Source organism: Castor canadensis, chromosome 5, assembly GCF_047511655.1.
Source record: "Castor canadensis chromosome 5, mCasCan1.hap1v2, whole genome shotgun sequence".
Lineage (NCBI taxonomy): Eukaryota > Metazoa > Chordata > Mammalia > Rodentia > Castoridae > Castor > Castor canadensis.
In genome coordinates, this window is record NC_133390.1 from 125293583 (window position 1) to 125406398 (window position 112816).

At 41.1% G+C, this 112816-nt stretch overlaps 1 protein-coding gene across 3 annotated transcripts; it reads left to right on the forward strand.

Annotated features, from left to right (window-relative positions):
- The first annotated feature begins 23816 nt into the window (after nt 1-23816).
- On the forward strand, nt 23817-103787 carry Tgfbr2 (transforming growth factor beta receptor 2). Of its 3 annotated transcripts, none has more exons than XM_074074043.1 (8): nt 23818-24127; nt 38034-38108; nt 59016-59184; nt 63804-63994; nt 83632-84431; nt 86337-86478; nt 98708-98835; nt 101176-103787. In XM_074074043.1, the coding sequence occupies exons 1-8, from the start codon at nt 24034-24036 to the stop codon at nt 101353-101355; spliced, it is 1779 nt and encodes a 592-aa protein (XP_073930144.1). In that variant the 5' UTR covers nt 23818-24033; the 3' UTR covers nt 101356-103787. The 3 variants fall into 3 exon arrangements, with proteins under 3 accessions (XP_073930145.1, XP_073930144.1, XP_073930146.1); XM_074074045.1 differs by lacking the exon at nt 23818-24127 and adding an exon at nt 25021-25166; XM_074074044.1 differs by lacking the exon at nt 38034-38108 and having other exon boundaries at nt 23817-24127.
- Nucleotides 103788-112816: the final 9029 nt, after the last annotated feature.

Sequence of the window (112816 nt, forward strand, 5' to 3'; positions counted from 1 at the left end):
GACATTACCAAGAGATTCACAGAACTCCTTTGCAGTAGATGCTGTGGGTGCCCTATCCCAATCTTTTCCACATTAACACACTCCACTGCTAGACGTAATGGCTAACTGCGATCCTTTCCTCCTGAAAATTGTTCAGTGGATTAGAATCCCAACATTCCCTCCACCCCCAGAAGTTATATATCCCTTTTGTCTCTGCAATATACGTAACAAATCAATTGCAGCCACTGGGACACCAAATGCCCCTTTTTGCCTCAAGATGCAAATAGTTTTGTGTGTAATTCATGCTCCAGCATACCCCATAGGATCAAATGGGAACCGACTTCAGATGATATACCACCTCTCTGCCTAGCTCCTCCTCTTGCCACATCAGGTTCTACTAATTTCCTTTCTCCTGAGGGTTCTTCCTCCATAAATCCCATGGACCCAAATTCTTTTTTCCTTGGGCCCGACCCAAGACAGTGCCTGAAAGCACGATTAAAGCATGTGTGACACCTTCCCTATCTCAGTTCTCCAAGTTCGGTTTAAGGAGAGTGTGAGCCAGGGTCTCCTGCTAAAGAAGGTCTGAGCTTCCTAAGGGATGATATAGAGCTTTGGTTTGGAAGTAAGAGTCCAAAATTGTACACAACATGAGCTATGAATAAAAGCCAGGCTTGATTGTTAGTACAACAGAGTAAAGGGATTTTGCATTTAGTGAAGAGCAAAGGGTGTTTCTGGGATAAACATTATTGAGGGTTTGCTAAATCTACATTTCTATGAGGTCTTATTTACATATAAACCTCAGGAACTACAGGAGGTTACACGAAGTCAGCAGGATTCATATCTATCAAAGAAAGTCTAAGACTCTGAGAGAAATGAAGGCACCATGGGGCAAGAGTTGAGTCAAATCACCACATATCATTGCCACCACCTTACATGACAATGGGAAACAGCTTATTCTCTAGAGGAATTATATGGAATTTAGGGAGTTGACCGTGGGTATAGGATATAGGTAGATGTGTTAAGATGTTGGCCTGTATTGACCAATACAGTAGCTATTCATCACAGGTTACAACTGGGCACTTAAAATGTGTGTGTGTAGTCTAAATAGACATGTACTGTAAATGAATAATATATAGTAAAAACCAAAGACTTGTGCCAAAGAAAATGTAAAGTATCAATATATAATTTTATATCGATTATATATTGAAATAATATTAGGTTGTTTAATACACATTATTAAAATTAATCCTGCCTGTTTCTTCTTATATTTTTTTAATATGGCTACTAGAAATTTAAAAATTACAAATGTAGCCACCCTTTTGGCCTTATCTGTCCCTTTTCCCTTGTGAGGACTAGATATGATGATTAGAGCTCCAGTTGTTATCTTGTCACTTTGATGATGAAAGAGCAGAAAGAGAGCATCACATGACACTAGGGATCTAACATTCTATCCCTGGCAAGTCAATCTCCATGTTTATTTTAAATGAGAGAAAAACTGTTTTTATTTTCATATTTAACTGATTAGAGCTATGCAACTAAAAATCTTTGGTGACCCCCCCAGTCTATGGGAGAGAATAGAGTGTCTATGATTGGTGGTGAGGGACACACAAAGCAAAGGGAAAGGAAGCCAGACCAGAGGGGAATGAGGGAGAGGAGGAATCTCTTTTAGAACTGCAACAACCTCCACTAAGAGAATAATCCAACCTCACCTTCAAGGTTTGCTCCTTTGCTCCTTTGCTGAGCCCTTGAAGGTGAGGTTGGCCTCACCTCACCTTCAAGGCCCTGTGCTACTCATTTTCTATCACAATACCAAACAACCAATAACCAATTATATATATTTTTTAAAAGCTTGTTTTGCCATTATCTGTTGGCCCTGTTGCTTTTGGGCCTATGGCAAGGCAGCACATCATGGCAGAACAAAACCACTCACATCACGGCAAAAGAGAAGAAGGAAGGAGAAAAGTCAGGATTCTACAATCCCCTTCAAGGACACACCCACAATGGCCTAAAACTTCACACAAGGCCTTTTACAGGTTCTAAACTTCCCAGTAGCAACACCCTGGACCATGATACAAACTATAGCAAGTACCTTGGAGCTTCTTTGATAAAGTAAAATTCGATTATAATCAGTCTTTGGACAAGACTGATCTCATTTCCTTTCACTCCCCCTTCTCTCTTTTGCTTCACTCTTCCTTCTGATAATTTACTCAAACATTTTTTATCCAAAGGACAAAGTCAGGAGTGGAAGAATCAGAGATAAAAGCAGATCAAAATAAACAGGCAGAAATAAAGTTATTAAGCTATTGTTTGTGAGCAAGATCAAGGAGTCATGTTACTGCTAATGGTGAAGCTTTGATTGTGAACGGTTGAAACTGTCACAAGAGTGGAACCAGTTTCATAAAGATAAAGGAAAGAGCTCATTTGTGCCACAGCACAGTGTGTATCTCTAAACCCAGTCTTATGTATACTGAACTCACTTTCAACATCACAGCCACACATGCTTTCTAGACTTTTATCTGTCTGTGCTGTGCCGTTGCACTTCGTATATGAAATAGGAATTTCAGTGTTTCCACCAGAATATGTAAGTTGCATGCACTATCTCCAATAAAAAACTAAAATTTTCCAGATTTTCCAAATAGCCTAAATTTAAAGCTTTCTTGAAGTCTTTATAAAATCTTACCAAAAAATCTTTCCCAGGTTAATTTATTCAACAAATATACCAAGACCTTAAAAATTCATTCTTCTGCTTCATAAAGAAAATATAAATGTCATAGTTTTATATATATGCATAAATAATTCATGCCACAAAATATTTTATTTCTATGTTAAGGATATTTAGTTCTAAAGATTCCATGATTTAACTTTCTAAAATGGGTAGGAAGGACATGATTTCAGAGTCCCAGTCTGAGCTTCAATTTGGAACACGGGCCTCATTTCTCTTTAACATGAAGGATTTGTTGCCCAAACATGATTTGAATGATACCGAGAAGAGAATTATTTACACATAGACAAAATTTCTACAATCTTTTAATGAAGATTGGATTCTATGTGTACCATATTTGCAATGTGATCTTTTTGTCTATCTGAAATAGATTTTAAAATGCGATTAAGGTTATGTCAGTAATTTTTTTATTTGGTAGGTTTTTTGAAGTAGGATTTCACTATAGAGCCCAGGCTGGTCTCAAATTTATAATCCTCCACCTCAGGCTGTCAAGTGCTGGGCTTACAAGCATGCCTGGCTTATGTCAGTAATCTTACACATGTGATAGAAAGCCCAGATTGATTAATATACTAAAAGCATGTATTGACTCATGTGTTTGGAACATTCAGAATTAGACTGGTCTTTTCATTTGATCCAAAGTACCACACACAGTTCCACAATGTCCTCTGGTCTCATTTTCCTGTAACTCTCTGTTACCCCCCACCTTTTTTTTTCATTTTCAGGATGACTTATCTTACGCAAGGAAGATGGGAAGATGGCTGCCAGGATTGGCACCATACCTCCTTCACTTTTTTTTTTCTTTTATTATTCATATGTGCATACAAGGCTTGGGTCATTTCTCCCCCCTGCCCCCACCCCCTCCCTTACCACCCACTCCGCCCCCTCCCTCAATACCCAGCAGAAACTATTTTGCCCTTATTTCTAATTTTGTTGTAGAGAGAGTATAAGCAATAATAGGAAGGAACAAGGGTTTTTGCTGGTTGAGATAAGGATAGCTATACAGGGCATTGACTCACATTGATTTCCTGTGCGTGGGTGTTACCTTCTAGGTTAATTCTTCTTGAACTAACGTTTTCTCTAGTACCTGTTCCCCTTTTCCTATTGGCCTCAGTTGCTTTTAAGGTATCTGCTTTAGTTTCTCTGCGTTAAGGGCAACAAATGCTAGCTAGTTTTTTAGGTGTCTTACCTATCCTCACCACTCCCTTGTGTGCTCTCGCTTTTATCATGTGCTCAAAGTCCAATCCATTTGTTCTGTTTGCCCTTGATCTAAATGTCCACATATGAGGGAGAATATACGATTTTTGGTCTTTTGGGCCAGGCTAACCTCACTCAGAATGATGTTCTCCAATTCCATCCATTTACCAGCAAATGATAACATTTCGTTCTTCTTCATGGCTGCATAAAATTCCATTGTGTATAGATACCACATTTTGTTAATCCATTCGTCAGTGGTGGGGCATCTTGGCTGTTTCCATAACTTGGCTATTGTGAATAGTGCTGCAATAAACATGGGTGTGCAGGTGCCTCTGGAGTAACCTGTGTCACAGTCTTTTGGGTATATCCCCAAGAGTGGTATTGCTGGATCAAATGGTAGATCAATGTCTAGTTTTTTAAGTAGCCTCCAAATTTTTTTCCAGAGTGGTTGTACTAGTTTACATTCCCACCAACAGTGTAAGACGGTTCCTTTTTCCCTGCATCCTCGCCAACACCTGTTGTTGGTGGTGTTGCTGATGATGGCTATTCTAATAGAGGTGAGGTGGAATCTTAGCATGGTTTTAATTTGCATTTCCTTTATTCCTAGAGATGGTGAGCATTTTTTCATGTGTTTTTTGGCCATTTGAATTTCTACTTTTGAGAAAGTTCTGTTTAGTTCACTTGCCCATTTCTTTATTGGTTCATTAGTTTTGGGAGAATTTAGTTTTTTAAGTTCCCTGTATATTCTGGTTATCAGTCCTTTGTCTGATGTATAGTTGGCAAATGGGTGTTCTCTTCAGTTTAGAGACCATTTCTTTTGATGCACAGAAGTTTTTAGTTTTATGAGGTCCCATTTATCTATGCTGTCTCTTAGTTGCTGTGCTGCTGGGGTTTCATTGAGAAAGTTCTTACCTATACCTACTAATTCCAGAGTATTTCCTACTCTTTCCTGTATCAACTTTAAAGTTTGTGGTCTGATATTAAGATCCTTCATCAATTTTGAGTTAATCTTGGTATAGGGTGATATACATGGATCTAGTTTCAGTTTTTTGCAGACTGCTAACCAGTTTTCCCAGCAGTTTTTGTTGAAGAGGCTGCTATTTCTCCATCATATATTTTTAGCTCCTTTGTCTAAGACAAGTTGGTTATAGTTTTGTGGCTTCATATCAGGGTCCTCTATTCTGTTCCACTGGTCTTCATGTCTGTTTTTGTGCCAGTACCATGCTGTTTTTATTGCTTTGCTTTGTAATATAGTTTGAAGTCAGGTATTGTGATACCTCCTGCATTGTTCTTTTGACTGAGTATTGCCTTGGCTATTCGTGGCTTCCTGTGTTTCCATATAAATTTCATGGTAGATTTTTCGATCTCTTTAATGAATGTCATTGGAATTTTGATGGGAATTGCATTAAACATGTAGATTACTTTTGGGAGTAGCGACATTTTTACTATGTTGATTCTACCAATCCATGAGCATGGGAGATCTCTCCACTTTCTATAGTCTTCCTCAATCTCTTTCTTCAGAAGTGTATAGTTTTCCTTGTAGAGGTCTTTCACATCTTTTGTTAGGTTTACACCTGGGTATTTGATTTTTTTGGAGGCTATTGTAAATGGAATTGTTTTCATACATTCTTTTTCAGTTTGCTCATTATTAGTGTATAGAAATGCTAATGATTTTTCTATGTTGATTTTATATCCTGCTACCTTGCTGTAGCTATTGATGATGTCTAGAAGCTTCTGAGTAGAGTTTTTTGGGTCTTTAAGGTATAGGATCATGTCATCTGCAAATAGGGATATTTTGACAGTTTCTTTACCTATTTGTATTCCTTTTATTCCTTCTTCTTGCCTAATTGTTCTGGCTAGGAATTCCAGTACTATGTTGAATAGGAGTGGAGATAGTGGGCATCCTTGTCTGGTTCCTGATTTTAGAGGGAATGGTTTCAGTTTTTCTCCGTTAAGTATAATGCTGGCTGTAGGCTTGTCATATATAGCTTTTATAATGTTGAGGTACTTTCCTTCTATTTCTAGTTTTCTTAGAGCTTTTATCATGAAATGGTGTTGGATCTTATCAAAGGCTTTTTCTGCATCTATTGAGATGATCAAGTGGTTTTTGTCTTTGCTTCTGTTAATGTGGTTTATTACGTTTATTGATTTTCATATGTTGAACCACCCCTGCATCCCCGGGATGAAGCCTACTTGGTGGTGGTGAATAGTCTTTTTGATATGTTGTTGAATTCGGTTTGCCATTATTTTGTTGAGGATTTTTGCATCAATGTTCATTAAGGAGATTGGCCTATAGTTCTCTTTTTTGGAGGTGTCTTTGCCTGGTTTGGGGATAAGTGTAATACTGGCTTCATAAAATGTGTTTGGCAGTTTTCCTTCCCTTTCTATTTTGTGGAACAGTTTAAGGAGGGTTGGTATCAGTTCTTCTTTAAAGGTCTGATAGAATTCAGCAGAGAATCCATCAGGTCCTGGACTTTTCTTTTTGGGGAGACTCTTGATTGCAGCTTCAATTTCATTTTGTGTTATAGATCTATTCAGGTGGTTAATTTCCTCTTGGTTCAGTTTTGGATGATCATATGTATCTAGAAATCTGTCCATTTCTTTAAGATTTTCAAATTTATTTGAATATAGTTTCTCGAAGTAGTCTCTGATGATTTCCTGGACTTCCATGGTGTTTGTTGTTATCTCCCCTTTTGCATTCCTAATTCTGCTAATTTGGGTTTTTTCTCTCCTCATTTTAGTCAAGTTTGCCAGGGGTCTATCAATCTTGTTTATTTTTTCAAAGAACCAACTTTTTTTTCATTAATTCTTTGTATGGTTTTTTTGGTTTCTAGTTCGTTGATTTCAGCTCTTATTTTTATGATTTCTCTCCTTCTATTTATTTTGGGATTTGCTTGTTCCTGTTTTTCTAGGAGTTTGAGATGTATCATTAGGTCATTGATTTGGGATCTTTCAGTCTTTTTAATATATGCACTCATGGCTATAAACTTTCCTCTCAGGACTGCCTTAGCTGTGTCCCATAGGTTCCGGTAGGTTGTGTATTCATTTTCATTGACTTCCAGGCACTTTTTAATTTCCTCTTTTATTTCATTGATTATCCATTCTTCATTAAGTAATGAGTTATTTAGTTTCCAGCTGTTTGCATATTTTTTGTCTTTACTTTTTTTGTTGAGTTCTACTGCATTGTGATCAGATAGTATGCATGATATAATTTCTATTTTCTTATATTTGCTGAGACTTGCTTTGTGCCATAGGATATGATCTATTTTGGAGAAGGTTCCATGGGCTGCTGAGAAGAATGTATATTGTGTAGAAGTTGGATGAAATGTTCTGTAGACATCTAGTAGGTCCATTTGATCTATTGCATATTTTAGATCTTGGATTTCTTTATTGAGTTTTTGTTTGGATGACCTATCTATTGATGATAATGGGGTGTTAAAGTCTCCCACAACCACTGTGTTGGCGTTTATATATGCTTTTAGGTCTTTCAGGGTATGTTTGATCAAATTGGGTGCATTGACATTGGGTGCATACAGGTTGATAATTATTATTTCCTTTTGGTCTATTTCCCCTTTTATTAGTATGGAATGTCCTTCTTTATCTTGTTTGATCAATGTAGGTTTGAAGTCTACTTTGTCAGAGATAAGTATTGCTACTCCTGCCTGTTTTGGGGGGCCATTAGCTTGGTAAATCTTCTTCCAGCCTTTCATCCTTAGCCTATGCTTATTTCTGTCGGTGAAATGGGTCTCCTATAAGCAACAAATTGTTCGATCTTCCTTTTTAATCCATTTCATCAAGTGGTGCCTTTTGATGGGTGAATTAAGTCCATTAACATTAAGTGTTAGTACTGATAGATATGTGCTGATTCCTGTCATTTAGTTGTCTTAGTTGTTTGAAGGTTTGATTGTGTGTACCTAAGTTGAGGTTACTCTCTACTTTCTTGCTTTTTCTTTTCCTGTGGTTTGGTGCTGCCTGTCTTTTCATGGTTAAGTTGGGTTTCACTTTCTGTGTGCAGAAACCCTTGCAGAATCTTTTGCAGTGGTGGCTTTGTGGTCACATATTGTTTTAGTTTCTGCTTATCATGGAAGACTTTTATTGCTCCATCTATTTTGAATGATAGTTTTGCTGGGTAGAGTATCCTGGGGTTGAAGTTATTTTCATTCAGTGCCCAGAAGATCTCACCCCATGCTCTTCTTGCTTTTAATGTTTCTGTTGAGAAGTCTGCTGTGATTTTCATGGGTTTACCTTTGTATGTTACTTGTTTTTTCTCTCTTACAGCCTTTAATATTCTTTCCTTAGTTTCTGAACTTGTTGTTTTAATGATGATATGTCATGGGGTAGTTCTATTTTGATCTGGTCTGTTTGGTGTCCTGGAGGCCTCTTGCATCTGTATGGGAATATCTTTCTCTAGATTTGGGAAATTTTCCGTTATTATTTTGTTGAATATATTGTGCATTCCCTTTGCTTGCACCTCTTCTCCTTCGATGCCCATGATTCTCAAGTTTGGTCTTTTGATGGAATCAGTGAGTTCTTGCATTTTCTTTTCACAGGTCTTGAGTTGTTTAATTAATAGTTCTTTGGTTTTTCCTTTAATTACCATTTCATCTTCAAGTTCTGAGATTCTGTCTTCTGTTTGTTCTATTCTGCTGGATTGGCCTTCCGTTTTGTTTTGCAGTTCTGTTTCGTTCTTTTTTCTGAGGTTTTCCATATCCTGGCTGTTTTCCTGTTTAATGTTGTCTATTTTTGTCCTGAGTTCATATCTGTTTATTCATTGTGTTTTCTCTTTCACTTTGGTGTTTATACAGTGCTTCTATGGTTTCCTTTATTTCTTCTTTTGTTTTTTCAAATTCTCTATTTTTGTTGTCTTGGAATTTCTTGAGTGTCTCCTGTACATTTTGGTTGACCCTATCCAGTACCATCTCTATAAAATTTTCATTGAGTACCTGTACTATGTCTTCTTTTAAATTATTCCTGTGGGCTTCATTGGGTTCTTTGGCATAGTTTACCTTCATTTTGTTGGAGTCTGGATCTTCATTCCCCTCTGGTTCCTGTACTAATTTTTTGCTGTGGGGAAACTGGTTTCCCTGTTTTTCTGTCTTCCCATCATTATCTTTGGTGTTGTTACTGTCCCTGTACTGTGTGCAATCAAGTATTTTTTATCTTATAATAATAACAACGGTAATATTTAGAATGGAAGGGTGCGCTGAGATGGAAAGCAAGAAGTTAGAGAAATGGGAAAAACAAATACACAGACTGGAGGGAGAAAACAGAACAAGGTGTCAGACAAGAAGATTTCAAAGGTATAAACAGGGAGCTTTAGTGTACTAATCAACAGTAAGCTGAACAGACATTAGAGAGACAGAGAGAGGATTGAAAATAAAAAATAAAAAAATAAAGGTAAGAATAAAAATAAAAAATAAGTAAATGAAAGAAAAATCTATTTATAAAAATGTATTAAAATAAAATGGAAAAATAGAAAATTTAAAAAAACAAAAAAACCTCCAAGTTCAAATGCAGTGAAGTCTCAGTCTCCAATCCTGGAGATGGGTGCCTCAGATGTTGTTCTGTAGTTGTCTCATCAAAGGGGATGCATAAAGAAGAACAAAACTACACACACACACGCACAAAAAAAAACCCCACCAAGTGTCCCAAGTTCAAATGCAATACAGTTTCAGTAAGTTTTTCAGCTTGCAGGTGTAATTCGGTTGTTCTCTCATCAAAGGTAGGGAGACAAAGAAAAAAAAAAGAGTCTGGAGACAGTTCTGAGAATGGTATCTGCAACTGTGGCTTGCCTGCCTGCTGCTGTCAGCCTGCTGTTGCTGGAGGCGTTATTTATGCAGATCTCTGGGGTGAGCTTAGCACTCACCTGGCCCTGCAGGCTTTGTTTGCTCAGATTTCTCCTGTGCGTGAGCCTCTGCTACAAGCTTTTCCCTTTCCAAGCACTGGGAAAGGTGACACTGCACCCGTGTTCTCAGGCCTGCGTGTTTATTTACAGTTCATGTGGGAGGTGGGTCTTCCCCCTTCTCCTGTGCAGTTCTCCTCCCACCTCAGCTTTCACAAGCTTTCCTGCTCCTGATTACTGGGCGGTGCTGCTGCTCTTGCCAGCCGCCATGTTTGTTTACAGCTCACGTGGGAAGTGGGTCTTCCCTCCTCTCCTGTGGAGTTTTCCTCCCTCTGCCACTCTCAGAAGCTTTCCTGCTCCTGGTTGCTGGGTGCACACCCCCACTCCCACCAGAGGCTCTCTGGCCCACCCGACTTGCTTATTTACAGTCCTGGGAAGGATTCCCTTCCCCCAATCTTCAGCGCTCAGTGCGCCACACCCTCTTTCCTGTGTGTCTTATTTGTTGTTATTGCTTATTACTCAGTTTCTCTTTTTTTTCCCCGGGTGGAGGTCAGTCTGTCCAGAGGGCTATGCTGCTCTGGCCCAGGCTTGTTTGTGGGAGTACCACGGTACTGTGAAGGTCACCTGGTCCACGTCTTCCCAAGCCATCTGGGTGCCGGTGACTGGTGGCCTGGGGCCCTCCTTGTTTCTCCATTTAACATGAAGTGGAGATTCTCTGCACCAGCTGGAGGTGTGGAGGGGTCAAAGTTATGCCTTTTCTCAGTGATTATGCCTGCAAAGTGTGTCTCTGGCGTCTCTCTAAGATTTCACTATAGGAGGCTTGCTTTCTGCTTCCTTCCTCTAGCTGCCATCTTGGAATCCCCTCCTTCACTTTTAAGTGAAGATTACTTTTATCCCAACCATCAGTTAAAAATCCAAAGTTTCACATTGAATGTATTATCTTTCACCATATTGTCATCTCTAAAGTATAAATTTAAGGATAAAATTATCTTGATTAACTTAGGCTTATTTTTACCGCTAGAGATAGAAAGACATTCAATTTCATGTAAACCTTGTATCTCCTATTCCTAGAAGAAAGGATGAAGCATATCCTTTAGGGCCCCAGAATGTCCACTGCCACAGAAGACAAAGCAATATTTCTAAAGTGTACTGTTTATTTGCCTTACTAACATGTCCAGTCATATAAAACCATGAAAATACATAGCCCTGGGACTGATTGAACTCACAGACTCAATTGTATGAAACATATTGACAAGATGATCACAGTCTAAGGAAGGTATTAGAGCAGTGACCAATAACTGCAATATAGTGTGACAAGTACTATGAACAACAGAAATGGGCTTGGAATTACATGGGGCTCATATCCAAGTTCGGCCACATACTAGTTGTAAGGCCTCAGACAAATGTACACAATAACAAAATGTGTATGATAGCACTTCCTCATTCATGGTAAGTTTGGCTACCATACAAAACCAACTAAAATTGTTTCAACAATAAGAATATCAATTATCTTGTGACCAGCGTTGACGAACTAAACCACCTCAACAGTTAGTGTATGGACATAGTACGTAGTATAGGTAGGAACTCAATAGATGGTTATTACTCAAAAGATGGATATAATCAGGGAAGCCTTGCACAAGATGTGTAACTTTTAACACTAAAGACAATGTGAAATTGCCTACCTGAGAAATGACAGGTCAGGAAGGAAGCCAGGGGTTGTGAGGATGGATAAGGAGGACAATTGAGGAAATGCTAAGTACTTGATTTCTGGTTTGATACAGAGTACATAAGAATAATCTAGAAAGAGTTTAAGCTCTTTGTCTCAAAGTGAGCAACATCTATGAATGCTGTGCCATTTGTTAGAACAGAATGCAAAGGAACTGCCAGGGTTGCTTATGAAAGCAGTGGGGCCAGATCAGGAATGGAATGATGAGTGTGAGTTGTCTGCAGAAGATTCCAGTGCAGACATAAGTACATAGGTGGCAAACAATACTGCCACCATTGATTTAGTATGATGTCATTCATTCAGCCAATAAAGGTTTATTATACATTTACTGTGTGCTGGTGACTAAACTCAATCATTTAGATCATTCTCATATAATCTTTTCAATCTTGCTTTGGAATAGTTGCCCAATAATCACCAGCCATGGCTTTTGAGACTATTCACAGGTACATCATTGATAGTTATGACATTCTTGGCAGCAAAGTTCTGAAATACAAAAGCCACACTGTGTATGTTAACTTATGTCTCTCTTTATAATTAGAATTAGTCCTGCATCCACACTGATTCTTTTTCCTGCTACACTCAGAATCTTACTCGAATGCTTGAAAATTTATTGAGTGCAATGCCAGATTCAAATACCTATAAAGAAAATCTTAATGTTGGTAATAAACCATACATATATAAATACATATACACATCCCCATTTATTTTATATATATACACACATGCATATACACGTACAACTTAATATTGACCAGTGCTTTGCAAGTTATAGTTTTCATAGACATTGTATATTTTGTCATGTTGTCACAGATGATTTCTTAAACTTTTATTCGAAATGTTTTAGATTCACATATAATTTTAATAAATAAGGCAGAGATGTCATGTACCCCCAAACCCAGTTTTCCAAAACTGGTAATGTTGCAAAACTCTAAAACTATGTCACAAGACATTGACACTGATATAGTCAAGAGACCAACATCATTTTCACCATAAGTTTTCTTCGTGTTGCCTCTTTACAGTCACACCCACTCCTTTCTGCCTTACCCCCAACCTTAACCTCTAAAGAACCATATGTTTTCTGGGTTTACATTTGTGTCATTTCTAGAGTGTTATATAAATAGAAGCATAAAGCATATAACTTTTTGCCACCAGCTCTATTCACTCGGCATATTTCTTTAGATATTTATCCAAGCTGCTGCACACATAATTAGTTCATTTCTTTGCATTGCTATATATTACTCCCATGGCATACATGTCTAGCAGTGCTTAACCATTCACTAGTTGAAGGGCACGTGTGTTATTTCCAGCTTGGGACTATTACAAATAAATCTGTAAAGATTCTTGTCTTTTTATTTTGCATGAGCTCATAACTCCATTTTTCTGGGACAAATGCCCAGGAGTGAAATTCTTGGGTTGTATGTTATTCTCATGTTCAGTTGTTTAAGAAATTGCCAGACTGTTTTCTAGGACTCTGATGACATGACTATTACTATGTACTTTTATATCCTCACAGGTCCATGAGGAAGCTCTATTGGCTTTTCCTATTTGTTTAGCTTTATTAGTGGTTTTACATGGTATATACATAACTTATTATAGCCTACTGGTGCCATAAACTTATCAGTTTGAGTGAAATATAGAAACATCACCTCTCTTTTCATGTTTATCCTCCTCTGTTTATAATTGTCTTAAATATTACCTCTACATACATCAGACAGTGTTACACAATGAAACATAACTTAGACAACTCAAAAGAAGGAAATTGTATTATTTTTAATCATAATTTTACTCTTTTCTTTGTATTTTCTCACTTCTTAATTTCCAAAATTCTTTCTTAAATCATTTCCTTTCTAAGAATTTTTTTTAAAATAGGTGCACAGGCAACAAATTCTTTTATTTGTACTTCATCTGAGAATGTCCTTATTTCCCCTTCTTTCCTGAAGTATAAGTTATTGAATTTAGTACTCTGGTTTTGTTTTCTGTTTTTTTTTTTCTTTCAGTGCCTGAAAATATTATGCCACTTCCTTCTCACCTCTATAGTTTCAGAAGAGAAATCCACTGTATTTCTGATTTTTTTCCTTCTGTAAATAAGGTATTTTCCTCTGGCTACTTCAAAACTTTTTCTTTGTTTCCCATTTTCAGAATTGTAATTATTACATGTCTTGACATCATCTTCTTTAGTTTGATCCTCTTCAGGTTTTTTCAGCTTCTCAACTCTACAGCTACGTGTCTTTTGACAAATATGATGGTGGTAATCACTGATGGTTTCTCCAAGCACTTTCTTACCTGGCCTCTCTGCCTCCAGGGTGCTGATGACAGATATTACATGTGTTGATATCTTTCACAGATCCCCCAGCTCTGTTTTAATGTTTTGTTGTTTCTATTATCTTCTTGTTGTTCAGATTGGGTAACTTCTAGTATTCTATCATCTAACTCACTAATTCTTTCCCCATTCTCTCCAGTCTGATGTTGACTCTCCACTGAACTTTTTGTTTCAGCTATTATGCTTATTTTATTTTGTTTGTTTTGCCTATTGATGCCAACAGGTTTCTGGCTTCTTCAGTTTTATGTCTGGGCTATATGAACCAAAAGAGAAACCACTGTCACATGAATTCCCTAGATTCAGAGGTCCCACCTTCATCTCTCCACCTTCCCTAGTCTTATGTCAGTCGTATACATAATGTCTGAGGGTTTTCATCATACTTATCAGGAAGAATAAAGAAAAGTGTATTCCTGCCATCTGCCATTTTGCTGGAAATAGAAGTCTGGCATAATTATAATTTTGATTTTAAGCTTAAATTGAGCTCAGCTCTGTTGGGTGAGTTGTTTACCGTCACCTAGTATGGCCCTGGTGTGGTTCCCAGATATGTCATTCACTATAAATATTATTGGCTAGCTTTCTTTCTTTTTTAACCATAGACTACTTTGAGAATCAGATAAAGCTAGATTTACCTCATTTGAAAAACAGTCTTATATAAATTCAGTAAAACTTTGCACATAATTTGAGTAAATTCCATGAATTCATGAATTCTAGGTGAGGATCTCCTATTTTAGAAAAAAGCATGCTGTAAACCTGTATGTAGGAAAGAGGGGAGCAACATTTGTAAGGACACAGCAGAGAGTCATGTCTGAGAGGTCATTTGCTGGTTCCAGAGTGGATTTCAGTATCATGTGGCCCTGAATCCAGGCATGAAAAGACAATCCTGGAGGAAAATAAAGAATCCTAAAGGAGTAATTAGACTAGAAGACACTCACCCTCTCATCCCCTCCCCAATCTAGACCCACTGTCCTCATCTGCCATCCCAGCTCCCTTCAGGACCACTCTTGAGCAGGCAGTCCCACCTGTCTGCTCTATGTATGTGTATGAAGGTTTGCTTCCTAGTTAGCTACAGAAATGCCCCCATAGTACTCTGGCTCCAGAGTACTTCTGAGTACTTTTGGGCCTCTTCTGGAAAAGAAGCAAATGAGTGTTTAGACTTTGGGAATGGACCCAGGCATGCTAGCATTCCTGACTTGATGACAGAGATGAAAGCCTAACTTAAGAGTTAGAGACTCGTAGGCCAGAAGATAGGTTCCAAATATCTTGGAATATCATTTTTTCATCTGCAATGCAATAATCTCTGCCTAATCCCACCCCTTACATCAATGATACATGAACATTAATCATCCTTAGGTCATGTGGTTTGCACTAAGAGTCAATCAACTCCTGTAAATAGGGACTTGTGAATTATTTTAGGTCTAACTGGAGATTGTACACATCATCCAGAAGTAAAATATAATGTAATGAATTGGTTTTTTTTTTGTAAGATTGTTATATAAAGGACTAAACATGAAAACCTTTCTAAGTACTATAGTAAAGCTATGGTACAGTGTGCTGTTCTTAGAAAAATCTCTTACCATGAAAGAAGTAAATATGTTTAATTGGAGCAGATGGCTGAGATGAAAAACAAAAGTAGAGTAGTACAAGGTATCTACAAAACCAGTAAAATAAAACATCAAATGTTAAGTAAAAATACCCCAACATTTTAATTGTCTTTCAGAACACTTTTTCCTGTGTGGAGGCAAAATGATAAGGATAGATTTCAAAGGCAGCCTCTCTGAACGGCTTCTTGTGGACTACTGAGGATCTGATAGCCTATAGGTAAGAATGAATAAGAGTGGCAATTCTAAACAATAGCCATTGAGTTCATTGTCAACTTCAGGAAGGAGGCCACTCTGAAATGCCTGAAGGCCCATGTGGCACATGCTTTTGCAATAATTTTGCAAGTTAATAATTAATATCTTCTTGAGACTTGTGCAAGTGATTATGCAAGAACACAAATCACCCTGTGCATTCTTCACCCCTGATACACTGAAGCAAAAATTTTTGTTACCAAGTATTATTTGCAGCTGTTCTTAGCAGTTAATCTAAACCTTTTACATTTAAAGAACTGCTGTGAGCAAATCAAAGTCAAGTTGTCATTGAGAAAGTTTTGGTTAAGTTTGGTAGATGGGAGAAATTACAAATGGATGAGAATTCAAGGTCCCCCCACATTCATGCAACCAGATAACATTTAAAAATGAAAGTGAGTCTCAGGTTGTGTCCTACCACATGTACCAAGGTTTATTAGCAAACCAACGTCACCCCTTCTGTAAACAGAGTGAAGACTCTGCTCTTGCTCATTTCACATACTGAGTACATTTACCAGGAAATGGTCACTCTAGGAAAATGTGAATGGTCTCTAGCAGCAGAATACAGTTAGATTGAGATTCATGTTCAAATATTTCAACAGTGGCTGAACACAGGATTGGGTATCTAGGGTTAAGTTTCCATTCCAGAGGACATAGATTTCATACCCCAATTCATGGCAACCACAAGACTGCCTGTACAATCCTTAAGTCAATCCACCTATTTTAAGTATCAATCATTTCATCAAAGAAAATTCATCTTCCATTATGTCAATGAAAAAACCCTCTGGAATTGGAGGGAGATATGTGTGTCTGTATATACACACTTGGCTTTGAAATCGGGGCCTCGAGCTTGCTAATGCAGGTGCTCTATTGCTTGAGCTAGACCCCAGCCCTTTTTGCTTCAGTTATTTTTCAGGTAGATTCTTGAAATTTTGCCAGCCTTGAATCATGATTCTCTTACCTTGCCTCCCACTTGGCTGGGAATGCATTTGAGCACCACCACACCCAGCCTGTTGGTTGAGATGGGGGTCTCACTAACTTTTGCTCAGGCTGATGTTGAACAGATATCCTCCTGATCTCTGCCTCCCCAGTAGCTGGGATTATATGTGAGCTCCCCTATACCCGGTTGAGTTGATTAAAGATAAAAATGTTGTGGCAGAAGCTGTGTAAGGGTGGGGACTTTTGATAAGGGCTTTCCAAGGCTGCCACTATGTTTGAAAGATGTATCTTTCCTTAGGGTACAAAATTTTTACCAAAAAATCTCACATATCCATTGAACCTAGTTAGTTTACATACATTTCACATGCTGTAACATATATAATAATTTGAATTTGAGGTGCACATTAAATACAGCTCTTAACATCATTTAATATCATTTAAATAAATCCACCTTGAGGGACATTTTTAAGTCAATGAAACTGTATTATTAAGTGACCCTGTACTTTTATGAAATTAACAATTAATATTGTTTGTTGTAATTAAAGCAATACCTTACGTTTGATTAAATGTTTAACTTCCAAGATTTGTGATATAGTTGACTAATAGCTACCCATTAAATGGAAGGTTTATGACACTTAGAAAATAATGTTCAAAGGAGAACAAAGTCCAGCATTCCCAAGGAAACAAGTATTGGGTTACACAAAAATATTTAAAACTGTTTTGTTGTAATTTTCCTTCTTTAAAAAGTTAAGAACTAGAGATGAATGTGTTGACTTCATGAAACTGATTAATGTAACCTTTGAAGATACGAATTCTTTTTCTGGAAGCAAATCTGTACCATTCTCACTTTTATCAAGCACATTTCAGTATTTTAAGAGGAAGTTCATAGTAGTGTTTAAATTCCAGGACAAGCATTACCAACCACATTCTGCAGCCAGACATTCTGGGCAAAGCAGGTTTTATTCCCCTAATCCACAATCTTCAGATGCCCTGAATGTGAATGCCACAGGGTGTAGCATTTATTCATTGAGTCATCCTTTATTGGCATTTATTCAGCAATAAAAATGGATCAGGCACAAGAAACCAAAGATGGGAAAGATATTCCCTGCCTCCAGAATATCACCAATGAATGGGGGATGTGACTTCTGTGATGACAGCAGGTGATACAGTGGCCTACACTTGGGCCCAGCAGCCTGTCTTGTTAAACCAAAATCTGGCCCTCTACCATTACTCAGCCTCTCTGTGATTAAGTTTCTCCACCTATAAAATGTGTGATAATACTACTATCTTGAAGGAGTGCTGTGAGGACAAAGACATTTATTCAAGAATACTGAGAATGGTTGTGATACACAGTAATAAACGTGCTGACCAATAGTTGAGGGCTGTAATTATTATTATCAGCTATGGCTTACTTTGGGAGCTCCCTTCTGCAAAAACTCCCTGTCACCCATGTGAATGCAGATACCAGTTCCAGCCACCTGAGCTCCTTATTTCTTCCCCTATTAAGAGGTCTATTGACTTCCCTCCATTCCCACAACAAAGTACACTTTGGTTCAGACTTTTCTATTTCACACTTGTTTTCCAATGTACTCTTAGGCCCTCAGCTGTATCTCCCATACTTTCTAATTTTTGACTTGAAAATCTTACATGATTATCTCAAATCATTTCCTTCTCCTGATCAAAATCTCCTCTAGTGACTTTTCACCCTCTTCATTCAGACATGAAAAGTAGGGCCTCTCAGAGCCCAAGGTATCCTGAGCTATTCTTGGGTATTAAGATTCCTTCAATGTGCCCAAACTGAATGAGTAAAGGTTAAAATAAGATGACAGACTTTTGTTCATTTATATATTCCCAATGTGAAGCACGATGAACACATACAAATGCGAACTATATACAATTGTGAAATTCATAAGGTAAATGGAGAAACCATTCTGTTCTTAGTTCATAGTTGATGAGATTGCACAAGTTGTTTGTTAGATTTGGAAATTGTCGTTATGTTTGAAATGAAGACACAAAAGCAGGTATGCTCCCCAGGAGGAGATAGAGAAGGGTCAGAGGGCAGAATTGGTATGTATGGGCATTGGGCCAATAAGCAGAGGAAAACAAACCTGTAAAGATGTTGAGAAAGAGCAACTGGACAGCAGACAGGAAGTGGGTAGAGTTGTCTGTTAGGACTTCCATAACAGAATGCCACAGACTAGGCCTCTTAAACTACAGAGACTTATTTTCTCACAGATCTCAAACCTGGAAGTCCAAGTTCAAAGTGTCAGTTTCCTTGCAGGGCTGCCTCCTACCTGTGTCTTCACAGGCATTTTTTTCCCCCCTGTAGTCCTGGAGCTTGAATATAGGACCTACCTTGAGCCACTCGACCAGCTTTCTTGTGATGGTGTTTTTTGAGATAGGGTCTCTTGAACTATTTGCCTGGGCTGGTTTTGAACCATGATCCTCCTGATCTCTGCCTTCTGAGTAGCTAGAATTGTAGGCATGAGCCACCAGCATAAGGCTACATGGCCTTTTATCTGTGTGCAAGTATTCCTGGTGTCTTTTTCTCATTTTATGAGGACATCAGTCACAATGGATTAAGAACCTATACTTAAGGCCTTATTTAACCTTAATTCCACCTATAAAGACCCAAATCACCAGTCACATTGAAGATTAGGACTTAACCTAGGAATCTGGGGGGACACAATAAAATCCTTAACATGAGGATCCAGTAGCAACACAGAAGTCAAAGGAAGAGAGAATCCCAAGGGAACAAGGTGGACAAGCTACTTCGTAAGGTGATAGAGAGGTCAGATGAGCCCATTAAAGACTAGGTATGAACTGAGCAAAAGAACTTTCCAATGGAGAGTTGACTGCTATGGGCCAATCAATAAGGGAGGTGAGGAAGTAGCAAGAACAAAGGTCAACTTTGATCATTCCAGACAACTGCAAAATGCTGTAGTTATTGGGCAGTGTGAGGGAGGAAAGACATTCCCCCAGCCCTGTGAGTATGTAATAACTGAGTCTCTTAAGTAACAGGCAAATTAGTGAGAGAAAGGAATTCAAACTTACATGCATGAGGGCATCACAGGAAAGAACATGCATATGCAAAACTGCAGGGAGATTACACAAGAGCTCAGATACCTCCACAGAGGCACTGGAGAAAGAGGGTAGAGGCTATGGGCACGAGGAGGGCTGGGAATAAATAACTTGGTGGGAAATGAGTGAGCCCCGAGGAGAACAGGATGTAGTTTGTGACAGTGTTTGGTATGGTATCCACTTCTAATCTCTTCTGTGATAGTTATGCTTCTCTAGCAGACAAATTGTCAAGGAGAGGACTGATGACCATCGAGTTCCTTCAGAAGGATCTGTCTTTGGGCAGATGAGAGCAATTCAGCAAAGCCCTTCCCTGCATCTCTGTGCCTGAGTACCTCCAGTCCAGGGATCAGTGCACAAGCTGCCATGTTTTAGGGTGCCGTTTCCTGACCTCGTTTACAGGTCATGATCAACCAGTTTATCAACTACTTCCAGAGTGCAGGCTCTGGAGCCAGACCGGCCTGAGGGCAAACCTGGGCTCTGTCTCTTGGGCTATGTGACCTTTGCCAAATACTTAATCTCCCTAATCCTCAAATTCTTCATCTGTAAGGGAAAGATTAGTACTGCAAGGACACGCTCCAAAATGTTAACAATGATTATCTTTTTTTTTTTTTTTTTTTTTGCAGTACTCAGGGCCTCATGCTTGCTAGGCAAGCACTCTACTACTTCCCATGCTTCTCAGACCTTTTTACTTTTAGTTTTTTTTTTTTTTTTATCAGATAGAGTCTCACTTTTTGCCTGAATTGGCCTGAAATTGTGATCCTTCTGTCTGTGCCTCCCTAGTAGCTGGGATTACAACTGTGAGCTTCTGTATTCAGCTGACAGTGATTATCTTTGGCTAGCAGGGTTAAGGATCCTTTTAAATTTTGTCTTTGGTTTATCTGTACTTCATATATTTTTTCTACCCTCAGAAAGCTCAGGAGAGCAGGATTCTGCCACATTGGAGTGAGAAAGGAAGGCTGTAAACTACCACACTGATTCAGTGAAGTTGTTTGTGTGTGTTTGGGCGTGTGTGTGTGTATGTGTGTGTGTGTGTACAGAGTTTGTAAAATTAGAAAAAGATGGTCAAGTTGCTTAATTTTGGTTCAAGTTGATTTTGTTTTTCAACTTGGTAAGCTGAAAACTTACTTGGTAAGTCTTAAAACTCTAAGTTACGCTTTTATATTTTGTTCCCATTTGCAAATGGCCTAACTTATGCATGTGTTTATCAAATGCCTATTTGAATACACAGAAAATTATAGTCAACCAAATATGCAATGTCTCCATTAAGGGTATCACTTCCCTTTCAGTGAAAATTTATTTTAAATTTAAAATAAATGTTGACCAAATTTTCAGTGCTTTAACTGCATGAGTATATATCTCTGATTCTTTATGGTTTCTAACAGAATAGTTTGCACTTGGCAATGCTGAATTCAAACTCTCTTCAATTTCACAGGTGACTAAGGATTAAATCAGAAATGTTAAAACTAAGCAACATTAAAAATCCATGTTAGTGGTAGCTGATGAAAAAATATCAGTTAAATATTCTGCTGTGGAATCCAGTGCCTCAAACTTAGCCTCACACAGGAAGCATGTCTTTGTGATAACTACAGTCTTTGGAATTGTTTGGTCCTTTAATTGCCTGAGTGTTAGGGAGGGAAAAACTGTATCTAACTTGTCTAGAGGAACTTTGGCAAATTTAGGGGTAAAAGAAAGAAAGAAACCCACACACTTCTCCATTCTTAGGAAAAGGAAGTAGTGTTGACATCACATCATCCTCTGATGCAATCTAATCTCTTTAGATCTCTAAGTTTTGGGTAACAAAATGTCTTCTTTCTCCAGAGCTCTGAAGTACAATTGAATACAATTTTCTTCTGAATCTTTATTAGCTCATCTGTTCATTTATTCAGCACATGCTAAACATCTGTGAAGTGTCTGGAGCTGGGAATACAATCAAAAGTCAAGGGAATGAAAGAGTGTCTGCCCTCTAGAAGTCCAGGAGTCTGAGTCAATCAGCACCAAGGAAGGAAGGCCAGATGGGGAGGCTCTGTGCATGAGGCACACAGAGTCCTGTCCAGGGATGCAGAAAAGGATCTGAGCAGGTGTGGTGCCACCAAATGAAAGGCGGGAGGAGAACCAGGGCTCACAGGCATGTGTGAGGATTTGGCTTCTATCTTCTCTTTCTCCCTCTAGCAATGGGAAGTCAATAAATGAATTTCATAATCAGAGGTGCAGCAGGGTTTGCATTTTGAAAACCTGACTTCAGCTCTGGCTTACGAAACAGAGTGAAAGGACCTGGAATGGCCCTGACTGAGGGTGAGTGATTGGGAGACAAGCACCAAATAGATGTCAGTGCCATGGGCAGGGCTTTGAGGAGGAGATGGGGAGAAGTGGAGATTTTTAACTTGCTTTTCCTCAAAGTGGCTGCAGCTTTGGCAAGGTTGTTGGTGTGTGCAAAGGTGGCCAGCCCTCCCAATGTGCTTATACTTCCTGCATCCTTAAGTCTGAGTGGCCTTTTCTTAAAGAAACACCCAGAAGCAGACTTTGGTGCTACTTGGAAAAAGACTTAGAGTTCCAAGATCAAGCAAATGAAGTCTTAGGCTGCCAGGAAGATTTGAGGAGCTGGGTTGGGGAAGGGTTGTTTGCCTTTATTCTCTGTCCATCTGTCATAACTATCTTTCCCTCAGTGCTAGAAGCCCTACCACCAGAGGGCTATATAACATCTGTATCTTTGAGAGCTGGACATAGGTTGATCATGTAATTCCCTCTCCAATCAGGACACCCCTAAGAGAGAAAGGAGGTTCTAATAACAGCTGAACTGCAAAACAGATGTAAAATAGGACTGTCTTGGGCAAATTTGGTTGCCCCAGCAAGAAGGGAAATTTGAAAGTTTATGGCGTCCTCTTCCCACTGCTACCTTTTTACTTAGAGGCTAATATTCTTTTCCTCACCTGCATCATTGGACTGCAAGCCAGGGCATTTAGCTTTCAAAGCACTTTTATTTTTATAATTTCTGTCATGCAGAATGCATACTGAAAATAACGTTCCCCATTATTGCTGCTCTGTAATGGCTGTTTGTTTTTTACCATTACCTAGTAATGGTAAAAAGGCAGTTGAACAGGCAGGGGCAGTTCATATGGGGGCACTACCACGTGTCCATGAGAAATGCAGAAAGGTAGGCCTGGCCTGGTGGAACAGGCCTGTCATTCCAGGAGGGAGGAGGATGCAGGTCCAGGCTGTCTGGATCAAAGGGCTGGCATTATATGAAAAATAGCTAAAGCAAAGAAGGGCTGGGAACGTGGCTCAAAGGGTAGAGTGCCTGCCCAACTGGCACAAGGCCCTGAGTTCAAATTCAAATGCTGCCAATCAAACAAACCAAAAACAACACCCACTCAAAAAATATGCACAATCCCAACCTATCCTTTTGGACCTATTGAATTAGACTCTGCATTTTAACAAGATTCCCTGGGGATTCATACACACATTAAAGTTGGAGAAAACCTCTGCACTTCAACCAACAGTAAGAAAAATACTTGAAGGCTGGAGGCATGGCTCAGGTGATAGGGTGCCTGTCTAGCAAGTGCAAAACCCTGAGTTCAAACCTTTGCACTGGAAAAGAAAAGGGAAGGAAGAAAGGAAGAAAAAACATTTTGACAATGTGACAGTGTATGCATATACTCAGAACTGAAACTAAACAATACTAATCGTCATTCTTTTAAGGAAACAAAAGGGGATGATCAGGACTCTCTAAGTAGATAGCAGTGTCCACTCCTGGGTCTCCATTGCTGCTTGAAAACGCAATTGTAAAATACCTGGAGACGACCCAAAGAGGATTGGGGCGGGGGGTTGGGGGGAGGGGGCGGCTCTGGAGAGTGTAGACTTGCTGTGCTCAGTTACTTTGCAAAGTGCGTGCACTTAGTCACTCCTGAGTAAGTACTTGGAGCGAGGACCTCCTGAGTGGCGTGGGAGGGCGGCGAGAGCAGGGCAAGTTTGCAAAGCCCTGGGAGGGGCCGGTCTAGGGGACGTGATTGGCAGCTGGGAGAGGGCGAGGGCTTGGAGCCCATAAGAGAGAAGGCTCTGGCGGTGCGGCAAGAGGTCCTGCCCAGCTGTTGGCGAGGAGTTTCCTGTTCCCCCCAGCGCGGGGTAGAGTTGAGTGAGTCACTCGCGCGCCCGGCCCGACGACACCCCCGCGCGCGCACACGCTCGGCCGCAGCCAGCCTCCTGCGCAGCTCCCCTCGGCCGCCGGGGGCCTCCTCCTCGCCGGCCAGCGGGCGCCACATCTGGCCCGCACCTCTGCCCGGCGCGCGGGGCGCGGGGTCCCGCGAGGGCGCGGCGCGGAGGCGCAGCCCGGTGGGAGACTCGGCCCGCTGCGCCCGGGCTGGTCTATGACGAGCAGCGGGGGCTGCCATGGGTCGGGGGCTGCTCCGGGGCCTGTGGCCGCTGCACATCGTCCTGTGGACGCGCATCGCCAGCACGATCCCACCGCACGTTCCGCCGCCGGGTGAGTGGGGCGCGGGCTCGGCGGGACGCGGGGCTCCCCGGGCTCCCCGGGCTCCCCACCCGCGGCTGCGCTTGACAGTCGGCCCGGGACTCGGCGCGGGGCGGGATCCGGAAAGTTTCTCCGCCGCCCCACGCAGCCCAGTGCTGGCCTCGGGGACCGGGATTTTCTTGAAAAGGAGAAGGGAAGTTTATTTGCAGGGACGTGGGGTTCCTTTGGCCCCTTTGTGCGAGCAGGAAAGGCAGTGTCGGCCGCGAGCGAGCGAGCGAGCCCGCAGCCCGGAAAGGGAAGTTTGAGAAGTTGGCCATCTGAAGGCGGCCGCGCTAAGCAGCCCGGCGGCGCACACCTGGGGCCCTGCGCCCCGGCCCCTCACGCCTGGAAATGGCCACACGTCCCCCCAGGCCGGACCTTGGCCCCGAGCTACTGGACACAAGTTCCAAGAAAAGACCCGATTTCCAAAGGCCAGTGGTCTGGCCCCACTGTCGCTGGCCTGCGTCGTGATGGGGAGGGAGGGCGAGTGGCCAGGTAGATGCGGGAGAATCCTTCAGCCAGCGCCCACTAGGTGCCAGGCTGTAGAGATGTCGCCTGGAGCCAGGCAGCCTGCCTTCCTGGAGTTGGTGTTTCTCTGCAATTGTCATTTGATGGAAAGTGAATGGTTAAAATCCTAACTCATTTGCCCACCTGATCCTTGCCGCAAGAAGGTCTTAAGAGGGAAATGCAGGAACTGGGTTCTTGAGAACTTGAGAACTTGAGAACTTGCTGTGGAAAGTGCAGAACTCTGAAACCGCAGTGAAAAGTTTTGCAGCCATGACCCACTCACTCAGTGATGCAGCTGGGGTCTCTCTCGGCAACTGAGGGTTTGGACAATAGCGGAACTTTTCTGGGCCCCAGCTTCTTCACCTGTAAAACAACACGGTTCAATTTGGATATGTTTACCTTCCCTTCATCATTAAGTTGTTGTTGTTTTTGTCACGTGGAGATGGCCTAGAAGATTTTGGATGGTGTGCAGAGGACAGGCAGTCCTGTCCACTCCGGAGCACCGGTCAGTAGCTTTATTCAGGGGATGGAGTGGTACATTACTGAGGCTCGAAGTAGAAGGGGAGGTTTTTAAAATTACGAATTATTTTGAAAGTAGCATGGAGATGGAGGTTTCTAATGGAATGAGGAAGAAGCACCATCGCAAACAAAAAGTCCTGACGCAATTTTGGAACTCTAGAGTTTAATAAACTCTCAATGTTTCATATTTTTGCTGTTATCTTCACTTTGCAGTAGCAAAATGTAAACTGTCTCAGATTTTACTCCATACTCTTAAAATCTGAGTTACATTTTGCTAAAAATATTGAACAGAACATGGACCCCCCCCCCCCCGATTTTCTTTGTACATAAAACTTTTATTTCAGATCAGAAAAGAAAGAAGTTAGCAGGCCCTGATTTTGTTAGTTAAGTTTTGTTTACAAGGATAAGATTTATGATTTGCAAAATCTAGTCTCAGTAGTTCATGAGTCATTCATCTACAAGTTTTTAAACAATTAGCTTAAAAGGCCTGGTTTTATTTGGGTTTTAAACAGCTTAGTAAAACTAGCAGATTTCACATTTTTTATGGAATTGAAGCTTAAAAATGGTTGAGCTAAGGAATCACTTTGAATTGGTATTCATTTGACGGGGTTAAGTTTTCAAGGCAGAAGACAGCTACAATCAAAACGAGAGACTTAATTCCGCTTGTGTTTTAATTTTCCATGTAAATAAATAGAATCATAATTTTTCTAACATAATTGGCAAACTGTAAAACCAGTTTTCAAAATACCTTAATACGAGGTAAGGTGTGAGAAAATGAGTGTTTACAACCCTAGTCTTCAAAAAAAACAATAAGACCTATCTTCTGCTTAATGGATTGACAAGGCAGCAAAGAGCTCTGGTTTAAGAACAATGCCACATAGCTAGCAGGAGCGAGGCCCTGAGTTCAAACTTTACTACCACAAAAAAAAGTCATCAGAACAAATGTCACTAAGAAACATACTTAAATTTTTTAAATTTTATATGTTCACTTTTTCTAAAGGCTCAAAAATGACACTTTTGGGGAAAACATTGCCTAACAATGTCAGATCTGCAAAAAATGACTTTTACCTTGCAGATAGAGGCCTACACAAAGATTCTTGGACACAACATTCCAGGGCTAAACATTGGTAATACCTGAAGGCCTTGCTTACATTGTCAGGTCAGACTAGAAATCAGTAGGCCCAGAGTTTGATCTTTGGTCTTCTTGCTTCTTTTCCCCAAAAGGCACGTTTTTACCTCTAGGCCGCTTCCTTTAATAACATCTTATTTGTAACAAGTTATGGTTTATACAAAATGCGAAGTTCATGTTGAATTCATTGCCTTCTTTGTGACTTAGCATCTCGTGGTGGTGACTCCTTATTATGATCTGTGTATTCAACATAACTGCTACAGGTTTCCACCAGTTTGTCATTCTTACCAACATGACATCTTTCTTCCTTCATCCCTTCTTTCCTCCTTCTCCTCCCTCCCTCTCTCTTTTTCTTTTTTTTGAGTCCATGTCTCACTGTGTAACCCTGGCTAGCCTCAAATTTGATGTACTCTTGTCTCAACCCACTAAGTGGTAGGACTACAGGTGTGGACCACCATGCCCAGCGTGGGCATGTTTCTTCCCTGGGCTCTGGATCCCACCCCCATCCTAGTCTGGGGAGTAAGTTCAGATTTAACTCCATGTTTCCAATCAGTAATGGCACCTTGTTAAGGCCAAGGTAGAAAGTGACCATTACTCGTTTTTCCTTCTCAGCAACATTTATTGAGTATCTCTTTTCAGGCGGAGTGCTCAGCTCCGGAGATCCCAATCCAAATGAGTAAAGCGTACCTAATCTCCCAGTTGAGTTCAAAGACAAGAGCACATATCTAACCCTGTGTAGTTGGAAGCATTGTTGGATTCTGTCATTTTATTTTTTAAAGCCTTGTTCCAAAGCCCATTTTTATGGACCGTCCTGGGAGGATATGCATGCTGGGTGTTGATTTCTCAGTACCTCTGAAGGTATTTGCATTAAGTCACTCTTCATTTTCTGTCGTTCCTTGCCTTATTAAAGACCAACAACTGAGTCGCCTTAAGCCCTTTTCCACTCTGTAGCCAGCGTGGTGGACCCAGTGTGTCTATCCAGTCTTTTCTGCTGGGTATAAGCCTTGAGGTCTGGTCACTTTGAGTTCCAAACCCACCTCCCACTCACTGGCTGTGTAGCCTGCAGCAGTTACTTTATTTTCTGGCCCTCGTGCTCCTGCCAGTAAAATGGGGATTCTGGAGTTATAGTGAGGATTAAATAGATAAGGATATCAAATACTTAACACAGTGTGTGCATCCTAGTAACCGCTCCCTAAATACCAGCTTTAGTTACTATTACCTATTACCATTGCACATCCCATCAAGGCCTACCCATTCCCAGTCACTAAAAGTGACATGCGGACACACGCTGAACAATGGAGGCAGCTCTTACCTCTGTCTGCAACTCCAGCTCCCTGTCGACCCATTCTCATCCTTTAAGACTGAACTTGTGTCATCTTTTGCATGCCCCAGGTTGAACCAAGGGTCCTTTCCTGGATACATTCTTCTCTTAGCTCATTGCAGGAGCAAGCCAAGTTCTTTCTCTCTCTCTCCACCCCCTTCTCTCTTTTTCTGTCTCTCCCCACCTCTCTCATTCAATTTTTGGCTATACTGGGGTTTGAACTCAAGGTCTTACATTTGTTAAGCAGGCATACTACCACTTGAACCACATCTCCAGGAAAATCTGAGCAGAGTTGAACAGCCAAGTGGTCACTAGTTATTGAGAGTTTGGTCCAAGTAAAAAATACTTTCCTTTCGGTTAGAATAGTTTTAGTTCTGATCAAGGCAAGCAGTTGGCTGATTTTATGCAATGTAATTGGTTCTTGCATTCTGGTGTGATATTTCTGACAAACACCATGAAAATCTGCTTAGAAGTTTTCATTTGCCCCCTTTACCTATAGATTTTAAACTAGCACACAGCACTCAAAGCCATTACAAAACATCTTAGAAGATTTTACCAACAAAATTATCCAGTCAATACTGAGGTCTCTTTATTTTCTTCAAGAAGATTTTCAAAAGAAGACTTTCCTTAAAAATTTAGTGTTGGATCTAAATTTAGTTTTTAAGTTTCTTTTTTCATGGGGGTTTTGTGTTTTGGTTTGTAGAAGGGAACAGAGTTGATCTAAGGGAAGTGTGGTCCTGGAGTAGCCACTGTCTGCTGTAGCACAGCTTGGATATTATTTAGGTCTGATGCAAACCACCAAAACGCTCTAAAATAAGGTACAGGAAGGCATACTTCCTGGATACAGTGTGCCATTATTTAGCCAAGTCCCACATAAAAACCTGACTCTGTCACCTTGTTAGCTGTGCCCCGCAGCTGTCTTGTGCACCTTCAAAAGGTTTTAAATTCTGATTTTCAGGATCCCTGTCTTAGCAGATCTGCATTAGCAGCACCAGTACTGACCACTGGCTCTGCATGGCTTCCTTTCCACATAGGAGTCTGCTCCTCAGGAACTTGTTGCCACTGACTGGGGCAAAAGAGTGATTATTAGACCTCTTGGTGTGGCATGCAGAGGGTCTGGAAGGGTCCACAGGCACGGGGGCTCAACCTCAGGGAGCAGTGGACAGGAAGGGAGGCTGGGAGAACTAATATTTGAGTAATTATTTAATTTAATCACAGGAAGAAACTTGAAAGATAAGTCTTACCTTTATCTTCTAAGTAGAAAGATGAAGCCTTCTCAAGGTCGCTTGAGGTTTGCCTCTGTGTGTGTGTGTGTGTGTGTGTGTGTGTGTCCTCGGCTGGGCTCTTTTTCATGGCATTTGCGTGTGTTTTGGGAAGGAAGCTAGGGAGGAGCAGGGACACCGTATTCTAGAGAGGGAAATTTACCATCTAATCTCATCAGTGCTCCTGATTGATGACTTTGCTTTGCTTGTGTGAGCTGCCCCTTCCTGGCAATCTTTGTACCATAGAAAATCAAGATGGGGCAGTTGCTTTTCCACAAGAACTCTCTGAAGTTTCTAATCTGCTAATGGTGTTGCCATGGTAGGAGCTGTGGTAGGTGACTGAGGCTTTTACCATTGACAACAGTTGGACAGACACCATTTTGTAAAAGCTCAAGGTCCGAGCAGGTAAGATGTGTTGTTTGTGTACAGGGTACAATGGCTGGTGTGAGCAAGAGTAGCGCATTTTATCCCACTTAACGAAGAAAAGGACAATTTGACTTGTGAGGTCCAATTAATTTGAAAACTGGAATGTGGTTAAGATTCTCCTCTCCCATTCCATCAGGAATGAGTCCAGCTTTTATTGCTCACGGTCGAGATTATCTTGGCACCGACAGAGGGCAACCGTGTGTCCCCTTGGCTGCAGTCAGCTCAGTCAACTTTTGGCCTCCTTCTTAGGCTCTTAAGGGTACCCAAGCCTCTATTTTGTTCTAAGCTGCAAATCATCAGAAGGGATTTAGCTCAGGGCAAGTGTCTATGCCTGGTGAGATTTCTATCCAGGAAAGGTCAAGACATGCAATCCCTCCCCACTCTCCATCCCCTTTTTTCATGGCATATTTTCCTCCAAATATTTTCAGCTCTACAATTGAAATATAGGCCTGGCATATGGACAAAAGAAACCTCTGTCCACAGCTTTCAAGGGTACTGTGCTCAGGCCATGCCCATGGGGTAGGAATGTTCCTAGGCCTCCTAGTCCATGCCTGCCCTCTCTTCTCTTTTAGATCATATTTTGGTACCTGGAAAGTCAGACTTCCCTGTCCTAAATATGCATCTTAAGTCTACAGGGACACTCAGGTCCATTCCTGTGAAGGCCTTCATGGCCACTGCTTGGCATCTTTTTCCATGAGGGCTAGCCAAGGGACACCCGTGTGTGTGTGTGTGTGTGTGTGTGTGTGTGTGTGTGGGGTGTGGGAGAGAGAGAGAGAGAGAAAGCCATATAGCTATATATAGAGAGACGAGAGACACACACACAAAGAACATTTTTGGTTGACCTCTTGATGCAGGATGGAGCAGACTATGGAATGAGAATGGCAAAAACCCAGCTAGAGTACAAGTGCATGTCACCCCACACCACCCATTTCTGAGTAGGGACTTTGAGGATCACTGCAGGAGTTCTAAAGTTCAACTGGGTTATCTGAAACATTGGGAAGATGTGTTTGTCAGTCAAGGAAGAAGGATAAAACCTATTTTATTGAGCAGTTTGTGAGCTTGGTTTGTAGCCTCATATGTTCTGGCTCATGGATCAGCCCATATTTGTCCTCTCCCTGGACCTTCTAGGGATGCATTGGATATCATCCACATTCCTTTGCAGAAGGGTTGGGCAAAATTAGCTCTTGTTTATTACAGTATATTTCCCCTGGAGTAGAGAGCATGCTCACTAATGAAAAGTTAAGGCTTTGTTCTTAATCTAGTGTTGTACTTCTTTTGGACAATTCTGTTTTTCATAGTTGGTGTTTTCGTGAGGAGAACTGGAGCTCTACCTATTGGCCTTGTTCTGTTGCAGTTTTACTTAGATTTTAGATTTCCCAGAGTCTTAATTTCATTTCCTTTGTGTATCAAGACCACTAGGGCAAGGTGAAGCCAGTCTCAATGTTTGTTTTCTATTACGATAAATATTTTATTTGAGCAACCCATGGCCTTTTCAAGCCTCTTTAAAGAAATGGAGATATTTGGACAGCTTAGAGAAGTAAAAAGTCTTCCCATGTTAAGATGAGTTAGGGTATAGGATTGTCAAAGCTATGCATTTTGGAGAAGTGTAAATTTGGCTGAACACACAAATTCAGTATATATCACATAGGTTGTTGATCTATGAAAGTTGTAAGTCACTCAGAGGAGTCACTGAATTGGGAAGTCACTCATGGCTGCTTTGTGATGACTAGCCATCACTCCCAAACTCTGCAAGCCTTTACTATAGAGAAATGAAATTGGCCTATGACCTTGTAATTCCACTCAAGAGACTTCATGGGCATGTTTCCTAAGCCTGGTAGTACTATCTCTTACTGGAATTTTGCTACTGCCTGGATGATGTGAAGCACTTCATATGTATTATTTAACCCTCAAGACAACTCTCCAAGGTAGGTTTTAAAATGCTTATAATAAGTCTTCCAAAGAAGAAATTTGCCTATGGCTACCCAGTTGACAAATGATTCTCTGAGGTTGTAACCAATATGGTTTGGTTTGGGGATCTGAACCCCTAATTGTTAACTATACTGAGACTAGACTGCCCCAATTGACATAAACCACTTGTCCTTTATGGCAAGATTAAAAGAAATAATAATATCCAACACTTTTCTAATGCTTTGCATTTTTTATTTAATCTCCTCAGTGAACTAAAGTAACGTTTTATTCATACATCAGGTAGTGAAACAACATACCTGACTTGTGACCTCCAGGGAAAAATGAAGAGTATACTTCAAGTGATACATTCTCAGCTGAATCATGGAACAGTTATGCTACCAGGGAGGTTCAATATTCGCGGCAAATACAGAACCATTTTTATTTGGAAGCATTGGAGGAGCTCAAGGATCACCATCAAATATGTTGGAGAGGTATATGGCAGGCCAAGGTGGACTACCAGGAAGTGATTGACACTTAACCTTCAAGGCTCCTTCCAGGTATAGAGCCACCTCTGGCCCTGGTGTTGTGGTTAGCAAGTGTCATTAAATCAAACAATAGTTAAGAAACCTTAGTCTTACAGCTCAAATATAAAAGAAACTTGATAGAGGTTTTCCTGAATTGGAAGCCATCCAAAAGGCTTACATGGCATTACCTATGATGTCATGATGCAGTCAACAAAAACCAATTTCTGCTCAGCCCTTCTGCAAAGGAATGTGACTTTTGTCAACAAGTGGAAAGAGACTTCTAAATTGTTCAAGAATAAATTACAAATTCTGATTAGCAATTCTAGAGGAAAAACTGAATTATTTTTCTGTTTTCTCAATAGAGAATATTGTGAAGTCATTGGTAAAGGTGATCAGGAAGCATGCAAACAGAAAATGTAGGAAAAATATCTCAGAGAGGTGTTAAACAGCTAATTAATAAAATATTTGCTCTTATTAAGTTATATATTTGTTGTATTTGCATCTTTTAAGCTCTGCACAATGCCATGTTGATAATTATGAATCAATATTCACTTTTACACCCAAATTTCTATTCTTAGTTCTGTGTTATTTTCTTAAAGAGTGCTCTTGAAATTTATAAGCTTCAGCTTTGAAAACCCAAATCTATGCTTAATGGTAATGTTTGCTTGCTGCTTAGAAAATTAATTTACCAATGTCTCGTCCTCCTTCCCCCTATTGCAAATAGACACTGAACTCTGTATTGTTATGTCACCAAACCAAAACGTTTTCCCCAGGTTTACCTAAACCCCTCATCATTTTCCTACGTTAGGGCCTCTGGCCAAGTAGAAAAGCTGCAAATATATAATTATCATAAAAGCTTGGTTTTGAATGAAAGGTAGCCCATTGCTGACCCTTTGAGATCAGAAACACTTTATAGGAGAGACTGAAGCTCTGGCACAGAAAGGAAAGTGTGGGGGGACCAGGTTTAGTTCCAGTTTCCCTAGGTCTCGTTTTCCCTCTGTGTCCAGTGACAAGAATTGGACAGATAAGATTTTCTGTTTTTTCTGTGATGACACATTTTAACTCTATTAGTAGAGGAAATCATTGAAGTTGATTTAGAAAACATTTACAGAATTCAAACCCAAAAATCAATCAAAGTAGAAAACTACCAAAAGTCACAACAGGTCAGAACTGAAAAATGACACAAACATTGACTTAGAGTTTGTTGGGGAAGACTATTATTAGGAAAAAAAAAAAAACAGAAAGAAACCATAGTTATTTTGAAAATTTCCTACTGCAGGTGTTGAGTGCACAGCCTGACTTATGAGCATGTTTACTTTGGCTGAACATACCCCTTCTGGCTGAAGAAGAGCCTGCTTGGGGTGTGGTAGCAATGTCGCTTCTCCTTGGTTAATTATGGTGTGTTCATTGTCCTCTTTATTCAAATGGATAAAAATGTCTGTGGAGGTTTTTCCTAAGGTAGAAAATTATGAAATGCTTTGCCATGTCTAGAAGTTCAACAAAAGGAGCTAAAATATAAATAAACTTTTCTAGATGCAATTAGAGCTCTGTTGGCTTTCAAAGATTTCAGAATTTGCTACAGATTGGCAGTTTTCAGAGTTCGGTTCTAGGCTGGGAGGAGGTGTCCATAATTGCATTGCTGTGTAGTTTGCAGATACTTGTTAGAAAACAGTAGGAATCTTCTAAGGATAGTTTTGTCTGGCCATCTTGTTACCACATATCACATTTATGTTGTAGTCTTTAAAACTCATTGTATTGGGTGAAAAAAGAAGAAAGGACCATATGATATAATTTGCCTTTCATAAGTATGTGAAAAGGAAAAAAACCCTCTATTCTGATATATTTTGTTTTCACTCTTCTGGACTCTTACATTACACTGTTAGAGAATAATTTCTAACCATCTCAGCCGACACTGGGCACTCTGACTTATATTTTTATAAGTTCTATTTTTAGAATAAATTCTGCATCATAATTTGTCTTATCTTTCTTGTTGTTTTCTTATTTCTTCTAAGGAGCAAAGGGCCATCCTTCCCTTTGCTGCTGTCTTCCAGTTTCCATCAGTTCCCACTGTGGCTGTGGCTTTGCTTCTTACTTTCTCACTTCTTCAGCTGCCTCTCCCCGCTCTGAACACTCACATCTCAATTGCTATAGTCAGCATGGAGGCCCAAATCTTGAGCTCAAGCATTCAGTCCCTGAAGATGAAGGTTTTCTGTCACTCTTGATGACACCAGATGAAGCTATTCTAACTCTTCTGTTCCTATGGTCCACCAACACCAGCATCACTGAGAATTTACAGGAAATACAGGATCTTGAGCCCGTCCCCAGACCTGTGGCATGGGAACTTGCATTTTATCAGGGTCCCCAGGTGATGCTGTACCTGCTGCTATTTGAGAAGCAGCATGCTAATAACAAAACATTTTCCGAGTAGGAGCCAAACAACCTGCAGTGATTTCAGTGGCTCCCATCAGGCTCCAACCATCAGGGAGGAAGAGATGATTCAAGGGAGAGTCACACTTATGAGGAGAGTTCCAGGGACTTTTGTTACTAACTCTACATGACCAACAAACTGAGATTGGCAGAAGAGTGTGCACTCATGGATATCAATTAACTGAGTCAGGTTTTAACCAGTTTGCGTCTCCCGAGCATCCTTCAAGAGTCTTTAATCCACTGAATGTCCACCTCTTGACCGTGACCTATAGAATCCAAGGATTTGTTTCTTTGCAAAGCTCTCAGCATTAATCATGTTTACCTCATTAGGTTTTTAATCAGACTGCCGTGTCACATGCAGGCTTTAATTCATTCTGGAGCTATTGTACTGTGGAATTTCTTAACATATGTGACTCTCTGCACCCGGCAAGTGTGTGCCCAGTAAATCAATGACAGGTTGTTTTAGGAAGTGGTTCTACTTGTCAACATTTTTCTTTTTCCCCTCCTCTTTTGTCTTGAGAAACGTTTTTGGCAGAAGCATAGTGAGGACTCACTCAATTTTTCTTGAATCTTTATGTTTGCTCTGAGAGTGTCATGGTGAGATTGTTCATTGACTGGCTTCTGTATTTTACTCAGTAATAAGGCAAATTTTGTTTTTCATAACTAGTTTCTGATTTTTCCAGATTATTTTATTCTCTAACTTTTCTTTTTGACTTCTGAACGGTACTCGGAAAAAGAAAGAAAGAAAGGAAGGAAGGAAAGATCAGAAAAACTTTCCATTGCAATCCATGTCTCATGTTGCTTCCTGTTGCATCAAATCTTAACTTACTCGTCAGATACCAAGAATCTCTTAATCAGACATTTATTTACAATAGAAGCCAAATTACATGAAATGCATAACCATTTGGTTTCATTTTTGCTCTTGAATTATGCTACCACAAAGTCAGCCTGAAGTCTTATTTTCTGTCATCTGTAAGAATCTCTTAATTAGGAGATTCTTCTGCCCATGGGCACCCTTTGTCCTCCTCTGTTCAATGCAGGAGTACTTCCATCAGTTAAATCTTCCCTACCTCAGGCATTGTTTTGAACAAGTGGCTTCTGCTAGTCTTCCATGGATCCTCCCTGTGAATCCCAGGTGATCACATGGCCTTCCTTCCTCATTGAGGTCAAAGGCTGTTGCATTGTCCTTGCCTCCTCAGGCAGCATCTTGCACACAGGTGGGACACAGGACCAGTTTCATCACCACATGCATGGATGGGGCCACACCTCCTTCCATCACCTGCCTCATGGCCTGGTTCCTCTTGAACAAAGCTTTCTCACATATCCTGTTTGTCTTCACATTTCCTAGATTGTGACCATTCTGCACCTTCAAAATTTTCTCATTCTTTACCTGTGTGATATAATAGCTACACCTTTGAAATAATGCTTGGCCTTAATGCTACTTCTTTTGGGTCTTCCTTTATTGGTTGTTTTTATTGGTAGTTTTTTTGTTTTGTGATGTTGGGAATCAGACCTAGGACATCCACATGCTCCAAGCAAGAGCTGGACCACTGAGCCACATCCCCAAGTCCACCTCTTATTGCACTGAAATTCCCTTTTTCGTCTACTCACAGCCTCTCTCACTGGCTTATGCATATGGCCTCTTTCACCAGCCTTCTGTATGTATTTGAACTCCTTTTTAGAATGAAACATCTGTGAGGGAGGGTCTGTTGTATGATTCTGCGCCAGCACCTAGCAGCTCCTCAGCCAGTGTGTTCATTTATCTGCAGTGTTTGTTGCTGTTTGCAATTCATTGCCTTTAAGGCAAGGGACACTGCTTATAGATCCAAGACTAGGAGCAGAGACTCTTTGTCTGGACAGTGTGCCTTCTCATGCCCAATGAGTGTCAGGGGATCTGTTGCTGACAGCCACACAGAGCACTCACAAAGCCATAGACTTGTGGGAATCTTGAGTGATGTGCCCTGTGTAAGTTCCTCTTTGCAGTGGAGGTTTGCTCTGTCTGCAGCCCTTAGTTCTGTGAATGTGGGGTGCTTGTATGTGTGGGTGTTCAGTGCTATTGTTTTTGATTCATTTATTGTCTGGTATGTACCTTTCTTGTCTGGGACCCAAAGCATTATGACTGTAGAGGCCAGCAAGAGTCATAAAGTAAGTCGTACATCTGACTCAGGACACTTTGCCACTCCTGCCTTTCCTCCTTAAGACTCATAGGCTATCTTCTGTCACTGTGGATGAAGGGATGCCCGCAGGAGTCTTGAGGAAGTGAGATGGCCTAATGGCACTCTTCTGCCTATCTGAGGGTAATGCAAGCATTCTATACTGCAAAGCAATCCTTGCTTACACTTTTTGTAAAGCCCTGTTAAAATAAGTCATGTTAAGGGCACTTGAATATGAAGCCTTCCTTTTCCAAGGCATGGCCTTCACTGCTCTCCTCAGTGGGTCTCAAGCCACTTTGAGTAACCATGCAGTGTAGGTACAACATGATTCTTGTGCAAGTGCAGCCTCCAGATGGACCTCCTTCTGTCTCCTGCCTTGTTGTTCCATCTTCACAGGAATTAGGAGCCATGTTGACTTCCTGACAGTATTTACATGTGAACTAGCAGGCCCTATGGGGAAAGAGGAGGGCAAATAAGAGTTTTCATATTCTAACACTTAATATTCTGTGGCATTTTTCAGAAATGGTTGAAATACAATACTTTTAATTGCACATGCCATCAGTTATCTTTTACAACTTCTAATAACATTTATCCTTCATGACTTTAATGGTCTTGTCAGTGAGGATGTTTGTGGTAATTTTATAATAACTTACATTTATTCGGTACTTTACAAAGCATTTTCACAAACTCCCTGTTACCTGTTACCAGTTTATTAATAGATGTCAGGGTGTCTTCAGGGCACAGAAGGGAATCCAGCCTCAGTAGTTCAGTGTTAACTTCTGAATAATGAACTTTAATCCCTCGGCAGACAAGCCTATTGGCATTGCTATTCCCAAATTATAACTTATTTTATGTACATATATAAAAAAAACTTGACTAGATATCAGATGTCTGTGTAAGTCGTGTTCCGCCAGTCAAAACAGTTTTGTTCTCTGTATCTTTCTTCAGATACTCATCTTTAAGAAATTCTGGGAAAGGAAGTGAAAAACAATACTTGACCTGTGATACAATGTACTGTTTTGATTATGATCAGTTCTTTAATAGAATTTATCTTCAAGAGAGTCTTTACATTGAGCCCTGTAAAGCTTGGGGAAGTCTGATTGATCTGGTGTCCTTTCTTTTATGCCATCTTCCCACGTGGCACAGCTATGGGGACTACCTTGACTCTTGTGCTCTCTGAATTGAAGCGTCTTGAAGTTATAAGAAAATGAAGGGGTGGGAGTGGGTGGTTGACAGTTGAATTGGTTGGAAGCAGCTACTTACCCCTCCATTCCCAAAAGGCTCATGCAGGCTAGATCAGAGGTGACAGGGTGCAGCAGAAGAACTTCACTTAGTGAACCTTGGGGCTCTAGGCTTTCTTTGGAACATATGTCCTGGGAACGCATAACATACCTTTCATTGCCAGAATCACTGTGAAATGAATGTTGAAAATAAAAAAGTCACAAAAATGGTTATTTGCCCACTTGTCCTGGCAGATAAAAAAATGAGGGCCAGGAAAACAGAAAAGAGAAGCAGTTTGAATAATGTTACAACCAGTCTTTTAACATTGAAGAAAACATATTGACTGTGTCTGGTTGTAATAATCTTTTTAAAATCCCTTACATGAATAAAATGCTTTATAATTTGTGAAACAGTTTTTTTGTATGTCATGTTTATTCTTGGAAACAGCCCTTTGAGATGGGTATCATTATCCCATTTTACAGATGTGAACATGGAGACCCAGAATGATGAAGCCGTGGGCCTAGACTGTAGCAGGACCAGCCATCTGCCAAAACCTTGTAATGTATCACGAATTTATCTTTTCATACTTTCACCATTTGCAGACATTGTGCTCTCTCACTGCTTGATTTGTAAATAAATCCAAGATAAAAAATCAATGACTCCATCCTATTTTCATATTTTTGTAACTAAATTGTAGATGAAGCTACAGAAGGGTTGATATCAGAAGCATTGTTCTTGCCTTGGAAATTAAAAGCTATATTTAGAACTGGAGAATTTTCTCTTTCAAGTCACACTTCTTTGTTTGAGGGTTTTGTCCACCAGTCTTACTGAAGTTCAGACTATGCAATGAGTCATTTTTCTTTTCCTCTTTTCTTGTGGGGACAGCTTCTCTTTTAAATGCCATGTGGTCTGCTTTCTTGAGGTTATATCATCACTGTCAGTAGACAAATGTTGCCATTTATAAAAGACTGTGCCAGCTGCTGCAGTCTTGTGGTTTTGCCCTTCCCCAGATGTTCAAGGTACCCAGCATAATCAGGAATATAGGCATCTTTATATAGGAAGGACCCTTCACCATGTGGACATAGCAGTCAAGTATTAACTTTGGCTTCTTTTTCCAGAACTTCTTAAACAGTAATGTCTGAGTAAACATCCAGAGAGAACAAAATTGTTTTAGTGGCAGAACATGAGAAATGTAGGCACCTAGTATTTGGTCAAATTGTTTTTCTGTAGAAGAAGATACATGTTGAGGAGTAGCAAAGCCTAGCAGAATGACTAACATCTTCAAAGGCTTCAGTGTAAAAGAATGACCTTGATTAGCAGGAAACACATTGTTTAGCAGTGTAACAAGCCAATTTATAATCCTGATTTTTTATAAATTGTTTTATATGTGTTATTTTCCATGACATGAAAAAGAGAAGTTGAGTCACGATGTCGCTTCATTTAATTTTGGCCAAAGAAGGTATTAAATTAGCTCCTGCTCTATGACATCGAGTTCTTTCTCTTCTTTTCCACCAGTGCTCATCAGGATGATTTTCCAGTGGCTTGGTTGGGAGTGAGGACCCTTATAATTCCTCCTCAGTTGAGATTTTTTTCAGCAAAGATGAGCTTCATTAAACAATGACTATATTACGAATTTATACTATATTTGGCAAAATTTACCTCAAACTGTAATAGATTTCAACATAACTTCTTTATGTATTTGTTTTTTTTAAAGGGGTGTCATATTTGTAAATTTTCTGGAATTTAAATTTTACATACGGATCCTTGTTAAGGCAGATGTCCTTTTACCAAGAAAATACTTAAAATTTTGAACATTTCAGAAATGGTTCTTCATATCTTGGCTGTTTAGTGTCCAACATATATTTGTTTAATGGGATAAAAATATCACAGAGACTAGGAAAGTAAATTAAATTGCAGGGATCTATTATCTTAAAATGTGCCTTGTTTATGTTGGGTCTGTATAGCATTTCTGAAGGAAAAGCTTATCCACAGTTGTTACCTCTGATCCGAGGAACTATTTGCCTTCTTAACTTCTTTGCTGGATTTTGGAAAAGGAGGCATACTTTCCCACATTGCTGTCCTTAATTCACTATCCGTGTTTCTTGTGGGGTCAAAACACTTGAGAAATTCAGCTTTCTCAGGAAACCTGCTGCTCAGATCTTTCAAACAGATCTTCCTTTAAATCTATTGTCTTTTTTGATGGTTGGCAAAGGATTTCCACCCTTTAAAAAGACAGGAACTTGTAAAATCCATACTTAAGAATTAATCCAAAAATGATCTTCCAGGAAGAATTTATACAAGATAAAAAATGACCTGGAGTCAGTTATGTTTATAATTCCTGCCTCATCCCAAAGATGTTAGTGTTTGAGTCATATAAGAAAATTCTTTGGGTTTGGCTCAACCATACCTGCACACATTTTGAATAAGCTTCTATTGCAGTGCTGTTTTCAGTGTTCCTGAAAGCTAGCCCAAGCCAGAGCTGAAAGCACTGCTTATGGGCAGTCTACCTGCCTCCATCTCTAGTTCGCCTGCTGCACTTTTCCTTTGGAATTCTGCATTCCATGTGGAGTAAGTCTTTCCCTCAACTGTCTTTTTCAGCCCTGGATGCACAATAGAATCATCTAAGAAGTTTTAAAACAATCCCAGTGCCTGAGATGGTCTGATTCATTGCCCTGGGGCAGGGCCATGGCATCACTATGGTATTAAATGATCCCCAGATACCTGTGATGTGGGAGCCAGGTTGAGAAACACTGGTACAGTCTAACCCCTACAGTAGCTTACAAATGAAGGTCAAGGTACTGCTTTGAAATACCATTTACTGGGTTCAAACTTCCCATCCATTGACATTAAATCCAGTATAACAAAAATGAGCAAAACTTTAGAGCAGAGCTGTGGGAGAACCAGAATTCTATGCCTTCTGGAGACTTACCTACAGAATGGGGTAAACACAGGCCCATTTAGAAAGCTGCCTCATGGTACAGGTGCCTCATGGTACAGGTGATTCAAAAGCAAGACTGAAAATGACAGAGTGCTGTGGACTGGGCTGAATGTGGGTGGTGAGGATGGTCCTCCAAAGGAGGAGACAGTCAAAGGGCTAAAAGGATGAGTGTCTGTCTACTTGTGACCCCCAGGGTCATTTTTCCACTTGCCCCAAGGATTCAGAGGGGAAGCAGAGTGTGCTTCTGGGGATCTGTGTCTCCAGCACAGAAAAGCAGGCCTCCAGCTCTGCTAGCCACAGCCACAGCAGTCAGGCAACATGTGTGCTGCTGTGGGCACCCCTTTTGGGCAGCATCAGATCCCAGTAGTCCTTGCAGGAGACCTTCTCAGAGTTTCTTTCCCCACCACACAAACTGCTAGCCCAGGCTTTGAACTCCTTCCAGGGGCTGGGCAGGTCATGTTGGGTTTGATCTCCTTGCCCTCATGGTCTACCTGGTATGCCCGGTGGGAAGGTGGAACACCAAGGATAGGCAAGTCAGAAGGAATTAACAGATCAAAAAGTTTCTGATAAAAGAGGTTGTTCAGCAGAAAATAACCAGATTATGGGGCCCTGCATGCCAAACTATATGGTATAGGCATAATTCTGAGTCATTGGCAAATTTTAAATAGAGGAATGACATAATAAAATCTTGCAAGGCCAGGGATCTGCACCATGAAAGTAGAGGATCCTTTCCTTCTTTTTCCAGTATCTTTGCAAGTTTGCAGAAGACTTGGAGTCCATCACATCTGGTCAGCACCTGGGTCCTCCTTGTTTCTGATCCCACACTGGGGCTAATATCTCATCATTAGTACTTCATGTTTTTTAAAACTACACTTCCTGCATTGCACCCGAAAAGATGTGTAGACAAGTTCTTTAACATCCCAGAACTTTCTGTATATCCCAGTATATCCTTAGGGTCTGTCCAGACTTTAGTCCACACAATGTGGTCTGTAGATGCCTTGGGAACAAGTTGTGAAAAAAACAAAAGTAGGAAACAGAGTCAGAAAGTGTCTTTTTTATCCTGAGTGTCCCTCGTGGACATTTTTTCTGACACATCCTCCCATCAAACATCACAAAATGATGCATCATACTTTGGCATTCTGAAGAATCTTGAGTTTCCATTGGGAATGCACGCACTCAGCATGTAAACCACAGGATGGAGTTCACCAGAGTGGAAAAGGCTGCAATACTCAGAAACTCGATATTTAGGGAGCTTTTACTTGAAAATCCCTGTGATGAAATTATGACAAAGGATGTAGCCATCTTTGAGAATGGCACCACTCAAGAGGACTTTCTGCAATAATGAAAATATTTTATCTCTCTGCTGTCCATGTGGCTTGAAATGTGGCCCTCATAACTAAGAAACTGAAATTTAGATATTATTGTGTTTCAATTAACTTGAATTAAAAGAGCCACATGTGGCTGCTGGCTACCATAGTGGAGAGGGCAGTTACGGGGTACCCTTAAAATTCCCATTCCTTCTTAAGGCCTAAGTGGCCCATTCAGGTCATTTCCCAGCACTATTATTGAAGTGGGACAGATTAAAGTATTTGTAGCTCTCTTTTCCTATGTTCTGGAATTATAGGCTGTTTCTGTCCTAGAAACTTGATAGTCTAATGTTATAATGTTCTAATTATAATATTTTGTTGTAGGAGGATTCAGCCAGACCCCTTCTATCATCTGTGTTTTTAGTGTTCATCTTACACTGGATGTAAAAATAGTCTAGCCTGTGGGATAAAAGTGTGCTTATGGTCTCTGCACATGGAGTGGCAGGGATTGTAAACAGTTCACACTGCCCATGAATGGGAAGGGAAGTGAAAGTGCAGGTAGAAGTCTGCGAGGAACAGATTGGCCTGGGAGTGAACGCTTTTAATTGGGTTAGCTTTCCTCAGCACAGGATTTTCCCCGGTGAATGAAACCTCCCCACCATTGGTCACCTCTCTGCTATGCTCTCCTAGAAACTAACCCTTATTTGGCATGCTGTGACTGAAACCCTCCAAAAGTCTTGAAAAATAAGCTGATGTTTTCTCTAAAATATTAATTTCCTTGCTTTAGGCTTCTGTGGGCTTTGGCTGGAAACTTGATCTGTGTGCCTCAGCTCCACATTGTGATTCAGTTAATGAGATGGGACTTAGTAAGAATTACTTGATACCTTCGGAGTCAGAGGAGCCTGACTTTTTTAAAAGTCTTTTATCTTAGGCCCGGGGATTTGCATGTAAGAGGTTGTGCCAGCTGACTTGAGCCCTACAGGTTTCAACTTGTTGAAAAACCTAGTTCAGTCACTAGTTTCTCTCACTTCTGGGACCTTCTGGTGCTGCCATTCATGGCCTGTGGTCTTACCATGGAGCTCATCCTTTCCCTGATTGTCTTTTGGTCCCACCTTAGCAGTGACACCACAGCCATCCAACAATTTATATGAGACACAGTCCTTAGAGCAAATGGCTTCCAAGCCTTCCAAAGCCTTTCTGGCTTTGCCATGAATCCATCTCCTTCAGGGTTCCTTGAGATTTTCATTTCCAGATCTCCCTGGAAGTTGGGGATCCCAGGTCCTTTTGGATTTCTTTAAATCAGCAGTGTCCTATAAAACTTTCTGTGATGGTGGAAGTATTCTCTCTCTGCTTGGCTACATGTGACTAACTATTAAGCACTTGAAAGTGGCTATTAGGACTTGGAACTGGATATGTGGCTTCATCTAACTTAATCTAAGTTGAAATGTGAAAAGCCTGTGTGCCCATGGCCGTTGTGCAGCTCTGGCCTGTACCTTAGACTGAGGACTGTGCATCTGGGAAGAGGCCTTTCTCTTGGCAGTTCCATGACCTTCTGCCTTCATGACCAGCTCCTCCCAAGAAAGAAATTCTCCTTGGCTTCTAACCTGGTGTCCTTTTATTGCTAATTTTGACTGATTCAACCTTGAGCTTTTATCTTTTAAAAACTCTTTACCTCATACCTGGGTTTGGTATGTCTTCTTTTTCTTTTTCCCTGTTGTCCAGTTTTCTCTGTGAGTGTATCCTCATTCCTCATCTAGCAACTGCAAATATGCATTCATTTTTCTATAACTAAGCTAAATTTGTCAGAAGAGTAGAATTTTTTTCCTGGAACTTAAGAATGAAATATGGGACTTGGTTTCAGAGGATTTAAGGAAATAGATAGAAATCAACAAGTGTTTATTCAGAGACCTGGCCAGTGTTTGAGATCCCAGGAGTACAGAGGACTGGCTAAAGTCTGTGTGTGCAAGTTTAAAATGGGATTATAGCAGTATGTCAGCAGATAAGCACAGGGGAAGAGTAAAGAGGGCTGCTGTGTTGTAAGTTTAGAAAGGGTCATCAAAAAAGGCCATAGGACAAAGTTGCATTTGAGCAAAGATTGGAATCAAGTCAGGATGGAAAGGCAGATCTCTGTGGTGAGAACATTGCAGTTGGAAGGAAGTATATCTCCCTAAAGCCAAACCTTGCTTCTCTTCCTCCCCGCTACCTACCCCCATGGCTTCTTATCTGTACTTCTTGTAAGACGTATATACATGTATTTTACATTGGACTCCACAGGAACGAGGCTCAGTGTATAGCCTCACTGATTTGTGAGACACAGTCATCATATGCTCTCTCAGTCACCTCCAGCTGTGAGACATTTCACACATTTCAGCTCTCTAACAGAGGGAGGGTTAGTGAATAAGGTGATTTTAGAGTGTGTGTGGGGTGTGTGCAAAGTTAAGCATCTACAAGAACGTGCATTAAATGGTCTTCTTAAGAAGTACAAAGCATTGCAGTTTGACTTCCTAGCCAAAGGCAATTCTAGACATTTCAATGTTTGAGTTACTTACTCCACCCTTATCCCTAGTACTAAGTCATATTTCAGTGTCCAAGTGTGGTCATTTCTAATAGATGAAAGGAGCCAATTTTGAATTCCAGTTCTACGTTAGAAGAATGCACTTCAAGACTTTGTATGTGGTTCTCATTTTCCACATTAAAATTTCCCCTGGAATCTATCTTGATTCTTCCACAGTACACTGACAAACAACGCTATGCTGAAATGCTATTCTTTCTTCTTACCAACTGCTATGTTTCCTCTCCAAAATTCACACTGAAACTTCATCTCCGTCCTGGGAGTATGTAGGGGTGGGGCTGTTTGGGAATTGATTAAGATACAAGGGAATTAGGCTCATATAAAAGGATTGGAGCTAATTGGTTGATTAAGGCCCCTTTGCCGTTCTGCCTTCCACCATGTGAGGACAGGGCATTAGTCCATTGGGAGAACACAGCACCAAGGTGTCACCTCGGAAACAAACAGCAGGTCTCCCACCAAACACTGAATCTATCAGGGTCTTGATCCTGAACTTCCCAGCCTTCAGAATTGTAAGAAATAAAATTCAGTTCATTATAAACTGCCTAGTTTCAGATACTTTGTTAGAGCAGCCAAGAATGAGCTAAGACACTAACTTTCGTGGGACTGTTTGGGTTTGGAAGGGTGCTGATTTTTCACTCCTCAGAGGGTAACATCATAAAATCTCAGTTGGTTCCCTTACGGGAGACCCTTCTGCTGTTTACTATAAATCACATTCAGGTCAGCAGCAATGAGTAAAGCCCAGGAAAGGCAAAGATCCACCCCATACTTTCTCATCCTACTGCTTTGTGAGAAAACAAGTAAAATCGCCCAGTTTAAGGATAGATTCTCAGATTTTATTTCAAATTTCCTGCCCTTTGTTGTCCTTTCTTGAAGCCTTAACAATGCATGAAACTTGGTTCTTTTTTATTTCACTTCCTCTCCTTGAAAAACATGAAGGGGGAAGTTTCAGAGTGTTTGTGTTATCTTTCAAACCAAAATGAATCTAAACATGGCTTTTTGTCCTCGTATGCCAACTAGTCAAATGAAGTTGGCTATTACTACTCAAGTAGAAGCCTCCCCGGGTTCTTTTATAAGTGATCACTTTTCTAACAAGACACCAAAACTATACCAGGAGTAGTTTCTATTTTCACTTCCTTAAAACTGACTGCATATTTTTTCCTTGATTTGCATTTGGGGGAAATCAGCCTTGAATAGGTGGAAGAGTGGAAAAGCTTCACTTTAAAATTTCACTTTTAATTCATCTAATTTTTGATAAGCCCCTATTACGTAGCAGACTCTGGGCTGTAGTGCTTCATCCTGGATCAGGACAGGTGACAAATCCCTACCTCATGTGGCTCATAGCCTGTTGTCTGCGCCAACCTTGGCAAGTTACTTAAGCACTTTCCTCTGGCAAATGATAAAGATAAGACGAATCATTCATTACTATTTATCAGATACAGTCAAGTAATTGATCATGTTTTTATACAATAGGCCTGTTTTTATTATTACTCATTTTTCATTCAAACTGAGCCCAGAGAGCTCACAGACACTTCTAGGGCTGAGGGCTGTTGTTTTACATTCTTACAGTAAATGTCTCTGTATGGAAAGTGGTCTTTTGTCACTTGACATAATTTTCCTTCCTTCTGACCTCGTGATATGCACATGACACTGAATTTGTTCTGCAAGCCTTGTTCTGCACTGAATTTGTTCAGATGCAGTGGTCAAGTTCAAGTTTATGAGTATGGAGGAGAATGTGGTACTTAAACAGCACACTAAGAAGCTGAAAAGAGTGGGTTCCTCAGTCAGCAAAGAGAACAAGTACATGGTGTGCACATGGTGGCATCACAGTCATTTTTCTTACAGGCTGGATCATACCATCTATTCTGTTCTGCCTGGCTGATGTCTGAGCTGGACATATTTGAATTATACAGCTTTATTAGCTTTTGGGAATTGAATTGCAAATTCTTTTCAAAATGAAATGGCCTTAAAGATCATCCTGTTCAGCACACCTGTCTGACAGGTCAGAGAAGAGGCTGAGTGATTGCCCAACAGCACAAGGGCTGGTTCAGAGCCCTGTCCATGCACCTCGCTTCTGCTTTCAGCATGGGGAGTTCTCCTCCGGGAGAAATCATACAGAACATTATGATTATGTAATTAACTTTTGCAGGAGGAAGTGACCTCAAGGAGAAGGGATTTAACTGCTTTTCATGTATCTGGATGATAGAGATCACTTCTTAACCAGACACTTATATATCTGATATGCTTGTTCCTATTCTTTTCTAATTCTCTCAACAGCTGTGAATAAAAGTATACTGATGTTATTTCCTTAAGAATGAAAGGCCAAACATAATTTTACTTCACTCTTTCAGAATTCTACAATTTAAGGGCTTATTGCCTCCCCATCTCAGCACGTCCAACTTCTAGTTCTATTAGCATGCTGTCAAATTATACTCTTAATTGTCTCAAACCCAGAAAAGATCAGATCTTGCCTGATAAATGTGCAAAAGTCAGCAAAGGGTTTGTAAACTGAACATGGTTCTCAAGTTACTGCCTATTTGCCAGACTTAAGCTGTTTATAAATGATACTTGAAAAACAGACTTTTGGTTCTGGAAGGGTCGTTTGAAGATCCTGGGCACTCCTGGAAACTTCACTGTGATAATGTTTCTTTCCCTTGTATCTCCTTGGAAGCTGTGGAGTGCAGTGGTAACAAAGATTATTCTGTTTTAATTTATCAATTCACTCAAACTTCAGGAAAGTTTGTCAGAAGTCATCAAAGTGCTGCACGCTCTTGGTCTGTAGCAATAGATTTGGCCTGCTCTTAATTATCTTGCTGCTTTCCTGTAATTTTCTGTAGTGGAGAGATCATTGCATATGGCACTTTTCCAGCAAGAAAGTGTGGTGTGCCACTTCTTCCCTATGTTCTTCAAGTAGTTTGCTCTTCATCTTGACCCCACAAGGCTCCATTTCACAGAGGTTCTCGAAATTAAGTGGGTATCCACGGTCCTACAGTCAGTCCTTGGTACAGCCTGAATTCACACCCAAGACTTTGACCTCAGAGCACTTAGAGTTCACTAAGCTTTCCTTATTATAAATGTCTCCTGAAATAAGTGAATAATGACAAAGGACCAAAATTCTTTTATAAGAAACTTTGTTCCCCCTCCTCTGCCTGCTACACACTCCCCTCAGGTCCTTCTAGCCACACCCCATGCCTATGCCTTCATTGAGGTGGTGGGAAGCCCCAGCCCAGCTGGTGGAATGAGGAGAGATGTCTGTTTTATTGTTGAGAATCAGGAAGCAAGCAGGCTTAGTGCCACTGTTGGCTTTGTTTCCCATTAACCATCTCATTGACCTTGGAGCAGTTCTTTCACCTCTTTGACCCTTAATTTCCCTGTGAATAAAGTGCTGATGGCAGAATGGCATGAGTGGTATCATGAGTAAAATAATCACCACATCACTTAGTACTGAACTAAGCATTTGACAAATGATGATAATAATAATAATTAGCCTTATTATCACACCAATCTGATTTCTATAGTAGAGTGCCTCTGGCTAGACCTGAAATGTGATTATCCATATTAGGAGTTAAATGCATATTAGAAAACATCTGTATTGCAGAGTTAGGTCGTGACCTTTTACATTCCATTTAAACCTCTAATATTGGAAGGGAGAATTGGACGTGAAAGCTAAATAATCATTAATTATAAAGTCAGGTGCCTCAGAGGCCAGGGCAGGGGACTTGAGAGAGTGGTAAGGATGAGGCAGACTTGAGGACACTGGCACCACAGGGCCAGCTGACTACTGGCAGGGGACAACATAGGCCCATGTTGCCAAATCTTTTTGTTCTTCAGTGGGGTTGGAGATCTGGCTTTTCCTGTGAGAACTCCTAACTGTAAAACTTGGTTCATGTGTTCAAAAGAAGTCTAAACCAGGCAGAGCATGTCTGTAGTGGTATTGTTGTGTGCTCCTGCCCTACCTGTACCTCTCTGTTTCAGCCTCTCCCAGCCAAAGGTGCGTGGCTGCCAGAAGGAGCACCTTGACCTTGTTCTTCACCCTCTGAAGGTGCCTCCCTCTAGCACCATGACTCTTTCCTAGAGGACACTGTGCAGCTCTTTTGCTTTCACCCATATTTATACATACTTAGTAAAACTGTAACTGAAAGCCCTTTCAGGCACTGGGTATACACCATCACGCTGCAGCACATTTTAGTAGGGGTGGGCTCTCCACAGAGAAATGCACTAGTGAAAAATCGCCATCTCACAGGAAATTGATAGTCACACCAAATTCCACACTTAGTTGAAGCAAATGGCTCATGTCAGGCTCTCATCTTTCTGATTCTCTAGTAGGCACTTTTTTTTTTTTTTTGTGGTACTAGGTCTTGAACTGAGGTCCTTCACCCTAAGCTACTCCACCAGCCATTTTTTGTGAAGGGTTTTCAAGGTAGGGTCTCTTGCCTGGGCTGGCTTCAAACTGTGATGCCTAGGATTATAGGCATGAGCCATTGGTGCCCAGTTTAGGCACTACTTTTAATAAGTCTGTTTCTACCAGATTTTATATTCGTTGTTGCATTTTCCATTAAACTGCCTCAGCACTTTGAGATAAAGTATTATTTAAATCCTAAAAAAATAACTAAATTAAAAAGATTGTCTTCATTTAGACCTTTTCCATGTCCAAAGTTCTTGGGATAAAAGTAATTTTTGTGGATGTTCTTTCATTCCCTACAGGCACAAAAAAGCATCCTGAGACATGGACCATGCCTTATATAGTCCCACCAAAGTTAAATCCGAGAGTCCTTACACAGCAGATGGGTTGCATATTTGTTTGCTGATACATTTTTGTTTGCAGCTACTTTTGCTGCTAAAAGATTGTTTTAGCAGAATTGAAATGCTATAAAACTAACAAATTACATCTTTATTATTCTGTTTCTATAAGACTATGCCACTTATCCCAGGTGTTTTAACTGTCACCAAAAGAGTTGATTAATCATCCTTATTTTCAATAATCCCTGGGTTATTTTCCTTGTTGCTATAGCACCTCATCAAAGTTATGTTAACAGAGGGAGAATTGTTCTCTCAGTTGCTATCACTTTAAAGCACTTCCCAGCAGAAGCATAAAGTTATTATTGTGAAACTCCAGAAAATAGTACCCCGTTCTACTCTTTCATTTGATATATTAAACCATTTATATTAATGTGACCAATTTTTTCAACTGGCTGCCTTTTTTCTTCAGTCCCAACCCTTACGTTCTGTCATCTCAGTCTCAGTCTCAACAGTCAGGACTTGCCAGGCAAATGCACTGTTAAAATCAGCCTTATCAGTGGAAAACTAAAATTCCCAAGTATTGGTGGATGGTACTTGCTGCAAACTGCTCACCTCTCCCCAGCTTTCAGAAATGTGCTATAACCACACAGACCCTACTAAATATAAAGGAATGTGACCAAGGGAGCTACAAGAATTCTAGATTTTTGAATATAGCAAAAGTTCTAGTATTTCAAAATATTACTGTGGCAGTGATGGACTGGCCTCAAACCTATGACCCTCCTGCTTCAGCCTCCTAAGTGCGAGGATTGGATCGCAGGTGTATGCCACTACACCTGGCTGCAAAAGTCACTGTAAATGTTTATGGTTTTTGTCTCCTGTTATGTGACCTGGATCTGGTACATATACCAGAGAGGGGAATTGGAAAAAAGAGAAAGGGGTAGGGAGAGGAGAGGGGAGAAGGAGGAAAGGAAGAGAGGAAAAGAAAGGGGAAATTCAGCATGTGTTTAAGACTCAAACCACTTTCTTTATTTCTTAGTTATCTGAGAAACGAGGGCCAGGCAAGCAAACTGCACATTAGGAAGTGATCTGGAGCACTTTGGGTTGGGGAGTATTAAATAGGGAGGGGTACAATTGAAATTCAGTTATTTTGTGTTTGTCCCTTGAGAAAACACTTATCTTCCCAGTATCTACAGCTTGTTTCATTATACATGTGGCTTCTTTAAAATCTCATTGTAAGTTTTGTTTTAAAAATATGAAGGTGCAGTTGTTTTTAATTTAAGTATCCACTAGATGAATTCCTTTGAAATTTGCATACTCCTTCCTCAATCCTTTAGTTTACTTGCTTGGTGAATACACATTTATGTTTATGTACTTTTCTTAAAGCAGGCTTACCAAACTCATTCATTCCTTCATAATTTATAATAGTGAGCATAGGCTGGAGTTACAGTGAGGTGGTCTGCCAGTGCCCAGACTCTGTGCATGTTTTATTTACTAACCATTGGCCCTCAAGCTTTAAACCTTCATCAAGTTTATGCAGATCCTTCTCACAGTAGAATCCTTGTGTTGCAAGTTTAGGTAGACAAAGTGTCTGGGTTACTTTTCTTTTTTTTTTTTTTTTTTGGTGGTACTGGGTTTGAACTCAGGACCTTGTGTGCTCTACTGCTTGAGCCACTCCGCCAGCCCCTGGTCTTCTGTACTGTTGAGCTTCTCCTGGTACTTTTCCTTGCTTCCTCAACTCCTAGCCTTTGTAAATTTAATTTTGGCCAAGCCAATCTTATTAACATTGTACAATCCTAAAACATCTGTGTGCCTCGGCCTTTCTGTAAAATGGAGTCTATGGTTTGTTGACTGCACCTCCGTCTTCAGAGATCTGGCTTTAGAAGGTTGTGCACTGCTCAGTCCTTCCTGACCCAAGCTCTGCTCTCAGACCTGAAAACCTTCTCTTCCTTCCCATCCTCCCAGAACCATCCATCCTGTAAGTATGGACTCCTCCAGCAAATTACAGGGTCTGCCCTCAAGTCTTTCTCTCCACTGCACACCTCACATTTGCACGTAGAGGCAAGTAACTGGTGATCACTGAATTGCATTTAAGTTTGCTTCACCAACTAGAATGTGAGCCACAAGAGGCCAGGTACCTACCTGCTAGTTGTTTCAAAGCTCTTACTATGTGGATCCTTAATTGTTGACCAGGTGGGAGGAGGCATTCTAAATGGGAAAACATCTTATCTTTTCTTACTAGGTTTTTGACTACAGTGATTTCCCCACACCTTTAAAGAGATTTTATAGTATTAATTATAATATCCTTGAAAGGTTTTAAGAACAGTATTAATACTATAAAACACTTTTCATGGAAACCAAAATTGACGCCTTTGACTACTTATCTGTTTGTTTCCTGCCCACACTATAAGGCTCACCAGAAAGGAGGGGGGTCACCACTGTTGCTTCTCATGCCTCAGAGATTGTGTGCTTTGTGAAAGCCTCACAAATCGGCCATGATAGGATCTACCTGTCATTTATTTATGTTAAGTCAGTTTTTAAGTACAGAAAAATGATAGAAAGTTCAAAATTGACAAAATGGCATGAGATAAAATGTTTCCTCTCCATCTGTTTCCTGTCCAATCAGTTTTCTTTTCTAGAGCCAAACAATGTTTGATTTTCATCCTCTTGCATCCACTTGAAGAGATAGTCTACATACAGAAGAATATAAACACATGTGTATTCTTATTTAATAAACAACAGAAAACAAGTAGTTGGGTGCTTGTCAGGATTCCAACAGCAAACATGGCACTCTCATTGGGAAGATTTGTGGAGAGGTTAGTAAAGGACTTTTAACAAAGAAGGAAACTCCAAAAGTAGAGAAGACGCAGCACAGATACCCATGGCTAGTGATGGCTGTCTGGACTGCCTAGGCCCAAAGCAACAAGGGGAGGCAGAAGTAAGTCTTAGAAGTGACTGCCTTACGAGAAGCTGGGGTCTTCAGTGAGGGACTCAAGACAACTGAGAAAATTCCACAGGGAGGGGCTAGAGCACAAAGGCTTCAAATACACTTGCTTTTGCTCCTGTTAAGATGCTGCTGGGTCTCCTCACTGGCCAGGCTTCCTGGAAGCCTGAGGCTGTGGAAGTTGGTTAGTAGAGTCCTAAAAACCAACCTCCTGTAGGTGACAAGGATAGAGAACACATTCCTAGGCAAGGAAGGCCGTCCAGCCCAGGTTTGCACTCTACACTTTGGTCTGTACCTTGTTTTTTTTTTTTTTTCTCTTGAATAGTATAGCCTGGCTACAAAGATGGAGCTGCCTCCTGCTTTTTGACCTTTGCATCGTAGTTTTGGTTTGCATTACCTCATGTATTATACCACTGCTCTGCTGATGAGCTGTTAGGTTGTTTGGAAGCCAATTGCTCTTACCAGTAACACTGCAATGAATCTATCAATGAATGGCTGACATTCTTGGAAGTGAAAGTGCCAGGTGAAAGGCTAGTGGCATTTGTACTTTTAATAGATATCTTTGACAGAAACTCCTGAGCAGTTATACCAGTTTACACCCCAACTTTGTGAAAGTGTTTGTTCCCCATGCCTTGACCAACCTGCTGTGTTATCTGACCTGCTTTTTTCCGATGTGAGGTAGGTGAGGTACACTACACACTTTCAACCTGAATTTCTCTTGTTCATAGTGCAGGAAAATGCCTTGATTTTAAAGTCCTTATTCTCTGGTAACAAAGACAGGAACTGGAATTTTAAAGCAACATTTTTCTTTTTACAACAACAGTGAAGAGCACTTGTGGGAAATTTCCAATGAGCACCTAATTCTTGTGGCATTTGTTGAGTACTTATTATTTACAAAGCAAGAATTACAAGGCATTTGCATTACAAAGAGACTTTAGAGTATTAATTATACTCTAAAGTCACCTTTGGAAGGTTTTTAACAAAGTAGCATTACAATTTTTACAATTGCATGAGAAGGAGAATCAATGCCTTCAGGCTACTTATCTCTATTTTCTTTCTGTGAACACCTTAGGCCCCCTCAGCTAATGGTATTTCTCCAGTACCAATCCTAGTGACCAGAGACCACATGGGACTGACTGTCACACGAAGGATACTTATACTTAAGTGTTATATGTCAAGATACTTGTAATTACAAAGGGAGTTAGGACCAAACACATTGTGTTAAACGGAAAAGAAAGAACTGTATTGTATTTAAGTTTCAAGTATACAACAGATTTTCAGAAAAGGAAAATATTCCTAAAATATTCCTATCTTTGCTTAATTGGGAAGTGTTTTGTGTTTATTGGTTGTAGTGATCGATCTATAGTATTTGGTTGAAGTGGAAATGTCTTCCTTTCATGAAGAGTCAAAAGGGATCCCCCCCTAGATCTCTTGACTTGCTTCTTTGTTCTTTGTGGGAGGACAGGGTGTGACAGGACAATGGACTTGTCCCACCTGGTCTTGAGGGCTATGGGTATTTGTTGCCAGCATCATAGACCATAAAGGCTGCCTCCAGGTGGTTGCCTTAGTGTCTGACTCTGAAACGCTGGCTAGAATTGAAAACCTTTCAAAGCAGACGCATATGGTGAGCAGGCTCTGGGCCTGTGATCATTTAAGAAGCCAAATCATTTAAGAGAAAAGCAGATCGAAAGAACTGTAAGTTCCTGGGAAAAGATGAGGAATAGGTATTTCACTTTTCTGACTTCAATATCAGTAGAGAAAGGGAAAGAATGGCTCATTATCCTGCTGGTTGTGGGATGGACCAGCAGCCCCACATGGGAACAGCGTGGCACTTCCTAGCTACATGGGCAGTATTGGGTATATTCGCTAGACTGTAGTACCCAGCTCTTTAACCAGACAATCTAGATGTTGCCTTGAAGGTATTTTGTCATAGATGTAATAGCTACAATCATTTGGCTTTAAGTAAAGGAGGTTACATTATATAATGTAAGTCAATTAGACACTATAAGAACAAACAAAACTGAGGTTTCATGGGGAAGGGTTCTGCCTCAAAACCTCAGTACCAATTCCAGCTTGAGTATCCAGCCTTCTAGTCCGCCCTATAAATGTCAGAATTGCCAGTCCCCACAGTCCTGTGAGCCTGTGGGCTACCCCACACCTGCAGGTTAAAAACATTCCCAGGAGACCTGTGTGTGCAATAACATTTGAGAAGCAAAGCCCTAAGACATAGTGAGTTCTGCTCACCAGTCGCTGTGGGTCATTCTTTGAGATGTTAGTCTTAACTGCATCAATTTCAGTGGTCCTGCGAGACAAACACAGGTGTTTGTGGAATAAATAAATGCTTAAGTTTCCTCCCCAAAACATGCCAGAAAAGAATAGTGGAGAGAATAAGCAAGAAAGCATTTCTGATCATTTGTGAAATCTTGAAATTTTACCTAATGGTTCAACTATAGTAGACACTAGATATGTACTAAGAAGTCATATTCAAAGCTCCTAATGTGTATCTGGAATAGCTTAAACCTTATTAAGCTGCTCACTTGCAACTGTCAAAGACAATAGTACTGTTGCACAAATAGATACAACGAAGTACTTAGTTGATATCCTTAAAACCTGGACCCTCTTGCTGTAGGCAATGAGTTTGGGGAAAGTATAAGATAAAATGAGGAAGGCAGTGTGACCCAGGGTGAAGGTTCCGATATTACTCATGGCTTGTTAAGAGAGAAGTGGGCCATGTGATACTGTCACACGCTGAGAGAGGCTGCCTGCGTTCACTTCTCAGTGAGTGACTTTCTAGGTGAGAGGTAAACCTATTGGAACCTCTCTTTGGAGAACTTTATCAAGAATGAAGATCTGTTGTGATCTTCTACTACTTTGAGCTTCGGACCTGACTCAAGTGGTAGAGCACTTGCCTAGTGAGTGCAAATCCCAATACTGCCAAAAAATGACTCACATAGACTGCCTTAATATTAGAACATTTAACTAAAGATACTTAAAACAATTTAACAGTCCACATTGGAAGTGATTTTGAACTTGGGCGAGGGTTTGCTGAAGAGTTAATAGGTGGGTTCTGTTGTAATTTTAGTAATATTCTTGTTTCTAGCTAGTGACATGCATGCATTCCCTTGCCTTTCCATTCCTTTGGCTTGTCACATATTATGTGCTAAACATAAGGAGATGGTGTTTGATGTACAAAATCATGATGGGTGCCATGTCTTCTGTGGATTGGAATAGGCAGAAAAAATGTTGCACACAGCCAAGGACTGTCCCCTCCATCATACCCTGGTTAGCAATACATTACTTAGCATGTCATCCAGGACTCTTGAGGACTCTGAGATAGGCCTGGGACTCTTCACCTGGGCCCACAGACCTTCAAGGAAACTGGGAGCCCACTGAATGAATGAGCAAATGTTTGTTGTATTTCTTTCCTCCCCACCTTAGAATGAGTTCATAAAGTTTTTCTCAAAACTAGATGAGCCTAAGTTTAAGAGTAGCTTTGTCTTGGGAACTTAACTATCCCAGCCTAAACATTTGCTCAAGGGGCCTCATGGCCTCCATCACAAAGAGAGAACAGAGTACTGGCTAAAAGGAAATGTGGAGGTTTATCTGCCTTAGGGGCTGGCTAAGATTATTAAACTGGGCAGCTTCTTGGGCCAACTAATAGGGAATCATTGGTTGGTCTTGCATTGGAAGAGAGGGAGGGAGGGAGGGAGGAAGGAAGGAAGAAGTGGGTGGAGGGAGGGAGGAAGGAAGAAAGTATTTATGTTGGTCAAACCTTAACAGTGGTATCTTTTGCTGTAACAAGGAAAAACAAAAATGTGAGGAATCTCTGACTGGATGCTTATGAGGTGATATGTTATAACTTAGGCACATTTTGTAGTGCACAGTAGGTCCTCAGTAGGTGTAAACTCTCATTATATACTGCCTTCTTCCCCAATATGCCTGCATTCATGTATGGCTGGCTGTTTGCCTTCTCCCAAAAACTGAATTGAGAAACTTTCTCTTGGGCCTCCCAGTGAGGCAGCAAGCACTGTTCACCTGTGCGTGTTCAGGGCCCCATCGACACAGACTGCAGTGCAAGTGGTGCCCAAGCTGTGCAAAATGATGTCTCAAATCCCTTCCTCCTTCCCTCTCCCTTTCCCTTCCTATTTCCCTCCCTCCTTCCCTCCCTGCCTCCCTTCTTTAATCTCTGCTTTTCTGCCTCTATGCCTTCCTTTCTTTTTCTCTTTCTTGGCTGTCCTCTTTTGTCTCCTCCCTGTTGATTGTTTTCCTGGCACCTAAAACACTTATCCTTGTCAGCACATCTGTGTAGCTGCTGCTGCTTCCAACATCAGTCTCATCTGCTTTTATTTCTACCTGGTCACTCCCGCCTCCTGCCACTTCTCTCATGCTTCTAGACTTTGGCTAGAAAAGGATTGGCCAGCCCCAAAAGGCTCTTCTCTATCAGGGGTGTAGAGCAGTAATGACATCTCTTGAGTGCATGTCTTTCACAAGGGATCTTCTTCCAGCGACATTGAGAAGCTGTTTCATCACATAAGCTGCGTTTTGGGGGCACTGATATTTTGCTTTGTACGTGTGAGTTTTTTCCAACTAATTCTAGCTCAGGATTCTCAACCTTGGCTGCACATTAGAATCATCTGGCAGTTTCCAAAAATCCTGATGCCTGGGCCACCTTCCAGAATAATTGAACCAGACAGCTCACAGTAATACCCAGTCTTCTTTGTTTATCAAGCTTCATGGGTATGGGTTCCAACCCACCTCCAGAGTTGATAACCAGTAATCAGGACACAATCCTAAAAGGCTGAAAGGCTGAATTCCATACCAAGGAGGCTTGATTTTGTATTTTAAAAACCAATAAAGCGTCCTAATCAGCAAATAGATGCTTGTTCTGAGCATACTCTATAAAATATCTAGTAGAGAAAATACTTTGTTTTGTCTTGACAGTGTCTTACAGAGAAATCTGGAGGATTAAATTAGTTATTTTACAAATGGATCCAAATACAGCCATTGTAGAAAAAATACATACTCATTGTTGTGGGTCCCAAATTTAACACAAGTTTCAGAGAACATTTCTGCCTGTATTTTTAGCTAAGCATAGAGCTCTTGGTCTGGGAGACAGTGAGAATTTCAAAATAGTTTGTTACCTAAAAATATACTTCCTGAAATGAACTTGAGGCCCGAAAGGGATGAATGGTTTTTTTTTTTTTCTGTATTTACTGTTACCACAAGAAAGCAAGTCTTAAATTATATATGTTTATATTTTTAGAGACCCAGGAAACAGGTGTTATACGCAAGCAACAAAGAAGGTTATGTAGGGCACAGTACTGATGGCAGAGATCTAAAATTCACAGGATGGAGAGTGGCTGTGGAAGGGCACTGAGGCCACTGTTCTCTTGGCAGGCATGCACTTACACAGAAGGGCACACAAGGCCCTGCTCAGACCTCTCCATGGGGATGTTAAGTGCCTCTGACTTCCTAAGAACCAGCAACTTGTCAATTCTACATGGGATCCAAATTTCTTAGCCTGTCAGGGAATCTGTATTGATTCATGTTTGTTGGTTGAATGCCTCCTAGTTTTATCTTACTTCCCCAAGCTAGGACTTTGATTACTACCATCATCAATGGAAGGAGATCCCACTGAGGAAAAGATGGGGCATGGGGTGTTGTACCTTGCTTATTGCCCCTGGTGTGCATGTGCTTGCCAAAAATAATCTGCCTTCAATATTTTGTGAATGAATTATGACATTTGTGATCACACTCTCCCCAGTCTGAGTGAAGAGGTTCTGCATTTACTTGGCAAAAGTGGCTGACGGTGAGTGCCTTACAATTACACCTGTGTGTATTCTTCCACCCACTCACTTATTCAGTAAATAGTTTTGAATGTATTCTATGTCACAGGTGCTCTTCTTGGCACAGAAGGTACAGTGTGTGAACAAGGTAGAACGAGTCTCATGGAGCTTACATTTTGTGGATAGATTGTAAGCCTGTGTGTGACCCACGTAATTTGCAGATGATAAAACAAAATCCTGTAGTAGTTACTAGCTGGTAGTTTTTGGATGAAGATGACATTTAGCTAGAAAGACTACAAGAGCCAAACAAAAGTAGTAGAAAATGAAAGTCCTAAGGAGGAATAAACTTGACTTTTTCCCAGAAAGGCCCACATGTCCTCCAAGGTGTCAAGTAAGGGGTCAGGAGTTGGAGTGACAGTAGAACTAAGGGATGAGGTCCAAGAAGTGACAGACAGCAGGATTTTGAGGTGGTGCCTTCAGACTTTGCCTTGACTATTCCTGGGCTTGTATCTAAGAGGTATTGGGGCAGTGTTGGTCAGTGGCCTGCAGACAATGCAGAGGGCAGAATTCACAGAATTCAACCTGTGCTTTGCAGAGTTCCTTAGAGTTCTTCAAGGTCCAGGCCAGGAAAATGATGACTCGGTCTTATGCATGATCTAAGAGCTCCCCTGGGAGTTGGCCTGCTCCCTTTTGAATTTCACCATTTTGCTTGATTATGACCTCTCTGTCTATTTGGGTGACAACTCTTCTCTGGTTCCCACATCCTCTGTGCTTCCCTCTATTTTGGCTTACCCTGCCCTGGTCTGTTTCCTTGTTTGTTCACAAGTGAAACTGTAATTTTTTTAAGGGCACTTTTTTGTGTGTGTGCTCTGAGTACCTACTACTATGCAGTGGGCCAATCTGTTTCTTTATTGATTAATAAGCTTTTTGTAGAAGAAATGCTTTATGACAATGATTGACAAGAGCAAGAAGCTACTGCCCTTCCACCATAACCACCATACAGTGGCTTTCATTATATACAGCGTACATGGGAGAAGTCTAATCTGATGTGAATGTGTTATTTTCCTTTTTCCATATTCCTTCCCATGACCTCAAATTCATTTGAAACTGCATAATGTCTTCAGGAATCCATCTTCAGGCTGCATAGCTGTTGAATAATTGTTTGCTGTGCCTTTCCCCTCAGTTAATAATGACATGCTGGCCAGTGACAACAGTGGTGCGGTCAAGATTCCACAACTGTGTAAATTTTGTGATGTGAGATCTTCCACCTGTGACAACCAGAAGTCCTGCATGAGCAACTGCAGCATCACGTCCATCTGCGAGAAGCCACACGAAGTCTGTGTGGCCGTGTGGTAAGAGGGCCTTTTAAGAAGGCATTTTCTTTAAACCATGCATCCTCCTGGTACATAGTCAGTGTGTCTCTGTCCCTAAGTATAATAGACACTAACCTCTTTCATTCAAACCATCTCTCAGTTATTAAATGTGGTTTCCAGGGATATGCAAATGTGCACAATCATATACTACATATGTATATGGATATGTATATACATATATATGATCATAATATATATATATGATGACCTTTAATATTCATAGTAATCTAGAAACCTTCCCTTGTCTCAAGAAGAGTGACTTGTCACTTACTACTTATTTAACTGGCCCCTCCTCAGTCCCCTATAGTGACACCAGGAGCTTTGTTCTTCTGAGGCTGTCTCCCTTCTGCATTGAAGAAGGAGAGTGGGGAAAAGGTTGGCTGTTGAGATAGGAAAACACTTGCCAAAAAATGGGGAAGTTACTAAGGGGGCCAGAAAGACAACCAATTGGTTAGTTGGAAGCCCCATTCTACTTCTAGACTACACCTGACATTTCTCTCTCTCTTAGATTAGGACCACATATTTTTCTTTGACCAGATTCTCTGCTCTTCACTTCCTGTGTCTCTCATTCCCTCCAGTTCACCTCCCTCCTACATACAAACATCTCAAATAGTTCTTATACCTACACTCTGAATACTCTTGAATCATTTGACTAATTCATAGGTGTAGATCAAGAGCATGAGCAAGAGAAACATTGATCATTAAGAGTCCCAGTTGTATAAAATGTGTGTAAATCCATTCATGGAATTAAATATTTTGCAGACTTATCCTGATGTTTTGAATTTATCAGCAATTACTTGAAGTAGATAGGTGTTTCCAGGCTGGTTGGCAAATAATATAAATCTAAAAACTTCTCCCTCCTTTTTTGGAAATGAGTCTGTTGAGACTTTCTCCAGACCACAGATTTGCCTTGATGATAGATTTGGAAACCTTGCAAATTTCCATACATACCAGGGGATGAACTGGTTTCTTAAGATCTAAAGGAATGTTAACAGCAAAGACCTGCAGGACAGCTTGCTGTACCTGCTTCCTTCATGCACATCTAGCCCTGGGGAATGCTTTGGAAGAGGGGATTTTGGCCAAGAGGATGTCGTGTACAAGGTCCAATGTGATTAGAGGTTTAGAAAACATGCCATCTGAGGAATGGCTGAAGCAGCTAGCCATGGTTAGTTCAGTAACAAGAATGCATGGGTTCTGTCAGGAGAAACTAAAAGGCTGCTTGATGGGAAATACAAATTTGTATGTATCTACCAAAGGGTAGATGGAGAATCTGTAGCATTTACTAAGCATCAGACTTGTGCTCAGCACAAGTTTAAACATTTTCATAGTTTCCCAGTTCTAGAAAGAACTTCCTTCTCTGGAAGAGTCAAGTGAAATTCCAGAGAGGCTGGATGATCTGCAGAGGAAAGACTGAGACACCAGACTCCTGGCCTCCATACTTCCTTCTAGGGCTCACTCCTGCTAAAAAGCAGGCTCCTTTAATTAAATGTTTCCCTGACCTGTTGTACAAGTCCAAGTGACTGGATGTGAATCAAGATTGTTCAGACTAGAACTGTGAGCATGTTAAACAGGGGAGGGGACCTCCCTTTCAATTTGGGGTCATAACTGTAAACAGTAAATCCAGTGAGCTTTATTCTTACCTGTCTTGCAAAAGGCAAACCCTGTTCTTGGTGGGGATGTGGATAACGGAATGGGAAGGAAAGTACAGAGAATGCTGCTCCCCACCCTTTCAGAAGCAAGGCACTGGCTCCTGCTCCCTGGGAGTGCTGAATGCCCAGGCATTACTCCTGAGCTCCTCCAGGGGCTCCTCTCCTTGACAGGAGCTGCTTCATTCCTGGTAGACCCTCATGGCAGCCAGCATCCTGTAGCCAGATGATGGAGAGGTACAAGTTCTGGCTACTCAATTTGGGACAACTTTTAAGGGTCATTCAGCTTGAGCCCTTCCTCTGCAGCAACCTGCATAGCAGCCTGACCTCTCTCACTGCACAGCAGTGCTTCCTCAGTCCTGCAGTGTCTCCTAACACCTCCTTGCATGGCATTCCAGAGCTCAGTGTCTGCTTCTGGGAAACCCAAACTGGACAGGACACTATTTCAAAAAGAGCGAAGTGGGGCAAATGGAAGGTTCTGTCATGGAATGACTTCCAATACTTTTATCAGCTTTTGTGTTATTTTCATTGATTGATTGATTCACTCATTCATTTAACTAATGTCAGCTGTGTATCCAGTCCATGCAAAATGCTTCCACTTTTCCTAAGGATAGAAATACTTTACAAACAAAATTAATTTCATTATAGTGATTCTTCTTTCATGGATATTGGTAACTGTCAGTGGTTCAGCAAACCCTACATGTTTTCCCTTCTTGCCCTCAACTATACCTGAGATGTTTTGCAAACTTAGTTCTGCCTAGCAGAAATTCTGTTGTAGCAGTAAGTGGAGAAATGAGTTCAGAATTTTACCAGAGGTGAGTATTATGGTAGCTTTCTCTGCACCCTTAGTTCTCTGAGCAGCTACAAAGTAGGAAGCCAGAGGCTGTGAAAGGGCTGCCTGGTAATTACAGGCTCGCACTTCCTTCCTTGGCTTTTAGAAGTTTCTCAAGGAGTCACCAGGCTTTTCTCGATGAGTGTAGAAGATTCAGCATGCTGCTGTTTTATTACCAAAAGAAAAACAATCTATGCACATACTTACATTCATAAAATTGTGTGTTCCATGTGTGCACAGTTTTGCAGTGCAGTGCAGAGACCTTGAAGGCTAAGGATGAGTAGACTTTGGGTTTCTGTAGGGTTTTTTGTCTTTTTCTTTTTGGTGCTGGGAGTTGAACCCAGGGTCTTGCCCATGTCTGGCAAGTGCTGTACCACTGAGCTACACCCCCAGCCCTCAGCATAGTTTTTAACTATGCATCATCTTCACTGTGTTCATGTCAACTCTTACTTAATTTTCTTTAGTTCCCTAGTAACTCCTCCTACAGGAAGGGTCTACCTACTTGCTAACTACTTAGTTACTTCTTACAAGGTTCTTCTTATACTCATAGGGGTCTACCTGGCAAGAGATGGCTTCCCGTGTGCCTGCCATAGTTTTAGCTGAGAGTCTTTGAGTTCTTTTACCACAGGGAACATTTAACTCTACTGGATCTACCACTGGACTGCATGGATGACACAAACACCAAATCCCTTCCTCTTGGGCTGTTCCATGCTCTTTTATACTCCTACTCTTCATATCTCCTTGTTTGACTTTCTATCTCTTACTGTCTTTGAATTAAGCACTAAGAAGGTGGTACCAGTCAAAATTGGTTGTTCTCCTGGGAAAGGCCCTGCCTCTTCTCTAGGTGAACTCAGTACCTTAGCTGCTTCTTAATTCTAGCCTACCTTCATTTTCCTTACTGTGAGTCATGAGTTTTTGGGGTGGAGTGGGGGTGAGCATGCACTTGTGTGTACACGAGCACACATGCATGTACTCATATACACATACCCAGAATCCTCATGGAAGATTATACTAGCAGAGCTGACTGAGTCTGTTGCTTCATTGAAGGCCTAATTATTACACACTCAGGATCCCCTTGAGTACAGTCCCCTGTACTGACATTTAACCAGACAGATATTTTGCACCTGAAAGGGACTAAGATGGAAAGACAGGTATCAGACCAACCTTGGTGTTGGACTGAGTCATCCAGGATACCTCCAGGATGCCCAGATGCCTGATCATCAGGGAAGTGGTAGAGATATGGTACCCAGTTGTAATTTGACTTTTGCAATTATAATAGTGGGTATTAATCTTGTCTTTTTAAAATATGCAATGTACATGTAGATTCAACTGAGCCTTTGCTAAGGACCAAGGAACATATCACGTGAGAGATCTCTGAACCCTTAGCTAAATTAGTCTCCAAATATATGATGCAAAAGGATACTAAATCTATAAGTAACTAGTTTATGCCAGCATAAAATATTTCACTGAGCCATAATTAAAGAACACTACAGTTTTTACCATATGTTTTGATTTGGGGGGACATGTTTCTTCTGTTCCTTTCTGTAATTCTGGGAACTACAATTCTTCATCTAGGATGTTTCTTTCCATTTTGTCATTGGAATCAGCTGCTAACATGGAATATGCCCCTTGCACAGAGTGTCCTGTGACCCAGAAAAAGGGAATCTGCCACTGCCTCCCCAGGCATCCTCTTTGGGGATTGCTTAGTCAACAAGACCCTGGTTCTGCCAAAGTGTGAGGGACACCTTGAAAGCCTTGCAGTGGAAAATTTAAAATTATCCTGAGCATCTAGGAAACCTATGTGTGTCCATGCCCTTCCCTTAAGGATTCAGTGAAGGCCTAATGTGTAAAATTCTCCAGCAAGAAAACCCCCATGGAAAGCAGTCACGTTTATAAATCATAAGTGGGTTTTGAGACTAAACAAAGGACCAACAGAAATGAGCAGGGTAAGTCTAGGAGAGTATGGGACAGCCCAATAATCATGGAGAACAGTTATTATTAGTAGGAACAATTTCAAATGGCAAATACAAATCACACTGCCCTTCTGTCCAGAGACCATATTCATTCCTTCTGTCTCTCTCTCTTTTCTCTCCCAACCCCAATGAACAACTGTACCCCAGGAGGAAGAATGATGAGAACATAACACTAGAGACGGTTTGTCACGACCCCAAGCTCCCTTACCATGGATTTATTCTGGAAGATGTTACTTCTCCAAAGTGTATTATGAAGGAAAAAAAAGTGCCTGGTGAGACCTTATTTATATGTGCCTGTAGTGCTGAAGAGTGCAATGACCACATCATCTTCTCAGAAGGTGAGTTTTCTTCTGAGAGTTTGGGGCAGACATCCTGTCAGTTCCCTACATCCCTGGTTGCAATCCCACAGAGAATGTCCTCCTGGGGCCAGTGATGGAGAGGAAGTATGTGCTCTATAGGTGACAAACTCATTGCCTTAGGAAGGTACTTAGGAAGTAGCAAAACTGGTACCTGCCCTAAGCAAATCGGTTCCCCAGAGCCCACATTAGAATCTGTCCTTGACAAATAATCTCTTTCATCCAGGGCAGTGGTTTTCAAAGTGCAGAGCCCAAAGCAGCAGTAACAGCAGCCCTGGGAATCTGACAGAAGTGCAGATTATCTGGAGCCATCCCACAGCACTGAATCAGGGGCTTTGGGGCTGGGGCCCAGCAGTCTGTGTTTTAGTTTGAGTATCACACTGGTCTAGAGATTTAATGGGACCATTTGGTCCTGCAGGGGGACTGTCTTTAAATTAAACTGAAGTGATTTAATGTGCATATTCCTGGGGTTTGTCTAAAAGGTCTCATTTGAGAGAAGAACTGAAATGCAGAGAGAATACAATGACCCAATGTTACTCAAGAAGCCAGGGGAGACAGATACTAGCTTCCATCTTTGAAGTTCAGCACTTAATGAACTTGCAAAAAAAAAAAAAAAAGAAAACACACATTTAATAATTCTCTCAATTATTAAAAAAACTGATTTAGTAGTAGTATTTTTGGGGGGAGACTGGGGTTTGAACTCATGACTTTGGACTTGCAAATAGTGGTTTTAATTACAAATGTAGTATATGTATCTCATCAAAAATTCAAACAATCCAACAGTGTATGAAAATTAAAATTGCATTTCCCTTATGTCCTCCTCATTCCCAACCTAACAGACTATCCATACTGACAGCTTGTGGAAGTACACATGTACCTTCCACATTCATATTTATCATTCCTGTCATCTCTCTCTCCTTCTTATTAGTCCATTCCCTCTTTCTCTCCTCCCCTGCCTCCCTCCATTTATCCATCCTTTCAACCATCCATAAGTCCATCCTTCCATCTGTTTGTCTGTTCCATCTATTTATAGTGCAAATACTTGATCATACTATAAGTGTTAATTTACATTTTTCTCAATCAACCACTTTTAACCCCCTTCTAAACAAGGCAGTACACACAGATACAGTATGCATCTTTAGTGATTACCTAGAATTCCATTAAATGTCGTATCTTCCATAACTGATCTAACCATTCCTCTGTCAGTAGGTGACTTAAGTATCTCCAGTTTTCTGCTTCACACTACATTGACTGTCTTTGTAAAATATATATATATATATTTCACATTTGTGCTAGTATTTCTGCAAAATGGATTGTTAGAAGTGAATCAAAAGTTATATCTATCTTTAATATGAATAATCAGTGCCAAATTTTTCTCCCAAAAGGGATTTCTGTGTATCCTATCCAACAGTCAACATGGATAGTCTTAATTTTACTATCATTAATGAATATGGTATTAAAAATGTACATTTAGGCTATCACCCTACAACTACTCTAGCACATGGAGTCGTAGTTGTACTCCCTAGTACATGGAAACTGACCCCAACCATAAACTTTACTAATAAAGACAAAAAAAGAATGAATGTGCATTCAGAGGAGAAGAAAGGTTAGTTTAGATTGAAGTAGGTCTGATTCAGTTAAAAAAAATTTTGGAACACAAGTATTGTGTATACACGTGGACATGTCTCGTTTTATGCCTGGTACTCAGCAGCTCAACATGCCCAGCCTTTTCCCTATTGTTCTCTCCTTCTCTTCCTGTCCACCCACCCCACCTTTGCCACTGTTCAGTGCACTAAGAGCAGATAAACACATCTTGTTACTCAACACTTTGCAAAATCACTCCTCTATCCTGTTTTCTTGTCTTGACACTCTACTCTCTCATATTCCTTATGTGATTCGAACTACAAAGGAAGATGCAAATAGGTAAAATTACACGAAAGCATGATAATCTTTGACATTCTGGCTTCACAGGTCAACTTTCCTCAAGTAGTTTACCTTTTAAAAAGAAGGCCTAATAGAAGCCTAATAGAAAATTCTGACAAGTTTGCTACCATCTATAAAACTTTCCTCTCCTTCTGCATTCTGACATGTTTACAATGAAGGAGTTTAATTTCGTGCAAAAGGACAGAACTTAATGCATGACCTATAGATGGGTATGTATTTTATAGCAAGCCCTTCAGATAGCAATGACTCATTTTCAGTACATTTCAACTCAGATAATATTCATAGGCATCCATTCATACTTTCTCTCTCATTCACTGTCAGACTAATCTTTCTTTCTTCATGAGGATGATAATCAGCATAAACCCAGTTTCTCACTGTACAACTCAGGAGAGCCCAAGCATCCGATGACTCAGATGTCTGGGAGGTTTCAGAGTCTCCCAAAATGTCCTCATGAGTGGGAGCGAGGATGCTCAATTTCAAGCATCTCTGTCGTCTACAGTGGTGTATTTCCCTGCCAAAAACAGTGACACCAGAGCCACAGATTCCACTTCTCTTATGTGGATGAAGAAATGAAAACTCTTCAAGTAATTTTTATTTCTCCATGGGGTATATCTTGTTGTGTTGTTGTTAACACAGAACTTTGGTGGTTGTCAGGTTTCTGATCTGCAACTGCACAACAGATAGTCGGCCATATGCATCTGTATATTCAGCATCTATGCGTACGACTAACCACAATTGAAAATAGTTTTGAAAAAGTTCTATTGTACTGAACACTTATAGACACTTTTTTCCTATTATTATTCCCTAAACAATGCAGTATAACAACTATTTACATAATGCTGTCATCATATTAGGAATTATAGTAATCTAGAGAAGTTCGCAGTATACAGGATATACATAACTTACATAAAAATAACTGTACCATTTTATATAAGAGGCTTGTGCATTTGAGGATTTGTGTCTGCACAGGGGTCCTGGAGCCCATCCCTCAGAGATACCAAGGGACAACTGTATGTACCCATTTTTCTTAAATATGTAAAGGGAACAAAGTTGAGTCCCAAGATTTCTTTTTAAGTGTGGATTTTTATTTTTAATGCTGCTATTTTAATAAGAGCTGAGTCATGATTTTGAAAACCATTGTTCTAAGCAAAAATACTAATCAAAAGACCTATTTATTCTCTGTTTGAATAGGGTACCCTCATTTCCCCTGCAGTCCCCAAGTGTAGCCTTTTGTTCCTGCCTTCTGCAGGAGGGGCACCAGAGCTGCTCTTCACAGCTGCCCTCTTCCTGTCTCTTGAGAGTCCCTCTTGTCAAAAACCTTAGATTCTACCTCACCATAATGCAAAATGCAAATTAGAAGAGGGACTGTTTGGATAGGTCATTATTGATGACCTGGTGACACCTATCCACCCAATAAGACTTGACAGGTGGTCAGGACTAAAGAGCAGCATACACCATGAGAGAGAGAGGAGCTCTGGCAAACAACTGCCTATGCACTTGCAGATGGCATGGCTACTCCACAAGACATGACTTGGATGTTGCTGTCTAATTAAACCTTAAGACTCAAACAGAATCATCCCTTTGCTTAGCTCACAAATGGTTTCTGAGTGCAGACAAGACATTTACTTTGCAGAACATGGGGCAGGGAGATGATTTCTGCTGTTTAGGAAAGAAAGAAACAGTATGGGCAGTGGTCAGTGCAAGATCCTGGGTTTTAGGGCCCACTCTACTGTTTCTTAGCTGTGCTTCCTTGGACCAGGGACCTGACATCACCAGGCCTCAGTCCCCTGTCTACAAAATGGAAACACAAAGGAAGATCAAATAGAGTAATACATAGAAAGTTCTTACAATAGTACAGGGGTAAGTAGTCATTATCTGAGCTCTTCGTATTGTCTAGGCTCTTTATAAAGGGCTTAGGAATCCTTCAGGCCTGCTCAGCCCTTAGGTCTGTTCCTGCTTTGCAGTTCCACAGTTGAGTTCTGGCCAGGTCCTGCCAGCAAAGCATTCAGACCCTAAGGGCCTAAGCCACCAGTGTGCTGGAGAGGCTGGCTTTGTTTTCATCTCTGTCTCTTCCAGTTTCTTTTTTCCCCACCAAGTCTTCACAGAGGCAAGGGGGGCATGCTGAGCCCAGGCTTTCTAATCAAAGCTAACCACATCCCTGACATTGTTGGATAATATTACAAATAAGGCACATTGTTCTTGTTTTGACTCAGAATCACAGCAGGAAGCAACTAAATAGGCACTCACAAGTACCTTTCAGATCAGTGATTAGAGCAATCGCAGTTCTCTACTTCCCTTTCCAGCTTCTGTTTTTCAGCAGAAAGCTTGCTGTGGGCCACATGGCCTTCTCTCTGAATGGCCACTGCATGGCTACCCAACAAATAAACCTGCTGTCTTGGCACCTGTGTGGGGTGTTGTGGGGAATTCAAGGAAATACGGCTCAAGAGTGTCTTGGTACCACTGCTGCCATAAGGCACATGTCTCCTGCCTGACCGCTCCTCCCTGGGTAAGGAGAACAGTCCATGCTGAGAAATGTGCCACTTCTGGATGGGGTGGAGCCTTGCTGCTCTGTCTACAGACCAGCAGCAGCAGCGTTCCCAGGAGCTCCTGGATGCATTGCTCAGCACCTGTAATAGGCCTCAATGACCTATTTGCACACTAAAGTATGAGGGGTGCTGCGAGACTCGCCCAGGTAGGATGAATAGGATGGAACCCCACATAGAAGTCTTGCCAATTTCATTCTATAAACTCACTGGGGCCAAGAGGAGTCAATTTGGCCATAACTATGGTCATTTGGAATTGAGCTAAATACCCTTTTCTTAGTCCATTTGTGTAGCAGGACTCTAGTGGTTTGTGGATCTTTTTTAGCTCCACAAATGTTCTAATGTAGATTTGGATGTAGAGAAGATTCGACACCTTTTCAGTAAGTATATCTCTTTAAAACAACGTATTTTACTTTTGACATAGAGTAATAAAATATATTTATGGAGGTACCAAGAGGTATTTCAATACATATATACAATGTGTAATGATCAGATCAGAGAAACTGACATATCTATCCCCTGAGAGTTTTATCACATTTTTATATGGGAAGCATTAAATTCCTGTCATCTAGCTATTCTCAAACATTCAATTAATTGTTGTCAACCATAGTTAATCCTACTGTGCTATGAAACATTAGAAGTTATTCTTTATATCCAACTATAGCCCTGTTCTGGTTAACCACCCTCTCTCCACCTCCCCTCCCCCACACCCTCCCAGGCTCTAGTAATCATTATTCTATTCTCTCCTTCTATGAGATGAACGTTTTAACTTCCACATGTGAGAACCAGCAGTATTTACCTTTCTGTGTCTGACTTATTTCACTTAACATAACATCCTCCAGTGCTATCCACGTTACTGCAAATAATGGAATTTCATTCTTTTTTATGACTGGAATATATGTATTTATATATATCACATTTTTCTTATCCATTCATCAATGGGCACTGAAGTTGATTCCATAGCTTGGCTGTTGTGAATACTGCTGCCATGAAAATGGGAGTGCAGATGTCTCTTTTAGGTACTGATTTCAGTACCTTTGGATATACACCCACTAGTGGAATTGCTGGACCATATGATAGGTTTATTTCTGATTTTTTCAGGCTGTATTAATTTTAGTTCCCACCAGCTGTATGAGAGTTCCTCTCTCATACATTGCCTCTAGCACTTATTTATCTTTTTGGTAATAGTCATTCTAACCGGGATGAGATGGTATCTCCTGGTGTTTGATTTCCCTGATGATTAGTGATACTGAACATTTTTCATATGCAGTAAATACTACTTTGATTTCCATATCACTTTGATGTTAGTTTATCTGGGAGGGGGGCTGTCCCATATTTCCCAAAGCAAGAAACATCTATGAATGTTGTCAAGATACATTTTCCAAGGTACTATTCTGAACTGGATCTATGAGATGTTTGGTAGTTCTGGGAAGCCCTAGGGAGGAGTAGTAGTATGGTGTTAAAAAGAGCGTGAATCATTTTGTTTCTCATGTGTATGTTCATCTGCTGGAGCTGGGAACATGGAAAGCAAGCGTGTGACCCCTGGGGAATTAAAGGAAGTGTACTGGACGCTTCCAGACCCCACATTACTAGTTCCTACCATCCTAGCTTTCCTCCTGATGTAGAGCTGAACAGCTTATTCTAGAACATTAGAGGCACCTGGCCATGTAGGAGATAGAATTAGCATTGGACTCAAATCCTAAGCTTTTGACAGATTGGTTGTAAGGCAGGGGCCCACCCCTTCCTTAACTGAGGTGCAGGCAAGTCTGCACCATGCCCATGGCCAAGGCTGGGGAAATTCATAGAGCCATGGTGGCACAGAAAGCTTCCCTGGGTTGGCACCTACTGTGGCCGGTGCTCACCTGTACTAATCACGTTCAAGTGGTTGTCTTGTTTTATAGAACTTTTTATGTTGAAATGAAACTCATGGAATTAGCTTACCCAAACTTTTCATTTTAATGATAAAGAAATGAGTTTCCAGAAAGTAGCAGAGATTTCCTAAGATTCCCACAGTTGTCCTACCTTTTGTCTCTAGAAGAATCCAAAAATCTTGCCCCATCTCAAAGAAATATCTTTACCCTTTCACCTCCCTGTGGCAGAATGTGTGTGCCCACAGAAAGCCGCACACCTTCCATAAGAGGCTATGGTTCTGTTTGCTACAATGGCAGCCAGACTCACCACTCAGCAAGTACTTGGTGGGAAGTACAACTTTGGGCCACATCTATGAGGAATAATTTTGATAAATGATGGCCAGCAGGGGGTTCTTCTTTTGAGAAGACAACATGGGTTAGGGGTTAAATGCAGAGTCTCCCTTGTGTGGTTATTCCTTCTTCTCCACATACAAACTGGTTGTCCCTGGGTGAACTTCTTCACCTGTCTCCCCTCTGAAATATGGAGGGTAGAAATAATGAGTACCTTAAATTGGATTATTGTGGATAAATGGACTTATTTGTGTAGAGAACAGAACAGTTCCTGACAGAGTAAGCATCCAATAAATTTGAGCTGCAAGTGTTGCTCCTGCTCCACCAGGTTCAAATGTCATCCTTGGCTTTCACCAGGGGTCTGAGGAACTTTATACCAATGTCCTATGTTCTCCTTGCTGAAAAGTTTTCCATCTAAACTGTGTTTAGATGAGGTGCTGTCCATCATAAGGAGTCCCATGTACCAAGTGACATGTTCCCTGGGGAAAATGTAGGGTGCTATTCCCTGCATTGTACCATTGTCTTCATGAGGAAGCCAGGACAAATGTCACTATGCTCTGTTCTTTGGAAACATTGCTTCCCTCATGAGGACCTCCTTGCTTATGATCTTAAGGACACCTTGAAGCCTATAGAGCAGGAACCAGCAAACTTCTTTGATAAAAGGCCAGATAATAAATATTTCTAGCTCTGCAGAATATGGATTCCCATTTTCAGTTAGTTACTCAGCTCTGCTGTCAAACAGCCACAGACAGGGTGTAAATGACTGAATGTGACAAGGTTTCATATAGAAAGACTCAGGTCAGCCCTGATGGAGATGATTGTATTTTCCTTATTTCTTCCTTCAGCCCTAACTACCAGGAAAGCTTAGAGTCAAACCTGAGAGTTGCTCCTTGGAAGTGTGTGCGTATGCCTTGCATACTTTCCTTCTTTTCTGTTTTACTCTGTGGTCCTGCATTTATATTCCTTCTGTCACAATTGCAGCTCTGATTTTGACTTTCTCTGTATCTTCTTTTGTATAGGCCAAATGAGATTTTTTTTCTTTCTTTTTTTTTTTGGAGCAGCATAGGACTATAAGTAATTCCATCATGTGTATCTAGCTAGCTTAGAAACCAGGACTCTAGCAATCACTTCTGACACAGAGTTAACCTACATGGTTAAATAGGGAAGCAGACCATCAGATGGGTACCGTTCCCAAGGGTGCATGCAGCTGACCTACAAGCTACGTGCAGGAGTTAGCAGTTAATATGGAGACACATGCCCTCTTACCTGAGATGTTCAGAAGAGGGAGGAGAAAAGGCCTTCGTGGAGCCACCAAGTTTCATTCCTTCCTCTCTCATTGTTGTAGAATTTCTTTTAAATGAAAACAGTCTCTTTGGTTTGCAAGCCTCACTTTGGCAGGAAGACAAATGATTTTTTTTACAGTATCAGACACGCGGTTTCCTGTCTATGTTTAACTTGCTAGCAGAACATCTCAGCCAGCTGGTTCCCTCTGGACCCATTCGACCCTAATGACGCTGCTTCACGCCATCCTACAAGCCCACTTTGTATATGAATCACATGCCTCCAGCACTTGATTGACTTGCAGTGCTTTCCCAGTTCCGGAAGACTTAGAAATGCTGCCCCCTGGCCCCCAAATTTCATTTCATGTTTGTTCAGCCCCAACCTGCTGGAACTGGCTTCCTGGAGGAAGTGCTTCATTCTTGTAAGACTTGACTTCTCAACTGGTGCAAATGGTGCTTCTGAATGCTGGGGATTCTGGGTGCTTCCTTTGAATTTTGCACTTGCCTCTCAAAATAGTTGCTGGCCATCTGTGCATTTTTGTTTTGAGAGAAACAAACCAGATTCACTTTCTGATCTAAATGCAGAAGAAAAAACAGGTATTGAAATATGGTTGAGGAAAGTTGTTAGAAGAAGGTGAAAATGGCTGATTAAAGTCACTCATGTCATCCCTGGGAAGAGAAATCATTAACTGAGGTGATGACTCAGCGCCAAAGGAACCTTGGGTTGTGCACAGACTCTGGTTAGAAAGCATTCTCTGAGTCCCTCAATCCAGCCCTTCTCTGGCTAAGGAAATAATCAAGACTGTGTATGGCAGAGGCCATTGTGACTCAGGCAAAACTTAAATGTGCTTCAAGTGACTTATGGTAAAGCAACTCACTTTTGTAGGATTTTTTTTTTTTTCCTGAGCAGCAAAGTAAGCAAAGCTGTCCTGAGACCAGATGTGGCTGCTGTTAGTGAAAGTGCACTGTAGACCCTCATCCTGACATGAGTCACTGCAGAGTGGAATGCATGTGACACAGACTGTCCTGGATCCATCCTCTGAATGGCCAGGAGAGGCACGGGGCCCAGAGGCTGGCATTGCAGTGAGACTGCCTTCTCACATCCATCTCACCATGCTGTGTGTGTTCCATAAACTTCACACCTGTGGGTGATGGAGAGATGGGTGACTGAGACTCTTTTTGCTACTTTGCAGGGGTCCCAGTGTCTCACCAGGGAAAAAACCCCAGGGGCTGGCTAACCACTGTGAACTCACTTTTGTTTCCACCTAGGCTGAACTCCAGAGGCTGTACTTATCACCATTTGGACATCCGGCTGACTTGCCTTTGGAAAATCTTTTCTGATTCTAAATCATTCCTGCCTGTTGCTCATTATGTAAACTCTTAATGTCACTATCAACAATTTGGCCTATTTCAAAAATGTTAACTTACAAAGAAACAATTTGACTGGCTTTTCTGCTAAAAAAATAAAAAAGGTGCATATACATGCCTTATGTTGCCTCATTAGAGGATATGATTGGTCCCAATATCAAGAACAATCTATCTGAAATTTCACCATTAAAATTCCTTCCATTCCTTCCTCTTTCCAGGCCCCACCCTATTAGAAGTACCTGTTCCTCCCTCCAAGGCTGGGCTGACTTGGCTGATATAGCTGTGCCCAGCCTTGGCTGCCCAGGGAAACACCTGAGGACCTTTAAAGACATTAACGGTCTTACTCCTGCAGTCTCTGACTTAGTTGGTCTGAAGCTTGGGATCAAGAAGGTTTTAAATTCCCCAAGATATTCCAGTATGCAGGCAACATTGGGAACAACTGGACTCAAGACAGTTTGTTCTGCCAGATCTTTTTATAACTTTCGTCATGTTCCCCACGAAACCTGGAAAGGAGCAGTAATGATCAGAGGATAGCAACCACCACAAGAAGTAGCCGAAATTCAGCTCTCTAAGGTTAAGGAGGAGAGAAATAAACTAGCAGAACACCTGTGTTAGTTCCCCCATCCCTGAAAGTCACAGGATTCTCTAATGCAGAATATTGCTGTGTTTTCCAGTTCATAAGCAATTGCTTCAGAACCTGATCTGAGGTTTTAGAAATGATTAAATGTGCATTAAGAGGAAGCACATTTAAATCTTAGATTTGTAGCTGAAAGGTGGGATGGCAAGGTATTGTGCCACCTCCTTGGCAGGGACAAAGCGGAGACCCAGGAGGCAATGTGCATGGTTTAGAAGGGAGAGATACTCAGGTGGGAAGGAACTGCAGAAACTGCTTCTGGTGGAAAGTCAGAAGAGAAGTGAGAACGCATAGCTATGACCTGATAGGTACCGATAGTGTGAATAATGAATACGCTTTTCCAAAGCAATCCAGTCTTTCTGCTGCAGAGCATATTAAAATAACTAAATGTATCTCTGCTTTCAAGTTGTCTGAGCACACAGAGCCCCTAGACAAACAGGCAGCCAAAAAAAAGAATGAAGGGATTGACACAGATGGGAGATCCTAGAAAACACAAGGTTAGTAGTTACAAGACTCAAAAAGGGAAACAGAAAAAGAACATGTGTCAGGCACAAGGCTCTGCCTGGGGAAGGACAAACATGCCATCGATTTTTGGGCAGAGCCTGGCACCTTGTAGGCCCCATTGGTGCTGGTTTCTCTCCTTCTAAAGTCACAGCAACAGAAGCATCAGGGGTCTGTATCCTCAGGAAGAACTGGGGGTTAGGGGGAGTTGGAAAGCATGGTGGGAGGGGAACCTTCCTCAGCAAAGACAGAATCAGGGGTTCAGTTCCTGAAACTTAACAGGCTTGTGTAAAAGCAGTCATACAATACAGTTCAGTGAGTCAACTTCAGAGGGGCACTTATCACAAAGATGGATTGGATCTGCTCATGTGATAAAGCTGCAGAGCTCTGAAGGTGAGTTGAGGTCATTCTGAATTCAGGTTGTTCAGCGTCCTGAATTTTCATTTTGATCACAAAGCAAAAGCACAGAAAAAGCAAATGATCAGTTGTCTTGAGCTACAGCCACTGGGAAAGGAGTGAGAGGCTTCACCATAATCTGTGCCACCCAGATCCCCAGGGTTGGGAGCTGGGTCCACACATCATGTAACACCTTGAATAGCAAAAACAGTTTCGGGGAGGTGATTCCATTATGCTTGGGAAAACAGGATCCAGTGGATAGATAGATAGATAGGTAGATAGAGGCAGGCAGATTTGGGGATTAAACAGATGTCAGGCTTTAGATTCTGATAAATACATCTTTTGAAAAGTAATTGAATGAAAACAGGGATGTTCAATCTGAAAAAGAAATGATTTATGGAGATGGGCTAAATGTCCCCTGGGAGTTTAAGAGCGCTCACAGAAGTAGTTATTTTATCCTTTTGCTCTAGAGCACGAGGACAAGTAACTAGGGGTACAGAGGGGACACATTTGACTCAATATAAAGAATGTTTCTAAAACATCCCAGCATATGGGCTTTATGCTAATAGAGGATAAAGCAGTGGGGTCCCTCTTTTGTAACATTTTAGCCAAAGGTGTTTACCTCTACCTCCCTGGAGTATCCCAGAAGAGGCCATATGCTGGATTACACAGGAGCACAACTCTTCTGAGGGAGACTGGGGAGGAGAGTGGGAGACATGGGGATAGCTTATTTTTAAAATATGTACAATTGGAGTAAAAACATCATATGGAAAGAAAGCTTCTTCCATCATTTGGGAAAAAATATTCTCACAGCCTGTCCAGAATGCCTAACTATACTGCCAGTATGCTGGAAGGTAAATAAATCCTGGGTGCCCATTGAGCTCACTGTCCTTCTGTTGATTAACTAAAATGGTTTTTTATTGTTTGCTTGAATTTGTTTGCTTTTTATAGGAATGATGAATGGGGACTCATATCTCATTCTCCACTCCTCCACCAGCTAATTGACTAGGAAACTCTTGTGGAGCATTTTCTTATTGGCTACGACTGCCTACAATTGTGCCAGCACTTTGCAAGCAATTCCACTAAGAGATTTCCTTATAAGAGTGAAGCATCTCTGTGGCAGAGGACCAAAGAATTCACTCTTAATTTTGCTAAAACAGTACTTCTGAAACTTTAATGTATAAATGAATCACCCAGGGAACTTTCAAAGGCAGATTCTGACTCAGCTAGTTTAAGCAGGGGTTAGAGCTCTGCATTTCCAGTGTGCTCTCAGGTGACACTGGTCTGGACCACATTTCCAGTCACAAGGTAGCAAGAGGTTCTGCTCCAGCCAAGGAAATGTTTAATGATTCAGATGCTGGGCGGCAAAATCTGTGAACTCTCCAGTCATAAAGCAGCTATGCAGCATCATGGCTGGCTCTCTCTCTCTCTCTCTCTCTCTCTCTCTCTCTCTCTCTCTCTGTCTCCACTCAGAGGCATTTGTGTACAGACATAAAAATATATATACATTGAATATACACATATTGATTCAGATTTTCCCACAGCTATGGATCTGTTGTTGTTAATAAATTCAGAGTCCAGTCAAGGACCTCACATTAAACTTGATTTGTTACCTCCACAGTATGTGTTTTGTTTCCAATAACATTGAGTTTGAGTAGGCCAGACCATTTATTTTATAGAGATACTGTCTAGATTTGTCTGATGGTTCTTTCTTAATTGGGTTGTGATTAAATATTCTTGTAAAGATTTTTCTGGTATTTTTTATTATAGGAAGTTTTCTTTATATAATCTTGCAAAAACAAATTCTGTTTGTGTATTCAGTCAAGTTAGTAGTAAGAAAGCTATAGCTGCACATGTGAGTCATAAAACCATTTTTAAAACTCAAGCAAATCCTAACTATGAAAGTCAGGAATAGTAGCTGCTTTTGGAGGGAAGAGAGGAGGCTGGTGCATGTCCGTTTGGAAACGGGAAAGGACTTAGGAGGAGTTTGGCAAAGCTGTATATGATCACCTGTCCAGGTCTTACAGTAATTCAGTAGGCTAGGTGCTTGTTTTATGGGCTTTTCTGTATTTGTGTTTTGTTTTGGAATGAAAAAAATGTATTAGAGAGATACCAGAATAGTAATTTATAGAGTCCATGCTTTGCTCTCGGTCTAAGTATACCATTTTAGATGCTTTTGAGAGGGAACTCTTTGGTTTGGATTTAAGCATTTGCTATAAATAAAGAACTTCAGATTGTAATCTCATTTTATTCTCAGAATCCCCCTTCCAAGGATTAGCCCCATTTTAGGGGTTAGAAATTAAGGTTAGGATGATTCACTCACTCATTTCCCCCAGGTCAGAATGGCTATAAAGCCTTTGTTCTTCCACACCAGCAAGCTGTCTCCCTAGCACTGAATCCACAGGACCATTTAATAACTCTAAAAATTTCCAACCATGTGTGTACCTCAGAGAGAGGCCAGACCTCGTTGCAAATAAAGAGTCATTTGCAAATGTCAGACTCTTAGTAAATAAATATTTTTGAAAAACAAATGTCAAATTCATTTCTTTTTCTTTTTCGGTTTGGTCTCCAAAAGATAAATGTTAGTATGTCAAAAAAAAAAAATACAAACTGACAGAAAACCTCAAGGGGAAATCCCATGGTGTACTTTCCTCTGAAGTGATTGAAAAGTAAACAAGTCATCTTCTCATCCAAGCCTGTGTGCACGCACATACACCCCCAACCCACACACAGCAGAAACGGTGCTGCCAGATGCCTCATGTCCTTTTTATGCCCAAATCTGACACTGATTTCTGAAAAGAATTTAAAACTGAATTTTGGTAGCCATTTTAAATAAAAGTAACTTATTGAAAAAAACAAAACAAAAACATATTAAGACCATCATAGTAAAAAGGCCTAAGTGAATCAGTTAATGTGTCCTGATGAAAACCAAATCAACATAGATGAATTTTAATATTTGAAGTAGTTTAGTGATTCTTCTATTAAAGGCATGGGGGAGAATTGACTAATACTAATTTATCTGAAAGTGACACAGATGATAATTTTCTGTACACCTTGGTGCATTGGTGTGCTGATTGATGAATATCACAGAACATTTAGAGAGATTCTTGGGAAGTTGTCATTGACGCTCTAAACACAAAGATGTCCACACACTAGTGGGTTCTTTTAAAGCAACAAAACATATATGCAACTGGTCAAGATCCTATGAAGGAAACTGCTAACAAGAGATATGCTGAAAGGAAGTCCATCAAGTCATTATGCTAATTATAACATTAAAAGGATAGCATTCATTTATTTATTGACTACCTACTAGGGAAAACTTAGTAAGAGTCTTTATTAAAAACAAGAATGTTGTGGAACCATGCAAAGCCTGATACTGTCCTCTGTAAAGTAGGGGTAAATACCAGAACCCGGTCCCTAGGGTTGCTGGAGATAAAGGGAGATGGTGTTTATATGAATCACTCAGTAGCTGGTCACCAAAGAACATTATAGGCCACTCATCTTTGCTGTTGTTACACAAATTCAAAGGAGGGCCTCCCCTGCACTGCAGAGATCCCTGTCCCCTGAGAAGTTTTGGCAGAGCCACTGATAGTGGTGTGGGGCACCACACAGGGAGCCAGGCAGACCCACCACTGGCATCAGCCACCAGCTTCCCGGGAAAACTGATGAATTTCCAAACCTCTGTCTAGGAAATCCTGACAGAGAGACCAGAGTGCGAATGCCTTGGCTTTCCCACAGGCGCTTTCCTTATGTACATGTATACCATGGACTTTTGTTGTTGTTGTGCTGGGTGGGGTACATTGTGGCATTTACAAAAGTTCTTAAAATATATCAAATATGTCATACCTCCTCCACCATTCTTCATCCCCTTTCCCTCATTCCTGGAGTAGTTTCCACAGATAGCATTTTTCCAATTAGATACATGTGTACACAGTATTTGCATAATTTTCACTGTCCTTCACCATTTCCCTACTTCCTCCCTGCTCCCATCTGTACTAACCCCTCCAGGCAGGAGCTGTTCTGCCCTCCTGTTCTCTGATTTTATATAAGAAAAAGAAAAAAAGATAACATTTTTGCTTAAGATAGCTACACAGACAGTTGCCTTGTGGCATTTCCATTTATAGACCTCATACAAATACAGCAATACTATGAAAAACAGTCATGCTAAGGGGAGGTCACAGATGAGAGGGGAGAGTAAAAGAAGGAAGTTCAGAAAGTGAATATGGTTGATGTACTCTCCATATAAGAATGAATATAGAATTTTTAAACCTGTTGAAACCACCATAAGAAAGGGACTAAGGCATAAAGGAGAAAAATAGAGGAATGAACCCAAGGTGGCTATAATACACGTATGCACGGAAGTACCAGGGATTTCTCGAAGTCTGGTGAAGCCTATAGCCTATAGAATGCATTGCTCTTAACGTTCATGAAATAGAGTATTCGAAAGAAAACCAATTATATTGAAATGCAATTATCAAATATTTTTAAAAGCAAGGTTGTATAGTACTGTGAGTTTCCATAATAATGTTTAACAAGAGCTAGCAGCAGCTCTTGAAATGAAATTATCTGTATGAGTGATGGGTAAAGGCAGTATGCCAAGATGTGTCTTACAAACACAATGCAGTAAGAAAACCCATAGTTTTCATCTATTGGCGACAAAGTCATAGGTACAACTAATATAGGAAGGGTTAAATTTTAGTTAAGGTTAGAGAAAATTAGAAGTGTAATTACTGCCATTTAAATTCACAGAAGCACCAAATTCTATTTATGGAACCCAGGCTAAGACCATTTGCTATTTTAAAGGTGGAACCTCATTTTTTTATGAACCTTGGAGTGATATATGGTTTTATGGCTCATGGAAGGTTCTGATAGTTCAGAAATTATGTCTGAGTCCCCTCTGTGCTAGGCCCTGGGATAGGTTCTGAGGAAAGAAAGAGAAAGACTTGGGTTCTCCCTCATGTAAGACTTTTTCTTACCAGTCAGGAAAAAGATGCGTATTTTCAAAGACACTTCTCAACTGTGGCTCTGAGTTAAAAGCGAGGAAAATGTCTGGCCCAACCCAGAAGGCATCCCTTCAGATGTATTACCCGAGTGTTTTGGATATCCTTGAACAGATGGCTGTAAAAGCACTAAGTCCAGCCTCTAAGAAAAAAAACCACTTTATCAAACTGAGAGGTCACATTAAGTCATTCTTCATTGACTCTCATCAATGTGAAGTTTAGAGACCTTATGGTATGAGGTGAAGAGTTTGGCCCCATCAGAGCTTGCAGCAAACATCAGCCTTGCTGTTGCCTGGGTGATGATCCTGGGAAGTTAAAATGAGTTTTATAGTAATGGCAGTTTCTCCTTCACAGAGTTTTCCTGTCAATTAAAGGTAAATGTAAAACACTTAGCATACAGCCAGTACGTAGTAAGTGTTCAGGTTAGGTGTTTCTCTGTAATTGGGGGCTGGCAAGAAGAAATATTTACTGTGGGTCTCTAAGTGAGCAGGAGACCAAATCTGTGCCTACACCCACACTGTCTCTTTCTCCAGCAGCTACCCAGGGGTTAAGACTGCAGAAGGGCCTGGGTGGCTCCTGTTTAGATTGAACCACAACCCAAGGCTTCCTTCCAGCCCTGGTTGCTATTGTTACAGTATTTCACCACCTCTTTGAGGTTTCAAGATTGGCAGATGTTGTTCAATAATTCCTCCCCCCCACAAATTTTTACATGTAGGTTTTCAGAAAGAAATTACAGGAAATTTGAGGGAGGGGAAAGGAAAGCTTTGGTTTCTGACATTGAACAGGGATTTTGAGAATCTTCTTGTAGTCAGTACCACACATAAACCTCATGGGATTTCTGTTTTTGTGTTTTCTTTAGCCTGAAAAGGAATAGAAATTAGCAAGTGGAATGTTTTTTGTATGTGGCTAGGAATTATAAAATAAAATTACCAGTGATAAATGAGCAGTTCACTCGGATGCTTTAATGAATTGGAAATACAACTAAGTAGTTAAGCAGTTTAAACTTTAAAATGTTCTAATTGCATTCCCTTACATGTGAAAAGAGTAGTTGGACCAAAGTAAAGTCTTTCCAAATTCTGTTAATGTATTACAGGATATTAAAAATAACACCAAGATCAGAGGCCTGCAAACTTTTTCATGAAGGACCAGATAGCAAATGTATTCGCTTTATGAGCTATATCTGATCTGTGTCAAGGAATGTGTGTGTGAATCCAACTATGATGTATTGTAAGAACTTTTGTAAATGTCACAGTGCACCCTCAGTACAACAATAATAAGAAATAAACATAAAAAGGACAGCTTGTAAATATTTGTTTCATACTAAGTTTAATTAAGAGAATAAATACCATTTGAATATCCATGTAGCAGAACAAAGAGGTCATTATCACCTCTAAAAATGAAAATAAAGGGCCAGGCATGGTGGTACAAGCCTATAATCCAAGATACTTGGAAGGTACAGATCAGGAGGATCACAGTTCAAGACCAGTCCAGGCAAAAAGTTAGTGAGTGCTCCCACCTCAACAAAACAAACTGGGAATGGTGGTACAGGTCTGTAATCCTGGCTGCTGGTTCAGCCTGGTTATCAAAATGGACCTGGCCATTGCCCAGGTGGAGCTTTCTTTATCCTGAGAAATAACCAAGTAACTAATCAAGCCAGTTTATGATATGAGGCATTCCAGATGTGTTTCAGATGTGGGGAGTCAAGACAAAGGGGTATCATTTCATTAGTGTCTAATTTTGCTGTGTATTTTTATGGGACAACAGGTACAGTCCACACATCTCCACAGGTGCATGCTTTTCTTTTGCATTCTCCTTTCTGTGATCTCTTCAGTCCCCACCACTTCTACTGCCACAGTCCTACCTGACTCTTGTCCCAATTCAGGCCTCACAGTGTTGAGTACAAATTTGTATTTTCAAGGACCACTTGCCAAATTGTGTACCTCTCTCTGTTTTTTAAGTGCATTGATGTATCATCTCCTAGTTGCTGAAATTCTTAGGTTTTAGGGTTACTTCTCCAGTTTTTAGTGGCCTCAAGTAGACTTAAGGGCTTAGGAATTAGAGTCAGTAAAAGCTGGCATTTCCATTTAGACTTCCTTAAGAACAGGTGGTGACTCACTGGACCTGAACATTCTGGATTGACAGGTCCTAGCTCCAACTCATTCCTGACTTATTTCATTAAGTGATGGCTTCAAATGCCATTCAGATAATCAGTTTCCTTTGAGAAGCTATAACTGTCTACTTTGTATTCTCATCACATTTTTTTCCTCAAATACCTATAATAGGTGAGAATTAGCTATTGGATTATTACAAATGCTTTCTCTGACACTAGGTCTGGTTCCATACCACCTACTCAACTTTTTCCCTTTCTATTCCCCTGTGAAGAGCAATTCTGGAAAAATTCTTTGTACAGGTCACATATTCTTTCTCTTTAACATAACACTTTCCATCAATTATTGGCCTTTCCAGTCCATCAGAGACCAACTCATAAGGTGTCCTTGCCACTTTGCCTTCCGTGTTTCTCTAAGCTTTTTTACACTCCACTAACATATAGACTATATACATTTGCTCCCATCGCAAAGTGCCATATATCACTCAGCATTTGTGTACATGCCCTGACTCCCTCCTCCCCTGGGTGCCTTGCCCACAGTGGATACCCAGTAGTGATGCGTGTAGTGAATGGATCTGACATAAGAACCTGAGGCCTGCTTGTTAATGAGTCCCTTCAAGGGCGGATGAGTGAGACATAAAGTAATAGAATTCTAGCATTCTTGCCCAATGGAAGCACTAAGCAAAAGCTCTCACTAACTATATCTGCCTTTTATGTCTCCTGCCCACTGTGTGTTCCTATCTATGTCCTTCTACCCAGGGGGAAAACAAACCAGACCCAACCAAGGCTGTCACATGAACCAAAGTTTGATGTATAAAACATTGTTGTTAGATCTCAGGAGCCACAGACTCTCCCTCAGCAGCCCACGTCAGAACACGAGCTGTGTTTCCACTTCTTTTACTCTTGTAGTAGTGTTTCCATCGTTGCTATTAATTATTCCTGTTCTATAAAACCATAAATTACATGCGTAGTGAAAAGAGGAGTATTTGGCGGACATAAGGTAACACACTTCCAAAGAGACCCTTTCCAGAGACTCTCTACATCCTCAGTCCCACAGCTTAATGTTTATTGCAGCCCAGATGCTGATCAGAGCAGAACAGCGTGGAACTTGGAAAAAAGCACAGACCATGGCACAACTGTGGCACTGTGTTTCCACCAGATACCATCCATCTGTGCAAGCATTTTGAAGGCAGGCACTCTAGTATTCTGTCTGTATTCCCCATGCCTGCTGCAATGCCTAGACCCTCCCTGCCACTCAGGAGATGTTTCATATCCATTCAGCAATTAAGGATCTGATCAGTGCTGTGGGTTGGGAAGGCAGATACAAAATCAGAAAGTGAGGTCATAGTGATTTATTTCAAATCATGCAAAAATGTTGCATAGGAAAAGTATAGGTGCTATGAGAGTATAAATAGTAAAATATTTTACCAGGTTTTCCTAGGTTTCCCTTAGGGAAAGGCAATGATCAGTGGCAAGGCAGAATGGATGAGTGCACACCAGCATCACTGGGAAAAAAAATTCACAGTATAATATTCATAGAAACCATTCAGATGCTAACATTATAGATGCTTGAGCACAAGCTCACTGCCTGGAAGTTCATGCATCCTGAACCCAACCCTTTCTCTTTGTTTTATCTCCACATCAGAATATACCACCAGCAGTCCTGACTTGTTGTTAGTCATAATCCAAGTGACAGGCGTCAGCCTCCTACCACCACTAGGGATCGCCATAGCTGTCATCGTCACCTTCTACTGCTACCGTGTTCACCGGCAGCAGAAGCTGAGTCCATCCTGGGAAAGCAGCAAGCCTGGGAAGCTCATGGACTTCAGTGAGCACTGTGCCATCATCCTGGAAGATGACCGCTCTGATATCAGCTCCACATGCGCCAACAACATCAACCACAACACTGAGCTGCTGCCTATCGAGCTGGACATCCTGGTGGGGAAGGGGCGCTTCGCAGAGGTCTACAAGGCCAAGTTGAAACAGAACACGTCAGAGCAGTTTGAGACCGTGGCCGTCAAGATCTTCCCCTATGAGGAGTATGCCTCCTGGAAAACAGAGAAGGATATCTTCTCGGACATCAACCTAAAGCATGAGAACATTCTCCAGTTCCTGACAGCCGAGGAGCGGAAGACAGAGCTAGGGAAACAGTACTGGCTCATCACTGCTTTCCATGCCAAGGGTAACCTCCAGGAGTACCTCACACGGCACGTCATCAGCTGGGAGGATCTGCGCAAGCTGGGCAGCTCCCTGGCCTGGGGCATTGCTCACCTCCACAGTGACCACACTCCGTGTGGGAGGCCCAAGATGCCCATCGTGCACAGGGACCTCAAGAGCTCCAATATCCTTGTGAAGAACGACCTTACCTGCTGCCTTTGTGACTTTGGGCTGTCCCTGCGTCTGGACCCTACTCTGTCTGTAGATGACCTGGCTAACAGTGGGCAGGTAAGTTAGATCCAGTGTTCATCCCTCTGACTTTGTGGCTGGCCTAACCCTGCATCTTTATTTTTAATTGCTGGAATTTTTTCTTGATGTTTTTATTAATGTGTATCCACTTTACATACTAATGGGGTTCATTATGACATTTCTATGCATGCATATCGTGTTCACTCCTTCTATGAACCTTATCCCCCCTCCTCCTTTTCCCCTTTCATATCCCAAAGAATTCCCCTTTTACTTTCCTGTCTTCAGATCCTGCCCAACTCAGAATACTCATTTCTTTCTGAGTCCCTCCTCAGTTCTCTTCCATTTGTGAATGATATTTCTTTGTTTCAAGCACTTTTGGTATTTTATCTGTGATTTTTTTCTCCATCTCTTGTAGTTGTTCTTGGTCCTTTCTCCTCTTCACTATTGGTAGTTATATTGATTTACAAATTCTTAAAGGTAGTGTCCTTGAAGTCCAGCTCCTTGTCCATGTGACCACCTAGCATAGTGCCTTGGACAGTGAAAGTGACTGATAAGTATTTGTTGAGTGAACGAACGATTCTGCTTTTGAAGCACTCTCAGATTAAAATGGAACCTTTTTGGTTAAGGAGTTACTGGAAAGTGACTAGAAACTACAAGAACACCCTTTCTGGATGATGGGCCCCACATAGTCACAAAGTGGAGTCCATTGAGAGCACCATTATTTTCTCTGACCAGGTGGCAGGATGTGCTTCTGACACACTCGGAAGTGCTGAACTTCAGAAGTTACTGCCCAGTCAGCCCTCTGTGTCCATGGCAGCACATGCAGTGTTGAGGTCAGCATGTTGAAATGCAAACAAACTAATATGCCAGGCCAGTTTCAAATCACTTGGCCTTAGATCATTGGCATGTAGGACAATTGTTAGTTAGTCAAACTGTGTATGCTGCAATATCAAACATTTGAGCCCAAAGAGTTTTTCCCAGAAATAGTTTTTCCTCCAGCCAACATGGGAGGCAGAGAGTGGGAGAATAGCTGTTTGAAGCTAACCCAGGCAAAAAGTTAGCAAGACCCCATCTCGGTAAATAAGCTGGGCATGGAAGCATGCCTGTGGTCCCAGCTACTCAGGAAACTGTAGGTAGGAGGATTACCCTCCAGGCTGACACTGGGCAAAAACAGAGGACCCTATCTGAAACATGACTGAAAGCAAAAAAGGGTCTGAAGGCATGGTTCAAGTGGCAGAGCACTTACCTAGCAAGCACGAGGCTCTGGGTTCAAAGCCCAGTACCATTGAGAAAAATTTATCTATATATTTACTTTGCACTGCGGGTCCCATGTTTGGTTATTATCAATCATAGAGATTAGCACAAGGCTTAATTTCAAAATATGACACCCATCAAAATTATATGATTCAGATTTGGTCTTTTATAAAAGTATGAAAATACTTTTTATACAATTTTAATTCATAGAGATTCATGAAATTATACTATATTCTTACACATTTATCCCATGGAATGTGCCATGGGATAAACAGAAATTAAAACAGTATATAACAGTATATAACTAATCAAAACTGATGGCAATTACTTTCATCCTGGAGTTTCAAGAATAAAAAATGTTTAATTTTCAAAAGCAAGACTAAAACTCTAAAAAGTCATAGATGTGGTCTCACAGGTTATCTGTGAGGGTGTTACTCAGTGATGTGGTGACATGTCATGGAGCTAGATGAGGCTTTTGCACATCCTTAGTTTTCATGTTTTGTTTGTAGTCTTTAAAAAATTTTCAGGGAGAGAACATCCATTTTTAAAGATAACCATATGTGCTGTATCTTTCTGTGCAGGTCTTACTGTTTAAAACAGAATTATGTTTTTTTAATATCAGCTCATGCTGTGAAAATAAATATGTACCCGGAATTCAATGATAGGCCTCAATATCTGTTTTGGCTTTAGGTGGGAACTGCAAGATACATGGCCCCAGAAGTTCTAGAATCCAGGATGAATTTGGAGAATGTTGAGTCCTTCAAGCAGACTGACGTGTACTCCATGGCTCTGGTGCTCTGGGAAATGACATCTCGCTGTAATGCAGTGGGAGGTATGTATGGACCACCATCATGGTTCAGTCACAGTACTGTCTTCAAAATGATACTATGTTGTTTGCTTCAAGTATGATTCTGCAGGTGTGCCACAAAACTGTTAACTCCACAATGAGAGATATTTTGATATCTGGCAGTACACAACCCACTCTGTAACTATTTGAAATTAGGCTAAATAGTCAAGGTTTTAAGGTGAAATCCATGTTTGGGACATAAAGCTTTGTATCTCCTTTCATAAGGCCTTATAAGCACTTTTGTTGGGCGCATATCTTCACAAATATTTTAATACTTAGCAAGTAATGACCACAGTAATGTGTGTAAGAATTATTTCTATTTATCACGTAACAATATTATTCAGATAAGTTTCTTTTCTTATTTTAAGGGTTCTCAGAATTACAAGATCAAGAAAAAGGAGTTCACTAAAAAATTTATTTTTATGACGTGACTTTTTTTGTTGGGCAAAATAAGCAGAATGACTTGACCTATTTGTTTAACTTTTGAAAACTCTGGTGAAGGGAGATTATTGAGGATCCCCTCACTGGCTAAGCCTCCAATACTAGTTAGGAGGCCAACTTTTCTTTCTTTCCTCTGTAAACTCCAGATGGTCTGGCTTGCTTGCTCTTTTCCCTACATTTCAAGTACTTACTTTACTTTTCTTGTTTGATATTATCCTTAAAACACACTATGGTTTCCCCAGACTCCCTTGCTATATCTTCTCTGTAAGTTTCATGCTACATCTTCTCCATTGTTAGAGGCCATGATTGATCTTGAACTCAAGGATGTACGTAAGGGATGGGCATTCCTGGGATGCAGGGCCAACACCATTATTTTAGGGAGTATCGCCCACTGGTGATATAGCAGTTGAGAATGGCAGACATCTATATTGCTATACCTTCTTCAACTCTCCTCTCCATAATTTCCATCAGGGTCTTAGGTCTCACCTGAGAAATGTGTGCCTCTCAGCCTGGTTCTGACAGCTGCCAAATGAAGTCAAGCTAAGCTCTATTCTTTTTTAATTTCTTGTGTTGTAATATTAGACTTAGAAAATGAAGTCCCAATCTACTCTTAACCTGGCTTCTTCCACTGTAACATCTGACCTAAACCGTAGATAGAACTATCAAAACTAGGAAGTTAACATTGGTTCAGTGCTCTTTTTCACCTCTAGACCTTTTTTTGAACTTTCAAATCTCTAGCAATGCCCTTTTCTGAAACAAGATCCAGTCCAGTCTACACATTGATTTAACATACTTGTGTCTCATTTACCTCAACCTGAACTGGTCTTTCATGACCTTGAGTTTGTAAAGCATTTAGATTTATTACTGTACAGACTGCCTCTGACTTTGGATTTCTCTGGATTTTTCATTACATTGAGGTTACATATGTGAGGCAAGAATGCCACAGATAAGATTTGTGTCGGCAGAGCAGCTTGTGTCTGCCAGGTTCTCCCCTGTACAGGTACCATTTTATAATTAACACATACCTTTGGGAAAGATACTTTGAACTGTTTCTGATGATATTAAAAACCTTCATAGATACTAGACCTTTTTCTCATAATTTTCCTCATTAATTTGATGATCTGTCAATAACCATTGCCTGCAACAATTACTGTAATATTTCTCTAGTGGAGTTTTCTGTTTTCATTATTCCTTCATTTATTGGTAAATATTCTACTGTGAAGATCTGTCACCTCTCTCACCATCCCTTGCTACTTATTTATTCATTATGTATTTATATCAGTTTGGCATTGTGAATAACTACTTCATTGAATGGGTATCCAATACTGTCATTATTTCTTGCTCAAATTGCCACCATTTTGGTTACTAGTCCAAACTTCCCAACTTCTATCCTCTGATTCTTCATCTCTTTCCAGACACATTAGGCTGACCCTCTGGATGGGTCCAGGTCACCTCCTCCCTTCCTGGCCCCCAGTGTGGAGGTGGTGCTTCCTCTCTGGCTGACACTGTTATTTTCTGGTTTCCTGCCTGAGATTTCTTCCCCATACTTCCAAAAGTAACTTCGCTTTTCCTGGTGCAGTGAAATTTGTTTAACCAAGTTTCAGCCTCTGAGAATAATTTTCTGCTTGAAAGCCTTGACAGTTCCAAAATGAATCTTTAGACTGATGTGAATTGTGTCAGAGTTGATACTGTTGTCACTGTGGGAATAAATTTACCTAGATTTCAGTATCTTCTCCTGTGCTTTCAAGCCCATTATCCTATAAACATGAGCTGAGATTGTGTCTCTGTGTTTCGCTGTGTTGGTTCGGTGCTTGTTAAGGCCCTGTGTGAGCTCCCAGCCTTCACTGTTATCAATGACTGCAACCTCTTCCTGTTGATATTTGCTGAGTATGGAAGAATTTAGGCTAATGAGGAAGAAGTGAGTTCACCAACTTTCCCGAGGTCTAAAAAGGGAATACAGTATAAACAAGTTTTCCTAAGGACAGAACAGGATCTGGTTTATTCAAGAGTCTCAAAATAAATAAATAAATAAATAAAACCTCTATAGCCTTCTACAGCCTTTAGGATAAGAACAGATGGCTTTAGGGAAATCAGAAAGAAGCCGTCCTGGTCTTCATTTTGTTTGATCCTGTGTCTCCCATGCCCGCTGAGGCTGCTGAAATCAAGGCTGTTTATCCCTCCTCACTTTTATCCTGACACAAAGTCCTTCCCTTGATTAAGTGTGTGAACTCATGTTGTATGCCCCACCACTTACATTGCCCTCTTCCTCTAAGCATTTAGTGTTCCTTATTTTGTCTTGTTTTATTGCTTTTATTTCTTTTTGCTGCATCTTAAAAATGATAAAGACAATTTTTTTTATCTTAGTCCTAATTTCAGAAACTTTTCTTTTATATTCAAAGAGTCCCTCAGAAGGCATATAACCTTTGAAGACAGATGCATTCCCTGCAAGCTGGGGCTTTTTTGTTGGCTTCTCTCTAGAATTATAAATGGAAAGGCAGGTCTTGACTTCTAGAAGCCTGCAGTCCACCAGAAGAAGACTTTGGTTTCTCCCCTTTGCTTTTTAAAAATTGACTCATGAAGATCTATTTCTTACCTGTATAATAATAGAAAATAAATAATAAATCAGTCTGGTTGATGTTGAACTTTATAAGGTATAATGAAGAGAAAGAGCTCTACAGTTTTTCTTAAGCTTCAACTTCATTCTGGTGACAACATATGTAACTACTCTTTTTCATTGGCTATCTCATTCCAAAATGGAATGTTGACTGTAATTCCTTAGTATGACTGTCTTGAACAGGACTTCATCCTCCTTACCGTTAGGGTGTAGTTAGCTAGGTCCTGAACCCAGGAGAGTATCCATACGGTGGGATTGGGATATTGCCCCAAGCAGACTTAGGGTAAAGACAATGAAACCACAGCAATGTCCCTCAAAGACCACTCAGACACTTGGGTCAATGTAACAACATTTATTCACACTTCAAATGTATACTTACAAGGTCCAAGAGGGAGTCACAGCAAGAAGGAGTCAGTCACCTTGCAGGGCACTGCAGTAGGTAAGGCTTGTGCTTCACTAGGGAGCCACACCAAGCAGTCAGTTCGTTGAGGCTGAGATTGCCAGGAGCTCATTCCACTCAGCAAGATGTCTCTTACTTAGGAGAGAGAGATCCTTTGGCTAGGAGAGGCACGTACATGAGAGAGTCCCTTGATGCTAATGTATGTTGCTTTTGAGCATTGGAGGACATTAGAAAGCACACTCTGCTGGGTCCTCAGCAGGTGCCCTTTTTATGTTCCCCTCTTATGTCATTTAGTCCTCTACTGATTGGTTACACCTTTGGGTGTAAACTAGGTGGGGGTCCATGGTAGGCTGCTCATCATGTCTTAGCATTAGTGTCGCCATATTGGGCATTTCTTGGCTGCATGCCTTTACCGGTCCTGTTCATATAAGTCAGTTAATAGTTCATCCAGTTTATTCTAAGTAGAACTTGTAACTGAACAAAGTAGAATACTGAGCATTCAAGAAAGTAGGGGTCACAAGAGAATGTGATGTTTGCCTGTCTTTAAGCGACTTGGATCTGCTGTTGTAGTTAGTCCCACTCCTCCATGGATGCTAAGACCGAGGCCATGCTTGTCTGCCCAGGCTCATCCTCACACGTCCTGCTTTTCTCATCACAAATGCCCTTTAGGTCTCATCTCCAGGCTCTGTCTCAAGCTTTTTCCTGGGACTGGTGTCCTGAAACAGACTTCCCAACAGCCAGAGGTTGTTCAGATGAGATAACATCTTCTAGGAAAGGCAGAGGGAACTGGGACTGGATGCCATGTCAGCTGAATGGAGTGTGATGCCAGGGTCAGCCTGGGGGTTAGGTCAACTCTCAAGGATACAGGGGTATTCTCTGACTTGCCCCTTTCTCAGGTAGCCTCTCCTCATAGGGCAGCACAGGGGAGGCAGGAGAAAGACACAACACTGCCCTCTAGAAGCTTGGCTCATCAGGGGAGAGTGTGTGAATAAGTGACAGTAGCCCTGTCTGAAGCTAGCTATTCCAGCTCCTTTAGTACAACATTCCACCAGGGAGCTGATAAGATGGGTTATAATCAGTGAAGAGTCCAGAGAGAAAGGTTTCCTGGTTTAGTCCCTATGAAGAAAGCCAGAGAGGAACCGCAGGACCATTGCTTAAAAATATGCTTCATGTGTCACGTCCTCATCTAATCTACATAAGGTACTTTGAAGTATGTGCAGTGTTTAACCTCGTTTTACAGATGCAAAAAATAAAACTTAGAAGGTGGGAAATCTGAGGATCCAGGAATCAGAGCCCTGTGGTATTGACTGTCACCCATGGGCAGAGCTGTCCTGACTAACAGAGAGCATGTCAACAGTCATAGCTACAAGTACCCTGATTACTGTGAGGTGGGTACTCAGCCACTCTGCCTTCTGGCATCTACACACGAGGCACCCTCAGTGATGACCTCACCTCTGAAAGCCTGCATCAGTGGGTTTTCCTGTCTCCCCTGGGTGAATCCCTGTCAGCAGAGGGTCAAGGCCATTTGTTTTAAGTCAAGGCTTTAAAATCTGAGATAACTTTCTTTCTCATCCTTATTTTTCCGAGGATATACTGAGTCATTCTTTCACTCCGGAAATATTTATTGAGTACCTGTTGTGTCTTAGGCATGATTCCAAATGCTTAGTGCCTTACCATGTTTATAGCTCAGGCTAGCTTAAGCTAGCCACAAACTTGCCATCCTCCTGCCCCAGCCACCTGACAGTTGGGATTACAGGTGTGTGCTACTTCTCCCAGCAGAAACAGCAGCTTAAAAATCACTCTCTTTCCACAAGTGACAAGGAATCTAGAAAGGAGGTTATATTCTAGAAAACAGGTAATGAATAAATAGATATATGATATGATGTTGGGTAGATGGGGTGATCGTGATAATTTTAGAAGGAAAGATACAGTAGCTTTGGGGGACAGATAATGACAGAAGGTGTTATTTCAGACACTTTGATTATCTGAAGGAGTACAAAAGAAAACCAAGACAAGAAGTCTTCAGGGTTGTTTGAAGAGGACACAAGACTGAAGGAGGTGAGGGATGTGAAAAGTCATGGCATGGTCGTTCAGCAAGGACTGTCCCTTTCACAGAGTCTCTCTGTCCCTGGCCGGGCTGATGGGCTTTGTGTGCTTGGCTTGGTGTCCAGGAAAGTGTTTGCAGTGCAGTGTGTGGGAGGCGGATGAAGGCGGTGTTCAGGGCCCCTTTGGTGAACACAGCAGGCCCCACACTCACATCATCCCCAGCCAGAATTGCCCCACAGTAAACTCCCTTCCAAATCCCTGACCATCAGGCCTTTGACTTGAAGTTGACACACAGCAGCTGTCTAAGCAAGAGCTTAACCCTGCTCCTCAGTGTGTGTGCCCTTGGGTTGCTACAGCCTTGTGAGGACAAGAAAATACAAATGAACCAAGGAGAAAGCAAGGGACTGAGTAAAAGAGAATAAGGAGAGTGGCCAAGAGAAGACTGAGGAGAGGCCAGGATGAAGCACTTTATTTTCCTGAACTTCAGGGCAACACCATTTGGAAAGCAAATGGAAAACTCAGGAAACTGTCAACAGCCTTATTGCCCTGCTAAGTCAGAGCAAAGCAAAACAACAGCTGTGTGCCAGATGCTGACGTTGGAGGAACACATACCACTGCTGTCCCAGAGGCTGGCCTCTGATCCTGCACTGTGGAGAAAAAGGCAAGCTCTGTCTCTAGAGAGAAGCCCAGAAACTTCCTGAAAGAAAGACAGAGAAGCAAGGCCTAGTATCGTGGCTTCCATCAGGAAAAGGCTGCAGGGAGAGGCAGAGGACTAGAGCGGAAGGAAGAGAAAGTCCTTTTCGAGCTGTGAAGCAAAAAGGTTTCTTAGAAAAGATGTTGTTTTAGGCTCCGAGACACACTGAGGTGTCAGCCTCTAACACCCTAGTTTGAGATGCAGTCTGAGGATAGGACGGGGACTTAGTTTGATTAAACAATCCTGCTATGGAGGCATCTGCCTTGACTTGGGTGCCCCCAGCCTAGAAAAGAATTCCAGTGCAAATAGTTTATTTCAAAGTAAATGCCAGTGAGGGAACAAAGAAATGAGTCCGGAAAGGAAGGAAGTAGGCCCAGGGTAGGCCTTGAGCAGGTGACCACTGCAGGCTACTGAGGGCGCTGTGTGGAGTGTAGAAGACAAGCCTTGGACCCAGAGGACACGGGGTTCACTTTCCACCTCCCACCTATCTTTGGAGCAGGGCTGACCCCCAGGACCCCAGCCTGCTTCTCTTGGACTCAGGCCAGTGTGACTCAGGGAGTGCAGAGGGGAGTATGGCTTCTTCCGGTGCACTCCGAGTAATGATGATGGGCACCTGTGCCTTCTCACTTTTTTGATACAAAAAATGAGGCACAAAGTCTTCTTTAATAAATTTGCTTTTTTTAAATTGACACATGCTAATCATATGCATTTGTAACATTCTAATGCTTGTTTATCACGTCATGTCGTGTCAAGGCCTGCCCATCACCTGGAACATGTGTCATTTCTTTGTGCTTGGAACATTCAAACTCTCTCTACTGGCTGTTTTTAAGTAGAAGATGAATTGTTGACTACAAGGTACAATCTTGCCATCTCTCGGTCCTCCTCTCTAGTCTTCAAGGATGGTTGAAAACAAGCAATGATACACAGCGTCAGCACTTTCTTCTGTGATAAACTCAGTTTTCCTCTTTAAACTCATTACTTACTCTCTTGTATGCAATTCAAGTTTTTTTCTTGAAGGATGGTTCTTAGCATAGACGGGATGGGTGTAGTACTTTGTCTGGGCAAAGCCCCTCCACCTTTCAATGGACTTCTCTGTAGCCCTTCACAGAAGGGATCCAAAGCAAGGCATAATTTGATTAAACTGTGCAGAAGAGCTGCACTGACTCTGCTGCCAAACCATGCCCTCCTCTGGTGCCCATGATTACGATGACATACTTGCTCTTTCCCCACCTCCACCACCTCTCCCTGCTACTTCCCCAAACCTCAGAAGCATAAGTTTTGGGGTTTACTGCTGGTAAATCATAACAGTGAGGGGAAGGCCAATTTTTGTAATCGGTACTTTTTTGCATAGTTTGTTTAGAAGCTGCAAACCATAACCATACAGCAGCCTCCAAAGGATCCCTCTTCCTGAGGTCCTTCAGTGGGAAGAGCCTCGTCAGATCAGGGAGGCATACAGTTGTCACATTTGTGACAGGCACCTTCTCAATGGGGGTTTGCCCCCACCCTGCTTGCTGCGGTTGGGGGAGAAAGCATTTTCAGAAAGGCTTGGCAGAGAGGAGAAAGTATGAAAAGTTCCCTAAAGAGGCAAAGCAATTTCAGCAGAGTAACAGTAACACTATGCACCATTCTTCATGTTCTTCCTGGAATCTGGCAAGCTTTGGGCCTCAGTTTTCTCAGCTGTGAAGTGAGTGTGGCTCACATCTCTGAGGGCCGTTCTTCATTGTTCTCTGACTCCTTTGAAACCCTTCACATTTACTTAATAGTAGTAATACTTTTTTCCTCCATCAAGACATAGCTCCAATTCCTGTGAAAGATTTGGAGCAGTGCTGTTCCATGTTGGTCTATGGAAGGTACAACTAGGGGAGGTGGGTGTTACTAACAGCAAGTGGATGTTGCCAGAAACCCAGTAGGACTCATTTGTCTTGGGATTCATTTCTGTGTTTTACCCAGGTTTCTCCTCAGTGAATTGAGGGCAAAACACCTAATAGTTTATAAAAATAGATTGAAGTGCTCATTTATAAACAATAAAGGAAAAATTTAAATTATTTCTCTCATTCAACTTAAGTTACTTTTGTGAGAGAAACCATGGGTTAGGATTGGAAATGAAATTTGCTGTTCTGTTAATTTTCATTTAGTAATTTCATAGTCTTAATTAATCACATGCATTTTCTAAATGAAAAATATGTTAAGCACCAACATGAAAAGTAAGTAGTGGGGGATAAATGATGAGTTTGAACCTGGTGATTTTGTAAAGGTAGACTATGCACTGCAGCCTCTGAAGCCATGGGGAGCCAGAGGGAGTCACACAGGTTCAGGCCACCAACTTGTTACATCACTCACTCTGCTTCATTCCCCAGGACTATATGGGTTTGGTACATAAGGTCTCCTCCTCAGATCATCAGTACCCCATAGCCAGCCAAGGGCTCCCTGTCCTCTGCTCTCTACCCTCAGAGCTCAGGCTCCACTCAGGCAACTGTGGCCACCTCATCTGGGTAAGGTCAAAACAAAGAGCCCATCCACTGCATGCCAAGAGATATAAGAAATGCCCCTGGGAGGCACCTATAAGTGGTCATCTCCTGAGTCCTCATGCCAAATGGTGTTGCTGAACTAGCCACAAAGTAGATGCAAGAACCACAGCCTGAGTAGCAGGGGGACACAAAGCCAAGTGGTAAGTCATCTTGGCACACCTTTTGGGGAAGGAGCAAAAAGTAGGGGTGGGACCAGGGTGTTCAAAATGAGAAGAAAGAGCAAAAAAAGAATTGCAAAACTCCATATTAAGAAAAAAAGCAAAATGACCTAGCTGTTTTAGAAATTTAGATGAATATAACATTTCTCAAGAATTGAAGAAAGGTCAGCTTAAAACATGAGAATGGGAAAATGGCCATAGGTTCAATTGATGATCATCCAGACGCTTCTAATTTAAACTTAGAAGGAGGCATAAAATTCCTAGAGCCACCCAACCTGGCTCAGGAAGTCAGACCCTCTTCCAGCACCTTCCAGATGCTGGTTAGCCTCTCTTTCCCTGTAAAATCTCCCTCCTGTCCAAGACGGGCAACAGGCCTTGTATTCCTGGGGAGTAGAAGGAAATGTACACCTTTCCACAGCTTAGGAAAAGTGGAAGAAACCCATCATGCATGCCCGTGCTCTGGGGAGGGACTACTGCCATTGTCTCCTTTTCCACAGGAGTCATTCATTACTTTTTCTTTAAGCAGATACAGTCCCAGTGTCATCTTCACCAAGCCTGCAGGGAAGCCTGAACTGGTCCACACAGAACCTAAAAGTTAAGAAAAACACTGTGGTTTTATGGTCACTTTGAAAATTAAGACTTGAAGTGGCCTGCAACAGCCTTGGGTTACAGTCTTGAACTCGAGGCTTTCTCTTTGTTCTCAAGGACTGTCAACCCTGAGACTGACAGCTGGGCTTCACTCCCATCCTGCCATTTTCCTTCCCTGCTTTTAGTACTGTTCTGCCTATCACTTCTGAGCATAGGTATGGGAATTGTGGGCCATTGAGGGAGAAAGAACTCTGAAATGTTCAGTGAAAAGGAGAAAGCCCAAGAGCTTCCTAAAAAGGCACAGGGTGTCATCAGAGCAACAGCAGTGCTATGCTCGGTCCCCAGGGCTCTTCCAGGTCAGCACTTCCAGCTTCTCAAGACAGGGCTACCACAAGGCGCCCTGGAGGTGGCTTTGCAGCCAGAGACAGATGGTGCAGTTTAGCTTGATTTCTACCAATTCATATTCATCTAATGACTGCCGTGAAATAAGGCAAAGTTTAAGGCACTGAGCAGGGAGGGAAATGAAAGACACAAGCCTATCATCTGTCGTGGGCCTTAGGAATGCAGTCTGATGAAGGAAAGAAGTAAGACATGCACCATGCAAATCAAGATCCAAACACCTCAAGAGCAGTGTGGATGTGCTTGGACATTTGAAGTCAAAAGCAGCCAGGCAGAAGGGCAGCTTGTGTTCATGTCAGTGTGCTGAGAGGCCTTCATACCAAATGTTCCTGTTTCAAATTATAAAAAGAAAGTGTCCTGGGAGCTCTTCTATTTGGGCAGGGCTGAAGAAGATAAATACGCAAGAAGGGCTCTGGGAAAGGGGAAGAAAGAAAAGAAAAGAAAACAAAAACAAGCTATTCTTTTTCAAAGTGTCTTTTTACCATGAAAGCCACTTTGATTTTTAGCCTGCCAGGGAAAATTATTGGATTTTTCTTTTTCTTTCTTTTTCTTTTTTTACTCATTAAACAATATTATCTTGAAACTAAAGGCCAAAGATCCTGCTTACTTTGGGAAAAGTGTGGAATTTAGCCCACGGTCCCTTTTCCGAGCAGTCCTGTTCTAGCTGGCGTGTTTTCCTTCTGTCTAAGGTGACAAGTATTGATCTGCTCATTTGAATTAGCACAGGCTTTACTCTTCACCTGGACTTTATGTACTGCGCTCGGGGCGGGGCCTAAGAGTCCTTCATTCACTCACTCTCCAAAGCATGTGCTGAGGGGCATTGTGTGGAAGGCCTTTGTCACAGGCTCCAGGACTATGAGAGTGAGGAAAGGATTCGTCCTGCAAGGGCCACAGTCTGGTGAGACACAAAGGCAAATATGACTCATACTGAAGTAGAGTTCTTCCCAGTGCATCTAACCAAGAGTAATTTGGGGGAAAGAAACATCCACAAAGATATTAACCTAAACTAAAGCCTGAAGCCCTGGTGAAGGGCTGTGTCGTTCTCTGTTATTTTCTTTATAGCATGCTTCAGTGAAGGAAGATTTATCCTTTTAAAATTGTATTTGTTGTTGTTAGTCGTTACCCTCTACTAACCCACTGCAACAGTATTTTCCCTTTTTTATCACTGCTATCATAACAAGCCTTTGTAGACATTTTTCCTAATAACCCTGTATGGTAAATATAAATAGCTTTAAATATGCATACTTATACATTTACCATTTTAGCCACTTTTAAGTGTTCAGTTCACAACATTAAGTACATTCAGAGTGCTGTGCAACCATCACCACTATTTCCAGAATGCTGATTCCACATTCCCACTGCTCTCTTTTTCTTCTCCATCCCCCAGTCCCTGTGCAGCCACCATTCTATTTTCTATCTTTATGAATTTTTCTGTTCAAATGTCTTAGTCCATTTTCTGTTGCTTTAACAAAGTACCTGAGACTGGGTAATTTATAAGGGAAAGAGGTTTATTTTGGCTCATGGTTCTGGAAACAGGGAAGTCCAAGAGTATGGCAGCAGCATTTGCTTGGCTTCGAGTGAGGTCCTTCCTGCTGGTGGAAGCTTGGCAGATTTCAGAGGTGGTGCTGTTCACCACATGTAGTGAGAGGGGCACTTAAAGAGACAGAGCCAAACTGGCTTTTGTAACAAACATACTCTCAAAATATCCCATTAACCCATCAGTCGGTTAATCCATGAAAGGATTTAGAGCATTTATTTAGGGCAGAGCTCTCCTGACTTAATCACCGCTTGAAGTTTCTGGCCTGATTTCATCTCTTAATACCTCACAATGACGATTAACTTTCGACATGGTGGCAGAGACATTCAAATCATACCACTGAGGTACCTCATTTGAGTGCAGTCATACAATATTTGTTCTGTTGTGTCTGGCTTATTTCCTTTAGCGTGGATGGGAATCCTATGCCTTTTTAGTGCTGAAAAAACACCACCTATTGAATCTGTCTACACTGGGCCTGTGGAGGATCAGAAACCATTGTCTGTATGATTTTCTACCTCCCAAGACCCAGCTCCATCCTTTTGAGGCAGTATCACCCCATCCAGCTGGCCTACATTGAAAAGGAAGCTGTGTGGCGCTGTCTGCCTAGTTCTCCATTCCAATGCCACCTATTAGCATACAGAAAGCACTCAAGAGTTATTTGTTATATACCTACCAGGATCCTTCCACAACCACTCCTTCTTTCTTATTTAATCCACAATTATTAAAAAATCCTCAAGTAGTTACAGATGTGTTCCCTCAGCTGCACACACTGTTCTCAGCTGGCCTGTGTTTGCCTGCTTTCTTCACAGAAGTAAAAGACTATGAGCCTCCATTTGGTTCCAAGGTGCGGGAGCACCCCTGTGTGGAAAGCATGAAGGACAATGTGTTGAGAGATCGAGGACGACCAGAAATTCCCAGCTTCTGGCTCAACCACCAGGTAAGGAATGACACCTTTGAAGGTGAAGAAGATTCATCCAGAGGAGCCTCATAGGGAGTACAGGGTTTGGGGAGGTTGTGCTTAAATTTTAAGGCAGGTCCCTTTGTGTACTGTAACGCTGATAGCTGTTGTCTATATAGAAATGTTAATAAAGTAGACCACTGTGCCATGGCACATATACATCAGGTACATACAGCATTCAATGAGGGCTCAAGAATCATTGGAGGGGGCGTTTGTCACATTTCCAAGTCCCTATAGTTTTGGGTTAAAATACTTTGCCTGCAGCTTCTGCTATTCACTCTGTGCCTTTGTGCCAGGAGTTTATGTCTCATTCTCTCTGGGTTCCAAATGTTTTCCCCTGAGGTTCTTCAGCTTCAGAAAGAAACACTTAGCAATTGCCCACAAGCAGGGCTGTCACATAGCTGGACTGAGAAGTGACTACTGTGTACAGGCACATGCAGGTGTCTGCAGGTTGTGCACACAGAGCTGGGGAAGGCTGCATGCACACATGCAGGAGGCCAGATCTCCACTGTGAGCATAGGGAAGTGAAGAAGAGAAAGATGCCAGTGAAGGAACAGGATACCTACCCATTGGCACATCTTAATGGCCTCTCAATTTTCCCTTTCAAGAAATGGAAGCTAAGGCTGCCCATTACAGCACTGTGGGCTGGACTTTAGAGGAAGGCCATCTGAATTCTGTGCTTTGGGAGAACTTGATGATGCAGTGGTCAGAGAAAAAAGAAGGAAACAGTAGGTTGTAAATGAGAGAATGGGCTGTACCTCTGATATGCCCAGGAAGGAGCCTCAGTGAAGAATGAAAGAGAACAGAGCACCCCTCTCTAACTCGCAGAACAGTTCTTTATATCAAGAAAAGCCCTTTCTTGCCTCTTTTGGATGAATTTCCTCATCCATGAAGGCTGAGGATATCACAGGTTTTCCTAAGGGCAAGGCAAATCCAGATAAGCAACAGGAAGAGCAAATCAGGAGCAGTTGAGAAGACTAATGGTGCAGGAAGCCAGTCTGAGCCAGTCCTGGCCCAGAGCCATGTCAGCAGTCAGGGTGCAGGCTGAAACAGGCTGCCAAGGGTCAGGGGCTTTTTCAGGGTTTCAGGCAAATTGTCTTTGACTCTAAAACTGCAAGACTGTTTGTATAAACCCTGAAATCAGAAAATGCTACAGTGGTATTTTCCTTTCAAACTCTGTGGCCTCTGTTGTGCAGTTCTTGTAGTGAAACCATTATTCATGATGATAAAATTCTGTAAAGAATTTGTATAATACATTTTTTTTCTTAATGAGATTCGTTGCCCTATTGATTTCAAGTTAATGCTTAATATTTAATTTAATTTACTGCCTATAATTATGGTGCCAGAATAAAATAAATGTTACTTGTGTTCCAACAATAACACTCTACTCTTAACAGGGCCATCAATCAATACTGTCAATTAGGTGAATTATGCAATTAATTCAACATCAAGAACTCATAGGGTTGGAAGGGGAGAGAGGCTCCCAGGTGCATTAGGAAAGTTGTTGGTACTGCCAGCCCTACAAGGCAGTGTTAAGATGAATCCATCCCCAGGGCCATTTGAACAAAGATCACCATTGGCAACAATGATCCTATAAATGGGAGAAGTCCACCTTATTTCCACCAGAAGACTATCTACTTAGCTTTATTTGCAGAAAAGACTTGAGGTGATAACAAAATATTTGCAATGCAAAATAACAAGCTAGTGAAGAATACTCTTGCCACCTTCCTAAGCAACATTTCCTGAATGGGCCCATTGGATGGGGTTCTTATGGGGATAGAGTGAACCCTATGAAATAGCTTACAGTATATTATACTTGTATATTACACTAGTGATATGCAAGGATGTCTGTGTCACAGGGCCCATCTTAATGTCATTAGAGAGGGATGGAGCATTGCAGGGTCATCCTTCACAGCTCTGGAAGCTTCTGTTAAACAAATTACTCCATGAAATGTGGACTTTACAAAATGAAACCAGGCTCTTACCTGTACCACTCTAGGCTGGTGTTTCCAGCCCTGATACAATAAGAAGGTGTATTTGATCCAGCTATGTGACACTCTGGAAAAGGCAAACTCTAGAGACAACAAAAGGCAAAGGAAGGTGGGGATGAGTAGGTGGAGCACATGGGATTTTCTAGGCAGAGAAGCTGTTTTGTGTGATACTGTAATGGCAGGTATATGTCATTACATATTTTGCACAACCTACAATAGGCACTGCACAGAGTCAGCCCTAATCTAAGCTGTGGACTCTGATAATGATCCATGCTAGTTCCACAGAGCTACCCACTGAGAGTGCCCTTTGGACTTCTCCCCACTGCAGGGCATCCAGATGGTGTGTGAAACACTGACCGAATGCTGGGACCATGACCCCGAGGCCCGCCTCACAGCCCAGTGTGTGGCAGAACGCTTCAGTGAACTGGAGCACCTGGACAGACTATCGGGGAGGAGCTACTCTGAGGAGAAGATTCCCGAAGACGGCTCCTTGAACACTACCAAATAGCTCTTCTGGGGCTGGCCGGGCCAAGCCCAAAAAGGCCACCCTATCACCAAAGAACAGAGGCAGCAGAAAGCTGCCCTGAACCAAGGGCTTCCTGGAAAAACGAAGGGTCCCTCCCTCCTGTGAGCCATGGAATAAGCAGAAACAGCAGCTGCAGGGAGTGGGTGACAGAAAGCATTCTATGCCTTTGACCTTGTCATAGGATAAGCTGTGTTAGCACTTCCTCAGGAAATAAGATTGATTATTTTTACAATAGCCAATAACATTTGCACTTTATTAATGCCTGTATATAAATAATGAATAGCTATGTTTTATATATATATATATATCTATATATCTATATCTATCTATCTATCTATCTATCTATCTATATATAGCCATACTCTGAAAAGAGACAAGGAAAAGGATCAAATATTCCCAGGAAATTGGTTTTATTGGAGCTTGAGAGCCGAGCAGAGAAAGCAGGGATCCAGGAAAGCATTAGCACTTGATAATCACACATGCCATAGCTCTCTGACTGTGATGGATCTTTGCGTTTGGAGAAGGACCCATGTCTTGGAGCCTGCTTTGCCATGTTGCACTTGGTTTCATAGTAATCATCCTTACACAAGGGTTCTCTGTTGGCCATGGAGCTAAGTTCAGTTATATTGGGTTTGGGAACATTCCTGGGGTTCCTGTGTGCCTTTGTGTTGTATTCTTGTCCTCCAAACCTTGCACCTGATTTGTGAACCTCTTTCCTCAACCCAGTTCAGAAACTCAGTCCCAGCTAACAGTTTGAATGTTTTAGCCCCATCTTGTACTTTCACAGGCTGCATAAAATCAGGACAGTTTCCCCACCCATGAAATTCCCCACCATCTACTAGTAAAATTCTTCTTCTTTTTCATTTCCCCCTCTTACCTGTGTTACTGTTGTCTACTCACAGCCATCAGCCTTTTCTAAAAGGGAACAGCTCTCCTCCTCCAGCCTTTGGGGCTCATTGTGTGCTTGAGTCTTCAGCTTGCTATGCAAACACCAGTGAGTTTAATCTTCCTGGGCCCCTGAGTGCTCCAGTGTATTCTGGTCTAGTGAAGAGGATTTGAACTACCTGACAGCCACAACTCAGGCTCTCCAAACATGTTTTGCTTGGCCATCATAGCATTTAAGAAAGTTGAGCCACTTTTTAAATGTTTGTAGATTTTGCAGAAAAATCTGGATCCCAGGTAAGGATAGCAGATGGCTTCCAATTGTCTCCAGTCTGCAACCCTTCACAACAGTGTGGATTCACTTCAAAAGCTGCTCACTTCTCACTAAGCATTTGTGCTTCCTGCCAGCCATGCCCATCCATCTGGGAATGAAACCTGCCCCTACCCAAAATTCCTTGTAGGAAATGCACCTTCAAGGAGTCCTTCTCTGGCTATAGAACAGGGTTTGACTGCCTCACCTCTGTTAAGACTCAAAGTTGACCTATTATTGAACTAAAGCAGACCTCTGGCTTGTGGTCCTGGTTAACCCAAGTCACTTTTGCTTAATGTTAGGAGTTGATCTCTCTGCACATGGGAGCTCAGCTCTTTGCTCCAAGAAGACTTCATGGTTACCGGTCACTGCATCATGCCAGTCTTTCCAACTGTTGCAGAAATTACCAGTGAGGACTTGAATGTGGGACACAAGCCCCATTTATAGTTAGGAAATCTGTCCACGTGAGCAAACAATGAGCTTTAATACCCCATAAGAAACTTGTTAATCTACAAACAAGTGTTAATGCTGCAAGTAACAATCTCTTTTTAAAAATATTTTTGAAGCTACTTATTTTCAGCCAAATAGGAATATGAGAGAGGACTAGCAGTGAACAGATCAGCTCTGTTTGGATTCTGGAAGGCCTCATCTCACTGAGGTGTCAGGATATATGCTGGATCTAGGATGGATTTGTGGGCACACTGCTCAATGTGAGTGGGCAGTGAGAGCCAAGGCAGCCTGGCTGCAATATCGGGAGGCCCAGAAGTTCCACTTGCACCTTAGGCTTGCCGATGCCATCCCAACAGCTATTGCTCGTTGACCTCTAGTGGTGAACTTTTATAATGTTGGTCCATTAATGGGATCTTCCAAGATTCAAAAGTGTTTTTACTTCCGGGTCATCAGTGTAAACTGGAATGTAGTGTCAGATAATATTGTGGCTTGTTTTGTTTATGTTTTTCTTTCCTTTATTCAAGAAAAGACCAAGGAATAACATTCTGTAGTTCCTAAAAATACTGACTTTTATTCACTACTATACATAAAGGGACAGTTTTATTCTCTTATGGAACACTTCAGCCATACTCATGTATTAAAATAGGAATGTGAATGCTCGATACTCTTTTCTATCAAAAATCTCAAGCACTTATTTTCGTTCTATGCATTGTTTGTCTTTTATATAAATAGAATGTTTACTAGATTGAATAAAGCAAAAGTGCTCAGGTGAGCTGCCTTCCTGCTGTTGCTATTTCTAATCACTAAGCTCATTTGTCTCACTTGATTATTTTGTAGATAACGTCACCAGACAAATCCTCCCCAACTTTTCCACATTTGTTGTCTTTTCAAACTGACAGTCTCAGCTCCCTTAAAAACAAATCCATCCCTGAAGCTCAGTAAAAGAAGATGAAGTAGTTGCTCTTGGTGGCCTTCTCCTTATGCCTGTGTCCTGGCTTCATGGCCTTCTATGTGTACACATGACCTCTCTCCCAGTCCCTGGAGCTGCCTTGATCTACCTGGCCATTTATTTCAGGGACTGTCACAGAGAAGACTGCTCCAGAGAAGTTGCACCTGCTTAATTTTCTGCATCCCTCATGCTAATAGGTTGTTGGCTGTCCTTGACCACTGTCCTGTGACAGTGTAAAAGAGCCACTAGTCCTTTCTTCCTGGCCATTGTATCTCATTTGTGCTTTTAATTGACATACCTGAATGGTAAGATGAATGTGCTTTAGGAAACTGACTCAAGATCATTGCTTGAAGAGTTTCTAGTGACAAAGTGAATGATATTTTCTGCCTGAACTCCCAATTACCTGTTTTAGAATCTGAGGGATTTTTGTGTCTTCTGAATTATCCACTGGGTTCTAAATCACTAAGTTTCTAAATAGTTGATTGTGAGTGTAGCTCACCCTCCACACTGCTGACATTTTGTGTTAATGATTCTTTGTTGAGGAGAGGGAGGTTGTCTTGTGCATTGTACAATGTTTGACCACTTTACCTACCAATAACACCCACTCCATGGCTATGACAACCAAAAATGTCTCCAGTCATATGTCCCCTGGGGAACCAAACTCCTCTCAGCTGAGAATCTCTGAACCAGATGTTGGAGCCCTATGAGGCATTGTTATAATCAAATTTTAACTAGTAGCAACTTAGTGATTACTAATTTTAGTCTTTCCCTTCTCTGTTTATCAGCCATGGGATCTGATCAAATGGCAACCTCTCCATGCCTCAGTTTGATCATATATAAAATGGGATTTTATGAGCTTCACTGTATACAAGGTACACCCTTATGACAAGTAGCACACACAGGTTTTAGAGTCATGCCTTGAGTTTTCAAATTCTTTAGTTATGTTACACAATACTAAGTAGGTTTAGTGATTACCAAGTGCTTCTTTTGCACAAAGGCAGATTTCGAGGTAAATCCTTGACCGCATTAGTGGTGCAGAGGAAAATAGACACATTCTGCAGGCTGTTGGAGAGGAAGGGTCTGCCTGTGTGAGTCCTGCTGATCTGAGGGGAACACATGTACTGGATGCCACCTGCATCATAGGATTTAATCCTCTATGGCCTCAAGAGGTAGATAGTATGCTCATTATTAACAGAAAGCTTGAGGAAGGTGCCCAGGTCTCACAAGGTACAATGTGGGTACAAGGCCAAGTTCTCCTAAAGCTAGTTCTGAAGGAGCTGGCCTTCCCAGTAGGACAAAAAAGCCACACCATGAGGAAATGCCCCAGTACTCCATCTGTACAGCATGATTTGCACTCACTTCTCTCTCTACAGCTCTGTTTGCTCCCTGAGAGTGGTAAGATGCCCTTTCATTACTATTGCTCAATCTGCTCACCACCCACATAATAAGTATTGCTTCAGTGCTTGCTGAGAGAACAATTGAAAGATGAGTGAATGTATGTAGGCGGTGCTTCCTTGTGGGTGAAATGTGCACTGCCACCTGAGATGATTTCAGAATGTTCCAGCCTTTGAAAACGTTATTTTAGTGGATCTTTTATTTTAATATGTATTAGAAAAAATTACTAACACATATAAGCCTGGGCTGTTAGAAATGTTATTGCTTGAAATATGGTTGGGTTAAAAATTGATTTTTAAAAAATATTAAGTAGTTAATGGCACTTGTGTATGGCAAATACAGATCTGAACATTAATGATGAAAGTGAGGGAGCAAATTGGCTAGCACTTATTGAGCACTTGGTAAGCACCACGTGCTATTCTCTGCCTTCTTTGTCTGCTTTTATCCTCAGGACAAACCTATGAATGTAGGCTTCCTTCCACAGTATAGATGAGAAAATTTAGTGAGATCTTGTAAAGGGACCCACTGGTAGCAATCATTAGCATCAGAATTTGAACTGAAGTAACTGGGCTCCAGAGCTCAAACTCCTACCCTGAGTGCTAGGTGAAGCCAGAGATAGGGCCAACAACTGAAAGCCTCTGCAGGCTCTGGTTCATTTGTCCAAAATACCCAAATCATGGAGAAGGAAGACACAGTTAGTACTGGAGGAGGGGCTGGCCAGTGAGGGCCCAAAGAGAGAAAGACATTCCTCAAATACACAAGGACTCTGGGATGGGAACCAAAAGCTTCAGCCAAAACAGGAGCCAAGGTCTCCTAACCTACTCCACACTCTGTTCTCCTGGGGTCATTTCAGTTCTTGCCTACTACAAGCTTAGGAGCATTCCCAGTTGGCAATCTGCCTCCAAGTACCCTCAGCAGCACTCCATTCCTTGTACCATTTCTTGTACCATCCTTTGAATGCAAGGCTCACTTTACGTCCAAGCATTACTATTTTATGATGGCTGTTTTGTCTTAAGCCTACTATGCAAATAACATGTTAATGATCCAGTCCTGAAGGAAATCCCTTCCCTAGAAGATAGACAGGGAATTTTTTATTTAAACAAGCATGTCTATCCATTTTCCTAAAGCCACCACATTTGGCATTCGCTCATTTTGTTCATTTTCCTTCGGAAATAGCTTCCTAATTGTTGCTTATCACATTTCTAATTAGTTTCTTTTTTTTTAACTTGAATAATTATAGCTCCATAGTCTGGGTTTGAGGTCATGCCTTTCAGGTCTACTTTGCAAACTATGCTGATAAAGACAAGATTGTGAACTTGCCCACATTACATGACCTGCCAATCAGTCTCACACAGTATAATTTCATTCTAATATGCCTCCTGATATTCAGTGCATTTAAAAGTAACATTAATAGTCTTCCTATTCTGATTAAGCTAAATTGCACACATTGACTAAAATGCTTGTTCTCTTGGGCAAGCTCCTTCTCTGTCTCCACACACACATACACACACACACACACACACACGTACACCATATTGATCTTTGAAAATCATTTTGATATGAAGCATATGTACACAGTGCTTCTCAAATTGTCCTCAAAATCTCTCTCAACCTGTGCCCCCCCCATAGAAAACTGAAGAATAAAATAACTGTAGCCCTGATATCTTAGGGTCACCAAAGTATTCAAAATGAAGTCTAAGCATGTCAAAATGGCTAAAATTAGACTCTATAGAGCAAGATGCCTTTAGTTCAAGTCCCAGCTCTGTCTCTAGTACACTAAATACACTTTGTGTTGTTTGTGTGTTTGTGTTTGTGAGTCTGGTGAACCTGCCAGCATACCATTTGGGAATCTTTTACTGAAAGTTGAGCAAGCCAGAAAAACATTATGGAATCTTCTTTTATAAGATTCACTAGTTGCCATTCTAACTAATCATACTACATAGAAGTAAAATTTAATATTCTAATTAAATTTCAACGATTATTGACCTTAGATTACAAACTCAAGTATACAAGAAATGTTATGTTTCTTACTTTTCTATAAACCTATTTAATCTTGATTCTGAACCCTTATCCTCCTGGGCTGGTGAGAAATTGAACCTTGGAACTTGAACTAAAGGCATCTTGCTCTATGGATTCTAATTTTAGCCATTTTGACATGCTTAGACTTCATTTTGAATACTTTGGTGACCCTAAGATATCAGGGCTACACTTCAGTTTTCATGAGGGGGGGCACCGGTTGAGAGAGATTTTGAGGACAATTTGAGAAGCACTGTAATACATATGCTGCATACCACAATGATTTTCAAGGATCAATAGTGTGTGCGTGTGTGTGTGTGTGTGTGTGTGTAGACAGAGAGGGAGCTCGCCCAAGAAAACAAGCATTTTAGTCAGTGTGTGCAATTCAGCTTAATCAGAATAGGAAGACTATTAATAAGTTATTCTTGGTGTGACACTGCTCATTAACTTCTGAGGTTTTACCCTTCTTTCAGGTCTCATTTGGTAAGAAAAGCATAAGAGTTTTGGGGAGTTCTTTTCTCAATTCTCAGTGAAACCTGATCCCCCCCTGAGATGCCCATTATCCTCTCCTTTGAGTTCTTGCCTTTCTGGAGAGGGCACCACAACTGTCACTCCCTCAAAGGCTAGGGATTTTGTACCCTCCACCTGTGGCTTTGCCCAGGCTCTGCTCCTGCTCCTTTCTCAATAGATTTCAGTAGCCTATCAACCTAGAGCCCAAATTATTAGCAATTAAATAACTAGATCACTTAACCTTCAAACTTTTCCCAAAGAAGGAAATATTTGCATTCCACCTTTGTAGTGCTTCAAAGAAAGGTAAGAAGAATCAAATGATTATTGTTTCACAGTAAGAGTGAATGTTCACCTCCTGCTATAAAAGAATACATGAGGCTTATTTATATGCATTGCCCATCCTGGAGCATAATAAAGCAAATCACACTTGCCTCTGATAGCTTTCTTCAGTCTGTGTTTCTGTTTCCTAACTCTCCTGAACTTGATGAGAGAACAGCTTTTTTCATGGCCAAAAACACTGAAAAAATGTCCAAAAGACAGCAAAATAGCTGAATCACTGTTTACTGGTGAAATAATACAAGTCCACAATCCTTTACGTCCTATTTCACATTCAAAAGCTCAGAAAATCTAAATGGATTTTCTCCATTAGTTCATTGACTTCTAAACTTGACCTGACTGGATTTGAGGCTACCTATAACATTTATTTACCTCATTTATGGTGAATATTTTTCATATGGTAGAAATATTAAAGCATTTGATTATGGTGGTAGCACCCTATAGGGTGTAACATACATCATATTATCTTTCTAAAAGTTACTCAAAATTCTAGATTTCTAGGTTTTGAATAGGGTTTGGGATACATATGTACACATATATTTATACACATATGCATATATTCACATATTCACCCATATGAATGGGGAAGTCTCTTATTCATGATATCTCTTCATTTGCCCATTACAAAATTACAAAATATAATTTATCTCTATCCTGTTAAGTTCTCAGCTGGGACTCCTGTAACCCAAGAGAGATTAACAAGAAAAAAAAACTCAGAAGTTTATTAGCATTCATGCCTCATGTATACATGGCAGATACCCAGGGACCTTGAGTAACTCTCAAAGAAGTAATTTAGATTTCAGGCTTAAATAACATCTTCCACTAAAGACAAAAGTGAGTAAGGTGCACAGGGACCAGTTCTGGAAGGTGACCAGGAAAGCACAGTAGGCAAGAGGAAGTTCTGCTGTGCAGATTTAAGTCAGTGCCTTCTCTACTGATGAATCCCTGGCTATTCATCCATCCTCCTCTTCCTGACACAGAGGGAGACACCCTTACAAATGAATATTTCTTTCATAAATGTAATTTCCCCTTTGAAAAGGGTTATTGCTACTCTGTTTTCAGAGTATCTTTTGTGTCTTCTGTTTCTCAAAATAACCATCTCAAAATAATCTCTGCTCTAAAGAGGCGTATTTAGGGTGGCATATTCTGGGCTCCTACAGTTATGCTTAGGTGGCATATTCTGGCTAAATAGTAATGTGGGATGATTTCATGGTAGGGCTGGTCAACTGAAAAGCAAGGAAGGCCCTTTTAAATTCAAAATCTTGTGTTTCTGAATGTTAAGAGGCAGCTGGTAAGGGCTTTGCAAGAAGACAGGAAACATCAGAAAAGCACCACCAAATCTAGTTATGATCCTCCAGTTACAAGGACGCAAAGGGTTTATGAGGTCAGATGTTCATGGGCCTAGGGACCAAGTGCTGCAGACATGGAGGAATAACTCAGATTGAAGTTAAGGCCAAATCCCAAGAAAATCCAGTGGCACCTCAGACTGTTCAGCCCAATGGAACATCATGAGCACTAAATGAGAAACTCTAAAATCTCCAGAGTCCATTCAATTGAGCATTATGTCTCTTGTGACAAGGAATTACATCAGTAATCTTTCACACATTGCGGCTGAGAAAGTGATACCTCAAAATATGACCTTTTGACACACTGACCTAGAGAATCAAGGTCTCTGACCTTCCTCCAACCCCGTCTCTCCATCCTCTGTGATGTTTTTTGATTTCTCAAACTGCAGGAAAGGTTTTGTTATTTACCTGAAGGCTAGTCCACCACAAAAGAACACAGGACCTTCAAATCTAATTACAGAAATGTCATTAACCAAGGAAGCTTATAGTTAACATCACAGAGGAAGAGATTAAAAATCAAGTACCATACTCAGAGCCTAGAGGAACTTTGTCCCAGGCCATTGGTTATTATCTGGACTCCCTTTCTCCCTCAAACATCATTTACTAGCCCACTAAAATTGCCCACAGCTTCACTCTGCATTCCTCTCTCCTCTGTGCATTAAGTTTTAATAATCTGGTCCTTTCTTTCAGCCTCATATTTTGCATGGCACTTATGGACAGGTGTGCATTATTAAATTTGTCAACCTGTCTTTTGGTATGGGGTGTCAACCGTGACCTTTTGTGGTTGGCTGGAAGGAATCACCCCCTTTAACGTCCCTGTACAACTTGTATCTGGTAAGACACTCCCATTCATGACAATTGACTGTCTACACAATGTCCAGTGGCCCAAGAGATTTTTTTTGAGGCATCATCTATTGTTAACCAACCTCAGTCAACTCTGCTAGGCATAATAATCAGACTTCACCAAGTATCTGTAGTTTCCAATGGTTAGAAATAGATTTTGCTTCAGATCTCCTGCCCAAAACCTCACCAGCAGTCTTCAATGAAAATAACTTCAAGTTACACATAAGCCGTTCCCAAGTACCTTTCTTTGGATTCTGTCAACAGACCTCACATTTTAGATAAAAGAAACAATATTCCAGGATTGGGGATATAGTAACTTCATTGTTGATATCTGAAAACCAAAATCTTTTAAATCAGTACTTGGACACTATTTCAAAAGTAGGTCACAAGTAGAATAATGAAATATCAGGACTTCTGGGCTGGCGGCTGGATCCCATTGGAGACAATATTTATGGCATTTCTAGCTCTTTACATATCTTGAACATCAATTGAATTTCACCAAGGAGCACCCATTTGTATATTGACTATGATAACTAACAAAATATCTATTGTTGATAAAGGCAGGTGAAATGCTTGCAGTGACAGTCTCAGAAATATGATTTTTGATTATATAGAAACCACTCATGTCTGGAGTATTTTTTGGGGATAGCTGTTCATACTGGGAATGTATATTAAAGGTGCCATATAGACATACATGCATCAAATGCCTGTGGTAAAGTATTTGGAAGTAAGTGACAGACTATAATTCACTAACCCTCTTTCAATCCCCTTCAAGTTGGAGGGTTGAACAGTTGGGTACCTGGTAATGTAATGGTGGTGGTATTTTGTTAAAATCCTTCGAGCTTCTCAGCCTCTACACTTGAACTTGCTTGAGACTGAATGGAATCATGTGAACAATCTATTCTAAAATCAGAGACACAGTATATATTTTCTCCAGTTCTTCCTGGTTGGGAAACAGACCCTACTTCTCAACAGGCTTGGATTTGTTGGAATTCCTCTAATTATAGCTCCTCTGTGGACTATGCTGAGTCATGACTGTTGCAAATATGTCTCTGTCATTGGCATGATTAATACAGAAAGTCTGGTAATGTAAGCCATACCTTGTGGTTTCAATTCATGAGATAGGTATTATGTTAACAAGGTAGATACTACATTAGGAAATTAAATCACTCATGTACCAACACTTCTTTAAGAAATTAAATCACCCACATGTTATAAATCTTTACTAATAGGTACTAAATGTGATTTCTCAAAGTGATAAGACTGTGCTTAAATTTAAATATTGGAAGTCAAAATATTAACAAACAATAAGTAAATATATTAAGGTCACTAAGTAAAGAGAGTCAGTTCACAGAAAGAAAATGAAATGGCAAATAAACGACTGGTGGTAGGGCTTATAAACATGCTATTCCCAAATATGGCATCTTGACATTTGAGAAAACAAGAGAAGCAGGAAGACACTCACTCACCTTTCCCTAATCCTTCTGACCCTGTTCCCTTTTGAACATTCCCAGAACGTTTATGTTTAGAAAAGAATTGTCATCTAAAAATTAAGTTGTTATAGTCCATTTTGTGCTGCTAGAACAGAATACTAGAGATGAGGTAACTCATAAAGAGAAGAAATTATTTCCCACAGTTTTGGAGGCTAGGAAGTCCAAGGTTAAGGAACCGACATCTGGTGAGGGACTTCTTGCTGTGACATAAAATGGTGAGAAGCCTCCCATGTGAAGTAGATAGGAAGGGAAAAGAAGGAGGAGGGAGAGGGGGAAAAAAGAGAGAGGGAGGAAAGGAGTAAGGAAGGAAAAGAGACAAGAGCTTCCTTTTATAAGAAACCCCACTCTTGTGATAACAAACCCACTTCCATGATGATGACATTAACCCATTCAAGACCACAGAGCTCTCCAGTCCTCAAGGTCAAATAGCTTCTTAAAATTATATCTTCCAACACCACCACACTGGGGATCAAGTTTCTAATACATGAACTTTGGGAGAGTCATTCAAACCATAACATCAGTAAATATCCAGATCTATTTTCTTAAAAATTTTCTATGGCATCATTTAAAAATAATCAATTATTTATTTCCTCCAGAATTTATTCAGTTGCATAGTGTGAGCTTGATGGGTGATTATTTATATGTTTTATAATTGCTAAACAGATGCCTCCATGCCATGTGATGTGGGGATAAGAGTAATCTTACTACCTCTCCGCTATTTGATCCATCATTCAGATTTCAGTACAAGTTTGCTCTAGTTAGTTTTTTCTTCTAATTACTGTTTACACTTTTCATTTCGTTTTCTGTGATATTATGGCTTATTAAAGTCTTGGGATTTTTCAATATTTTTGCTTTATCCTAAGTTATTTTATTAGGCAAATATTAAAAATTAAATAAGTAGTCACATAGCTAG

What these genes read in the sequence shown, in the direction of transcription:
- Tgfbr2 (XM_074074043.1), top strand. Translation starts at nt 24,034, where the DNA reads ATGGGTCGGGGGCTGCTCCGGGGCCTGTGGCCGCTGCACATCGTCCTG. An exon ending in ACCTGGCTAACAGTGGGCAG is followed by an intron (nt 84,432 to 86,336) that starts GTAAGTTAGATC and finishes TTTTGGCTTTAG; the next exon opens with GTGGGAACTGCAAGATACAT. An exon ending in TCGCTGTAATGCAGTGGGAG is followed by an intron (nt 86,479 to 98,707) that starts GTATGTATGGAC and finishes CTTTCTTCACAG; the next exon opens with AAGTAAAAGACTATGAGCCT.